The sequence below is a fragment of the Sparus aurata genome, chromosome 23 (genome assembly GCF_900880675.1).
Source record: "Sparus aurata chromosome 23, fSpaAur1.1, whole genome shotgun sequence".
Taxonomy (NCBI): domain Eukaryota; kingdom Metazoa; phylum Chordata; class Actinopteri; order Spariformes; family Sparidae; genus Sparus; species Sparus aurata.
This window is the reverse complement of record NC_044209.1, coordinates 25943442-26076878: the sequence shown is the minus strand read 5'-3', so window position 1 is coordinate 26076878 and position 133437 is coordinate 25943442. Positions and strand designations below refer to the sequence as shown.

At 44.3% G+C, this 133437-nt stretch overlaps 6 protein-coding genes and 1 long non-coding RNA gene across 18 annotated transcripts; 4 read left to right on the top strand and 3 right to left on the bottom strand.

The window, feature by feature from the left end:
- The first annotated feature begins 10111 nt into the window (after nt 1-10111).
- Nucleotides 10112-36406, top strand: LOC115575070 (uncharacterized). Of its 3 annotated transcripts, none has more exons than XR_003982623.1 (4): nt 10112-10238; nt 10958-11111; nt 12308-12478; nt 36205-36406. It is a non-coding gene; the product is annotated as an uncharacterized LOC115575070 (long non-coding RNA). The 3 variants fall into 3 exon arrangements; XR_003982624.1 differs by lacking the exon at nt 36205-36406 and adding an exon at nt 16198-16298; XR_003982625.1 differs by lacking the exon at nt 36205-36406 and adding an exon at nt 14941-15166.
- On the bottom strand, nt 28463-43152 carry hs3st3b1a (heparan sulfate (glucosamine) 3-O-sulfotransferase 3B1a). Its single transcript, XM_030406862.1, has 2 exons — nt 42369-43152; nt 28463-30333 (listed from the first exon to the last, which is right to left on the bottom strand). The coding sequence occupies exons 1-2, from the start codon at nt 42851-42853 to the stop codon at nt 29715-29717; spliced, it is 1104 nt and encodes a 367-aa protein (XP_030262722.1). The 5' UTR covers nt 42854-43152; the 3' UTR covers nt 28463-29714.
- Nucleotides 43153-58560: 15408 nt separating this feature from the next.
- Nucleotides 58561-96351, top strand: arhgap44a (Rho GTPase activating protein 44a). 9 transcript variants are annotated; one of them, XM_030406855.1, is made up of 23 exons: nt 58561-58949; nt 73848-73887; nt 74672-74791; nt 74899-74975; nt 75085-75196; nt 75342-75418; nt 75512-75626; nt 75798-75866; nt 76658-76739; nt 77055-77182; nt 78677-78788; nt 79290-79371; nt 79551-79631; nt 80771-80884; nt 80969-81060; nt 81150-81333; nt 83115-83132; nt 83234-83422; nt 84591-85103; nt 87706-87851; nt 87982-88383; nt 89061-89112; nt 91028-91147. In XM_030406855.1, the coding sequence occupies exons 1-22, from the start codon at nt 58897-58899 to the stop codon at nt 89066-89068; spliced, it is 2814 nt and encodes a 937-aa protein (XP_030262715.1). In that variant the 5' UTR covers nt 58561-58896; the 3' UTR covers nt 89069-89112; nt 91028-91147. The 9 variants fall into 9 exon arrangements, with proteins under 9 accessions (XP_030262715.1, XP_030262712.1, XP_030262714.1 ...); XM_030406860.1 differs by having other exon boundaries at nt 58562-58949; nt 87982-88056; XM_030406852.1 differs by lacking the exon at nt 89061-89112 and having other exon boundaries at nt 91028-96351.
- Nucleotides 96352-96605: 254 nt separating this feature from the next.
- On the bottom strand, nt 96606-99847 carry LOC115575069 (RING finger protein 222). Its single transcript, XM_030406863.1, has one exon. It carries the CDS (start codon nt 99650-99652, stop codon nt 99020-99022), a length of 633 nt encoding a protein of 210 aa, XP_030262723.1. The 5' UTR covers nt 99653-99847; the 3' UTR covers nt 96606-99019.
- Nucleotides 99848-101592: 1745 nt separating this feature from the next.
- Nucleotides 101593-112253, top strand: ndel1b (nudE neurodevelopment protein 1-like 1b). Its single transcript, XM_030408314.1, has 10 exons — nt 101593-101767; nt 105587-105683; nt 107863-108016; nt 109095-109243; nt 109351-109487; nt 109596-109763; nt 109851-109942; nt 110242-110387; nt 110480-110574; nt 110608-112253. The coding sequence occupies exons 2-9, from the start codon at nt 105598-105600 to the stop codon at nt 110568-110570; spliced, it is 1023 nt and encodes a 340-aa protein (XP_030264174.1). The 5' UTR covers nt 101593-101767; nt 105587-105597; the 3' UTR covers nt 110571-110574; nt 110608-112253.
- Nucleotides 112254-112992: 739 nt separating this feature from the next.
- LOC115575902 (medium-chain acyl-CoA ligase ACSF2, mitochondrial-like) lies at nt 112993-120373 on the bottom strand. Its single transcript, XM_030408313.1, has 16 exons — nt 120207-120373; nt 118449-118644; nt 117671-117799; nt 117503-117556; nt 117257-117375; nt 117003-117165; nt 116042-116137; nt 115807-115958; nt 115639-115727; nt 115472-115548; nt 115276-115383; nt 115050-115198; nt 114223-114364; nt 113989-114099; nt 113838-113906; nt 112993-113738 (listed from the first exon to the last, which is right to left on the bottom strand). The coding sequence occupies exons 1-16, from the start codon at nt 120326-120328 to the stop codon at nt 113688-113690; spliced, it is 1827 nt and encodes a 608-aa protein (XP_030264173.1). The 5' UTR covers nt 120329-120373; the 3' UTR covers nt 112993-113687.
- Nucleotides 120374-125710: 5337 nt separating this feature from the next.
- atp5pd (ATP synthase peripheral stalk subunit d) lies at nt 125711-127973 on the top strand. Of its 2 annotated transcripts, none has more exons than XM_030406410.1 (6): nt 125711-125867; nt 126353-126492; nt 126838-126934; nt 127039-127110; nt 127278-127340; nt 127643-127973. In XM_030406410.1, exons 2-6 carry the CDS (start codon nt 126371-126373, stop codon nt 127772-127774), a joined length of 486 nt encoding a protein of 161 aa, XP_030262270.1. In that variant the 5' UTR covers nt 125711-125867; nt 126353-126370; the 3' UTR covers nt 127775-127973. The 2 variants fall into 2 exon arrangements, with proteins under 2 accessions (XP_030262270.1, XP_030262271.1); XM_030406411.1 differs by lacking the exon at nt 125711-125867 and adding an exon at nt 126158-126179.
- The last annotated feature ends 5464 nt before the right edge of the window (nt 127974-133437 follow it).

Sequence of the window (133437 nt, the reverse complement as noted above, 5' to 3'; positions counted from 1 at the left end):
CCCGGTTCTGACCTCTGGTTCACCTGAGGGACTCGTGGGTGTGTGTGTGTGTGTGGGTGTGTGTGAAACATCCACAGAACCCTGTGAAGTCACATTTCTACATCTGAATGGGCTCATCATGAACAACCGTTTGAAGCTGAATAAAATCACTTTGAACACAGAAAGGCGTCTCAGAACAAACTCCAATGATCCAGAACAACGTAAGCTTTTAAAGTGTGACTGTTCGGCTTCTAATTCAAATGATTTCCCAGCAAAACTGCTGATCAAATAGATTTCCGCGTGACTTTAATCCGTACGGTTATTTATTCCTCAGCATCCAGACCGTAGAGAGACAAACACTGGGAGAACACACAGCTCCATCTGGCTGCCGTTTCGAGGACGTGCTCGTCAGCTGCTGGAAACTTGGCACCGACTTCAGCATCCGTCAGAGAATAAAGTGAAATGTGGTGCAAGGAAAAAAAGTGCCTGGGCAGCATCTCTGTGAGGAAAATGAAATCACATTTCCACAAAATGTTGAGTTTGGATCATCGGCAGCTGCACAGGAATGTGATCTTTGTGCCGAACAAGGTTCCCCGACAGATTCTCTCCATCGCCATCGCTCATGCATCACGTTTGACCTCCTGATACGATGATGACGCAGGTCACAGCACAGCGCCGGAGCCTCAGTGCCAGACGCTCTGCTGATAAACATGAAGATCACCGTGACAGATTGAGTTTCTGCAGTAACCTGATATACGATTACTGCAAAAATACAGTATTTGATGTAAAAGTACAGTGTGATGATTGATTGTAAATTCACAACAATTAACTGTAATGTTACAAATTATTACCCATCATGCATTGCAAAGTAGTTTATTGTGGTTATTCGGTGTGACATCTTGGTAACAGCGATTGTTTTGCTTAGATCTTTTACTTTGGTAAAAGTAGAAATACCACAGCGCAGTAGTGATACGAGTAAAAGTACTGCATTCAAAAGATACTCAGAGTACAAACAGTAACAGTACTCATTATTAATTACTGATGCATTAATGTGTTTGCATCAGTAATCATGCAGCTGCTAAAGGTGGAGCTAATTTTTTAATGACATCAAAATGTATCAAAAGTTACATTTTGTATTAATATTCTGAAGTTATTAGCAAAGTCACAACTAAATAAAGATGTCAAATACATTTAATGGAGTAAAAACTTCAATATTTAACTCCATAGTGCTCTTAAATATGAGCATGAAGCTGCTTGAAAGTGGGAATATTTGAGTAAAGTGCCTCAGAGTCGGGTTGAACACATCCCGCTTCTGTCTCCACCAGGAGGCGACTGCAACACACTTCTCTCCTCTGAAGTGTTTTAAAGTTTGACAGCGACGTCACAGCTCAGAGTGACGGGGTGTAAAACATCCTTCTGCTGCCACACTGGAGGAGAAACGTCCTCCTGCTGTTTAAAGCTCTCCACACTGTGGTAACATGACACTAATCTCCTCTCCTTCTCCCCTCTGAAGTCGGCACCACCGTGGATTATTGAAATGAGATTCTGCCTTTGATCAAGAAGCAGTTTATAGATCGTCTTATACTCAACATCAGAAACAAAGTTACCGGCTTCCAGCTCTTCAGCTACCACATTTTGCGAGAAGTGACGGCTCTTCTTCAGAGGATCGAAATAATGCAAGCTCGACTGGATGAACTGATCGAGCTCGTCCTCCTTTACGACTTAAACGCGCTTGAAAACATTTATATCTTATGTGTATATTATAATTTCGCTCACACCCAAAACATTTCAGTTCATTCCTCTGCACACATTTTATTTGTGTATTCATATTATTTTGGAATATTTGATGAGGGAGAAGGAATAGGTGCCATCTTGAGGATTTTAATGTGGTAAATACGCTTTATTTTGCTGCAAAAGCCATCAGATACACACAAGAATACCTTTATAAACACCTTAAAAGTGCAATATGTAAGAATTGGCCGCCTGTCGAACCGATTATCCACAAGTTTCCGGGGAGGTCAGCTGGGTAAAACGATTGATGATGATACTTCTGGCGCTCGGAGGAACCACCCGAAGTATCAAGTCGTCATAATAACGGAGCAAATGGCGCCACTTTCAAAGCTTTAGTAGCGTTTGCCATGTTGGATTATCAATAATAATACTGCTAATAAGTTAATGAATCAAACACGCTAAGAATGAGGATTTAGTGTCCTGGTATTGTGGAAAACAGTTGTTCAAACCCATATTTAAGGTATTACGGGGCTTGGAATAGGGTAGATAGCTGTAGCTGCTGTTAGCTAGTTAGCTCAGTTAGCAGTGCAGCTAGCAGTACTGGACTGGAAGCTTGGAGCACCAGGGGAGTGTTGTTGGAGGGGTTTTGGGGAGCTAGCTAGTTAGCAGGCTAACGTCACTGACTGCCAAGCATCACATCCTGTTTATTATTTTGTTTTGTTTTTCATTTCTTCAAGCTAATTCCCTACATACTGCAGCTTTAACACGTGTGCAGAGGATCTTTAAATGTAGAACTGTTGTCCTTCGTGTTTCATGTCACTTCTACGCGACACGAATCAGAGCGTCTTCAGTCTCACAGAGAACACCGGCAGCAGCCATGACGGATAAACAACCACCTTTTTTTAGCTGCCGACCAGACGCCGCAGTGCAATTAACATTAGTTCACATGCTACCCAGCGCCATCTGTGCACACGGTTGTATGACCGCCTGCGGTACGCCGTGCAGGCAAACAGGATTCACCACAAACACACACAGACACACACACAAACCTGCATCGTATCCTGCACAACCTGTGTTGCATCACAGCTAATAAGTCGTTACAGCTGCCGAGCGCGCAGGCAGAGAATTAAAGTCTCATCCCCGGGTTTGTCAGCTAACAGACCTTCTCCTAAGTTCATCAGTCGTGACACAAAAGAGAGGCTAGTTAATGCTGCCCCGGTAAACGTCCCTGGGCATACAGATAACATATTGGGGATGTCAAGAAAACTCCGGAGGCCTATAATGGCCTCACAGCTCCATTTCAAACGTGGTTAACCTTAAGGGTTATTTATCACTGGGAAGGTCACCGGGGGGCACTTAGTATTTACTGCAGGACATGCAGGATGGGGGAGAGGGGATAGAGAGGAAGCCACCCTCATAACCGTCCACCGGGTACTTACTTTGGTGGCTGTGTGCGTTCATCAACGCTGTTCAACTGCTTGATGAAGACCGGAGGACTTCACCGACGCTCTGAAGGGTTAAACTGCTGCAAAACAACAGACAAGGACATTTACATGTCAGCATCTAAGTGCCTCATCCGTATCCGTAGGAACACATCAGGATCATTTCCATAAGTCTACGGTTGGGAATTTCTCCTGTGAGGCAGTAATGGTCGTGAAGGAGCACATACAATGGGCTGCAGCCAGCTGATGGCTCCCTGAATGGGACCTATGAGGACTTCAGAGGAGTCCGCAGCCCTCCTCTCTTCTCTCTTTTTTAGATTTGTTGCCTTTTTATCCGGGGTGTCTGTCTCCCGGAACAAACCCCGCAGCCTTCAGATGTTGCTAAACGATAGAAAAAAAACGGGCAACCCCAGTTTATTCAAGGCTGATTTCATCACGCCCATAAATCTGGGAGAAATCAAAGCCCATCTTACGCCCGCCCCCCTCCTCTCCCTTTGTCTTGCTAATACACATTAGAGTGCGGCTGACTGCCCACTTTGACGGCGGCCCGGACAGGATCTGGGCAAAGTTGCAAATGTGGAACCTGGAGGCACCTTTGACCCTCGACCCCTGCCGTTAAATCTAGCCGCTAGAGTCCGCCTCGGACCCCCGCCGTGCGGAGGAATCTCCCAGCCTCCATTTCCTGCCTGAAAAACTCACATGGACACATCAAGATATATAGGATGGAGATGACAGGGCACGAGACAAGAATAGCTGTTTTTTTCCCTCCTTAAATAAAATGTTTTCTGACACGCTCCTGACCGCAGATGCACATGACTGCACATACGCACGCTCCAAGAAAAACAAAAAAAAAAAACACGCCCAGACCAACATGAATGCTTTCTATATAAATTATGAGTGAATAAAATCCCACAAACGCTAAATCACCCATCCTTCATGCTCTTTATGGCACGGGCACAGATGGGAAACGCTTTTTTTTTTTCTACCCAGCATCCAGCTGTCAGGAGAGACTGAGTCAGAAGCATTAATCGGAAAAACTTTCAAAATTTAAAAAAAAAGAAGAAAAGTTTGAGATTAAAGTAAAAAAAAAACAGCACCACAACGTGTATTCTCTCATCCCGAGTGACCCTGAAATCATTTCTGATTCCAAACATCGCTGCCGTAACTTGAGACTTAATTAAAACAGTGTGTTGTTAATAATTTAGAGCCAGCAGCGAGATTCAACCAGTCATAATCATTGAGTGCGAAGTGAGGTGGTTGCACAGGGGAGGGGGAGAAAAAAGGGGGGGAATAAAAATCAATTATTCACTGCTATTTTTACGCACATTAAATCCAGTTCCATAAAAAAAAAATCAGGGAGGGGAGTGGCGCTCACATGGTGTGTCTGCTCACAGACATACACCTGCAGACTTAAAAGGCAGCGTGGCCACCAGCCACCGACAAAGACCTTCTAATCCAGCACTGGTGGCTAACAAGGGTTTCTATACTGGTGTGACGAGGCTGCTGAGGCAAACATTTCTCCTTTAATTATACAACAGTGAGCCGGAGAGTGTCTTGCAGCTCTCTGGTGTCTCCGGCCCGAGCAGAGCTCCCTCCAAATTAGAGAGCAGTGTGACAGTAGCCGCGATGCATCTCTGTGGAGGGAAACACGGAGCGGCGGTTTGCGCGGCTGCTGATCCATTTATGGGCTCCGAGTGCGCTTCCCACATCGGAGATGAAAATATGTAGATAATTTGAGAGAGCTTGTGAAAGCTTGCACATACAGGCACACGAGGGTAATTACACGCAGAGAGATGGCACAGAAATGATTTAGAAAGAGGTTCTCCTCACACATGAAGGGTTTGAGCGCACTCGGAATGAAGATGTTGAACGTATTTGATCATTTTTGTCCTTCGGAAGTGTGTCTCTGCTGTGACATGAGACTGCGTGTGGAGCCGGAGGGTGACGCTGCAGGAAGACGTCCCCCTGTACAGCGTGAGCACCAGAATCAGAATTAGTGTCCTCGTGTATCACAATATATCCGAACATCAACATCTTACATTCAGTTTTCTGGTGTGCATCATACATACATACATACATACATACATAGCTCTAATTACAGCCTCTCATCTGTCACTGGGCTAAACAAGCCTGAGCGTCTGATGTGATATCTGCTGGCAGATCAAATGAAGGATGGCGGTCGTGGCCTAATTGAGGGGTCAAACTGAAGTAGCTGTGTTATTTCAACCCCACTGACCCGGGCCGGTCGCCCCCCCGAGTCTCCCCGGTGGATCTCAGAGTGGATGAGGGAGTCGCTACCAGCCGAGCTGTAGGTGTTTGGACTGGGTGTCTTTGTTTGCCTTCCCAGCCTCGATACTCCTCTCTGCTGACTGATGATTCAGAGTCCTGGTGCCGGCTAGAAGTCTGGAAGGAGGAGAGCTAGAATTACACCTTTAGCAAACACTCCACTGCCCAAAGTTCAGAAAAAGGGTGGATGAGATTCGCTGCTTACACCGGCTAAAAGCTTCACACGCAGCAGCAGGAGTTGCCAGGTCCCAGACTCTATCTGCTCCAACAGATGCCAGGATACCTTTCTTATCCGTCTGTGAGGCTGTTCTGGTGGGCTGATTCATCCTCAGTTGGATCGTCTGCATCCTCTGATTGGATGGAACAACTTTCTTCCTCCCTCTTCCTTTACTTTCCTCTGAGTTCACACCAAGTCATCCTCATTTGTCATCGAGTGAAAAATAGCTCAGGCCCAAATACGTTGTTGCGAGAGAGCGTCGAGATTTCTCTGGGTGCAAAAAAGCAGCTGTTGCTGTGCAGCAGCTGCAAATTCATTAATGACCGGGTCCACTTGTGACATCAGGACCACCCCGCGAGCTACAGGCTTTGTTTTTGTATGTTTCAATTGCTTCTGTGTGATTTTATCTGCTTTTTATGAGGCTGACATGGATTTGGATACAACGGACGACTAAAGAGGCATAGAAGGTGTAAACATCCTCAAATGTGCCTTTATTTTGACGAGTTTTAACTTAGCAGAGATTGCTTCCTTCCTGCAAATTCAAGCCTGAGACTGTATGAGTAAGAATTCCCAATTAGGTCTTTAACGAGTGTTGATGTGATCGAGGCCGGACAATGTAAGCAGCACAGAGGCCAGAAAACCTTTTTAAAGCAGCTGGCATAAACCTGTAAACACCGAGGAACACCAGTCGTAAGCGGCCAGTCTAAACCTCGTTACACCACAGTTAACCCTGTCAAAGAGAGCAGTCCGACACCTAAACATTAGGACAGACGGAGAGAGACACACCGGGGGCGGAGAGACATATCTGCTCGGATAGGTTCAGACGGGGTTAACAGGTTCCCGCTTAAACATCTGCGTAGTGCAAATATTGACAGTGACTCCATCGTCTCATCTAACGACCTCGTCCTCGTCTGATCTCGCAGACTTAAGAGCCCAAACAGCTGCTCTGTGATCGCTTTGCTTCTCGTCCTGAGGAAATCCACACCAGTCCAGAGTATGTATTAAAACCCATATCGCCTATTATTACCCAGACGTTCCACGACAGAGAACAGAAAGAATAAAAGTGTCAGAATATATCCAGAAGATAGCTCCAAAACTATAGAGGGCAGCATATCGCCAGAGTTTAACACGACTGCTGCTCTTCGCTAGCTCTTCTTGGCTGAAGCTAGCTAGCTAACGTAAGAGAATTAGCTCATGGCTCAGTTAGCCGTGGAGCCAGTCACACTAGAGCATACCTGGACCAAGACCTCGGATCATGAGGTGGACACTGAACTGGGAATGAACGCAGCCTCCAAGACTGTCGGAGGTCAGTTTATATATGGGGGATAAAGTAAGGAGGTGATTTACAGCAGCTCTGACCACGACTAGGACTAGAGACGGCAACTACAGCTGGAATATTTTCCACATCTTAATCTGTGAATTGATTTATTTCAATCAAACCAGAGATGATTGTGGAAAGACGAAACAAGACTGTTTTGATGGGTTTTATTGCATTTATCTGGGGATAGTGTGTTTTACGACGAAGTAACGAGGCAATTACGCTCGTCATGGTTCGGAGTTGGGTTTTATTTTCTGTTTGGTAAGGAAAATAGATGCAAGAATAATTCCTTTATTGTCATTTTGTGAACTAATTTTGTTCACTTATCACTAAGGGCTAAGAGAGCTTGTCAAATGCAGCAACTGACACTAAATCTCCCAACTAAAACTACTGTGGGCTGTCAGACTATCACCTCATGTGATACAAAGTGGTGGAGGAGGGGCTAGCTAGTTAGCATGCTTACTTTATTAGAAATCTCTGCCACACAATACAAACCCATCTGTGACATCATGTCAACATTGTTGTCTCTTTATTTGTGCAATGCTGTGATCCAACAAGTAACAGAGAACAGGTGATATTGGGTCAGAATGGCTGTGACAGAGACACCATTCACCAAAAAGATTTAAAAGCTGTTATCATAAAGCAAAACAGTTACGTAATGTTTGTTTTAAGGGGGTAGGTATTACTAAAGTGAAGCCAGAGAGGGATGGATGCACATCCTATTAGTTCATCATGCAGCACTTGAGAATAATCTGACTTTAATGAGAACTGTGTAACATTATCTTCTCCTATTACACCTTTTTAATAGATAATGATGTGATTATGTCTGGGGAGGGGAAATTATTTAATTATCTGAGTGATTTCATCTCAGTTCTGCCCCCTTTGTTATCGTGTAACAAGTGTAATTTAAAAACGTTTGAGCGGGTTAACGTGAAACGTGAGATCGAGGCGATGACGCGCGAGGCTGTTGTGTAACTCAATCAGCTTCACATTTCAAAATGACAATTAGAATCCCGTTATATAAGTAAGTAAAAGTTCAGTAAGTGTACGATCCATCATTCGTTTCAGGGCTCTTCAGAGAAAATGGTTTGTTGAAAAGCGCCGCTCTGCCCCGGAGATGTGTCTGTCTGAACAAATTTCCTATTATGCAGCTTGTGTCAAAATAACAGTTAACTGAGACAAGCCAGGTTAATTCAAACGTCTCCAAGAGCCACTTATTCTAATTCGTCATTGATGGTGTCAGGCAGAGAAACGGCCCCGGGCCCCACAGCGGGGCTGTGAACCCTGTAAACGTGTTTTGGAAAAAGTCTGAAGTGGTGAGTGAATTGTGGTTAAGCAAGAAAACACTTAAACACTTAAAACATGCCTCTCCTCCAAAAAACAGGCGCACCCTCCTGCACAGCTGGCATGCTCCTCATTATTGCCTGATAGATCTCAGGCTACTGGAGTGTGTCTTATTCTCTCCATCTATAAACATCTATTATTTATAAAAGCAGTGAAATACAGAGTTGGAAATGGAGAGCATTACACGGATGAAGTGCGTATCGTTGTGCAAACAAGACCGCGCCAGGGCTTGATTGCTCATTCTTCAAGAATGTCGGACTTAAAAAAAAAAAGGGGATCTGAATTCTTTGGATATTTGACAAAAGCCTCAAGTGGTGACGGCAAACAGTGGTGATCATTAGCCATAACGAAAAAGAGCATCGGCTAATGAGCCAGTTAACCTTTCAACCTGCAGACACGGGGCTGCTGATTGGCCGGTGAAGTCGAGCATGAAGCTTTGTGTCACCTCTCTGTGGACGACATCCATCTCCTTCTGTTCGGTTTTTCTTTTTTTGTTAAAACGTCTACATGTGGGGAAATAAAAGCTCCAGAGACATTAAATTCAAAATTAAAGTTACATCTCCCCAATTGTGAGCCGGCTGATGGAAAGACTGCAGAGCGAGTTTTTGTATCATCTGATTTAAACGATGGACGGATCCCTTCGTCCTTTCAACGTGTTTTTCAGAAGTCTGCAAATTCGGCCGAAGAACAAACTTTTTTAATTGCCTCCTCCTCAGCTAATAGCAGAAATTGATGGCTGCCACAGCCTTGACCCCTCTGCTACCGGCATTTAAAAGAAGCAGAACCTGCATACCTTTCACTGATTCATCCAAGAAAAAAATGTCTGCCTCTCTGTGTTTCTCCGTGCGCTGCGGATGTATGAGTCAGTGCTGACAGCATTCAGCGTTAATGTCTTCCATTAACCATTATTACATAAAACCTCCGTGCATTCATCCTCTCGCTGCGTGAAAATAAGAGCATTTAATGAAAAAATAAATATGTCCAACACGCTGTCAGGGATAATTACTAGACGTCCCGGTGTCTCTGACAGGAGTAACGAGTGCTTCTACAGCTCCATTGGCACCTCGAGTATGTGCGTTCGCAGTGTAACGAGACTCTTCCATCTGCGGCTGTCAAGGTGTCAAGAAACCTTTTGACGGCTCAGAAAGTTCACACCATGTTGGGTTTTGTCGAGTTCACCCTGCTGTCTGACATGTGACCGGCGCTGGAGCAAACATCATCGCTGAACTCCTGGGTCATAAAAAGCAGGATTCATGGGAGGTAGCTCTGTGAGGCTACGACGGAAGGTCAAGACGTGATAGGGCCTCAAAGCTGTACATCATGCTGGTCATCACGGGTCACGTAACACTCTTTATTATGTTCAAAACAGCTTTGTCAACACATGATAGCATCCTTACATATATAAGGATGTGAAAACTGGCCACAGCAAAAGAATATACACATAAAGGACATCACAGTGCAGCAAAACATGTTGATGAGCAGTTATGTCTTTCCTCACCTCGATCAGAAAGGTCCATTGATCCTCGATGTGTGATAGGAGGACTGATCGATGACAGGACTATAAGTCACATGTTCCAACCTCTGCCCCCTATTTCCTACTTGCACAACAAGCATCATAAATCTGAACTGCCCATAAAAGTCAACATTTATTAAGTCTATAATTATATAAGCTCAGGGTGCATGTGTTAACTGTACCATAACTGTGCATGCAAAACACAAGAAACACCATGTAAATGAGCAAAAGATTCTGTTTTTCATGTTTGTTCATTCAGTTGTTTTTAAACAGTCTGGCGCTTTTATTTTGAAACGATAGCTAGCGGAAGTGAGAAAAAGACGCATACAAGTTTAAAAATTACTCTTCCAAAAAGAGGAAAAACGTCATGTTTTGTATGATTTAGCACCTGGCTTATGAAGGCACAAGGTTTGTCAGTGTTTCGTTTCACATTGTGCGCAAAATGTTGTTACCCATAAAGTCGGTTTTAATCGTTTTTCTGAATTTGAAGCGAAAGTGTAAGTTAAGCTAGCTGTTCGCTCCGTTAGCCTGTGCACCGGAAGTCTGCTTGGTAATCTATTACATGACCTAGTTTAATGAAGTTTGTTATTTTATGTGAAAGAAAGAGTAAAATAAGCTGTATTTCATGTTTATGGTTGATATTTACTGTACTTTAGGTTCACATACTATAATATGTCAAATTACTTTAAAGCACCTTACTGGTGAGTGTCATAAAAACAGCCTCTGTTAAAAGGGCACTATGTGTTTTTTCTTTTAGAAGAAATCCAAGCTCAATATTTTAATGTTTTCAATAATATGAGCTAATAAATCATGCTAGAAAAATGTATTGATCCCCAGAACAGTGTTTGAAGCTAGGTGGCAGGGTCCACCACATATAAACAAAGTAAAGTAGTATGAAAGAATGTATTCTTTTTAATCAGTCATAAAACCGAAGGGAGATTGTTTATATAGTTTGTTTATGCATAAAAACTGAAGATCTTTCTCGTCTGATAAAATGTTCATCCTCAAAACTACATAGTGCTCCTTTTAAAGGGTTCAAAAGAGATATTTCATGGATGTGTATGGATTTAAAATACTTTGGGCTTTCTCATCAGCTCTTACGGTGTGTTTACATCTCCATCATTCAGGCCATCATTCAGCGTGGGAACGCTACACACCGAGCCAGTTGCGTCCGTCCAGCGTGTGTGGTTACTGGCGAGCCAGATGTCCGGACCACAGCGGCCTCGTGTTGAGCCCGCGAGGGGTTCACAGGTCCCGTTCAACAGCTGCTGAAGACGAGTGGTGAGTGAAGCTGAACAACCCTGACGGCCGTGGCTCGCCGACAACTGTGTGATCTGAGCACAGCCTGCTAAAAACATTGAGAGGCAGGATGTTGCAGGATGACGCCTGTACGAATGTGGACAACTTACTTTGCTGCAAAAAAGAGGATGTGTTTAAAACTTCACATTACTTTATCACCACATAAACGGCTGAAAATTTCCCAATGGCTTGTCCAAAATATCTAGTTGTTTCACACCCGCAAATGTTGAAAAGCTGCCTCTGACAGTGGTCTTTAGCATGGCAGCCTCGTGTAGCTGTCATGAAATAGCTGAAAGTTGTATCCCGAAGTCAAGAATATCATGTTTTGTTACAACTAACGCAGCTCAAATACGGTCCTGATGTCTCGTTAAATAGATCCAGTGTAAAGTTTCATACTTACAAGTGTAAATGCCATCTTTGAACGGTGGTTTCTGACTTCTCGTCAAAGTTATCCAGATGCTTTACTCTTAGAAGTGTTGAATTGCCATCTTTACGAGTGGTTTCTAGCTGTGCTGCTGTTAGTTGTGCTGCTACCACGCCCTCCTTCACCTCCTCATATGAAAGTCAGTTAATGTGCATGTACTGCGAACGTGATATGACACAGATTGAAGTATTGTCAATACAGAAAGCACAACACGTATCACGTGCAGCGACCTGGAGTGAGTTTTGATGACGTGTTGACACAATGCACCAGAAATATTCCCATCAAGGTTTCTCTCCTGTCGGCACATCTGGATGGTAAACTGCTGCCAATCCTTTCTGAGTTTATTGCTTTTGGAATTGTTTTATCATTCAAAGTGACGTGTAAATACCAGAAGAGGGTTGTTTGATTTTAAATCATGTTGCCAAAACTTGAGAAAATACCTCACTTACTCCCCCCCCCTCCGCTCAAAAATGTGTTTTGCTTGTTGTTACTTCACTTGGATGTTTGCAGGATGATGTATGTGCAGAGTTTGACATTAGAAGACTGTTTTCACATTCATCGGCCGAAGGGGGGAAACTTCTCTGGGCTCACCTCTGTGCTAGAGATCAATATATTCACATTCTGTAACGTAACAGCTAGATGGAACCCAGTAATGGTCCAATATTCAACATGTATGATGTGGAAGCTGAGACTCCAGTGCACATACACTGAAAAGTATTCACTATTTTCTATTTTCTACCTGTGACACAAACAGCCCACTGTGACGTCGCCCATTGGTTTATGGACGACCGTTTTCGAAGCCTCCAGTTTGGCATCGCAGCTGTCGCCATCTTGTTTCTATTGGAGCCAGAAGCGACCACATTTGGTCCAGATGGTGAAGCTGTGGAGGATATCCACGCCGTGATACCGACTTGTCAATCACAAGGTAGCCACGCTCTAAAGCAAACCCTGCTTTATCGTCTATTTTACTCTAAATGGGACCATAATTTATCAAATTAACACCGTGCTGTATTGGAGAGGAATTAAACAAGTGACTGAGACCAGAAACTCAGTAGGAAACTGTTTACTGAGGTACTAAATCAAGTGAGAAGTAGGATCATTTTCTCATGATCTTACATACAACTGGACTTCTAATTGAAACCAGTGGAGTCACCCTTTACGGGTCATTAGAAAGACTTCTGCACCAGCTTCACTTTCCCAACAAGAAGATGACAAATCGACAATTAGTTGAAATATAACAGGACCATTTATTCTCGCTAGAAATTATATAAATGTCTGTTTTTGTCGTCTTCACTTTCCACGATAACAAATTGCATGAATTCCTAATTCACGCCAGTACGTGTCAAGATGTACTGTGTGAACTCGGGCTGCTGCTGAACTTTGACGTGGATTTGTGTCGGACGCCGGGATAATCAGCAAAGTAGCAAAGACGAGGAAGAGGGCAGCGCAGCCGTGTCAGCCATTATACTAACTTCCATTTAAATTAAGAAATTGGTGGCGTGCACTTGCTTCCTGTCTTAAGAAGCTTTTCGAAAGATTAATTGCTTCAGACCAGGCTTTTACAATGTAGGTCAGATATTGAGCTTTATTTCAGTCTGTTCATTATTTGCATCAGCAGCGGGAGAGAGAGAGGAAGAAGCCAAGAGCCTCTGAACCTCCTGAGCTACAGTCACGCTGTCTCTGGGTGGAAGTCGCCGCCTTGACGAGCCGAAAGCCATTTTTCAAACTTCGCAGGGCATGAAGCCATCTTTTAAAAGCCGACAGCGCTTTGATCCTGCGGTTCGCCGTGATTTGTTGCTGATTAATGTGGAATTTGGTCCTCTCGTTCATGTGGATACGTCCCCCTCCCCGTAACACACACTCACACAAGCACTCATCCTCAGCTCTAACTCCGCTTCATCGCAGCCACACAGCAGCGCTGACACGAGAGCGAGAGAGACGCCAAAAACTGCATCGCAGCGCTGCAGGGAACACCGCCTGTTTTCCTCTGGTTGGAGAATAAGGAAAGAAAAATGTCACCCCGCGGGGCCAAATGTAAGAGAATAAAAAACACGGGGAAAGAATTTGTTAAAAAATGGATTAGTAGCCATCAGAACTACTGGAAAATGTTTTCACTGAGAATTCACCGCACAGTGTTTAATGCAAGTCCAGCCACAGTCAACAGAGGATGTTCCAGGTGAAATCATTTTATTTGCTTTTCAGACATAAAACACGTGTTTACAGCGCCAAGAGAAAATAATAAATGTCAACACTTAATGTCAAGCGTTATGCGTCTTTGACCACAGCAGACTGTTTGAACTCCGTGCCCTCTCTGTCGCCATAGTGTGGAAGTGGAAACTCATTTTTGACACAGCATTCCGGATTTTGACCTGAAAGTGGCATCCATCATTGTTCAAACGGCGTTTCCTGCTCAGGGTTATGGCAAAGGAGAAAAAAACAAGCAGCTTCTACCAGGTACTCGTTGAAACACAAATAGAACGGGCGAGATCCATACAAACACCGAGAAAGATCAGAGGATCTTAAAGAAAACGTGTTTTTACCTTGTTTGTTAGAGAACTTCAGAAATGATAAATATCCCGCGGCTAACCTTCAGCTAGCAATAAATGGGTGCAGGACCTTCAGATTTCCAGCATCAACAACCAGAAAAGCGTCATTACACTTCTCTGTGTCTCTAAACACAGCAGAATAACGACTTTAACTACAACACTGTATTCCATCACAGTCTGTCTTTCACTTCAGCTACATTTTGGTTAAGTCACAGTTGTTGTTGTTTCTGCTCTGTTTTGGTCCAGTGTCTGTAGTGCTTTGCTGGACATGTCAAGGCTGTTTGGACTGTTTCCCACGCCGGCTGTGATATGAATGAACGACTGGCTGATTTTATTTTCATGCACACAACATGCACAACCCTGAAGTAAAGCTGCAGCGGTCAAACATTTAATTTCATGACAAAACGACAGGTTCATCTGCAGCTCGGTCCTCGAAGAAAGGTTGTTCTGCCTTTTCTATCAAGCTCACAAACAGACAAAAGTTTTTCCGAATCATCCTGTCAAAAGAAATCAGCATCAATGGAGGAGTAAAAAAAAAAAGTACATCCTTGAAAACAGCACAGCAAAACAGAATTAACCTTATTCTCAATTTCACCTAGTTCACATAACGAAGCCTGTCCTCCTGTGGAGTGGCATTAAACCTGATGTCCCAGCTCAGTATCTTTCTTCAGTGAGTCTTTATTCTTCAAGTCTATTCGAAGATAAGATATAAACACCTTTTCTCTCCACTGCTACGACTAACAGGTCTCTACTGCGGCTTCCTGGAACTAAAATAAAAAACAGTGTTTGTGTTGCTCGCTGCCGCTTGCATCATCCATCCTGTTCTCTGTTCTCCTTTCAGTGTGGAGGAAAAGAAAAGGGATGTTTTTTCCTCAACTGATGAGCCACCAAAAGACCAGACACCCTCCTGAGAAACCCTGTCTCAGCCGCTTGATCATACTCCTCCAGTCGCGACCCGATCTTATCGAACGACCCGTGATTCTAAACTCCTTCAGTTTGAACGAGCTTATAGTCGACAGTGGGGGTGTGCCAAAATATCGGTACTACGATATATCGCGATATTTCGTCTTGAGGTACGTTATCAATACACTGGTGCCAAATATCAATATTTAAAAATGTAAAAAAAAAAAATTTAATAAATAAATGTTTTTTTTTTTTTTTTTTTGGGCCCACCACCACCACCCCTCTTCGGAGGACAGCTTTATCTTTATTCAAACATAGGTATACAACCAAATAAAATGTAAAAGAGACACTGTGCAATATACTCTTTGTTTACTTGGCTGTCGTTCATTTGAAATTGATTGACAATGTTTTGTAATTCCTGTGAAATGGATTCAGTGCAGTCAATAAATTCTGAATTTCTTCAGTGACACAGATATCGTGATGTATCGTGGATGAAATTTCTTGTAATATGCCGATTATTGCAGAATCGCTGTATCATGATATTATCGTTATCGTGGACAAAATATCGTGATAGTATCGTATCGCGAGGTACCTGGTGATACCCAGCCCTAGTCGACAGTCCAACTTGACCAAAACAACGTCACCAAACTGAACGCTCTTCTGGCTTCCTCTGGTTCTTATAACTACCACCATTAACAAACCTTTTTGTCAGAAGGCACGACTTTATTGGAGACCGTGTTTCTAAGCGAGCAGGAAAAAAGCTAAACGATCTACACTCTCCTTACAAAACTAGTTTGAAGAGTTAATTAGAGAAAGTCGACGTCGAAGTTGACTTACGATTGTCAAACACCATAATTTGAATAATGAGTCAGGCGAAATGGCCACATGCGAGCCTATTCTCTGAATACAATGCAGTCATTACAATGATAATAGTGACTGTAATGCTGCAGAAATAATTGAATTAGTCTGCCTCGTCTCTCCTAATACAGAGCAGCTCCCAGTCCTCTGAGCTCTGGGTCACTGGTTGGTGGAAACGCTTCACCAAGTGACCAGAGAGGAGCGCAGACTGTTTAACTGTGTGGAGTTAATAACTGGATGTAGCGCAGATAATGTCCCGGTACTGTAAATGTGAGATGACATCTATTAGAAAGTGTGTGTGTGAGAATACGTGTCTGTGTGTGTGTGTGTGTTTAAGCAATGAGGACATGAGTTACAAGGCTGAACCACCCACCCACGCCGCCGCTGAAGGCTGCAGCAGCGGCCAAGTCAGGAGAGCCGGGGCAGCGTCGAGCGGGTGGTCGTCTGCAGCTCGCTCTATAAAACATCTCTGTAGATGAGGCTCAGAAATATACTTGGCCTTGTGCTGAGGAAGGTTCTGTTAAGTCCAACGATTATCCGGCGAGTTTCTCTTCTCTCTCCTCGAGGTGATGTGCTTTTAATCTCTCTCTCGCTGTAACAATGCAACACAAGCTTTTGTTTTATTTATTCATTCGTGTGTTTGATGGATTTGCGAACTCAAACATTCAGTCAAAGCGTCAGTGAAATATGTCGGCCAGATGTCCCTGGAATTAAGTTGCTATTGGACGAATCCTCACCTCAGAGATGATATCCAATGCTAACGATCAGTGCAGAAAGTAGAGTGCCGGCCCTTTGTGTAGCGAGGCAGAATGTAAAGGTTCGGTGGTCCAGTATAGCAAATCTGACTTTCATAGAGGAGCAGAGATGAGAAGTGACAAAGTACAAATCCATTGTTACTGTTCTTAAGTAGATTGTTCAGGTGTTTTTAGTTTCTGTATTCCCAACATCACAAGACTGACTCCAACCTGTCAGCGCACGTCTCACACAGCAGATGTAGGGAGGCGAAGCGAGAAGGAAACAGACCGAGAGGGACACTGGAACGGGGAGAAAAGGCGTGTTAGCATCTCGTATCTGCAGAGACCCTGAAGCTCTCTGCCGGGATCTTCTTATTTTCTCAATTTGTTGCTGCTCGGGACGCTTTACCAACCCAAAATGTGGGTATGTGATGTCCTGGGAATCAGACGCAGCCATCCACTATCTTTGTGGTGCGTTCAGGAACAGCTGTGACAAATTCTACTGATTCTACCTTTAAGTTTAATGGTCTTTGAATTATATTAATATGACGTGCGGTTCAGTTAGCTTTACACAGAAAAGTCCTTCAGAGGGAAACTTTTTACTCTTATATTTTGAGTATATTTCAGAGCGTGTACTTTATTACTTTTACTTAATAATATGTGTAGTTTTGATCTGGCTAACATTTGTTTTGAAAGCAAGTGAAAGAAGAAGGTAATGTTATATGACCCTTTTAATCATCATTTGTTACTCTGCCAGTAACAAATTAACAATTAACAAATCCTCCTACTGATGGTCTTGTTCCTTGTAGTGCATATATTCGACTAATTACTTTAGTTATCCCACCTTACGCTTACATTATCACATTGATTATTTGCCATAACCACAACCTTTCCACCTTGTTTCCACACACAGATATTGAAAAAAGTGTCACTGAGAAAAACATTGGAAGTGTATGCTAATAGAGGCTGGCAGTGAACATGGTCCAAGGTTTCGCAGAACTGTGAGAGGATAATAAACTTGTGAAAAGAATAATTTCAATGTTTCTTCCATACATAGCATTTGTAAAGCAGACACGTCATTTTAGGACATGTTGGCGACTAGAAATGCCATCATTGTGATGTTCAGTGATGGGGAGAAGCAGAAAGTCTTTCTAATACTTGTTTCTGTCTTTATTACCCAATCTTTGTTCTCGCCCCGTCCATTTGATGGTTGGTCGGTTGGTTTGTCAGCAGGATTACACAAAACTACTTAACAGATTTCCACAAGACTAGGATGGAGGATGACTCTCTGCCCAGAATAAATCCCGTTAACTGTGTTGATCCAAATAAAGGGATCCAGGATTCTTTTCTCACTTTCCTTAAAGGTCCAATTTGTAAGAGCATAGATTTGGGGGTTTTCTCATTTTCAACTTTTCAGACTCTGATGCTTTGGGATGGTGGCCGACCCGTCCTACAATGGAAAAATCTAATTCTTTCAAATTGGTCCTCTTAATATTCCAAGATATTTGTTCATTTCTCAGATGAAAAGAATCCGGTCTACTTAAGGTGGCTGGTATCTATGAGTGAGTAATTGGATGCAGATCCAAATAAAAATCCCAATCTAGTGAATTTGTATGTTTTAGTAGATATTGAATGGCTTGATCGAATTAAAGGGAACTGTTGCACCATAACAGATATACAGTCTACTAAGTGCCATTCTTACTATCATTACAATTATTTTTTTGTTATTAATGCAATGAGTTACTTCCCTTGGACTGTTTATGACTCCGTACACAGGCTGCGAAGGGCGAGAACAGATAGATTTCTGAGTGTGTGTATTAAAGAACACTGTTCTACTAGATTGGAGGTATTTGATTGAAACAAACCTTGATGGGTCCGGAGCCTCACCTAATCAAACCGGCACAACGGCACTCGGCACCCTGAGTGCCGCTGCTGACGCAGATGTAACACTCACTCAGCGCAAAGTGAAATTGAAGGTGACATGTGAAGGAAAACAACAGAACAGAGACACTTTCCTGCGCTATAGATGAGTCGGATGACCCAGATAACGATCTCTCCTGTGGTTGAGGCTGATATTAATTCCATACTGCGACAAGCGCTCCGTTCCAATCATCGAGAAAGGAGTGGGAGCATCTTGAGTCTGTCGTCACCAATAAATGCTGGGAAAAACATCCAGCAGCACCCACATTTGATATTATACCGATTCTATACGTGGAGTGCCAGTGGCTGTGTTTTCAAGCTATAGCAGAACAGCAGCGATAGAAAAAGAGAGAAGATCAGAGGTTGTAAAATAGTTCCTCTGCATAACTCCGACCAGCTGGTGTGTGCACCCACAGGATGGAAAAACTGGGCTCTGGGGTTCAGCCTGTTGTCTCACAATTTGACTTAATGGAAGTCATCAAAGGCACGAGCAGCTGAGAGGAAGGTTTTGAGTGATTACGGGATAATTGCAGAAGCTTTTAGATGTGGTATGATGCAGCTAAGGCTAGGGGGAAGAGGAGGAGGAGGAGGAGCGGGAGGAGATTCCTGGTGGTTTGACTTTGGGTACATTCTTTATCAGATCCTCTGTTTGGCTAAATTAATGATCAGAGTTTGTTTTGGTGGCGCTCAGATGAACCATCAGCTCCCCTCGTGTCATCTGACATGTTTTCCTCCGCCGCCTGTTTTTTTTTTTTCCCAAGTTGGAGCAACAAGTTTTCGTCTCAAAAGAGCAAATATAGCGGTGGGAAAAAAGAAAAAAAAAGAAAATGAGAACTTGTCATCGCAGCGACAATGAGTGACAGCGCTCCCCTGATACCATGGCAACACGAGGAATTCAACTCAATGGAGCCCGTGACGAATCAGGACCTTGATGTTCACTGAGGACAGCGGGGAGAGGGAGATCAAGGATGGAGCTCAGTCAGATCAGGAGCGTTTCGCAGGCTTTATATAAGACGTGAAACTTGATAGCAGGGGTGGGAATCATTCTGACGCCCAGTGTCGTGAACCGGTGCCTCAATTTATAGAGTGAAAAGAACAACAAGACAAAAGGAAGAATGGCATGGGTATCATTCCGGTTAGCATTGAGGAGCGTGTTGGCGTAGCAGTGCCCTGCATTGAACAGCAACGCAACAGCTTCTGAAAGGGAGAAATCAAGTCTGATGAAACAAGCTGTTCAAGGTGGACGTTCACATGATTGATTGACAGGTCGGGTTTGCATCGCTCAGTCTGCTGTTTCTAATAATTCAGGATCCCTCTAGTGAGACTCATGATAATCATGACTCCAGGCTCTCCGTCTTCACTGGGGAACCTGTAGGGAATCTGATATTAGCCATACAGTCATCGACCTCAGAAATCATTGAAATGTCTGATAGTTTCCCCTTCTCATGACTTTCTTTGCTTTCATACAGTGAAGAAAGAAAGAAAGACATCTACAGCTCATCTTTTGGTTTTAGTCCTCTTGTTTATCACAGTATTTAGTTCAGTATCGTTACGGCTCAGGAGGTAGAGCCGGAGGTCCGCTAATTGGAAGGCCGGTGGTTCGATAACTGGATCCCCCTGCTGCACATCAAGTATCCTCGGGCAAGATACTGAACCTGAAATTACTCCTGATGGCTGTTGCATCGGTTTCTAATTGTTAGTGTTATTGTATGTGTGAGAGTAGCTGAGCACAGAAATGTCAAAGCACTCTATCGCTCAGTGTGTGAATGTGTTTACAGCCTGTCACAGTGTAGGCCGGTAAAGGTTTAAGTTTGCGAGACCCAACCTTTCCTCCACAAACAAGCACTTGGAGACAGTGGTGACAAAAACTGTCTTTTGAGAGGCAGAAACATTGGAGAAAGTTCGGACTCGTGGTGGACAGCCATTCAGAAAGACAGGGAGAGCAAATGTGTCCTCCATGACCTCCACTGGCTTCTGTTGCGGTCCGCATCCGATTCAAGACGCTCAGCAAAGTCGCGTCTCTTCTCTGTTCTGGCACCTCAGTGGTGGAATGAACTCCCGACCATTTTCAGGACAACGGAATCACTCGTCATCTTCCGCAAAACACTCAAGACTTATTTGTTCAGACTTCACCTCGACCCCGACTTGGATGACTCCCTCCCCTGCTAAATGTAAATGTAATAGAGCTCAACAGTGAGGTTCCGGAAGTGAAAATGCCATTCATATTCTGCACATAGATTTTGATTATTGGCCATAATGTCGTAACCATCTAAAGTAGACTTACCACGAGCTATCAGATTGTCAAACGATGATATATGATCCTGTAGAAGTCACAAGTCCGTATGATATCAATCTTGTTTTGAGAAAAACATGTTTTATTCGCGATGTCATGGAGAAGTACTACACTACCCACAATCCTATAGTGCAACAGCGACGTCTCTGATTGGTGGAGCTCGCTGTTACCATGGAAATGTTTACCAAACCCGCGAATTTCATGTTAGCTAGTTACTGCTAACACTGAACTCTACGACCGTTTACCACAGAGCGGCCATGATTTCACTTTCACTACTGCCTTTATTTAGTGATGAGGAGAAGAGTTTATTAAGGGTTCAGCCGAACATAAAATTTGCGGGTTCGGTAAACATTTCCATGGTAACAGCGAGCTCCACCAATCAGAGACGTCGCTGTTACATTCGCAGTGGTTTATGGGATGAGTAGTTGCTTTACTCTGAAGATTATTATGTACACAGTCTTGTACCTTTGCTTTTTTCTCCATTTTCCAACATTTTTTTTGCGCCAAATTAAATGTTTTATGGTCACGATTCATCTGCTAGCTGATTGGCTTGGTTCCAGGCCTAAAACTCTTTATATAAGGATTTTATGAAACGTCAGTGGAGTAAATGAATGGCAAAGTCACTTCCGAAACCGGAGCCGTTAAAAAAGTGGGCGGTCACTGTTGAGCTCTATGGCCCCCTCACATGCCCATGGCCAGTATTTGTTCTGATGCTGTCACGAAACTTTACAGGTGTGTAGCCAAGATCAAAATAAATGCTGCATTCAAAGACAGGTGTTGTCTGACCAGATAACACTGAGTCATAATGTGGTTATGACTTCTGAGGAGTTGAGTCTGAGTGTCAACATGTTGACGGGTGTCGCTGCATAAAATCTTTTCTTCTCTAGGCTGAATTAAAAAATGTAACCAATACATGACACAAGCACCAAACGGCTCATCAGATACTGCTGAATTGTTTGTAGTCTTTAAGGGGAGCAAAAAAAGTCCATATTTGACTTCAGCAAATGACAGATCAGATTAAACCAGTGTTTGAATTATAGACTCCAATTGTGGCACCCATAATAACCAGGAATGCTTAAAGATACACCAAATTATTATTTTCACTTGACGTACCTGCCAGAAACTTGAGTCCTATAAAAATACAACACACTCAAGTAGAGAGAAGTGATGCGTCTGTATCGATGGGAGATGAACACTGATTGGTGCAGCCGCCGTCTTGGGAAATTTCCGGCTCCATTCTGGCATCGCCTTAATTTTCATTTAATCCCAGGAGCAGAAGTTTAACGAACCAATTAATTGCAAAATCAGATTAAATCCCTGAAAGCCTCCACATGATCTCTGTGTGAAGTGTTTCTCCAGCGCTGAAGGCGCACACATTATTGTCCCTCATTAATTTTTATTGTAGGATCTCTTTTAGAAGCCAACAAGTCCTCGAGTCGCAAACTCTCCGTACCTTTTTTATCCTCGTCCACAGTCTTAATGAAATTCCACAACATAACTTTATTAGATATAATACCATGGGGGCTTGTATCTGCTGTGTCCAGAAGCACCAGTCCTGCAGTCAGAAGCTCTATTTCAGAAATATCCTTATCTGTGACACACATACGTACCGATAAATGTAACCGTCTGACCCCGAGGCCAGCTCAGACAAGACTATGCCTTCCACTCCAGATTAGACACCAGCTGAAGGCCAAGGATCCCCCCGCCCGGCCCCTCAGACAGACGGCAGACCCCGCGACAGACAGCCCAGTCAGTAATCCTGAGGAGGGAGCTGCACATCCCTGACCCCTCAAAGTCCAAATCTTGGATTATGAAGGTGACATTGGTCCATAGAGAGTAGGGGGCTCTACACACCTCATTACAGAGAAAGCAGGATAAGACCGGAGAAGCACTGAGACGTCTGAGCTGGTCGGGGTCACAGGCGGTAGAGCAGCAGAAACTAATGCTGATTACAGATTCCTGTGAGATGTGATTTAAAGGGACAGTTCAGCACAAAATCAAAAGTGCATATTTTTCCTCTTACATGTGTTGCCATATATAAATGTAGTGTGGCAAGAAAATCGACAACACAGGAAGAAAAAGAGGAGGTGCAGCTGCTAGACGCGAAGAGCAGAAATCTGTATTTCATTTCAGTTTTCAGAGTCATGATGATAAATTCAAATCCAGGCAGAATTCCCAGGAGACGCAACGTGCAAAAACAAACACCTCAAAGATATGTATATTTATTCCTTAATTATAGAAGTGCAATCAGAAGTGGGAAGTAACTAAAAACGAAGACGTTACGGTACGTGATGCTTGATTTTTCATCTATCTGTGCTGGTATTTATCTTGTCTTGCAGCTTTTTACTTTTCCTATTAAACACAATTATCTGTACTTTTTCTCCTTACATCTTATTTTCAAAACAGGCTCATTACTTTAGTTTGAATACATTTGAGGGCAATTATAGATTAATTTTATTTTCCAACATCACGATACTGATATCAGTTTCTTCAGTGCATATCACGCACGGCAGACGTAGTGAGATGAAACGACGTTAAAGACGTAAGAAGACGTAAACAGAGAGGGAGACTGGAATGGGAGAAAAGGTGTGTTAGTGACAAACGCTCAGGTTTAATTACCTTTGTACAGAAATCACTGCTGGAAATGTACTTCAGGGGACACTCTACACTGCAGAGCCTGTACTTTCTTTTTTTTCTTGAGTAAAGACTTTCGATCAGTACTTCTACTTTTACCAGAGTCTTTTTTTTTATCTGTTATCTGTATTTCCACTGGAGTTTACAATATGTGCTTTTGTCTCCTCACAGGAGAAACTGGCTAAAGTTTAAACTTAAAGATAACACAACTGATTGTGCAGAAATTCCTGGACTGACGTTAGATTACCCGGCCTGAATTATTATGTCAGCCTGCCCCCTGCTTCCTTCTGTGCAGTGATACGGAAAGAAAATAGTTCTAACATGAAAATGCTCACAAAAAGGTTCACAAGCTCATGATTTCTGAAAAGAGAGGCAGACATCTTTAAAGCCTTGCAACTCTCACGAAAAACAATTTAGATCGATAATAGGACATCAGTTTAGAGGGGGGAAAAAATATAATTTTGTGGTGAACTGTCCCTTTAATTGAATAAGGGCTGGTATAGAATGTATTGAATCAGATAAGCCGAGCTGCTTATACTCTTTAATGTGCCTCGACAGTAGAGATATTAGATTTTGTGCCACAAACCAAAAATGTTGTTGCGTTCAGGGACTCACTGAGTGGCTTCTCTGAGGTGGAGTGATAAAGTCATTACAATGGCATACCACTGGGATTCAGAGAGGACTGGTCTGGCCCTAATGGACAGTCCAGAGTGGTACCAGGCAGGCGGGCGACTGCAACAAATAGTGCTGTGAGACCACAGGCAGGATGAACGTTAATGACAGGACAGTCTGCGTTGGTTAGAGGGCACTTCTGCCCTCAGCGCCGTCCTCCAGGGAGTCTCTGGTTACAACACGAAGGACTTCACTGGTGATGATGCAACTTCCACTCTCAACAACACCATCACCCTGTTTGTTGGCGTTTATCCCCCGAACAACACAGACTGATCAGCTTTTATTTCTGTTTGCAATAAGACAAATTGTAATGATCGATGTGACGATGATGAGAAAAACTCAGAGCGGCTTCAAAGCTCAAATTAACGGCCATGTTGGATGCCATATGTGAGGCCTCATAATCTCATTGGACAAGGCCAGAAGTCCTGATCCTCTGAGAGCACGGAGGAAATCAGCTGTTGTGCAAAAAGGCTTGAAAGACAATGTACGGAAAAGGTTTTGACTGCTGCACACTTTGAGCTGCTGCAGAATCACGGCGTGAGACGAGATGAGAGCATCTTCGGGTGACATTATCCTGCAACACCACCAGGAGTAAAGCTATGCTAATGCCTGAAGGCCAATTAGAGTCGAAGCAATTACAAAAAATCAAAAATGTGATTAAAAAGAAAGAGGTCTGACGACTTTGGTGCCATCTGTTCCAGCCTATCAGGAGACACAAACATGCCACAGATGAGCAATGTGAACATGAGCAGCGTGTTGGAGAGTTGATTACACTCACAGCTGCGATGTCACATATGTTAAAGTAATGACGCTCGTGTGAAAGTGAATCAAAGCGTTTTATTTTTAGCTTTCATGTTCAAGTGGAATGAGTGCTAATGTGTGTACAAATGACATAGCACTATAAGCTACGCGGATACAGTAAGTACAGTAACAGTGAGTGCTTTGATGCCATTATCTCGGGGGGATTACTCCTCCCTCTCGGCTCGGTGAATAAACATTTACACACGTTATGAAAACACTGTTTTACACTGATTCGTCCTGAGCCCTGGAGCCGCGATACAAGAGAAGATGAAACATTTAGTTCCAGCAGCACACAACAACATTTGGACGTGAACGGCTCTGTTGCATCGGAAAAACAGATGCCGGAGAAATCTGCCTGATTGTTTCGAGGGGACGACATGTCGAGAGATGTTCGGTTGCGCTCCGTGTTGTGACAAGTTGTTTTTCGACATGCAGCAGAGCATTCACAGCTCCGGCTCCTGCCAATGAGGAGCTGATGTACGTTAACGGCGCGTCGCAATCTGACAGCGCTGAATGCAGCACTTAGTTTTGACCCGACAAGCCCGAGGTGTGGCCGCGTGTTCCGCGGTAATGAGTAATTTACGGTAACATCTGCCCCGTCTCACAACATGAGTTCTCAACCCCGAGTTATGTAAGTCAGGTTGGTCCCACACGACGCTACGGAGCCACTTTTTGGAGGAGCGATTAGATCTGGATTAGCCGTGTCAGCACATACATGTCAACTGCAAGTCTACTGTCTCAGATTAATGCTTGCCCTTCCTATCGGATTAGGATTAGGGTTTAAACAATGCAGAGGGATTAAGGGACAGAGAGGAAGGCAATTGTCTTGTTAACCTCTGAAAGTTTGGCTAACAGTGCTTATCCTCGAGGTCTCTTCTGTCTGGTTTTCTGCAGGCGCTAGTTGTGTCCCTGAGATCAGGCCGTCACGGTCCTTGAAGACGAATACTTCCATTTAAAGAAGCCTCAGCTGTACTGGAAACACAACTTCCTGTCGGTGACTCAACCGAATCAACAGTCTTGAACATTTGCTGCTCTTAATAACCTTTTTCTCAGCCGTCACGATGTGCAGATAATAAAAAAATGAGCTCCTCGCAATTTTCAGAACAAACTCGAGGCTATAAATACAAAACCATTCTGCGAGTCAGACTCCTCATCCTGTTTGGCTCTGCCTGACCTTGTGTAACAGCTCATTCAGTTTGCAAGCGAGTGAAAAAGGTCAGCTAACCAAATATGAGAAAAAAAGATCCTTTAATCCCCACAGGTGCAGGAGGTAACGTACCTGAGTGATGTCATATTCTGCAGGACTCAACAAATTCAGCTCTTAATCAGACGTCTATTATAGTCAAGCACAGAACTATAAAACCTGATATAAGAGTAATCATGTCCAATTCTTTCAGATACAGCGAAGAATATCCACTTCTTTGTCACCCGCAAAGAAACTCCCCAGACTCCCTTAAAGGATCCTTCAGTTTAGTTTGTTGTTGAGTTTGGAGGAACTTTACGAACATTGTGAAAAACTAAACATCACAAATGATTAATCATCCACGCCTTCCTGTAAATTCGGCATTGAATGAAATCCATTAACTTGTTTTCTTTCCTTGTATAAAGTGTCAGTTTGACCCGACAACACTGTACCAGCCTGTCTGCTGCTTCCGTGTGCAAATTGTGTCTATCCTGCTAACACCTAGCAGTAGTTTAAGTTTGCTTTGAAGCTGTTTGAACCAACTGTTTTGACTGTTTTTACCATTTTACCTCACTTTATGAAATAAGACAACATTTTATTGAAAGTAAACCGTTATCAATATTTGCTGCTTCTTTGTCGCCTGCACTCCCTTAATAAATCACTAAAGTTTGTGAGTTGCTGAGATGCGAGAAAGATGGTAAAATCAGGTCTGAACGGCCTCAAAGTTGTTGCAACTAATGTCACGTAAAGGCTTAATCAATAACATCACAGCAGGGCTTCAGGAGCAAAGTCCTTAATCACTGATTCGACAGCAGTGACTCAGCACACAATGCAGTGGATGAATGACTTGCGATCGCTTCTGCAGGAAGACCAAACCTGTGAAACTCACTTCCTTGCGTGACTGACATCTTGGCAGAAAACACAGATTTGTCTTTGACATCATAATGAGGCTACAGTTCATCCTGCTGCCAGCGCCCAAACTCCAAACTTCCGTACATTTGTTCTCTAAACCAAACACTCTGGCTGTCGAACGGTGTTTTATTTTGCCTCACTTTTTATTGAGCGGCTCAGATTCTATTCCCCCGGTGGAAGCTGCCAAGTGGATGTGTGAAGTCGCTTGATGCTCAGAGCTGCCAGGTGTCTATTTTCCTTGTCTTCCCAACCTTCAAACAACAGCAGCCTCCCTTACAACAGCCTGGAGGGATGTGCGCTAACAGCTATTCCCCAGTTGGGAGCCTAGCAATTACAGCACCCCTCCTCTATCCCTGTAATTGCAAAGGGAGCTGCTTCCTGAGCGATCAGACAAGCGAGCCTGCCACCAGGGAGACCGGCCTCATCACCTCTGGCAGCCCCAGGTAAATGAGGGTGTTTTTGTCGGGGAGTTAAATAAAGGTTGTTAATAGAAGTGGGCGATTCATATCTGGCCGTGACCTTGCGCTCTGCGGTTTGCTGTGCTGCATGACGGATGGGACAGCTCGAGCTCGAGGCAGAGCGAAGCAGGAGCTGCGTGACGAAACATATTGGCAGAAGATGCTAACTGTTGCTGAAATCAAAACAAATGCATGCATCGTGTAATTATACGACTGAATGTGGTGTCATCAGCAGCACAATCAGCTCTACGATCAGGATGTAGTGCATGATGTCGACGTCCAACGTGAACACATGAACACAAAGGCTTGAAACCCGACCTCACTTCATATTGAGGAGTGTTAAGTGTCACCCAGGGACATGAAGGAATTCCAGTGTTTTTCACAATAACATCTCTCCAGATGAGAAACCTGACACTGTGTTATATGTTTGTGGGGGTCATGGCAACAAAACCCTCATAGCGGTGGCAGCAGGGGGGGCTGAGACTGCTAATGGTAGTTAACAGTGCTGAGCTAATTAGCCCGTTAGCAAGTGCAAGATGGTGATTTAGACACAGCAGTGCACCTTTGCCCTGCGGGGATCCAGAAATCTGTACAGGTAAGGTGGAGGCGGTGCATTAAAGAGGCATACGAGTTCATTTAAAGGGACAGTTCATGCAACATCTTACCTGTCGTGCTGTTTATCCATGTAGATTGTTGAGCAGTTTCACGTAGGAACTATTTTCTTCTTATAAAACTGAAACAACCGTATCAACACGCAGAAGGAAGTGAGCATCTACATGGACGAGAGGCGATCAAGGCAGCGTGGTAGTTAGCTTCGTCAGCTTGACTCGACCACGAGGAGATGCACATTTCCTTCATATATAATATATATATGTAATAAGACATGAAACTGCTGACAACACTTGACGTGAAATGTCCTTTTAAACAAATAAAACAACATAAACCAGTCAGTATAGTTTGAAATGTGGCTGAAGCAAAAGATGGGAAACCGTTCATGATTTTGGTAAAACATTTTTATTTCTTACTTCATAAAAACGACACGACTGCACCTTTTTAATCCACTTCTCACTCGTCTAAGCTGCTTCATTTTCACGTTTTGTAAAGCATACAGCATAGTAGTGCCTCAACAGCGGGGTCGCAGTACATCGTTGTGGAACGACGTCTGTTAAAATGCTGACGAATGCTCCTTTTTATAAAAGGCTGACTAAAACTCAACCATGCACGACATTTAAATTAAAGAGTTTTGGTCCGAGGATTGTTTTATTTGAATTCTCTTCAGCTGCGACTGAAAAATAAACTAGAGAAAGATTTAGAGGACTGCTTATTTTCTGTCAGTTGGATTAAGGGGCATCATTAACACATCTCGTATCACCTGTGGTGAGCTGTACAGGATGATCAATGGGAGCCATTTCAGGACAGATCGATGAATGCGATTAAGCCACATGAATATTTTTTTAAAGGAGCATGAACTGATCGGGCGTTCTGAAGCCTACGCGGCAGGTTTTTCGGATAAAAACATCCCGAAGAATCGTGACAGGACCCTCGATTGGATCCAAATCAACATTCCTTTGTAGAAACGGTATAAATAGTGGTTAAGTCAAGATATTGCAGTGGAAATTCGTATTATTATATTAACTTGGAAGTTGGCTCAAGGGTCAGCCATAAACTTACGACCATTAATGGATCCATGTTTTATTGCGCTGCTCCAGAGATCAAGGCAGTGCCATCACTCAGGTCTAATTGACATGATGAGGAGCTATTACTGTATTGATCCACCTGGCAAGTGGCACTGGATCAGCTGAGGCCCGTATCGACCTGACTAAGTGGGTCCACGGACCTCTGAGGGTCAGGCAAATGTTAAGGGGATATTAGCAGTTGTTTGTAAAGTTGGATCTCATTCAGTTTAAGGTGAAGTGAGAGCAGCACTTGGAGAAAAAGTCGAAGGAGGAGATATCCACTCGAAGCCAAGGGGAAGAAATAAAAAAAAAAAAAGGATACCGACCCTGCTCAGAATACCCGTAAAAACATTGTGCTTGTAGAAAACTGTTGATGAGAATTAAACATGTGTGTGGTAGAGCATGAAGAAAACTGGTTAGGCAGCTTAGTGAGTTAATATCATAACAATAAATTATCATAAAATAGACTTCTGAACTTTTTACACACCACCAAATACTGTACAACAATATCTCTAGAGTGATCAAATAAAAAAAACACAGACGAGGGACCGGCATGAGTCCGTCACATCCGTCAGTCCCAGCCAAAGTCATGACCAGTCATCTGGTAAAACTTGCTATTAAAGGGTTTATAAAAGTCCCGTAGCCTCTGCACCACCTCTGGGTCAATATTCGGATGGGTCCTGCCTTTGGTTTTGCCCAGGCAGTGCGGCTTGCTGTTCCCCTCGGGTCTCTTAAGACAGGGGAAGCCCTTTGCCGGGTTAAAGTGGAAATGCTTCTCCGTGACCACCCGCCTGAGCCCGAGAAAGTCCTGGACGCGAGCCATCTCACCTGCGGGGTCGCTAATCAAGCGCTCGCCGCTAACAAACAGCAGCTGCTCCATGGGGAAGTGCTGGAGCCAGCGCTCGAGGTGCTTGGCGTACATGCCGATCTGAACGGCGCTCCACGTGGTGTCGATCAGACCCGCCGACATGTTCTTAAAGGTCAGGCTCTCGAAGGACGGGATGTCCGGCTTCTTGGAGCGAGTCTGGGTGTAGTCGGAGATGGCCCGCGTGACGGGATCCCGGACCACTATGATGAGCTTTGTGTCTTTAGACATGGTGTAGATTCGAGCAGGGACCTCCTTGGTGACGTAGTAGCTGGGGGTCTTCTCCATCGTCAACTGGCCCTCTGACGACTTGGGCATCAATTCCCTGCAAAGGACACAAAAACACAGATTTACACGTGAGCTGCAGGCACAAAAACAACCCTGTTCATCTTTGTAATGCCAGCCAACAACTTTTAAATAGCTCCCCCAAACAGGAAGACGAGGTTTTCAGTGACAAAGAAGCTCTGTGGCAGGTTTAAAGCACTGTCAGGCAGGAGCAAGTCAATCATCATCAACGAGACAATTGTAGACATCACCGGCAACATTAGGAGAGTCTGTGAGTGTACCCAAAGTGACAGGAAGTGGCAGGTAGAGCAGGAGTCCTTTCAATCATCCCTGATTGCATGTGTGCACAATACACAGTTCGTGGCGTGTTCTGAACCCAAACCCCTGAAGGACGACGTTCGTCTCCTGCTGCTGCATTTAATCGACCTAAAGACGCCAATCCTCTCTCAAAGCCCGCAATCCTCACATTGAAATATTCCACACCTTCATTACATCACACAAAGGGCGGTTTAGCTGTGAATAGGCGGTATTATGCTTCTTAATGTCGTGCCACAGCTGCACCTTCCTCCTCATATTTGTCAGTGATTTTGAGTCAGATGTGAGGGGTTTTTTTGGAGAAGGCGTCCACTCCTGTGGAGAAAAAATGCAAAGCTCTGGAGCTGTCTGTTCCCATAACTGCATATTCTTCCTGACCCTGGACGGCTCCGGTTGATCATAATATAGCCTGTTAACTGCAACCCCGACTGGATAATGGCTAAAGTGAGCCAAGGGGGATTAGGACTAAGCCAAACACGCTGGAGCATTAGAGGCTGGTCGACTGCCTCGTTGGCTGGCTCGTCTCCGCAGAGAGAGGAGGGGAGATACGAGGCCACGACGATGAGACTTAATCCCCGAAGAAACACAAGCGATGGACGTGATAACACAAACTCCTGAACCACTGCGTGCAACACAAAGTTACATTCTGCGAGATTATATTTGGTAGCAATTCTCTCCTTCTTGAGGTTTTTCTACCGTCGCTAAAAAAGGATCTTAGGGGAGTTCTTCCTCACTCAAATCGAGGATCTAAAGACAGAAGATGTTGTGAACTGCATTCATGTGTGCTTCGCTTTTGTGTTGCGTCTGGTAAAGTCTGGGCTTATTCGTTTTTTCACTGAATGTACTGCTGTGATTCAGAAAAAGCAAAACGTCAGTCAAAGCACAATACTTCAGTAAATGTACTCATTAAAGTTAATTTCCACCATTAGCTCACTTCAATCAGAACCAGCCTGCGGCGTTATTTTTCTCTCACCGGACAAACTCTTCAACCTTGTACATCGTTATAAGTAACCCCCAGAAAATCAGCTCTGATTGCAGGCGTTTTAAAATTGCACCCGATCGATCTGACATCTGTTGTTTAAAAACTAATCGACAGTTTAATCCCAGTTAAATAAAACTATAAACTTTTCACTAGCTGTGAATACTCTGAATAAAAAGTGTGGCTGCTCACTTCCAGTGTTAATTATGGAGGTGCAGCGGGGACGAGCTCAGACTTTCTTCCTGGGGACATCACTTCATACGGTGTTTTTGTAGCCCAACAAAGTAGCATTGACGAGATTAATTTATTAACGACGGCAGAACACACTGTTTGGTCCCTGCAGTCCCTGATATGGGAGTATATCTCAACACACGTCTTGAATGCAGGAGCAGTGAAGATGGAAATCACTCCAAGCCCAGATGTGATGTCACAAGCCTCCACGAGCCTGCGACGTACCCCGTGCTGGTTCAAGTTCGTCACTCTTGAATTACCGCAGTGTTCGATGATATTGCCATGTTTTGATTTTGTTAGCGGTTGATCTAAAAGGAACAACGGGGAAGCGGAGGAGCCGTGTCATTAAAGTGATCACAATAATTTCCAACCATCTGTTGGTACACGAAACAAGGAGCTTCAGTGTTCCTCTCCAAGCCCAGCAGCTTTCATCTTACAAATTGATGTGGTGGAAACGAGCCGAGGAACGCGCTGGAAGATTTTTTTTTTTTTTCTTTTTTGACTGTGGGGAAAAAAGCTGTTGCGATTATGGGAAAAGTAGCAAATCAAGAATACCTCATTACAGCCGTACGAACACACACGGGGTTGTGTCGTCACCTGCTCTGCCCTCGCTTTCTATGGAGGATAGGAGGTCTCACACATTTGTTCCACTGCCTCAGAGCCTCAGCGAGCCGTTCAGTGTGGTGGGGGAAAAACCACAAACCCAATCAAGGTAATAGGTACGAGAGACACAAACAACTCTATCAGAACCCCCCCCCTGCAATTATCTGCAGCATCTCTTGGATACACACAGGCAGAGCGCTGTAGGCCTTTTTCACGGTTCCTCAAGGGACACGAAAACTTACTACCAATCAAACTTTCCACTCAGTCCCCGAGCAAAACAATCTGTGTGAGAAACACATGCATTATTCATCTTAGCGGAGACAGAGCAAGAGAGGGGGAGAGAGCGAGCGTCTCTGACGGAGCCACGAGTGAGAGAGTCGCCTTAGGGGGGCAGATGTAGCAAGCTTTCACAATTTGTTCTGCTTAATAAACAATGTCGCCTGGAACCAATAGGATTCAGTGCATCCTCATCTATCAATCAGCCCCGCAAAGGCGTCATCAGCGAGCTTTAAGAGAACTGGATTAAAAATAACAAAAAAACGTCTTGTCGCTAAAGTTGAGCCACCGCGCTGACTTTTGGCCCTTCATGAAATTTGCATTTTTGACTTCACAAAGCTCGAGACCCAGCATCTAAGTGGGCTCCAATCGATTCTCAAAGTCGTAAAGCAAAGATTCTGAGCTTTGGAGAATTCCTACCTATAATTGCCGCACTAGAAATAAATCTATATTGATGCTTCGGCGTGCACACAAACATCCTCTGCCCTCTAACCTGTCCTGGTAAACTGGCAGGACAACAGCAGGGCCGAGGAGATAACGCTGGCAGGCAGAGAGGAAGGAGATAAAGCAAGAGAGGAAGGAGTAAAGGGAGGATTAGATGGAATCAGGCGGAGGATGGAGGACGGTGGAGGATGACACCACTGACCCAGAAGCCTAAGTCCAAATTTTAAGTCACTGGCAACTTTAAATGCTGTGTGTGCGTCCTGCAGCACCTCGACAGCGACCTTCAGACAGATATTAAAGAAACAGTTCACCCGAGAATGAAAATGCTGTCATTATCCATTCACCCCCAGGCCTGTGGAAAAGTCAGGTGAGGTTTCGTAGTCCACAAAACCTTTCTGGAGCTTCACAACAAAACAACTTCGCTGGCGTTCTCCTGAACAACTGAAGTAGCAGAGGACGTTTTTAAAAGTAGAGGGCAAACCTCCGCCAAGGCCCACCTGTCCTCTTTATCCACAATACATTGTCTCATACTCACTTATAGATACCAGCCACCTTAAAACTATATGCCTGTTTCTTTTCACCAAGATCCATGAATTAGTACTGAAGAGATTAACAGAAATGTGAACACCCTATCCTGGAAAAATCCTGGATCGTCCTTTTATACAGATCCACACCAAAAGTTAATAGAGGTCTATTCTGGACCGAGATCCATCCGCCATGTTCAGTAATTTCTGTGTAATCCTGCTGACAAACCAACAAATCAAACAAACACAACGTCCTTGTTGGGGGTAGAAACTTAAAATGGCTCCACACAGCTCGTCCTGCGTGATCAAAGTCTCTGGAAGCCACGTGATTTTTCTTTCTTCGAAAGCAAAGTTATTTACACCCTGTTTCAGCCTGAAATCTTCGCTTTAGCTTCTCAGCTAAAAACATTAGCCTGCGTCCCGTCTGAAGTGCTGTAATAATGTTTAATAATGTCTTTTTCAAACCAATTTGGGTCCTGGGATTTCTGGAGACTTGAAATACGCCTGGTTACGACAAGCTATATAGAGCCATTTTATGTGTTTTGACTACAAAACGTGTCTACATATTCAATTCAACTTTAAGTCACTTTCTAATGTAAATGCTGTGTGTGCTTCCCTGCAGCAGTAGCACAGTAAACACCACCCGTACTGCGACAGACAGATATTAAACCAGGGCCGGTGCGTGTTGTGTTGTGTCTGCCGGGCGGTCAGGCGTGTCCATTTAAACTGGCTGCTGGCGAGACGGCGTTTGAAACCCGGTGCCTTGTTTACATTCACTGCTATCAGGAGGGCGGTTCAAAGGTAGGAATTTATAGCGTCGCCGCGTAGATGATAACCCTCCGTCATGAGTTCACTGAGGTAGGGAAGAAGTTCAGCGCAGGAAACTCCGACTTGACTCACTGTTTTTTTTTTTTGTGGGATCCGGCTCGACCGACTCTAATTGGCGTCTATGTATAATTCAGCCTCTCAGACCGCGATGACAAGCGACCGCTCCAGAAAACAACCCTCAGCATTATCTAATGTCATGATGGGTCCTAATCTTAGAACTCAGAGAGGTCGAGCTACTGTGGGAGTCGTTCCTCTTCTCAAAGACAGGATGGGAGGTGGTGGTATGCGGCCACTTATAATAATCAGACCGATATATACCGTGAGATGAGTTCCAGACATGAATCGGAGAGGAACGCATCTTTAGGGAAGGTGCTGCTCGGTCATTGCAGCCCGTCTTATCATGCGTGTGAAAGTCGTCGTCACCGCCGTTTACACTCAGGACCTTCATTATCTCAACAGCATTCCTACACAACAATGATAGTGCAGAGAATGCCTTTTTTCCCATCCTCCATTATTACTGTCAGTATGCAGAACTCAAGGCCACCTGGCTGTCTGATGGAGACAGGCCCAGTGTCTGAGGAGGAGGAGGAGGAGGAGGAGGAGGACGAATAGTGCAGGAGCCATTCTGGTTTCCCTCACACAACTGTCAGCCTTACATTAACACATAACAGTCCTGACAGTCAGTTGTTTATAGAGTCAGCCTGCACTCTCTAACAGGGTGGTGCTGCTGGAGGAAAACGCAAACCAACAACGCTGAGCCGATCACAGCGGAGCTTGTTTATACACTCTGTGAAAGTGATGGAACAGTTATCAGTAATGCATCAGGACGTATACGAGGTTCTTAAAGAGTCAACAGTTTGCAATCTGTGTCAGTGTGAACAGACTGATTGTGTCTTATCCTGTTTTTTTCCTGTTTAAAGCTGAAATAAAGCAAAATGTAGGTTTTGTATATGAACCAGAAGACTGTATGCTACCTTGGCTAGGAACCATCAGGGAGATCTGTACCAGTGACCTGATCTCCACTGAGTCTGTTTACAGGACTCGCAGTGCTACTGCACATGTGCAAAAATCCTTATTAATTGCAATCTGTTGATGAAGCATTAATATAAGGGACTTTGCTGGCCTTTTCCATATGCATTTCCATTACGAGTTTTGTTGTGCTGAGCCACGCCCGGGTTTGACCCTCTCTCCGGAGTTGTGCCCAGCCCGCCTCCAAGCAGGCGACCCATGGCGACCCCCGAGTGTCACCAGACACAAGAGAAATTTGTTTTTTAAAAGTCTCTGTGTGTTCAGCCTGCAGTAACTTTGTGTCTCTGTGGTTTGGAGTTCAGTTTCTCTCCAGGGTCCTTGATCGTGCTCTCAGATATCTGCTGTATTTTGCTGTTTCATCATCTTCACCCTGAGCTGTTTTCAGAAGACGTGCTACGTTACTGCGGCTGAAAACTAACTAGACTTTTATTGTGAAGAATCTTTAGGAAATTAAACGTGTTTGCCACCAAAGTGGTGGATATTTGTTGGCAGCTGTTCTTTGATAGTACTGCTGGGAGAAGATGTATTAAAGGCACACCTTCGCGCAGGTAGCCCTGTTGAGATGGAAATGAAAATCCCTGCCAGCATGTCTTCCTCTGTACTCCATGTTTCATAGCTGCTTGAGGCCACAAGCTCGAGCCGCTAAGTATATGTCTGTTCTTTTTCTGCATCCGTCCAACAGTGTTAAAGGAGTGCAGATCAATACTAGCAGCGGTATTAAACCGTTGCCACAGGAAATACTGAGCGTGTGACAAAAAGAGACAACAGCCGTCAGCTAAAACAACCTGAAGCGATCGAACAAGGCCAAGTGAGCTGCAGTCAAGTTTCTCATAGACGATAAAGTGGTGGAGGAGTTCTGAGCGAACAAAGAGACAGAAGCTGCATTCAGAGAGAAAGTGAAAGAAAAACGGCGACAGCCAAGAGAAAGGAGAGCGGAGGTGACTAATGCTGACGGAGTTTGTCAGAAAACATACTGGAATAACATTTTTCTGATATCAAATGTGTGTATTTGCAACACTTTAATTTCAATAAATGTGGGCAAATCCATAAATATAAAGTTAGAGTTTTAAATGCGACATGAGAGCTGATTCTTTGCATGCACGCGTGGCTGTTTCCGACTTTATATCGCAGTTGGTACAATTAGATAATTCCCCGCAGCACTTGCTGGTCTGAGAGGATCAGCAAAGGAAAACAAGACTTCAAAGAAGCCAAACAAAGATGGCCGAGGCAGATTGCTGCTTTCTAAAGTTGCTCTGACTTGCTGTCAGGGAGTCTCTGCAGCGAGAGACAGAGGCAGGAAACAGCACATTCTCTCTGAAGATACAACAAAAGAGTGCGATGAGGACGTCAACAACTCGAGGGGATGTAATGGAGTGAACTTGTTTTGTTTCAGCGTTTCCAAAGTGCTGTAATAAGTGCTGTGGTTTGACAAATTGCCTCAAGTGAAAGCCCAGGGGGTTGTGGCGGCAAATTAAATCCTCCATCTCCAGATTGGGGAGGGGAGGTGCACATTATCAGTATTGACAACCTAGTGGACTTGTTCTTGGAAGGATAGCATCACTTCGGTCCATCGGAAGGACCGTCGGAGAGAGAGGCCGCTTCTCCTCCTGCAGGTTGAAACATCTTAGGAATGTCTGAAACAACAGCGAGCGTGCGTGGATTGTTTCTTTTGAAGCATCTCATTATCGAACGCTCTCTTCCCTTCTTTTCCCGTCAGTGTGCTGACGCGTCAGTTTAAGCCGGGGGATACCTATATCCAGAGTTTTCTCACTTACAACAATCCCCCTTGTGTCCTTGCAAAGAGCTGAAACTGTCGAGTAAGCGAAAAAGCCACCAGCGGACTCAAACGAACCTGCTCATGGGAACTTTTCCATGCTGGGATCTCTGAAAGTCAACTTTCAGCCCCCCCGAAAAAGCTTTAAGTGTAGCGAGTCTTTTTTTTTTTCTTGGGCAGGTTCCAGTGAATGCTCTTTCCGATGAACTCCTGCTGGGCTTCGTCAAAGGGCACTTTCACCCTTCTGAGCACATTTGCATACAAAGTGAAGGCAGAGAAAACATGTTTCACACTAATTGTCTGCTCTTTTATTGTCAGGGTTAATGCAGACCCCGGGGGTTCTTCGAGCATCCCCTTTCATTGAGCTCGATAATACTGTTGCGCTTTCTAAAGACTCACTTTAAATTTACTGCCCTCTATCTGCCACTGGCCTGCAGTAAGCCTCCCTGGGGCTCTGAGGAGGATTACGCCGTCTTCTCTGACACCCTCAGTGAGTTAGTAAGAAGGCCGCTCATTGTTCTATATATGGAACCTCAAGAGGAAAACACAATTACAGCAATTATTCACATCTACTGTATAGAAACCTAGAAGACCTTGATTTGAGCGTGCATTCAGTCGGGCGAGTTGTTAACCTGCCACGATAAGACGTACGGGAGGAAGTTTTATTAAAGAAAGGCGGGGGCAAGGAGGCGCGCCATCGTCTGCCTGCGCCTCTTTCGCTGCATTGTGGTCGGCATCCTGCTGAGCCGGGGGGCCTCTCCTCTATGAGGGGCTCCGGCAGGATGGACACAGCGGACCTCCAAGCAGGATGGACACACCAATCACTGCAGATAAATAGTGCGGCACAACTCAATGCCACCACAGGAGCTGATAAGCCCACCCAGCGGACCGCTCCCCTCCCCAGGCTACTGCACGCCATTAGTCTGGGAGCGGTGAAGTGAAACATATGGGAAAACAAATCAACAAACACCTCCGTCTGCTCCCAGCTCATCTTGAAGACTCACTTCTGATAAGAGCTGCAATGATTAGGCCATAGGCAAAAGAAAATTAATGGCGCGAATCTGATAATCAATTAATTATTTAAGTTGTGTTACTAGCAAAAATGTCAAACATTTCCCGGATCAGCTTCTCAAATGTAAGAATTTTCTCTCTTTCTTCATCATTTATGATACGGAATGAAGAGTCTTTGTGTTTTGGACTGTTAGTTTGAGCACTTTGGGAAATTATGATGAGCATTTTTCACAATTTTTGGCTTTTTATAGACTAAACAATTTATCTTTAAGTCATGAAAGTAATCACTTCTGATCGCACATTACACTGAACAAAGTTAAAAGGTGTCATTTGTAGAAATCGCCAGAGTTTAAAGGTTGCCCAAAACTATAGAGGGCAGCATGACTGCTTACTGCTGCTCACTATACTGTTTCCTGTGTCTGTCTCCGCTGCTGTTAGCAAGTTGCTCGTTGAGCCGTGGCTAACAAGCTGATGGGAGTCTTCCTGGATCCTGACCTGGGATCACAGGCGAAGTCACCGTGGGCAACAGAGTTCAACAGGCCTCCCAGTGAACATAACTGGACACCAGACTGGGACTTGGAGTGTGTTCCCCACGAGTTGCTGAGTTTACGTCATATGATGGTGGATAAAGGTTAATATTGGGTCGATTGTAACATCTGTATTTGTGAAATATACTTCATGGCTTACATGATCTCTTGAAAAACGCAGAAACGTCGTTCATGTGGCTCCTGAGACCAAACAACGTCACTTTGAAGACACGAGATACATTACAGAGGCGATTTACAGTGGCAGAATACATGGCAGGCAGGACAAGGGAACTGCAGTAGAGTCAGAATATTTCCACATCTAACTCTGTGAATTTAGGATATATTTTGGTGAATTTAACCTTGAGGCAATTAAGCTCTTAGCTCAGTAAAAGAGAGAAAATTGAGGGTGTTTAGATGTTTGTTTTTTTTCAGTTTAGTGAGATAAATTAATGTCAAAATATTTCTTGAAATTTTGTGAGTTTATTTTGGCGAACAGCTGCTGCAGGCACACGATGGGGGTCAGACTAGCTCATTAGCATGCTAACCAGATATCTCTTTGACACACAGACGTTTTTGGCCTTATCGCAAATATTTCCTCTTTAACTGATTCCAAAAATTGTGTGTGAACGCTCATTCATCAAGTCCATGTACGTGTAAAAACTCATACATTCAACAGCGATGTGCTCGAGCCACAAAGCCAGGCGAAGGTGTCCTCAGAGCTCCACTAAATGATCATTAAGGGTGGACTCGGTGTCATGGAGCTCTGCTGTATGGGGTCAATCTGTAGCACAGCGCTCTCACTGTGACAACTCAAGCCAAGTTGTTTTAATTAGCGCGATCACCTCTGTGGGAAGCGAAGCCTTCATTATACACGTCTCGAGATGAAACAGTTTCCCACATCCACTATAGCTGCTAGTTTGGTATGCAGTTGCCTCTGTGAGCACGTAGCGAGCTACGTCTCAATTACACACGACGGGTTCTCGAGGCTGTTACTCGCATCAGCATTTCATTTTATTCATACATCGCCTGCTTGTGCATCAATTGTGGGTCGTAAAAACAGCAGGACAACTCGAAGTAAAGAGATCTCCGAGTTGCACATGTTGCTCAGTCTGCAGAGATGGACAAAAGATCTTTCTTTACAGACTAGTCATCCAAAAAAAAAAAAAAAATGTCCTTAAACCTGTCCGGAAATGCTTAAAGGAGCTTAAGCGAGAAGTCCTTTGAACAATGCTTCACTTAACCTATTGTAGCAGTATGGAGCCAGCTTTGAAAACAGTGTCTAGATCCTTTTGACATCGTCTTGTTAATCCCTCCGCTCAGCCAAATGGACACTCGAAACAGCAGTATCTCTTATTATCTCTTATTCACAGTGTGGTCGCTCTGATCTGAAGCAGTCAACGCCGCACCATTTCTGGGGGGGGGGAACAGTCGGGGTACATGAAAGATCGCTCATTTCCAGGAATAAATCGTGCTTGTCGCTAATTTCCACGAAGAGGAGGAAGTTGTGTAATAATGCAGCTGAGTCAACAGTAAAGAGCTTTCATATTGAGATGTAACGTACAAGGACAACAGTTGCCATGGCAGAGGATGCAATAAAATGTTGAAGGTGTGAGCAGCCGCAGGTCTCCGATCTCTGACGTCTTTTTGGATCGGAGATCAAAACAAATTGCTGCCGCTGAATCTGTACTCAGGAGCTCATGATCTTGATTCCAGCTCCTGGTTGCTGGAGGAAGATAGCGTGATGTAACTTGCTGACTCCAAACCATAAACCACGAGACGTTTCTTTGAACTGCGTCCAGAATTCAGGTCGAATTTAAACAGAAGCTCTGCGTTATCTTTTTGTTTTTTTTCCACCTGTCTTGTCAGACAGCCACAGGAGATCTAGATCCAAGGTGTAGATCCAGATGTGGGACAAATTCCAGGAACTCAAGAGTGAAGGTCGTGCAAACAGGCAGGAAATCGATTGTGCTTTTCAAAACGAACACGACAAACAACGTCGCTGCAAACAGAAGGTTTAATGCTTAAGTGCTGCTACGTAGTGTTGTCTCGTATTTGAATGCCATGACCTGCATCAATCTTTTACTTAAAACTTCCACTCCACAAATTTTTAACACAAATATTGTATTTTTTCCTCAGCTGCATTTATTTGACCCAGCAAATAAAAAATCTACAATCTACAAATCTGACTTTTAAGTTATTTTATCTGCAATCAGATTTAAAAAGCAAAGAAAAATTGACTTCAATAATCAGAACAATGCTGAATACAGGATTTAACAGGCTGATAACTGGTCTGATAACATAGTTTACAGTATAAACATGTGTGATGTATGTATAATTTACTTTTCATAGTTCAGTGCATTTAATATCAGACACTGTAAATACAGGACAATATGCTAGTAGGACGTGGGGCACTGCTGAGAAACAACAGCTGGTAGTTAGCTTGCATGCCATCAAAGCTAAGCTAACCAATTAGCCAAGACCCAGTAATGCAAGAGAAACATCCAGCGGGATTCAAGTTTCTGTTTTACCCAGCTAGCAGTGTCATTTTTGTTTAAAAATTTTGATTTATTCCACTGCTGCCCTAAAACTATTTTTATTTGCTGGCTAACTCGGCTGCTAACATTTAAATAGGGAGGTAAATAGGCTAATGCCACATCTTCTAACTGTAGTGCTGCAGGAAATTTAGCGGTAGTAAATAACTTTTAATATCAAAGACAATAAAATGATTTAGAAGCTAAATCTGGTGGTTTGGTTGTGAACTGCAACCTACTGAACACCGCTCGTGCCTGATTTGTCCGTTCTAGGCTACCGTAGAAACAAGATGTCAGACTGTGTAGATATTAAAGGCTCATTCCGAGATCGCAAAAACACAAATATTTGTTGGTTTCTTGTGATTTTACACCAATAAATGCATGATTATATATATTGAATTTTCAGTTTCATCTCTATCAATATGTGACTGTTCTCTGTTCACCATCTTTAATCTGCTTTAAATAAACAGCAATATGGTGGAATTTAAAGTCAGCTCACTTTCCTGTCATTTTATAAACTGACATAAATTAAAATAAAGTCACGGCACATACAAAACTCCAGCAGCAGGATCATTTCACACTACATTACTTCATGTTCTCACTTTCTCTGATCTTATTATCTTATCTCCTCCCTGGAGAACTATCAGTTGATCTCTCAGCTGATGATCACATCTTTTTGTTCTCTTTACTGTTGCAGACTTAAAGCACCTTGTCGAGATGATATCACGCAGCCGGGGTGTAAGTATTAGTTAAAAGAAGATAAACTTTAAAGGAGTCGGATACAAACATTAGATTCGGTTGGTGGTTTGATTCAAAGTAGATTAAAAAAAGCTGCATGAGTTGGTGTTATTACAAATTATTTAGAGGAAGAGGAAGAATGTTTTTATTCTGTTTCAGCCACAGAAAAGAGCCTCCATAACTGCATAAAACGCCTTTGAGCAAGGCATCAGAAGTGTTCAAAATGAAGCATCTCTCCCTCTAAGATATCAGATGTTTGTCGTACCTGTACCACTCCAGCCCCTTGTCGTAGTTGCGGTCGAAGAAGTGCGGCTCGGCTCCCACCGCCCTGATGTCCGGGTGCAGCCGCAGGAACTCCAGCAGCGCCCGGGTGCCTCCCTTCTTCACCCCGATGATGATCGCCTGGGGCAACTTTTTACTCTCCGACTCATTGAGGAAACCTGACATGGCATTATCATCCAACGCCTTCGCCTCGCCTCTAATCTCATCCCACTCCTCTCCTCTGCTGTCCAAGTCGTTCTCGTTATTCAGGAGGTCCCTGGACGCCCCGAGAGAGGAGCCCCGGCTGTCAGCCTCCGCGTCGCTCTCGTGTCTGTACGCCAGGTTGGGCATCGTGGAGCAGTAGCCGACGCAGCAGTAGATCATGTAGACCCAGAGGGACAGCATGATGCAGAACACGAAGAGTTTGTTCTTCACGTGGGATGATGATGGCACAACATGTAGGCTGTGTAGGATCGGACTATATTCCATAGGACCGCCGTGGGAAAGTTATATTCCAGTGAAGAGGCATGTTGGCAGCGGGCGCCTCACTCCTCAGCCATGACGCAAAAACCCCGGAGCACCCGCGCGTAATTCTCCCCAAAACCCGATGTGGAACTGTGCGTCCTCCTCCAACCTCCTGCTTCAACTCCAGCTCTGTGTGAGAAGTGGGGTTAATTATTTCTTATTGTAAATAGAAATAAAAATGTGAAAATAAAAAATAAAAAGCGCCGCCGAAGATCTCTCCAGGTGAGCGACACGCGCGTCAGGGAGCGGGTTCGACTCCCATCACTTGCTCTGAGTGTGTGAGCGCTCACACAGCAGCGCCAAGTTATCTACACCGCACAGCAGCGACAAGCGCGAGGCACTGTGATGGAGTAGCTTCCGGTAGAGCCCTTCAAAGTAAAACTGGTGTGAGACTGCAGCAAAGAAACCACTGAAAAATAATTCCCAAAACATTACACAGCATGTTTTATTGTGTTTTCATGCATTCATTGATTCCATGAAATTGCCCCCCATGATGTCATTTTATTTTCTCCAGAATAAACAATTTGTGGATATTTTCTCAATTCTTTCGGTCAATGAAATGTTTAAAAATGTCGATGAGTAATTCCTTTAAACTCAAGATGACGTCTTCAACCCAAAGACATCCAGTGTACTGTCAAGGAGGAGGAAAGAAACCAGAAAATATTCACATTTAAGAGGTTGAATCAGAGAACTTTGACTTGTTTTTTTCTTAGAAAATTACACAATCTGATAAATCGCTAGTAAAAATAATTGCTGATTAATTTAATAGCTGAAAACAAAACAACCAATCAAATAATCGTTGCAGCTCTAATGTTTATTACACTTTTTGAGAAGAAGACAAACAAAAAATAGTAATATAATATGATTATTATAGGAAATGAATTGGTAATTGCTCAGAAAATTATTCAAACTGATTAATCAGTTAATCAAAATAGTTGACGATTAAGTTGATTGGTGACAGCTAATTGATTAATCAGTTAACGGTTGCAGCTCTTCAGGCTTTCAATCTTAAGTGGTAGACAGAAAGAAAAAAGTAGTTATACGGCAATTATTTATTAATGAATTAATCATGAATTTTATTAATTATCTCAACATTAAGTGAACATAGCTACTTTTTGTGTAATAAGTACAAATATGTGCTCCAACAATAAAATCAGTGCAACACGCATAGGTCTACATCTTTTATTAGCTTTTATCCCCCAATTTTAGACGTTGGACTACTTTTATTTTGAAATTTGTGACGGTTCCGGTCTTGTTCTGTCTGTCTGTGCGTGTTTGATGGAGTCTCAGAGACGCTGGAGGGCGGATGACTGCCAGTGGAGCTGGACATCGCCTCCATCCTGAACACATTTCAGCCTTTTACATGTCAAAAATCAGAAGACCTTTATTTATTCTTATTAATAAAACTTTTCCTCTTCTTCTTCTTCTTCCTCTTCTTCTTCTTCTTCTTTCCCTGGTTCTTCTTCTTCTGTCTACTTTTTCCTGAAAGTCTGACACAAACCTTCCCAGCATGCTCAGATCTGACACGTATTTGCATGTTTACAACTTCAACTGCTGCGGTTTGATTTCCTGCACAAAGGTCACTGGCGGACAAACCAAAGTGTGGCGTGACAGAAAGTGTGTGTCACGGATCAGCTGTTTCCTTTAACAGCCTCACACATTTCCCGCTGCTGTGGGAGGAACGGTCCAGTGCCTCCGAGTTAATTGGCCTCATAATCCTCCCCTAATTGCCTTTGTAATCATCCCAAACATTGTGGATGTGTCCGTGCTACGTAAACAAAATGTTATCGGAGTGTTTTAGGGACGCCCGTAAAAAGTTAATCATCCACTCTGCAGGGGTGTGTGTGCGTGTGTGTGTTCGCTGGAAGTTTCAGTCACGCTGGAGAAAATGTGTGACTTCTTTAAAGGCAACAAAAGTTTGGTCCGTGTGTGTGTGTGTGTGTGTGTGTTGCCACCTTCTCTTGATGGCGGGTCAAAGGCCTCGGGTCGCACTGCACCCCTGAGCTAGCAGAGGATTAGCAGGATTACCCCAGAGCTGCCATGTCAGTCAGAGTTTCACCAGAGACAACCCTGCCCCCTTCATCTAAGCCCCTTATCTCATCTCTCAGACACCGCTATATATGATATGTGTGTGTGTGTGTGTGTCCCCTGTGTGTGTGTGTGTTTTCTAATCCTTATAGTTGCATTTCCACAGTGCATGAGCAGCAGATAACCTGTCTGAGGGAACGTGTGCGTCGAGGGGGTTTGGTTTGTAGCTCCGCCGTCACAGTTTGCCCTCTCGGCTCTGTGTGCAGACCGTGTTTGTCTTTGCTTTGTGGACTCTTCTGGGTGGAAGTTGAACCGTCGGGTTCAAGTGTTGTCGGAGCATTAACTTCATATTTACTCTCAAGTCCTGAGAGAACTCAGATTGTAGAGAACTATCACTAAAATGCAACGATTAGGTAATCATAACAGAACTGTTTTGAAAGAGCTGAACATATTCGTCTCACTTGGACCTTTTAGCACAAAGCGTTAGTCACAACTAAGAGTTTTTCTCACAAGTTCAGGCCGTCCTCGCCAAGTTTAAGCACCCTGCGGCGCTCTCATGCAGTTGAGTAATTTTACGAACAACTAATGTCTCCGTAATAGATCCAATAATATTGTCTCTGGACGAAGTACTCTGGATGGAAGTCTGATTCAAGCGAAAAATATGCAAAAAGAATCCAGTCCTTTGTGAAAAACATAGAAACAAATCGTGTTGTTCCCTCCAGGTCGGCAAACAAGTGATTTCTGCAACTTAAAAAAGATGCTGCTGAATGCTGAATCTCTGTATGTCTGCACACTTTCACATAGATCGGTTTGTTTTATATATAAATCTCTGCGTGGACTGCTTCCTTCTTATCTGCGTACATGCGTGCGTGAAAAAACTTAATCAAGCCGCGTTAGAATGAGCCATACATGCTTAAACATGCTGACCCTGCGCTCTGTAGTAATCTATAGGAGGAAGTGAGATTGTCAGGTTTGATGACAACAGCAATATTTAAGTCACTTTGGTAAGAAATGCGGAAACACGACTGTTGGTCAATGTGATTGCTCGTAATCTTTTACTGGTGTCATTTGAGGATCTTGTATTTTAGCTGCCGGATACTACACATCTGTACTGTGTGACAGCTGACAGCTGTTTATGCAGAGATTTTAATTTCAAAACATTTTGGAGTACTTCCTAAAACCTGGAAACCAGTCGTCCAACTCCATCGTCTCAAAAGTCTGTGAGCTTTTTTAAAATTGGTTTTCAGTTAAATGTCTTAAATAAAGAGTGAGATTTTTGTAACACGACATGAAATACATCATTAAATGTCCCACAATTTAATTATATGTGTCTTAAAAATGGCTGTTGCTAACACCTCTCACCTGTCCGTCTTCACAGGCCTTTACAACTTGTAGATTAAATTACAGAAAACATGTCGTCATTGTGCAGTTTTCTTTCTTTGCCTGCATGGAGGATTGACAGACTTCAAAGTGGAGCGGCGTCATGGAAGGATGAGACGTAAAGACACCTGAGGGAGGACACACACACACACACACACACGACACACACACACTTTTTCCAGACTTCCGTAAAAACTGCGCGTCCTGATTAGTCCCATCTGTTATGCTTTACGATGCGTGGCGACAATACCTCATACAAACACACTCTGCCCTCTGTGTCGTCTCAAAGGACTCGGCAGAAGTAAACCGGACACACTGGAGGAAGTGCTTGACTTCTACACATCCTCGACACGATTACGCCAGCTGAACCGTGCTAACACGCCGCTCCTCCGCAGCCTAAACACATGACATAAACAGCCTTTAGACATGAAACCCAGACGGTGAGGTAAAGGACGCGCACTGATCTTGTCAGCGAATGCAACTCGATCTAACCTTTTGTTTATCTGTGCAGTCAGCCTCCCGTTTCTAATAGAGCGTCCTCCACCTAACAGGAACGTGTGGCGTCTCGCACACCTGCCCGCGCAAAATAGCTTCAGTGGAGCTGCTAACGACGCGCGCCTGCTTATCACCTTCTCCTGTCAACATGTTTTCAAAAATTAACCTTTCAGCGTACCTGCAAACGTGCTAATAACGTGCGAATCAGGCGGGTACGTGTCGCCGTGTGTTGTAATTACAATCTGATGTGCGTAAGCGGTCGAATGTGCAGAACAACATTGTGTCGCCGTAGGAGAAGCATCCAGATGTCAGAGATCTGAGCCTATTAGAGGGTGAAGTGGACTGATGGGTGATCTCATCCGCCCTTCTAACCCAGAAAGAACAAACAGAACAACAACCGAGGCCGGCCGACTTCTTCCACACGCAAAGCCCTCAGTCTAATGACGGGGTCATTAGGTGAGCCAAGAGACAGATCAACACACGGCTGTTGCTCCTTAAGTTCCTCCTCCGAGCTTTTTAACTCAGGCTAAGACCATTTAAAATGTCTATAAATTCCCAGGAGCCGTGCTAGAGACCATCTGATCTTCTGTTAAGGTAGAGCCTGAGCGGATTTCCTCACCTGATCCCGTAGAAAAGGTCTTATCCCCGCTCACTGCTGTCCCCCTGGACCCAGGGGAAGCAGCCCTGTGGCGGGTTTGGAGGGCTCAGGCAGGCTTAGATCTTCAAGTCCTGCCTAGTCCTGCACAAGCCACCGAAATCCCATAATGCTGTTAGCCGTTTTATCACAGGTGAGGGTGAAACAGTGGCCGAGGTGAAAGATGCACCGACCTCGGTCGTTTTTAAGCGTCGGGTTCTGTTTCCTGATCATCCAGATGTGACACATCAGCTCACTTTACAAACATTCACCCACTCAGACCAATGAAAGCTTTTCAAACACATGTAATGACCTCATGCTAGCGTTTGTTTGGCTGTTCTTTTTACCCTACAAGGAGGTTTCGTGTATCGCTCCGTATACAGACCGTAACGTTTTGTAGCACTGATTCTCAACAGACTGTTCGCTCTAACAGACAGACGTCAACAAGCACTCACACAGAAGAAGCCCTGAGAGAACTGAAGCCGACTTAAAGCTTCCAAAGAGGCCGCGTGTCCGTGTAATCATATAAGACGTCACAACAACCAGATGGTTCGCAAGTATCAAGGTATGAAGCGAACGTTACCACCTCATTAACAGCTCTATTTTCATTTTGTTTACCTACTTCCTCTTTTGTGCAGCGTACGTTGTGGTGATGATTCTCGCCAGTGAAAGACCATCTCATGCGGTAACAGTCACTTCATGTCATAGAAAGATATTTCAGTCACAGTTAATTGTGTTTTTTCGTTGCACTTTTCGACCGTTGTGTTTCGCACCGTGTGACCGAACTGGCAGCAGAGTCGTCTGCTTCGACTAGCGCTCAGTAGCTTCTCAAATTTGGCCACGTTTTGTATTGTAAATGTTATATTTCAGCTTTTATTGCTGGAACAAATATGACCTATGACAAAAAAAAAGCATTCCCCAAGGTTGGAGAAGAAGGCTCAGGTTTTGGATTACGATCACTGTCCAGGGCTTCTTTCGAAACATCCAGTCTGTCCAGCCGGACCGCCCCAGGTAGGAGAGGGTCCCGCTAATCCAGCTCTGTTTGAAGGCTAATATCTGCCCACAGGAAGAAGGAGTGGACACATGGGATGACCGATGAACAGTAACTCAGAGACTGTCCCGTCGAATCTTTACAGAAACCTGTCTCCACCACAACCTCCTGGATCGAGCTCAGATATTACCTTCATGTTTTTGTCCTCCCACAGTGTGAATATGAGACGTCTTTGATATCTTTATTTACTGGAATGCAGTCTGGAATAAGACAGAAATCAATCATTCACACACAGTTTGTGTGTTTCTTGCTGCTTGATCATCATAAACACAGACAACAGCTTCAAAAGACAACACAGCTTTGCCATTCAACCATTTCCATACAGAGATCCTCGCAGTCAAACAACACATGTTAACTGGTGTTCAAAAGGCTGCGGTGAACATTCACCGGCAACGGCGGCAACTAGATACCCCCGAGTGGAAGGCCTGCAGGCTGGGCGTCCCTCAGGGAGTATATCCTGGATGAAAACGCAGCCCATTATTCGAGCTGAGAACAGGTGCTTTCAACAAAGAGCCCTGCATCATTACGGCCCTGTGGGAAATGAGGGAAAATATCAAGGTCCAGGAATTTACGATGTGGCCTTTTGAAAGCACGGCGGATCAGATGCCCGAGCAGCGAGTCCAACTAGAGAAGCCATTTATAGAATAAAGATGGAAAAACAAGGAGAGACTCTTTTGTATTAAGCAGGAACGGAGGAGAGTTTTCTTAACCGACTGTCAGCAGGTTAATTGGACACGCACATGAAAATAATGAGCCGTTCAAAAAGTTATATGTTTGATTCATCACTGAATGGCACATATGTGCAATTATTTTATATTTGAACATCTCGTCCAAGTGATATAAAAACACTTTTAATAATAACGGAGCTCTGTCGTAAGAGCTGAACGCGCTTGCGAGCAGAGTTCATACAACATTTACTTCAGGGTTTGTGTCTTAATTATTTGGTCTTTACCCTCAGACTGTATTTATTGTTCAGCGGACGGCGCGTACATGTCAGCAGTACTCTGAGGTCACAAGAAAGCAGCGCTGCGGCCAAGAACAACTTCTAACCGAAGCTCCGTCTGGGTGGAGGTCCTCTAAAGACACGTTACGCTCCACATTTCCACCGCTTCTCCTTCCCCGTGCTTTTGTTTCGACATTCCTGACGTGCTTCTTCTCTCACTTCCCTTTCATTTCACTCATCTCTCTCCGGATTACAAGTGCTTATGAGTCTCACTTCACTACCTCACATATCTTGAGAGTTTCTTGGGAAAGAAGGCTGCTGCCTCCGAAGCTTCCTCGCTGCGGGTAAACCACCTTCTTGCCCCCCCCGTAGTGTCGATCAAGCTCCGCTCTCCAGCTCGGCGCTCGCTTCATCGAGGGCCTTGACTCCTGTCAGACCGGAGCAGGGTCCCCTTTGATCTGGGCTGAGATGACAAGGCTGTGTGGTCCCAGAGCCCCAGGCCTCCTTCGTCACCACAGGCGCAATATGACAAGGTCAGTCAGATGGGGGCAGAGGGAACACCCCCGTGATCTGCAGTTTACCTATAACAGGGTGGAGTCGACTGTCACGAGGGCCTCCAGCCGAGGCGGGGACCCCAAAGTTTGGAACAGCAAACAAATAAAACCTTTCTAAAGTAAGTATTACATAACGGGTACAAGTGTGACAATGAAGCAACGAGACAGTTGAGAGAGTCTCGACTCCAGTTTGTCAGAAAACTGATGCTCTGGGTCGGCAGCTCGGGTCGGACACCAACCCAAAGCATCAGTAATTAAAGACCCGGGGGATGAAAATCAAAAGAATGAATCATCTCTCTCCTGGAAGTTGCATTTTATTGCTTTGATTAAAAAAAAAAAAAAAAAAAGAGAATGTGTGGCCAAAAACTACGTCAGGACCACACTCATGTTCAAACTCAGTATTTCTTTTGGTCTCAGCTACAAACCTGTGAAGTCTGAAGACTGGATCACGCACCGTTGAGTTGAGGAAGGGAGTCGCTGAACAAGACGAAACGTAGCGTGAATAAAACTTAAAGACGTTAACCCGTCCGTGAGCATTTCTTAGAGTTGCATCAGATAGAGTTCATCAGCAGTGGTGAACATTTAACGATGCAGACCACAACTCCCATGAACCACCGCTGCATCTATGTCTTGTTTTGTTTTGATTTAGAGAGACGTGGAGGCAGAAATTACACGCTGTGCTTTTAAAAACAAACGTAGTCGAGGGGCGTAAAGTGGGTACTTTCGGCGCCCTTGCTCGGACCACACCCGTCTTCCAACTTGGATTTCATTTTGATCTCATTGTGCGTTTTTTTAAGAAAACTCTTATTAAGAGGATGTTACATCCATGTCTGATAAATAAACAAAAACACTGCAGGAGTCAATGAGGGATGAGCATGACACAGAAAACAGCATCACTAACCAACTGCAGCTGGAATATAGTTGATATTCTTTGTGATTCCCTCTGAACAGTAAATGATCCTCAGAGTTGTAAAACTCAGAAGTCCAAGTTTTGTAATAATAAGTAAGTAACTCTTGACATTTCCAGGCAAAGCACTTAAATAAATCAGAATAAGCCCGAACACATGCTGCTTGCCTCTGAACTGCACCCATTAAAAAATGTACAAAGTCATTCTTCAGTTCTTCGGTTGTTTTTTCAATCAGTTGTCACATCCGTTTTGACGGCGCTCTCTGTGGAAAGCCCGGCTGAAATGAAGTGAAGCTGGGCAGGCAGTCAACCCCCTGAGGAAGAGACAAGACAAACATGATAAGAGGCTGTTGGTAAAATTACAGACTGCAGGCTGCTCTTAATGGAGTTCAGCTCAGGGTTGAGGGAAGTCTAAGGTCAGTCAGTCATCGGCGCTGCGGCGTTGATGCTTCCTACATTCCTGAGCACCAATGTCAGCAGGAAGAAGGAGGATGATTATTACATTAAGTTCAACCTTTCGAGACAAACATGTAAACTTTACTGTACTTGCAAAAAAAAAAAAAACTGCAACCATAATATACTGATCCCACGTCACAGAGCATAAAGAAGCTGCATGAAGCCAACACAAACAGAGTATTGACGATCGTGAACTCTCCCTGCACGGCTACCCAGGCTCATTAGCATTGGATAAACACACTAAAAACCTGTTCAATGCATATTTCATGAGGGTTGTGTTGAAAATTCAACCTCTTCCAGATTTACAGTGCATGCTCAAGCAGCGAGGGTGGGCAAATACCATAAACCACACAACCCACCCTCGGTATACATACTTTCCTGAGGTCGCGATCAAGATTTTGAGCTCTTTTGCCAAATATACACAACACAGGTCTTAACTGTGGGACCCGGAGCTCTCTGAACGTTTGATTTATGGACCCTTCACTTTCAGTCTGGCGGACCAGAGTCTCTGAAGCTTTAGGTCAGAACAAGTGCCGTGAGTTCCAGCGCCCCGATTCAGCTTTCAAGCCCGCTGCAGCGATACGCTATTTGCGCGCTCCGTGTCCGTTTAACTTTTCCCATGGTTCTGCGAGCAATCAGCTGCAATATCCTGCCTGTAAATCTCTCCATCAGTGCGGCAGCCAGCACCAGGGAGGAGCTGGCTCGTCCCTCAGGTTGCTCGCCTCACATCATAAATCCTGAACCATCTGAGCTCAATCTGTCTTTTAGATCCATGAGATGCCAAGGCTACCGCAAGGCCCTGGTTTCCACCAGTGTTGGTCTCATATCAGTTGTGCTACAAGTGTGTAAAAGTTCCATCTACACCAGTACTTTAATTCTATATTTAACCTCTAATAGAAAAAGTGCTAAAGATTCACAAAGACTGCTCAGTTTTTTCTAGTGTTTGAAGTGTGAAAACTGAGCTGTTAACATTTTCTCTTTGCAATGCATTTGTTATCATGTTGTCATCCTCCTCGCGGGTGGCATCATCTTACAATACAAACATCCAGTGGAGGAAGAATGCTCAGTTGTTTCACCTAATGAATAATAAAAAAAAAATGTATACAAATTAGTTAACCTTATTAACAGAATGTGAAGACACAACAGACATCTGTGTGTTGCATTGCAGGGATGTGTGCTCAAGTTAGCATGCTAACCAGCTAGCTGTGGCCTGTCCTATCTCATAATACCACTTTGTAAATAATCAAAATAATACCAATCAAAACAGTCTTTCCACAATCCACCTCTGGTTTGATTGACATACTTCCTTAAAATCACAGAGTAAGATGTGACCCCTAATTGAGTGCTTAGGTAGTCCTGATCAGAGCTTCTGTAAATCGCCTCTGTAATGTATCCTCTGTTTTTAGAATGACCTCAGTCGGACTTCGAGGCTGTTTTCAGTCCAGCTGTGTTCACTCTCATGTCAGGCGGCAAAGTCCAGTAGAGTTGAGCTCTGTGATCCGAGCTAATTAGCTAAAGTCAGCTAGCTACATCCAAGGAGAGCTCGCAAACAGCAGCAGTCGTTGGTCTCTGGTGATATAATGCCTCCTGTGTTTTTTGAGCTACCTTTGAATACTGAACGTTTTCAACAAATGATATTGTCAAAATACACAAAACTCTACAGGATGTTCACAGAAAATCCCATTTGTTCTCTCACACGCTCTCTACTTATGTTGTCTTTCTAGCAAAACCTGCCATTGATTACGTGTGTGCTGCTCGCATGTATGTACTCGCTCCTTCTCTGAACACAAACACATCCACAATACACTGCAGCTGGAGCTCACCACACCCCGGCAAACACTTACTGAGGTGGTATTCAAGAAGAGGTGGTGGAGAGTAGCATGCCAGGAACACAGTATTATCATAAGATTTAGCGCTTCAATGGGTTTGCCACAGGCTAATACCTGTCACTCTGCTGAGCTACTGTCTGTTCATATGATGACGACTGATTAAAAATAATGAAGGCCTTTTGTGCAATATAGAGTTGTTCTAACTGACACATCAGGAGGAGTTTACTGAGAGCTGGAAGTTAAAAGGTCAGGGTTAATCTCTATTTAGATCTGTATGTGCTGTTTGAGATTTATGATACAGCCATCAGATCAGTCGGATTAGATCAGCTGAAATATTTTACAGCTTCTCTGTAACATCTTTTTAGTGCGTCTAATGTGTTATTAAAGGTAAAGGGTTAGGTTCACTGACGGAGCAATAGAGAGAAAACAACACACAGCTTTGGTGTATAAACTAAGCTGAACACATACTGTAGGTAAGCTATCAACAAAGAGTCTTAAAGGGGAACTATGCAGTTTTCCAACTCAGAATTTTGATATTTACAGTATCAGTGAGGTACTAATACAAACTCGGAATATCAATTTTTTTCTATGGCTGAATGAACAAGCGGTTCTCAGAAGAAGATAAGATCCCCAGAACACTGTTTAAAGCTATAAAGTTGGCAGGGTCCGCCACTTATAAACAAAATAAAACAGTATAAAACAGTGTTGTGCTTTAAGGTCAGTTTGTTTTTTAAGTTTATTACATCATGAAAACAAAGAGAGTTTATTTATTTAGACGAAATTAAGTCGCTTCCCCAAAAACTGCGTAGTGCACCTTTAATCAAAATATTTTTACTACTAAGGGTGTCATGATAACCATGTTATTAAAAAACTAAATATTGATATCGTGTTTATGATAATATATACGATAACATCGTCTGCAGAGATGCTCATCCTCGGCTCTGTGCATCGTTTGTTGAATGAGTTCATCTGCTTGACTTTAGCAATTGAGTAGTTTTGTAGTTTAATTGTTTTGTTTTGTACACTTTCTTTATTACAAACTCTCTCCACATTCTTAAACTCATATTTTGAGAGTAATTTCTTTGCCAAAAGAGACAAAACACACAGTAAAGAGGGTGAAAGATAGATTTGATTGTTTGAATTTTCCCTCAAATTATGGTGGGTATCGTGTTAATATTGCTATCGTACATTTGTTTACCCACAATGCAACTGAGCCACTGAGTGACATCACTGCAGGGCATTTATCAGATTACATGCATCTTCCACATCTGCGGGAAAAACTCCTCAAGACCTGTATACACACTTTAATGTGTAAAATTGGAGTTACCCTTTAACTTGCTGTTGGTGTAAAACGTCCTCCTCTTTCTACGCGCTGAGCTCTCATTTATCATTATCATCCATTACAGAATGTTTCCTGGAAGTTGGAGGTGATGAAAGGTGTGCTGTGGAAGATTACACCTTGATATCTGACATCACATCACCATCTTCTCAATTCTGTGTCCACACCTTATAAATAGAAACCCAAGAGTCGTTCAGTGTTGGAGCCATCGTCTGTTTGGTCCAAAAAAAAAAAAAGATGTTGTAATTACATCCCTCGTCGTTTATTTCGAGATGCTGGGTGTCCAACTTGCCACGGGTGTTTAGTGCCGCGCTCGTGTCTCTCAACTCTGCAGCAGACCTGCATTTAGTGTCTGAAAGGTGTTTGTGATAACCATCATTTTCTGTCATCTGATGCATGTTAAAACAGCCCCTTTGGTTTAGACCTGTAATATCTTCCCCCCTCAGATGTCTCAGAGTTTTCATTAGCTCTGGCGCTGGATGGGGATCATTACGTCCCCAGATAACCCCTTTAAAGACACCACAGAGCACTCAGGCTCACCTGAAGGACTGATGTTAAGTGTCGAGTGACCACCTTTACAAAGAGAACCAAACGCCAGATCATCACAGGGCTGACATTTGACATTTGGGATAATGCAAGTGATTAACAAAACATACAACAAAAGTCCAGTTGTAATGTTTTTAATGCAGAAACCATACTTATTATATCTTTAAGACAATAATTCCCATGATCCCCTGCTACTTTATAACGTCATAAAACCACATCTTTGACAGGCATTTAAAATTAAAGTGATTTCTCTGGATTAAAAGGAGCTGCAAGTTCCAGATCCAGACTGTGTCCGCCTCACCGTGCTCGCCTGTTGCCTCGCACTCACCTCCTGTGATGAACATGTCACACTTTTCTTTAATGACAGACCAGAGGCTTGTGGCAGCCCAACCCTTCACACCCGGACCGATTGATCTGGGTAATACGATGCTGCACGTCTGAAGATGAAACGCATGCTTGACGTACGCGGCGATCCCACCGAATCTCCCTATAACTCCGTCGACCGGCTCAGCTTTTAACCTGAGCTCGTAACGTGCCATTAGGTCCTACCCTTGTTTGTTTTGAGCAAAGCTAACACTCGACACGCCAACATTTTGTTTCCAGCACAGGACCTAACCCATCTAACGACTGCGTGCACAGGTCTCGTAAGTGTTGCTCTAATACCACGCCTGAGCGCTCGGACCACGGGGCATCTGTCTGACCGGGACAGCCCACACATCAGCGGCGGCAGCGGGTCATCGGGTGGAGAGGGTTTGACCCGCGGGGAGGCTTCATTAGGTGAACCGGGAGCCAATTAGTCCCCAGCTGCCCGACAGAGGAGCATTAGAGAGAGAGGAGGAACATTCAGTCATCCCGCTCGGTGACGGGAACAGCAGGAGACCAGATGAAGAACTGTTGTTCAAATCTTTTTCTTGCGCGAGTTTGAAACCTGGGAAGTCTTTAATGATATTCAGAGGTTGAAATCCATCTCAGTGTTCCCCTGAAGTCTGTTGCTGTTTCTCTACACAAGGGCATTCTGGTCATTGTGTGAGGGTTTCTGAAACAGGCCAGCGGATGTGAACGATCCTCCGTGCTGATTTAGAAGTGTCCAGAGACACTCTGGAGCCTTGTGTTTTGGGGGGGTTGGGGGTTTAGAGTCGAGAAGACCCCTCTGGAGATGCTTTTCAGAGATGGTTGCCTGGTTCAGGGGGGGTGGGGGCAGGGTGAGGCGTCTGGACGGGGACCGACCAGTTCGTCTGAGTGGGGACTAATGAAAACAAATGATCTGACAGGGTCAAAAGGTTGAGATCAAGGCTGAAGGATCCTCTGCCCCTCTCAATTTCCAACTCTGGGAGATTAATGAGGGCAGGGAACAGCCATTTCTCTGTATCATTTACTCCCCGAGGCCTCGGAGCCTCATGGCAGTGGTGTGCAGCCCACCTGTTGGCCCATTATGGCCCGGTGATGCCGAGCCAGAGGGGATCAGTCCTGACTCGGGGCCGGGACCGCTCACAGCACATACGGGAGCAAATAGTGTCATCAGGAGTCTCGTGTCCATTTTTACTTTTCACATTATAGACCAGAGATGCACGATTCTCCAGAGCTGCTTTGAAAACATCCACTTCTTCACCATGAGACTAACGCGCATGATTTTTAATTTCACAGTTGTTGGACGCTAATGAACTCAGCAGATAACATACACCAACACAAGCGCAGTGGCAGCGTCTCATGTGGCGTGTCATTAGCGTTTGAACATATTACATGGTTACTGACGGCCTTGAGTGAGCAGCCCAGCCATGATGATGATGCTGCTGCTGCGTTTTCACACTGTTGAAGAGGTTTACAAGAAGACAAGACTGCTCCCTTCTGGACAGTGAACCTAAAGGCAGCACGGAGTCCATGAACACATCACAGCAAGGCCAGAAGTTAAAGAGTGGAAGGTCGGGTTTTATAGTCCACACAACATTTCTGGAGCTTCACAGTGAAACAGTGTTATAGCGTTCTGCTAAACAACTAAAGTAGCTGCATGAAAAACAACCAAAACATAAAGACAAGAGATCCGTAAAGCTCGTCAGGTTGATTTGAAAAGATATTCTTTACACCTTCTGCAGACGGGACGCACGCCAAGGAGTTTATCTCAGCAGCTACAGAGAAGATTTTGGCTTAAAAAGCTGCAGACTTGGATCACACTGGACGAGCTATGGAGCCGTTACATGTTTTCTTTTAGTTGTTGTTGTTGTTGTTTGTTTTCTTGGGGCGGGTTGACATTTCTTGTTAGTTGTTGTCCACGTCTGCTTCAGTTGTTGAGGAGAACTCTCCGACGCCGTTTTCCTCTGAAGCTCTGGAAATGTTTTGAAGACGAAACTTCACCTGACTTTCCATCAATTGTATTTTAGGGGTGAACTGTTCCTTTAACTTTTAGAAAAGGAAAAACAATAAAAACTCTTTCATACTTCATATTTTCTATTTTAACAGCCTGCAGCAACAGTTCAACTGATTTTGTTACACAAGTTCAGTGTAAAGCGTAATTAAACCTTTGTTTTGTTTTAATTCGGCTCTTACGTAAAAAGTTAAAGGGGCATTGTGTAGTGTAGCAGAAATTCAAACTCTGAATTCTAATATTTACAATATTAATGAGGTAATAATACCAACCAATTTATTACTTCCATAACTGAATAAACAAACTGTAAGGTCAGTCTGTGTATTTAGTTTGGTCAATTTGATCAAAATGTCTTCCCTAAAACTACGTACTGCCCCTTTAAGTGGAGCTTCTACATGTGCATGATGTATTTAATCAGGTGTTTATTATTCAGGTACTTCACATAAAAACAATGCATCAAGTACAAATACATTTAGGAATGAAACACAATGGATGGAAAATTGAAATTTAATTAAAATACATCACGTCAACACTTTTGTTTTATCATTTTTTTAATAGTTTCTTATTATATCCATCAGTCACATTATGAGCAGCAGAATTTTAAATACGTATATTGTATTTAGTGCCACTGTACCTGTGGCTGCATTGGCACCTGGCGGACACTAGGTGGAGCTGTTAACCAGGCTGATCCACTGTGATGGAGCTTTGTTGGTCACTTCTGATCATCTTTGTGTGTTATGATCATTATCCCGCCGCTTCATGATAGAAAATAAAATTATTTCACATTTGTTTTATCTCTGAAAATGTGACAAAGACACTAAAATACAAATATTAACTATTATATTTAAATTTTGTGCTATTTCTCTGTTAACGTCCATCACTTGCCGCGCTCAGACAACACGTGCGTATGTATTTTTAATGTATTTATAACAACGCGTCCTCCACTTCTCTGCAGCACCGTTGCAGGATCGATCATTACCCATAATTCCACCGTGATAAGTAATCAACCGCTCTAATCTGCACTAATGAATCAGATTAAATCACTCATTAGGACACATTCCTCTCTGATCACGCCTCCCAGTCCTCTGGGGGGAAACCGGCGAGATTGGATTATTTGTCGAGCGTCAGCCTCGCTTTTTTTCCTACATTTCCCAGACTGCACCGCTGCGCAGCCGCTACTTGTCGCTGCTGTCGCTCTCCGGCTGCCTGTGAAGTGCCCGCGGTGAGCTGGTCCAGCATCCCTGCGCAGGCAGCGGGCAGCAGCAGCAGGCAGCGGGCAGCGGGGTGACTAGCTGTTAGAATAAACCAGGTGAAAATATGTAACCGCGGGGAAAAAGCTTCTGCGTCGGCCGCTCGCCATGAGGGAAGGAAGACATGGCAGATTGGATTTCGCGCTGCGCCTCTGTGGAGCACGGACCGTTGTGTACTGAGAGAAATAATGCGGAATATTTCCCCCTGTAGGTGTTAACGCAGACAAAAATACAAGATGAAGAAGCAGTTCAATCGGATGCGACAGCTCGCCAACCAGACGGTGGGAAGGTAAGAAGGCAAACCCGCTTTTTTTATCCTCCCCCGTGCGCTTATTCTCACCGGGCCAAAGTGAAAGGAGGGAGAGACCCCCCCACCCCCCCGCCGCCGGTAGGATGGGAATCATGACCCATGCAGATATGCTTCTGTGTGTGTGTTCTTCTGCATGTATGCAATAGATGCTCAGTGCTTTGTGCGTTAAAATAAGGGGGACAGCAGAGCAGCCCGTGTTTTAAAACGCCTCTGGTGCTCCTATGCGTAATGTCCATTGAGGCTACCGCAGAGGCAGAGTGGAGGCGCATTGCCCCAGTGCGACCTGCCCACGGAAACACATTAAATATAGACGATGGCAGCACCACACAGAGGCCGTCTGTATGCAGGAGCGGGGTGTCACCTGCCGGGCTGCATGATGATAACGGTGAAGTTAAGGTGTGATTACATTCAGGAGCTGTCAGGAGGCGTGCGTGATGCAGACGGATGCGGTGCGGGGCGAGAGGAGGGAGGGGAGGCAGAAAAGGGAAAAGGCGCAATGTTTTCATTACGCAGTAACATCAGCTGTGAGGAGGGAAGCACCTCCTGGGCGGGCGGGGAGGGGAGGGGAGGGGAGGGGAGCAGGGGGGGGGGTCATCAAGTCCGTGCATTCCTGAAGGTCGTAATCCACATCTGGATTATTTTAATCTACAATTTTTCTGTTTGAATAATCCTAATATGCCACTAAACGACCAGACCCGAGGATTCTCCCCACAGTCGTCTACCTGCGCTGCACCTGGGCGTCCCTGAGCCCCTCCCCACCTTCAGGAATAGATGCTTTGTGACCTTTCACGCAGGTCCCCTGGGTTTATCCCCCCTCCACCGCCCTGCTGGCTCACCTCACAGGGCGGCAGAGCAGCTTGTCAAGCAGGAGGTGTTCTCTGCTCAGTCAGTACACAGGGAGGGAGGGAGGAGGAGGGAGGAGGAGGGGGGATTAGGGCCAGGAGGTGTGTGGGTCATCATTACGACACACCTTGCAGGCTGTGTTTGTGCTATCAGTTACCTCGTCGGTTCAGGCTGCTTTCTCCAATCCCTCTCTGTGTGAGTCATTAGTGTGTGTGTGTGTGTGTGTGTGTGTGTGTGTGTGTGGGTGTGATTCTGGAAATGTGTGTGGGCTTCATATGAGCAGAGAAGGTGAGGCAGTGTGAGGGAGAGACGCACTCCCCACCTCGAGTGCACGCCGCTGCTGTTACGTGAGCGATATTCCTCTCGCGCCCGGCCCGCCGAGGTGGTTCTGTCGGTACCGCCGAGCCGTAACGAGCTCCAGAACACAGCCTTCACCGCAAACTCTCAAACACTGGATTCACAGCTCTCCTCTGCACGCTCTCTCGTGCTCAGGAGAGCTTCTGAGACTTTATTCGTGCTTCGTATCGGGCCGAGAAGTAACAGGTGTGACCCTCCGGTGACCTTGAGCAGAATCAAACTTTAGCTGTGCCACGCAAGAAGACATGAGAGGAAAGCGGCACCATCTGTACCGGGTTTCAGTCATGGTACCATACGGTGCTGTGGAGGAAACTGCCCATCAGACGTGTTCTCGCGCTGCAGAGAAAACAACAATCTGGAGGAGTTCGTGCTCCCTAAAGGTCGGCATGCTGTTCCCGTTTGTTGCCATCTTGTTTTGCATGTGTTTGAAGTCACTTTTCTTCTCCTTTGGTGTAGTTTGCACCAGCAGCACGTGACGGTTTTACCTTCAAATAACAACTTAGAAATCATTTTAACTATATTAGAGTGAGTGGTGCGTCTCGCTTTCCGGTCTCGCCTCCTAAATACCTGTTCTTCCACTATAAAACTTGGGTTGACGGGCTACGATGTCCCTCAAGAAGTGCCGAAGACTTCCCAACGTTACGTAAGACACAACCCACCGTGGGTCTTTAGCTAGCTGTAAGAAGAACAAGGTCAGGATTCTCTGAAGCTAAGAGTCAAGACGTGAGAGTAATCACATTCACATTACATGCTTATGACTTTCACATCTAGAGCTAGCATTGGTGTGCAGCTAGGGGAGAATGCTGCCAAGCCAATGACCCCAGTTCAAGACTGCGTTCCAACGTTTGTAAGGGTCAATATATATATAGATTTACAGCGACACTGGAACATTTTCCAGCTGCGTTTGCGGCCACTAAAACAAGTTATTTTTAATGGGAAGTCAAGGTGAGGTCAAGGATCTAAAAAAAATGGAGTTGCATCGTAAAGAAATGTAAAGTTTGAGGTATCACATCGTGGGAAGCTGCGGAGGACGTTGTTAACAGCTATTCCTGCAACTGGGTTGGTTAGCGAGCCCTTAGCTAAATAGAAAATAAGGCAGACGCTGAGCTAGCTTTGTTGCTTTCGGACTAGTCAGTAATATTAGCCGGCTTGCTAAGTTGCGTCTTGCGTTGGACTTCAAGCTAACTGTGCGTTTCCTTTGGTCGCCCGATGCTGTAACTTCTGGGAGAACATCAGACGACGCCTGAGAGAGCGAGGCAGGAAGTTTGCGAACATGACTGAATGTGACGCTCCTGCAAGACGTCAACAAACTCCGTCTTTTCCCTTTCGTTGTGTTGATTGAGAGGCTCCTAACAGCAGAAATCACATACCGTGTCAGCCTTGGTTCTGTACGGTTCTCTGGATGAAACTGCCCATCAAAAAGTGTTTTTATGTTGCCAAGAAAATAACAATCTGGAGGAGTGTGTGCTCGCTAAAGGTCGGCGTGCTTGTTCCTGCTGATTGCCTCTTGTTTCTGCATGTATTAAAAAAATCGCGTTAATCGAGTTAAAGATGCGTTGTGTCGAGGCGTCACATGCCGTACGTGGCTCGTTCTCTTTGTGTTTGCATCCCGACCATGAAGGGCGATGATGTCCCCTGACAGAACCACCCACAGAGCAGAGACGTGTGAGCGTGTTTAGATGCTTTGACATTCGTGTCTGTTTGGATACGTATGTCCTTGCACACACACACACACACGTGTTCCGCTGTGTTAGTGCAGGATCAGCGGGCGGGGTCAGACGAATGTGTGTGAGTGCAGATTAATGAGGCGTCTTAATGTAAACATTCACACACAGCGAATCTTTTTCCCATCACGCTGCAGTTCAAGGCAGCTCCTTTCTCCTGCGCGTGGGGGGGGGGACGGCATCGCGACTTTAATGGCTGTTGAACACACCCCGCAGAGAGTAACCGCGCACGTTGACTGCAATGAGGACGCTTCAGGTTAAAAGTCTCGCCGTCTTTTTTATTTCTCTCTCCGCTGGTCGGCTGTGTGGGATGAAATTCTCATGCTCCTGGTTGCAGTACAGATGTTACCCCGCAAAGAGAAGAATAATTTAGCAAGCCAGGACAAAAGCCTGTTGATTAATGAGTTCACTTAGGGCGGGGAGATACGTTATGATTGCATCGTTATTTAAATATGAGACCATGGCTTAATACCATTTCCAGGTTTTTCCCCTACCTCAGGTGTTCGACAGCCCCTTCGTCCCTCAGAACAGCAGAAGTGGTTTAAATCTCCCTAATTAAATGGGACAACTCTTCAAAACCATCACACATCATCAGTTGACGTCGACTATCCGCCGACGATTCCTCCTGCGTCGCTATAGCGGTCCTGGTCTCATCACAGCGCCAGTTGCCACTCATTGGATAGAGATAAAAAAGCATGGACGCTTATCAATCAAGTCATCAAATAAAAACAGAGCACTGCTTCATTACCTGGACACTAGCGGCGCTTCATAGGCCACCTGTGCTCGCCTGCACTGATATTAGAGGAGCGGCACCAACTGCAGAGATTTCACCAACGAACTTCAGTTGAATTTCAGGCGTCATGAGCCGAATCAGCTGTAACAATGTTACGTTAGCCAGCTAGCTTGTTAGCTACCAAGACGTCAGCAAGCTAGTAGCAAATGAGCGTCAGAAAAGTCCATTTGGAGCGCCACGTAACCTTGACTCTTTACCCTGCACGTCACCCCCGGCACGAGTTTTATTAAGATCTAATTTAAATATCGGCCTAGATTTTGGATGTACCGTTACATCGCGATGTGGCGTAAGTGTTGTCTTCTCCTGGTTTTAAAGGTTAACTTACCGGGCTGTTCTACTTGGATCCACGCGGTCATTAAATCCACATTACTGCTGATTATATATCAGAAATGTTGTATTAATTTTCTGTAAAAGTAACAATAGTTTCCCCCACGATATTGTCAAAATATCCATATTGAGGTATTTGTTAAAAAATATTGTGATATTTGACTTTGTGAAGTTTAGAATATAACCGTAAAATACTGTGACACTATTTTGAGGCCACGTCATCGAGTCCTGACTTCACGGATCATAGTTCTGCTCCATCTCGTGCTCACTGGCTCTTCAGACGCTCGACTCTGCTGACTCAAGCTCCACAGTCGTCATAGTGGATTCGGGGTTACCGCGTCGGTTTGACCTCGGCGAACCTCGGCAGTCTCACTGGAGCCGTTAATAACCCCGCCCGGCCCCTCGGCCTTCTTCAAACCAGCTCAGCAGATCCACAGGAAGCGGGTCGTGTTAGCACTTTGATGACAAGAATCTGAGTGTGTCGTCGTTAAGATGTAATTAACGGGCTGTTACGACTGCAGACTCTTAATCCAGTCGTCTCTTTCTGGCATGAATTATCGTGCGGAAGCACATTTCTGCCAGATAAAGAAAAACAGATGAAAACTGAGCTGAGTAAAGATAAAAGACATAATTATTATGGGATAAAAAGGTCAAACCAAGGCTAAATTCCAACTTTTTCTCTATTCATTTTTAATCAAGACTTATTTTCATCTTTTTTCCCAGACTTTTATTTTGAAACACTTCTTATTCATTGAATTTTCAACATTCAGGGACAGAAAAAAGACGACAAACAGCAACATGACTAAAACTGATAGATGATGCATACAACATAAAATAGATTCAGTGATATCAGATTCAGTTTACAGCAGAAAATAGATAGAAGATCAGTAAAATGTTATTTTCCCTCTGCGTTTGTACATAACTCACATATAAATCCTTTCTTAGCTTGCTGTGATGCTCCACATACATCTTCATTTTCCATAAAATGAATGAAAAGACCTCGTTATAACCTTTACGAATCTAAGTGAGAGAAAGGAGGACGTCTCTGCTCTCTACTTTTAAAATCACCAGGATCAGTTGTGTAGATTCCTACGAGGACGGAGAGGTGAATCCACGCCCGTCATCCTCCCTCCTGCACGTGACACCTCACCATGTTTCACTCCCATCGGCAGTGAAAACAGTGCACAAGTCTTTTGTTTTTTTCTGTCTTACATGTGATGGAGATTGAAGGTCTTTTTTCAGTGGGGGGTTGGCGATCAGGTGTGCTGTGTCAGCACTCTTCTGGCTGCCGCTGCTGCTGCTGCTGCTGCCGCTGGGTGAGATCCACATCATGTGATCTGCGGCTTGACCAATCAACCTCTGTGGAGCTGCAAGACCTCATGCTGGATGGAGGATGTGCAGCCATGCATACTCTGTAGCTTAAAGAAATGTGTTATGGTGCAGTGGGAGAGACAAAGGGCTGTCACAGCGCTGCAAAGAGAGAAATCATCCCTGCATTTCCTCTCGTTTGGTTAAACTAAGCTGCTTTTTTTTTGGTGGCGTGGCTTTAAATTCAAAGCTGAGTGCTTCTGCAAAAACAATCTCCATGATCTAAACAGTCATTTTTAAGTGTTTGTCCACATTGTGATTTATTTAACGCACCAAACAAGCCAGAAAAAGATTACTTTATTCCAGCCGGCTCCCACCCTCCGGTTCTCTTGACCTATTTCTGTATTCCCAGCTCTCCGTCCTATCTGGGTCTAGGACAGCCGGGTAAAGAGTCCACGATACGCGTCTGTGACACTGTCACACTGATTTCACACATGAGAAAATGAAAAACTGGCTTTTTTTTACCCCCCCAGTTCTTTTCACTTGATAAGGACGCCGTCTGTCTCGGGCTACACCCTCCTGACAAATTGCCTCCCGCCTCCGCCCGCCCTCACACTCTGCACCACTCACCTGGGTGATGTTCACCAGCGGGTAATGGCGTTCTTCCTGCCCCGTGCCTTTAGGGCGGGCCATAACTCACCACTCCACCATGCAATTATGAGAAAATGGCAGCCACTTGTGGGCTGGCAGATGAGTTGTAGATGCTTTTCTCTCTCTCTCTCTCTCTCTCTCTGCATTGTCTCACTTTCGCTCTCTTCCTCTTCACAGTGTGACGCAGTCTGTGGATGTGTCGCAGCCTCTCTTAGATTTCTAGCGTTTATGGAAATGATATATAGGAGTGGAACATATAGAGAGAGGAGGACGGACACGTGGCAACGATAAGGAATGTGTCTTTGCTTGTTTGTGTATTCATGAGTGAGAAGTTGGCATGTTAGTCGGGACACACTGGTGGATTATCAGAGGACAATATTCTGCTTTTTGACCCTAAGATTTACATTTTTACTGCAGACGATTGCTGATAATCACGATCAAGTATCAGCCCTGAAAAGACTGTATTAGTCGATCCTAACTTTATAACATAAAACCATCAAACAGTTGATATATTTAGGTTATCTGTTTTTAAGCAACACATCCTCATACCTGTACAACAATGGGTAGCATGTCGGCTCCAAAATGACATATTACTGCGCCCAAAAACATGACCGAAGCACGACAGGTGACAGTCGTATAACACCTTCGCTGTTTGGTTTGGTTTAGGCACAGAACTGCAGTGTGGTTTGGGTTAAAATAGCTGCGTTACTTATGTGCCTTCAGTTAAAACGTACCTATATAAATGCTATGACGGGGCTACAAAATCAAATATCACAATGTTCTGTCCAAATATTGTGTTGTTTTTGCTAAATAATCATCAGTAACATGGTCGTAAAGAGGAAGCGGGTCAAGACAAGAATTAGTGGCTGCAGTAACGTTGTGTATGTCACGTAACTTTACAATGTCAGTAAGTTGAAATAACTCACAGCTCACGGCGCTCTCCATTCCTGCACGTGTTTTTCACTCTTTATACTTCCTCGCCTGACGTCCTCCTTTGCTGCTGTGATAATTAGTGCAGCCACTAGAGGCCGCCGTCTAATAAGAAACAACAATACAGTCTGTAATAAGCTGCTATCAAAGATAACCTGTTTGCTTATACCTCCAATTGAAGCATGATCAAGAACGTGGCAGCAGCGAGGAGGAAACAGACATCAGGTTATATCGTGCGTGCACACAATATATATCTCGATATTTTGAAATGATTTTTGATAAATAATCACCAATAGTGTGGAGAACAACAAAAGTGGGTCATCAGAACAAGTAGAACAAGTCTGATAAGTTCAGAAGTGGACGTCGCTTTACTGTAACGCAGCCTTTAAAACCAGGAGAAGACGACGCTTATCGTATCAGGATATAACGATGCTCATAAAGAGGGACTGAAAATAGAATATTCTGCATTAATCCGGATCGTATGAGTCTTGTAGACAAATTGCTGTCGGCATAAAACACGACTGCCTCTGCCTGTGAGCTCCTCTCGGCCAGGATGTAATACTGAAGGAACATACGGTCGCTGACAGGTAACACGAGACGTAGGAGGCGACACTGTTGCATCGCCTTCTCCTTCACCTCCTCCTCCTTCACCTCCTCCTCCTCCTCCTCCTCCTCCTTCACCTTGTTGCTCAGATGAATAAGGTGGAGGTCTCTGCAGCTGATGAACTGCTCCTCTGGGCGGATCACATTGTTAAATCTTGACTAGAAAGTACACTCACACTCAAGGTTCCTTCATTGCGAGTGGTTTTTTTTTTTGGTTTTTTTTGAGGCATTCATCAGAAATGAGTCATTACTCGTGTTGCAGATCGTGGATCTTCTTTTCAAGGCGAAGCTGCGATTGTATGGAGCCATTCAGTGTGAGCATCAAAGGTCCATGTTGATAACCGTCCCATAACCCCATCAGTGCCTTCCACAGACAGATTACTACAGGGTGGAGTCAGTGAGAGGGAGCCTTTGTCAAAGGGCCGATTTGGCCATCAAAAGACAGATGATGTCATATCAGACAGAAGCGTTGTTTCTGTGCCGCCGATTCCCCTCAAAAGACGAGCCTCTTAAAGAGCCCGGCGCTGTCGGTCCGATACAGAACACGTAAGAAACGACAGGACGGCTGCTCGCTCCCGTCTGCACTTTGATTTAGTTTGTGTCCTCGTTGATCTGCTGCATGTTAAAGAGGGTTTCGATCACGGGGTGTCGGGGTCGACCCAGTGCGCTGCTCCTGATCTCATCTTCAACAGGAAGTGACCTCGGGGTCCGAAACAAACGCAGCAGATGAATCAGATGCGATTCAGGCTGCGAGGCGTTCAGGGCTGATCTCATGCACGACACAAAGACACAAACAACCCACAAATGACTCTCTAAGTGCCGTCATAGAAACATAATAACTTCTGTTTCAATAAGTTTTCCTTTATCATCAGATTAAATTCATGTTTATTAGATTGAACTGTGGTTTATGGAGGTAATATTCTGAGGAGCTGCAGCCAAATCTTTGTCCCTCAAACAGAAATGTCATGTTAACAAGTTTAGCGAGAGGCATATTTAAAATTCCTGTGAAATTACAAGCAAATTACCGCAATAACAACCTTGTGATTTATTGAAAGTGACCTTTCTGTTATTTGATAATAATATTCTGCTGTTTTCCACAAGCAGTTAATAAATAGCTGGTTTTATCCGTTTTATCATGTTCGGGAAACTTTCCATTTTAATTTCCAACGAATTTCAGTTCACAACTTTTTGATGAATAATCATCAGTAACGTGGATATAAAGGTGAAGTGTGTCAGGATAAGTGTTAGAAAATGTAAAAACAGTCTTGTAAGTTTAAAATAACATCACTTTACTGTGGATGCAGCCTTTAAAACCAGCAAGAGACACATCAGGATGTAACGATCTCCAAAATCTAAGATGATATATGGTCTCATATCACGATAATGTTATATTACGTAGATTGCACATCCCTAGTTCTTTATTTTTTTTATGGTTGCTTTATTAGACTTTAAATATACTATCTTGAGATTAAAATGATGTGATCAGAAGACTTTGAGCAGAAACCAGTTGGAAGTTACCTGGAAATTATATTTATTAGAAAACAACAGAATTTTTAAATCACGTCGGGGTAATTTTCAATGAATCTTGAGGTAATAAATGTTGTGATTACGGGAATGAAAGAACTGCAGAACTGTGAAGTGGTTACTGAAATAAATAATGTAGTCAAAGTAGCGTTACATGACGTTACTGCTGTGAAAACATGTTCAGAAATAGAAACTCTGAGATGGTGACGTCCAACACAAGGTCTTCTACTGTACGTTCATTCAGCCGCTGCATTATTCTGAGCAACAATGAAGTGAGAGTCGCTGCAGCAGAGCGTCATTGTTGCTAGAAATAATGAAGTTCTCCTCAGGAGGAGGCGGGCGACTCCCTATCAGCGTGCCCACTTCCTCCCATTCAGGAATGCCAATAGTCTCAAAACAGGAAGCGCTAATCCACTAATAACAAATTTCCTGCGTTGTTTACCTCTTTCTCCTGTTAAACATGTAGAAATTCAGCTCCTTAATTACAAAAAGACGATTCTCCATCTTCAGTGTTTCTATACAGTAGGTGTTAAAAAATCTCCTCATTCGCTGTTGCCTAGAAACGCTCATTTGGTATTAGCTGTTTCATCAAACCTCGCTTGTTTTCTTTTTTTGCCAGCCCACATGTTAATTTTGCCCAAAAATGGCAGCGAGTTTCTTCTTTTTTGGAACCGACGCAGAAGGATGGCTCGAGAAAACATTTTCTCATCCGTTTTCTCCGGGCGGGTGCGCGGTTCTGATCCGCGGCGCCTCGTCCTGGTGTCTGTTCGATTGCTCTCTGCTGGACGTTTGGCATCATTTAGGCGTTTTGCTGCTCCGGCGGTGTTAAAGCAGTTAAATCGCAGAGCGGAGGGCGTCTAGTGCAGATTATTCACCATGAATAATATTAGAGATAACTCACTGCTTGTGTTTCCAGTGAAACGCTGCTGAATGCTGCAGGCTCTCTCTCTCTCTCTGTGTGTGTGTGTGTCTCTCACAGTTTATTCTTGCATACTTAACAGAACTGTGACCTAGTTTTTTTTTGCCGGACAACTACAGTAAGTGGGTTTTTCTGTTTTAGTAACCTTCGCATCCCATCAGCCCCTTCTCTCCCCGCCTCGTCTTTGGGGAGGAGCGGGGCCTCTCGATGCGCGGGAACGGTTCTGGAGGGAGGAAAGAAAGCAATAAATGGAGAAATATTCACGGAGCATCTCTAGCATGAACACTGCTGTGTGTGTGTGTGTGTGTGTGTGTGTGTGTGTGTGTGTGTCTGAGTGTGGATCTCATGCCAGCGCTCCGGGCTGTGTGGTGCCCTGCTGAGGCCCCGGGGCCGCCATTCTGCTCCACTACCCTCCCCTCGCAGCACAGGACCTAGCATCCAGCACGGCTCTTTCAGGCCTCAAAATTAGCGCTGTTGTTAGCCATGCTAACAACCAGAGCATGATGCTTTCTTTGTCTTCAGTCTCAGGTGGACCTGTGGACCGAAAGCCAACATCTGGCTCGCAACCAACGCAATATATTCAAGACTGGGGATGTTGTTTTTCTTCACATTGTGTGATTACGTCCACATGGATTATTCATGCTCTTATGAACCATGCACAGCAGTGAAAGGGGGGCTGAGCATGAACGCCCTCCAACATTAACATATCTGGAGATAGAAATATTTATTATATAACGCATATTTGTCTGGCGTGAGAGGCCAGAATGGTCAGCTGGGTTCGTGGTGCACACATGTTGCTTTCCATGTTGCGGAGTTGGAGTGAAGTGGAATGTCTGAGGTCTCTGGGAAAATATGCACATTAAAAATTATATTTTTCTATGGCCAGCTGTAAATACAAAAGCAACCCTCCCTCTTATCAGTGCTTTGTAATCGTTGCCTCCAGAGGTTGAGAAAGTATTCGCCCGAGTTCAGTCTTGGTCTCAAGGCCGCTTTAATTTGGTCTCAGCCTCAAAGTGGACTCTGGAGTTTGTCTCGGCCTTGACCTTAATTCCGACTTAATTGAAGGTCTTAAACCTTCAGTCTTGGTCTTGTCTCGGTCTAGATGCACTCCGATTATAGTCTTGATTCAGTTTTGTCCCGCCTTGATCTTGGTCTTGACTTGCTCTTAACCTTTCAAAGTCTTGGTCTTGTCTCGGTCTTGATGCACTCTTGTCTTGGTCATAACTTCGTCTTGATACACTCCGGTTATGGTCTTGACTCGGTCTTGTCCTGCCTTGGTCTTGATCTCGGTCTTGATGCACTCAGGCCCTGGTCTTGACTTGGTCTTGTCCCGTGTTGATCTGAATTAAGTCTTAAACCTTCACAGTCTTGGTCTTCACTCGGCCTCGATACACTCCGGTTATGGTCTTGACTCGGTCTTGTCCTTCCTTGGTCTTGATCTCGGTCTTGATGCACCGTGATACACTCTGGCCTTGGTCTTGACTTGGTCTTGTCCTGCGTTGATCTCGATTAGGTCTTAAACCTTCAAAGTCTTGGTCTTGTCTCGGCCCGATACACTCTGGTTATGGTCTTGATTCCGTCTTGTCCTGCCTTGATCTCGGTCTTGACTTGCTCCTAACCGTTCAAAGTCTTGGTCTTGATCTTGACTTGCTCCTAACCTTTCAAAGTCTTGGTCTTGATCTTCATTTGGTCTTAACCTTTCAAAGTCTTGGTCTTGTCTCGGTCTCGATGCGCTCTTGTCTTGGTCATGACTTGGTCTCGACTCATGCGGTCTTAACTTCCCCACTGGGTTGAGAGCGAGTTATTCAAAGTGTGGCAGCTGATCTCTTTCTGTCAATATTGTCTCAAATAATTCAGCTTCGTCTTCGCTTCGAGCCTTCGTCCGTGTTTGCGTTGCACTGATTTGCAGTTCTTGCTTCACTGATGTACCAGAGAAACAAGCCAGAATTTGTCAGCTTTTTGAATTTATCTTGTATGTGTTGGACTGAAATCTTGTGATGCATTTCAGCACTTCGCTTTAGTTAATTAATCAGTGTATTTATAGATGTGTGTTTTCACGTGTGTGTGTGTGTGTGAGAGAGAGAGAGAGAGTGTGTGTGTGTGTGTGCATGTTTGTATTGAGTCATCAGCACCTCCAGGTAAAGGAATGCCTGCGAAGTGGCAGATGGTTGGCATAAACCTGGCAAAGTCTCTCTCCCCCTCCACGAGCACGCCGCCCACATGGCTGCCAACTCTCCCACGTGTTTACTTTCCTCCCAGGACTCGTTCTGCACACTGTTTGCTGAGACGAATCTTCTCTCCTCACCTCCCAAATTCTCCTGCGAGGTGGCTTTACATCAGGTTCAAGCAGCTCTGGTTCGCCACCCCCCTATGCTACTTTGTCTCTGTGTCTTCACAGGCCTGATTATGTACGATACCGCTTCCCTAAGAGGAAATACCACTGACTGAAAACAAACAAGCTGAAGGAACAAGACGCTCGGCTGTCTTTGAAGGTCGGCCCCGACCCGTTTGAAGTCTGGGTCATAAAGGCCACACCGGTCGTGGTCGGAGAGGACGGCAGATGTTTGAATTTTTCATTCCCTTCTTGTTGCAAACAGCAAACGCAATTAAGTAATTGTGTTGTTTTTTTACCGAACCCCTTTCGCTTTTTCACGATTTTCACTCCCTCGGTCGACTCAACCTTCAGGAAAAACACTCCCACACTCAGATAAACAGAGAGAGTGGTCACAATGAAACTTTAAGCGTATGCAGCTGTCATATCTGAGCAGGTGGATCCACGTATCCCTGCCAGATATCGCTAACAGAGTAGCTCCTCGCACATCCGTGCCGCTGCTGGAGCTCCTGTCCCATCTGTGCCCCCCATTAGTGTCCCTCAGCTGCCAGATTCTCCCAGCGGATCTGAGGCCACGTAGACAGCGACGAGCTCGCAGCTGCACGCTGCAGACCTCCAGGCACTCAGCATGGAGCCCATGTGACAGTGTGGTGCGCAGGGTCTTTTTTTTTTCTTTTTTTTTAATAGAACATGGAGGTTCGGAGAGATTTTTTTTTCAGAGGGAGTCGCAGAGTGCCGCAGCAGAACGGAGCCAAACTTCAGCGAGCTGCTCGGGTTATTTTTATCCCCCTTTTGTCATGTAATCAGCAATCTGCGATCACACTTATCCTCGCAGATCACGCCAGAAATCTCTCGCTCTGCTATCAGTTTCTCTCTCTCCCTCTCAGGCGGGCAGGCACACACACATTTCCTGGATTTTTTCTTCCTCCATCAGTGAGCAGAGCAGTTTTCCTTCCAAGAGGGCCGAGTGTGATTAGATCCATTGGTACATGCCTGCTTTGACCCAGTTCCCATGACTCCGCGCTCACGTCCCGGCACCGAGCGCGGGGGGATGCTAATAACCGACATCGTTAGAGTTCAGCTTTGCTGTTGTCGGAGGCGACGTACGGAACGTGTACGCGCATCATGTCAACGTTAAAACCTTTCAGTCCATTTGTTTTTCTCAGACAGTTTAATTACGATGTATTTTCGGTCCGGCTGATGAACAATGGAGCACAAATCGAGGTCTTTTTCCATTCTGAGATCATTTCAGATTTCTTTTCTAAATGAACGATACAAAAAAAAAAAAAAAAAAAAAGCTATTATTCGCCATCGGCATTGGCACGGTGGGGGCACAATAGCAGGAAGAGGTTGTGCAGACAGGAAGGGGAAGTGTCGAGAGAGTATGTGCACCCGTGGGTGGCTTCTGGGGGGTTCTGGTGGTCTTGGACTCCGTTTTGGAGGTCAGACTTGCCGGCCCAAGAAGTCCCCCTCCCTCCCCTCGTCAGCCGGAGCAGGAAGTACATGTTATCCTCCGGTCTGATTAGATGGTCCTGATAGATCCCGGATTGTTGCTTTAGATACGTGCGTTATGTGCCAAACCACCCAAATCAGACATGTAATATACTGCAGGTGCTCCGAGGAGGAAATCTATCTTTTCTTGAAGGATTATAAAAAAAAAAGCACATCGAGCTCTGTGGGGAAATCTTCTCGCTGTAAAAGAGCCCAAGTCTTAATATATAAGCTCTCTGCACCGAGCTGACACCGTGTATTTATGAAATCCAGTGGTTTGCTTTTTTCCCCGAGCTTACGGCTCATTCAGCCCTCCGGATGAGTAGTTTTATCTGCTTCGGCGGCGCTGCAGCTCTGCCCTTTTTCCTCCAGTCTTTGGCTAAATCCCCAGTCTGCTGGATTCACAGCGGGACGAGACGCTCCTCGCTGGAGAAGTGGCGCGTTTGAATCGGTGGCCGACGTCTCGCCTGTTGCGCTCACGCTGGTGTTAGGAGACACTCCGGCGAGTTGGTGATGAATCTGTTGATGTATTGTCTAAGTCACACACACACACAGATGAACTCACATGAGCACCCACACATGGTCCAGAGGGACGGGAGCATGTTGGAGCTCTGCCACACTGATGATGATGATGATGATGATGTGCAGACAGACAGCGAGTGAGTCTGCATGAGATGTTACACAGCTGGGACGATGTTTCACAGACAGGGGAACATTCTGGCGAAGACACGCTGATGTGAAAGGCATTTGGATGCGTCTGAGACGCGCAGAGAGCCATAAATCACTGCAGCTGACATGTCATCATGAATTTATATCAAGGGATGGACAGTTAATGTGTTTGTAATGCTGTTATCATCAGTTTTTATTAATGTTTTTAACCGTTTATAAACTGTTAACAAGTTACTTATTAGTGCTTGGATGAATAAATATCTTATAATCTAACAATTGATGTGTTTTTGATGTCATTATTAACTCTTATTTATACATGAAGGAGGAATATTTATATCTAACATCAGCTCATGTTCGTGTTCTCTTCTCTGGATTTGCTGACTGTTTTACTCTTTTATCTTCACAGGGCGGAAAAAACGGAGGTGTTAAGCGAAGACCTTCTACAGGTGAGTGTGTGTGTATGTGTGTGTGTGTGTGTGTGTGAAATCACAACACCTGTGAATCGGACTCGTTAGTCCTTGATTAGCCGACCGTCTCTTAGCAGTCGCTCCTCTCGTTGTTCACGCTGAGTTACATTAACAGGTGTGAATAATGTGATTATGACGCTCGCGATCCGCGTCTCCAACGTCTCTGTTTGTCTCGTGACGCCTCAAAGCAAAGTCACGGGTCACGTGCAATAAGTCTTCAGTGAGTCGTTTCTAAATCTTCAGGTTGTTTCATTTAAACAAAGAGAAAGTCTGAAAGTGAAATCTGTTTTGTAGCAGAAACGCTTCCTTCCTATTTTCTTCCCACTCGCGATGAAAGGTTATTAATTATTCTATATTTCAGATTAATCATCAACTGTAACATACAGTAGTGACAAAAACACACAAAACAACGCGGCACAACCCCAAAAATGCTTTTAAACTGCTTGATTTGACTATTTTGGTATTTGACTTGTTATTTAAGTGGTTTTTCAAGCACATTTGCTGATTCCAGCCTTTCAAAATTGCAGATTTGCTGCTTTTCTTCGTCGTTTATGACACTAAATGAAGAGTCTCTGTGTTTTAAGACTGTCTGCTGGACAAAAGAAGCATTTTGAAGACGTCACTTTGGTCGCTTGAACATGTGTTCAGCATTTATCACAATTTGGGGATATTTTTCAGACTAAATGAGTCATCAATTAACTGTGAAAGTGATGGTAATGGATGTGTGCCCAGATGTTTTCTGATGTGTGTGTGGTGGTTCCAGGTGGAGAAGCGTCTGGACCTGGTCAAACAGGTGTCGCACAGCACCCACAAGAAGCTGACGGCCTGCCTGCAGGGTCAGCAGGGGACCGACGTGGAGAAGAGATCCGTCAAGTCGCCGTCCGTGAGTGTCCGCGTCCATCACCCGTCTCACGCCGCGTCGCTCATGATCCGCGTATGAATCTCATCTTCTGATATCGTTTCTCTCTCTCTCTCTCTCTCTGCCGCCAGAAAAAACTCCCGCTCACCATCCTGGCTCAGTGCATGGTGGAGGGTGCCGCGGTGCTGGGGGACGACTCTCTACTGGGGTAAGTCATCTTTAATTATTGATCGGGCTATCGGATTCTTCTCCGTCCTCATTACCCTTGTCTGCATTTTAATTGCGTCTGATTGCCTGTGACTTTCACCCACCAACAGGAAGATGCTGAAGCTGTGTGGGGAGACGGAGGAGAAGTTGGCCCAGGAGCTCATCCAGTTCGAGTTCCAGATCGAGAGAGACGTGGTGGAGCCTCTCTACGTGCTCGCCGAGGTAACTTGCGGCACCAATTAGGGGCCGAACACCTCCCTGACATGAATTACAGAGCCGCGCTCTCTATTTCAAGCAGAATATGTTCTTCATTTACATAAAAGTGCTGCTTCTTTTTCTCTCGGCGCTGACTTTAATCCTCTTGCAGGTGGACATCCCCAACATCCAGAAACAGAGGAAGCACTTAGCTAAACTCGTCCTGGACATGGACTCCGCTCGGACAAGGCGAGGCCACGACGTCCACGAATTAATTTTTTTTAAAAAACAAACGCTCGGGGTTTTAAATGTTTAAATGCGGTTTTCATCTCGTGCCCACAGATTTCATCAGTCGTCCAAGTCCTCCAGTCACCCGAGCACGCTGCAGCCCGGCGCCAAATCCGAGTCGCTCCGAGAGGAGATGGAGGAGGCGGCCAATCGGATGGAGATTTGTAGGGTGAGCCAGTTGAACATTATTCCCGCCTCGAGCTTCTTCGCTCTCCGGCTTGATTTATATCCCTCCTGCATGCATCGGACACAAACGGACCACAGTGCCAGGATGATGTTACAGTCACATGTGGGTGAGATCATTTCTTAAAGGACGGTGTGTGTCTGCTTTCTGTTTCAGGATCAGCTGTCGGCAGATATGTACAGTTTTGTGGCCAAAGAAATAGACTATGCAAACTACTTCCAGACAGTGAGTACACTGCGAACGTGATTAAATATTCTGTTTGGTTTTTTTCTGCCGTGTGAAGAAAAAAACGGTTGTTCCCGTGAGGGATGCAGCGATTAAATATTTTACTGGTGACTGTGGTTTTTATAATGTCCTGGTTTTGTAACTTTAAAGGCTCAACGACACAAAGAGTTCCTGTAGAGTGGCAGGTTTAACTTTAGGGGGAATTCCTCAACCTGTCAGTGGCAAAATAAAGGTTAGTGGACGTAACTTTGACAGTTTCGTTGCAGCCGTGTTGTGGCAGCAGACAAAACTCTCGGTATGACTGAATCGTTTACATGAAGGGCCCGGGATTAGAAATAATAGACTTTCCTTTTAACACTCGGTGCGTAGGGAATTTAATATTATGTCTCGTTTACAGCCAGCGCAGTAGCTGTGAGTGTAGAGTCGTGATTTCATGCAACGCAAAGTAACCCGAAGGCAACACAGCAGGAAAAGGAGCTTTTTCAGCATGTAATCCTCTTAAAGATGAAACACCTGCAGAAGAGATTTCTGTAATTTAATTTTTTGTCTAAGTAAGCAGCACTTTTCCTTTATTTATACGTATTATTTAGTGCTGTGTTATTTCATTTCAGCAAAGAGCAGTCGTGGAGACAAAATACAGTCAAACCTCTTATTAAAGAACGGATTCATACGGACTGTGATTACAATCGTACCGTCAGAATCTATAATCGCTGCATCCCATGACAGCACAGGTTACAGTCAAACATTATAACTTTATATTATGACTCTCTCTCTCTCCTCTCCGCCTACAGCTGATAGAGACACAGGCAGAATATCACAGGAAGTCATTAGAGATTCTTCACAGCATCCTGCCCCAGATTAAAGCTCACCAAGGTGAGTCTTACACTGTGTGTGTGTGTGTGTGTGTGTGTGTGTGTGTGTCTGCTCCAATTTTGCACCTTAAGCAATATTAAGATGAGAAGCAGCCCCGACGTGTCACATGACGATCTCGTTAAGCTCTAATTATCCACCTTCATATTTAAGCGGTCGCTGCTCTCACAAGTTCTGAATCGAACAGACGGCTTCAGGCTTCCGTCATCCGAATGAATCGCGTCGTCACAAAACTCCGTATCCGTGCCGTTATTGGTCGGAAGCGATGATGCGCAGGTTTGTTTGTGATCGGAGCCGCTGCGTGGTGTTGTGTTGCAGAGGCGTGGGTGGAGAAGCCGTCGTTTGGCAAGTCTCTGGAGGAGCACCTGAACATCAGTGGGAGAGAGATCGCCTTCCCCATCGAGGCTTGTGTCACCATGCTGTTAGAGTGTGGCATGCAGGAGGAGGTAAAGCACACACACACACACACTTACACACAACACACACACAGTCAATAAAGAAACTCATAAAATGTCAGGAAAGGAAATAAGGGAAAAAAAGCAGCCGTACATCTTCTGAATTCAAGTTTTACCAAACTAAGACGAGCTTGTTTTCCTTGTTAATCACACTTTATTTAAACCTGAAATAAAACTCACTGTCCTCCACAGTCATCTCTGGTTTGATCAGAATAAATACTAAATTAATAAAGAGTGAGATGCATGAAAATATTCCGGCTCTACACGACGTTTTTAACTGCTGCTGATGCCCGACTCTCTGTCTGTCGCTCCCCTCCCGTCCCTGGAGTCAGAGTCCTCACAGGGCCACTGACTAGCTCAATGGCTAACTGAGCTAACTTGCTAACGGCTGCTGGTCGCTACAGCAGAGAGTAACCATATTTAATAATTAAAGTCGCTAACCTACATCTTCATCAAATCAAATCAAATCAATGTTATGTATGTAGCCCAGAATCACTATCACATTGCCTCGTTTCAAGTCGAGTGAGGAAAACCTGCCACGTTTTGAAAAAAAAAAACTTTTAACAGGTGAAAAAAAAATAGAAGAAACCTCCGGAAGAGCCTCAGAGGAGGAATCCCTCTCCCCGGACCAGCTGACATGCAGCAGATGTCTCATGTGCAGCGCGACAAAATCACAGTTTATAAATTAGAATATTTGACAGAATATCAGGAACAAGTTATTATATACCATATGTGAAGTGTGTGGATCCAGCAGGATGAATTATTTAATTATATGTCGTACTAAAGAAAGAGGATTAGCTTTCTGCCGCAGTAGCGGGACGTGCCAGGTATCATGGGGTCTGGGAGTAAGGCGGACTGTGAGCAGCAGTTAGCGGTTGTGTTTTTGGAGCTGCCTCTGAATTCGGTCCATTTTCTTACAAATTACATCTCAAAAAGCTTCCAACCACTCGCACCCACACACTCTCACGCGGCACAGCAGCAGACGTGCAGCCGAACATCCTGTGCAAAATGTTCAAAACGCTCCACGAACATTTGATTTGTGTATATCTGACAACAGACCGGACTCAAGAGCAGGGCTGCTGCTGCTGCTGCTGCTGCTGCTGCTTCTTCTTAAAAATTCAGTAAACCGTTTAAACCTGATTTTTATCTCTCCTCGTTTGACTGGAAAGCTTATTGAGTCTTATCTTCTTGACCTTTGAATTGAAATTCAATTCAGTAAAGGAAGGAGCGGGAGGTCGAGCAGCAGCGTCTTTACAACATTTCTGTGAGATCGAGGTCACGAAACATCTTCAGCGCGTTTTTATTTGTTTGTGGTGAACAGATGAACTCAAATTAAGGTGTAACAGAACAGAAATATAAATGTAGCCGACATGTTTTGGGCTGTAGTGTGTGTTCCTGTGTTACGTATCATCAAGAATGTGTGCGCAGGTCACGTTAGCGCTGACGATGACACATGACTGGTTGTTTCCTGTGTGTGGGCTGCAGGGCCTCTTCAGAGTGGCTCCGTCAGCCTCCAAGCTGAAGAAGCTGAAAGCGTCCCTGGACTGCGGCGTTCTGGATGTGCAGGAGTACTCCTCCGACCCGCACGCCATCGCAGGTGAACTACGCCCACACAGACGCTTCGTTCAGAGCACATTTCCATAACAACAACCCCTACACTCTGTCGATGTGTGTCAGGACGAGCAACTGTAAACTGCATCTATGTTAAAGGCAACGATTCTTAGTTAATAACAACAACAGTTCACGTAAAGGTCGTCGCACTGTACCAAAGTTTTCAGATTCTGCGCCCAGTAGGCGGAAAAAAATGTGCTTCTCCAGGCGAAGCAGAACAGTCAGTGAGCCGTCTTCCTCGGCGCTCGTTCTCCTGAAGGCTTTTTGTCCCGATATCGCCGTCCATTTCACACATTAGCATGAAAATCTGTGTTGAGCAATCTGAATCTGGCAGCTGCACTGGGCTGCAAGGGGCCTGCTGGAGGGGGGGAGAGGAGATATGGGGCACAGTGAAAAAAAAAAAAAAAAAAACCCTCCCCTCCTCTGAGAAAAAAAAGAAGCCAACTCGTTTTTTTTTTTTTTTGCTCCCTGTTTTTCTCACCCAAAGGGGCTCTGAAATCATACCTCCGTGAGCTCCCCGAGCCTCTGATGACCACTGAACTTTATGATGAATGGATTCAGGCCTCGAAGTGAGTTGTTGTTTTCTTATTAAACGTGTTTTCTTGAATTATGCCACTGGCCACGATGGAAAAAAAACAGTCCAAAGTCTTTTATTCAGAGGGTCTAAACTGCCAAAATGAAAAATTGGTGACATTTATTTAGAAGTGGAGCGACTGTAAACTCTTAATGATTGTTTTTATTTCCACAGCATTCAAGACATGGACAAGAGACTACAGGCGTTGATGTCAGCGTGCGAAAAACTCCCCACAGACAACTTGAACAATTTCAGGTCAGTTGCTTTTCCAAACTTTCCTGGCTCGACTTGTACCGAAAAGACTGAGAGGCAATGAAAGATTGCTGAACGTCTCACTGGCTCGTCAGGCTCGCTGAGAAGCCAAGAAGAAACTCCCCAATAACTGAACTGTGAACGGCTGAGTCATCGATGCAGATTTACCCAAAAACCGAGCACCCAGACAATAACGTAAGACTGATGAAACCTGCACATCAGTTTCAGCCCAACGTGTGCCACCTACAGGGAAAGAAAGAAGTTTGAAATACTGACACCTGCAGACGACGGATACGCCTCAAGTCTCTGAAATTGCATCCACATTTCTCTCGTTTGCGTCTTTTCCTCCCTCCCAACGAGAAGGAAAACCATGCAAGGAGAGAGGACAGGAAATAAGAGTAATCATTTTCATCATGATGGCGTCCAAGTATCTACATCTGCTGCTGCTGTTAGTTCACGACACGGGCGGCGATGTGCACAGCTACAGTCTGACTCAGCAGATGTAGGATGTTGGTATAAGCCTCCCATATCAGTCGGCACTAAATCTCTACAACAACAACAACAACATCATCCTAGCTAGCAACATACACGCTGAAAGGTGCAAGTTAACCCAACATGATCGCTAACAAGGTGACCCTTACTCAGCTCCTCGCTGTTTATTTTGCTCCCTGGGTTCTGCGCCGTCCTAGATAATCGTGATTGGTTTACAAGAGATTCAAACAAAGAGACCTCCTGTACCAGAATGATGATGACGCAGCCACAACTTCCTCCAGCGCCGACACAGCGTCGCGAAGAAAAGTCTGGCTCTGTGAGACGAACACGGCTCTGATGATGAAGTCGAGTGAAGAGATTAAAGTGATGGTTGGGGTCTTTTGACGTGGGGTTGTACGAGGCAGTCGGTGTGTTACCTGCAGTAGACGACCGTCAGCTCTCCCCGTGTGTGGAGAGGCAGCACGGTTGAAGGAGTGTAGTGCCAAAGAAAGGGCTCTCAAATGTTTAAAAGATGTGTACACTTAAATAGATGTATATTTTCTAGATGCTCCTTCTTTTAGGCAGCTAAATTAAAGCTATCTGTTTAAAAAAAAGGTTTTCATGAGGTTTAAACTGGTTTCAAAATGCTCTTTTTCATGTAAATCCCACAGATATCTAATCAAATTCTTAGCCAAGCTAAGCGAGTACCAAGACGCCAACAAGATGACTCCTGGTAACATGGCGATCGTTCTGGGCCCTAACTTGCTTTGGACCCACACAGAACCGTATGTATTTAAGCATTATGCATGTTACACATTCGTCTCGTGAGGATCCTGCTGCAGTTCAGTTGTGTTTCTCTTTGTTCCCAGGAACATGACGGAGATGATGACCACCTTGTCCCTGCAGATCGTCGGCATCATCGAGCCCATCATCCAGCACGCGGACTGGTTCTTCCCTGGAGGTGAGGAATCCTGCGACACGTCTGTGATAACGTGGGAAACCAGGAGAAACTCTTAACACGTGCGCTGTCGGCATCCTCTCCTCCCTCAGATATCGAATTCAACCTGACCGGCAGCTACGGCAGCCCGATCCACACCAACCACAACTCCAACTACAGCTCCATGCCCTCCCCGGACATGGACCAATCGGAGCGCAAGCAGCAGCACGACCAGAGCCGACGCCCACTGAGCGTTGCCACGGACAACATGATGCTGGAGTTTTACAAGAAGGATGGGTATGATGCCAGCTGCGTCCTCCTGCTGCCCACCTCTCTCACTCTCTTCCACTTTCCTTGCTTCTCGCTCTTTTCTTCCCGCCCACGCCTCCTCGCAGGCATCTGATGTTTGATTCTCATATCTGAGCCGGCAACACGTGCACATTTAAAATTCCATTAGCTCTGTGGTGTATTTACGCACCCTGTAATCTAAAGTGTTCTGCTCCCGTGAGTCAAACGCATCCGTAGAGTACACGGATTTGAGGATCGGACCCGTATATATCTCACCTGTCGATAATTTCAGCAACATCCCCGATCAGGCGTTCGTCAGGGGGGAAGAGAAGGCCGAGTTTCATTTGAATACATGAGGCTGAATTACCATCGTCTGGGTCTCTGATGGAGCGCTGCTGGTTACATCTTTTTTTTTTTTTTTTTTATTCTGAGGAAATATTTCTTCAGGGCTATCTTCCATCCTCCCACACCCTGCTCCTCCTTCACAGTCTGGCTAGCACGTCACCTGGCCTGAGTCATTCATGCAGCCGGTGGAAAAACACTGGCAGAGTTTTTAAAAAGCCGATGCCTCCTCCAAAATACCACCATCATGATTAGAGGAAGGCAGCATAAATCTGTGCATCGCGTCCGTCTAGAATACACATGCAGGTGTTTGTTTTAGTGCAGATATATTTGATATGTTCTGTGTGCAAACGGCACACAGAACATATTTATTTTGATACATCAGTCAATTAAAACAAAGACATGCAGTCGTCTGAAGATGTAAAGTACCAAGGGATCATGGGAGTTGCTGCTATCCTTGTTTAAAAACCCCTATCGCTGATAACGATCTGTCTGAAGTAATTAAGACATTGATATTGGATGAGGTAATGTTTTAAAGTTGCATTCAAAAGAAGTTTAGATTGAGATGTTAAAGCGACAGACGGAAGAATGAAATGCAGCGTTGGCTCGAGTGAAACAAGGATTTCTCCCAGTTTAAACATTGTTGGAAACAATCGTGATAAATTTAAGTAGACAACACAACAAAATAAATAATGGCTTTTAGATATTTAATGCAGAAATGTTACTTATTTTATCTTTAAAGGAGCAATGTGTATGATACGCTACGCTACGATAAAGCGATACGATACGATACGATACGATACGATACGATGTTTAATCTGAAATTTAACAACAATTGTCAGAAATAGCAAATGGAAATTGTTTTAGTATTTGAATGTAATTTTAATGGCGTCTTTGGTTCCCCAAGCCTAAAAAGTCCTCCTCAGCCCAGCCGTTCAGAGCTCCTGTGCTAGCGGTGTAAACACCAACATTTCCCTATTTGGAGCTCCAGGTCCGGGCAGAGTAGATACAGAATCGCTCATGTGACCACTAGCTGCACGGCTAACTGAGCTAACAGAGATAATTACAGAAATAACTTTCTTAATGCAAGTAATCAACAGAAGACAGTTTTATGGTTTGTATCTATAAGTTTTGTCATCATCTCTCCTCAGCGACTACTAATATGATTTGATAGCTTTTTATCTGTTTAGCACAATTAGCTCAGGAATTAGCATCTCTGTGTGCGTTCGCAAGACTGAGCAGGTTTAATTGAACAATCGGGCCTTTAATTGCTCGGTAGATAAGTGCCGGCTGGTTATGTGTCCTGACATCCTCTCACCTCAGCTCCTCCCTGCCTCTGTGGACCTCCTCCCCTCCCTCACATACAGTATATACTGAGTGTGACTGTGAACTCTGCATTACCTCTGACCTCATCTCCCTTTTTGCCTCTCTTTCCCCTACTAACGCAGCATTAGGAAGATACAAAGGTACGCCCACGTCTTCCCCACTTCTTTCCTCACCACCCCTCCTCCTCCTCTGCCTCTCTCTTCGTCTTAACGCGCGACTTCCTGTTTGTGTTCGTCTCCAGTATGGGCGTCCGGGTTATGGATACCTCCTGGGTGTCTCGCAAGGGTTCGGCCACGCTGGCCCGCAAGGCCTCCTCCACCCCGCCTGGGATGCAAGGCCCCGGCTCTCCGGCGGACACGCTGATCCCGGAGCAGCCCGGAGAGCTCGCCACGTCCCCGTCCGCGACGCCTCCGCTCGGGGAGAGGGTTTGGTGAGTCGCGGTGGAGACGCTGTCCCCCCCTCCTTCCTCCACTCCTCTTCATTTTTTATCGCCATCGTCATCATCATCACCATCAGTAACTCCTCCGAGCTGTGTGGCCGTGTTTAATCACTCACCTTCATGTCTCATTCTGTTATGATTTCGGTTTCTCACTCTCCACGTCTCCTCAGTTCTCCCTGTTGTTTGTTCGTCAGGTTGATGTCACTGTGGGTAAAAAAAAAAAAAAAAATTCCAAATAGGATAACAACATATTTTAAAGGTTTTAGATCAAATACTGTGTAGAAGTTCTGTTTCTGTACACTGTGTGCACTAAGCTTCAATCCGCAAGTCCTTTTGCGAGCATGTTAATATTTCCAATCTCCCATTGTCGTGGCTTGGCTTTCTCAGCTTTGGTCGTGAATTATTTCCTTTTTTCTGTTGACACTCTGACTGATTTCACCATTTGTTGGTATGATTATCATAGTTAAACACATGAATAATCACCTCATGGTCGCTGGCTCTGCCCGTGTGGCAGACACGAGATAATATGGCTTCTGGCTTGGCTGGCTTCCCTCTCTTCCTCTTCCTCCTCCTCCCCCTCCTCCCCCTCCTCCTCCTCCTCCTCCCCCTCTCCTGTGGCTCTTTCAGCCGATGAAAGGGTTTTGTGTCTGTTTCACACTGCCCTGGGCTGGCTGCAGGACCTGCCATGCAAATAAGTCATATAGTGTAAGATAAAGGGCAGATAGGGTTTGTTGTCTCTGCGCAGGAGATTTTGAGTCATGGGCTCAGCTTGATAACACTGTAAGGTGCAGAGACAGATCCTCACAGCTCCATGCAGTGTGCAGACACAAGGTGCTCACAGAGGGAGTCCAACACACTCTTCTTTTCCTTTGGCAATAAAACTTTCTTTTCCGTTTGCTCTTTCTTTGTGCTTGTCTTTGTATTTGCACTAAGCTGAGTTGTGTGCTAAGCTTGGTGCCCACCACCCACCCTAAAAAAAAAAAAATGCAGTTTTTTGTTTTTTTTTCCTCCTTCTGTTTTTTGGCTCCGGAGCCGACTAACACACACACTAACACACCCAGATCATCCAAACAGCTTATCCTCTATCGCTCCAATGCGTCTCCCTGTTCAATCACCAGAGCTGTTTCTCTTGTGCTGTCTATTCTCTTAATATCTACAGCTCAGACAACGTGTCGCCCAATCGGCCGGACACCTCTCATGCCCACCCACCCCAGGGGGAGGACCGGCCACCCCCCCCTTACCCCACCTCCTCGTGCCACGCCGGCCCCCACCACTTCTACCCAAAACCCCCGCCCTGCGCTCGCCCCGTGGCACCGGGTCCAGAGTCCCAGCCCCCCGCCTCGCCCCCGCCCCCGCTGCGCTGGTCTGGCTTCACTCCCCCCGCCCCGCCCCCTTCCTCCTCTTCCTCCTCCTCCTCCTCGTCACTCGACATCAATTCGAACCCCAAACCCAGCTGTCTGCACTTCCCCAAGCACAGCCCGCCTGGTGACATGTCGCATGCCGCCCCAGCAGACACTAACGCCTCACCGCTCTACATCAAAACCCCCCTGGTACTAACCCGCCACGACCAGTCCCTTGGCAACCCCCCTAGCCTCCCTTCGTCCGCGCCCCCGCCCCCGCCGTGGGCTGCCTGTCCGTGTGTCCGAGAGAGAGGACCCCCCAGGCTGACTAGGTAACTACAACACACCCACGGCCACTGTGGATGCATCACAGAGTGGCAGCTGTATCTCTTCCTCTTCCTCTAGCTCGCTGGCTCATGTTTTCTTTTTTGGCTTTTTTTGATTTGAGTCCTCCCCCCCCTTCAGATGACATACTTCAGATTCTGTAACATCCAGGTTGTGCAGGGAAGCCTCTGACGGGGGGCGGCCCGGCAACCCAGGATGTTACTGGCTTATATAGCGCTCGGATTCATGCTGGTATAAATACATGGACGAGGCTGCATATGGCTATCAGATATAGCATATGAATGTATTTATTCTACACTTTGCAGCAGTTTTTTTTTTTTTTTTACTAACCAGCAGATGGAAGGCATCACGTTTTTTTAAAGGGACAGTTCACCCCATAATCAAAAATACACTTTTTTCCTCTTACCTGTGCTGTTTTTTATCTTTTGGTGATTTTTTTAGATATCGGCTGCACGGGATGCAAACATAGATCCTCCTAGCTTAGCTTAGTTAGCTTAGTCAGATAGCATCTCATCCATGAGCAGATGCACGCCTCATTCTGTGAGATTAGGCTCAGTTTGTGCCGGCACTTTTTCACTATCTGTAAATACATTTTTTATTATATTAAAGGTGCACAATGAAAGATTTGCAGCCACTTACATGCAACTGCTGTTAGCTAGTTAATTAGCCTCACCACTGAGAGTCTGAGACTACAGAACGATCACTTCCTGAGGTTCAAACATGTAGTAGTTCCATTATGTCAGAGAGAAGTCAGACACCTCTGCAACTCACACCAAAATAATGTAGGAGGAAGAAACAGCACTGCAGGTAAGAGGGAAGATTTGTATTTGATTCGGGGTGAACTGTCCCTTTAATGAAGATTATCAGGGTTAATAACGGAGTATCCAGTGTGCACTAATGTCCTGTGAGCCGCAGTATAGAATATCTTCATGCAGTATAAGCATCTTCCAGCTCGACTCAAAGTGCTGAGTGCGACCGAGCGGCCGCGGCAGCTTCCTGACTCAGAAGTCTTTGGTGTTACAACCTCGCAGGACAGCGTGAATCATTACAGCCAATCACTGTCAGCGCTCAGAACCAGCTCGCCTCATAACCCGTCCTCTCTTGTGGTTCAGTATCTCTCTGCCTCCGCTCCCCCCCCCCTCACGTTCAGATGGTATGTCAGACGTCCTGCAGGAGATCCAAGTTAATTAGATGTCACATAACCCTGAATGTGGCGACCATACTTCAGCGCGGGCGCTCGTTGTGGGCAGGAGTTCTTACGACTTAAGCAACTATACTCGTCTATATTATTGATTAAATCCTTATTAATTGTGGATCACATCTTACAGTGATATGAGATTAGGTGAGACAGAAATGTGCGGTATATGAAATGTCTTTAATCATCGTTATCATTTCTTAATAAATATATATATATATGTCGTGATTTTCGAGAGGATCTGCAAATTAAATCTATATTATTGTTCACGATCATAATTAATCATGTTCTTTGTCTTTCCATACATTCTGCAGTTAATTATTAAATGAGATGTTTTCATATTTTAACGTGCAGTTTCTCGTCTGTATTCTAATTAAAAGATGAAGCCGATACCGAGCGCAGTTAATTAACGAGTTTCTGCCCAAAGACGCGTTCATGCTACTTCCTGTTGTTCATTGCAGGGTACAAACACGCACGCCAGCTGTTCAGTTTCTTTGTTGTGGTTCGGTTCTGATCTCAGCTGTAGTTCAGGCGACATCATTAACGTCCTTTTTTTAGCGCTACAGGCTCCCGTAGAGCGAAGACGACTCTGTCCGACTGCAACGTTTCCTAATTAATCATCATTACATCCAGCTGATTGTCACTGGATTTGATTGTAATGGTGAAATTCTGATCAGGTTAGTTTATACAACATGCCAATGTCTTCTAACATTAATATTTTAGGTTTTAAAAAGTCCACGTTCACATTTCCTGATTGATCAATGACATTTTTATCAATGACAAAGACGAGAATGTGACAAATACAGCACTAGGTTTTCTGTCCTGATTAGAATAAATAGAAATATTTGCAGTTTTAAGAACTTATTTGCACCGATTGTGTCTGAAAACTGTTAAATAAGAGGCGTTTTAAAAAGGTGTGACACTGTTTGGTCTGTAAACACTCGGAGCAATTAGACAATTGGACTTTTTTGATAATCGATTAAAAGTTTTATTCAGTTTTCAAGCAGAAGTGTTAAACGTTTGTTGGTTCCAGCTCCTTAAATCTTTTTTTCTCTGATAGCAAATAAAAAGAGTCTTTGGGTTTTTGGACTGTTGTTTGTTTGTCGTTTGTGATGTTTCATTTTTCATTTTTGACATTTTTATGGACTAAACTTCATCGTTTAATCGTGAAAACAATGAAAATGATAAAATCTAAAAAATGATGTATTAATGTTGGGAACAGTGAAGTTTGTGAAACTCATACCTGGTGATGATGATGATGATGATGGTGATGATGATGATGATGATGATGATGATGATGGTGATGATGGTGATGATGATGGTGGTGGAGGTGATAATGAGCGTACTGTCTGTCTGACTCTGTCCACACACTGATGTCTGTCTGTCTCTTTCAGTTCACTGAAGAGTAAAGAGCTCTCACCTGTCATTGGACACAAAGGCATCCAGGTGGCAGGTCCTACTGTCCCCCCCAGCAGTAGTCCTCAGACCAGCAGCCAGTCCCCCCACTCCACAGAGCACAGTCCACACACCCTGCGCAAAGGTCGGCACCGCCCTCAACCTGGGCCGACATTAAAAATGACATCCTTGAATGTGTGACGATCGAACTTTTTCTTCCCTTTAAAAGAATATTTGACATCAGACGGTGACGTGACTGTGTTCTGTGTTTCCAGGTTCCAAGAAGTTGGCCCCCGTGCCTCCCAAGGTCCCTTACGGCCAGTCTGGCGGGATGTCCGACCAGTCCACAGGTCAGCCGTCACCTGTCAGCCTGTCCCCCACACCTCCTAGCACCCCCTCCCCTTATGGACTGGTCTGCCCTCCGGGGCAAGTGCCCCCATCCTCCCCTGGGCAGACCCCACTGGGGGCGCCCCACTCCCTTTCGTCCCCGCCCTCTCTGACCGGAACGCTCACCAAGTCGCGGCCCGCCCCAAAGCCCAGGCAGAGACCCAGCCTGCCCCCTCCTCAGCCGCCCACAGCCCCTCCGCTGCTCACTGGCCCGGGCATGGCCCCGGTTCCCCAGCCCCTGGAGCAGGGCCTCCTGGATGGACTGTCTCCTGGGGAGAGCATGTCTACAGGTAATCACCACCCCTTGGCAACCACCCCCCCGCCGCCGCCGCCACAGGTGGGGCTGCAGCGGCCCTCTCTCAGACTCGCTGTGGCTCTGTCCAACGGAGACGGCGGACGAGTGTAGGACTCTGTAGGACGCCGTAGATAAAAACAGATCCCTCCCCCCTCCTCCCCCCCCCCTCCGTTACTGACTGTTCCCACACGAATGTCTGAATGAATTTAAAGTTGCCTTTTAGACACCGATGCCTGAGAATGATACCGTGTAAATATTAGCGTCTTTTTTTGTTGTTGTTGTTGTTGTTGTTGTGCTACTGTAGCGAGCAGACCTCCTGACCTATGTACTCATTGCTCATGTTATGTGATGATGTTTCTGGGTTAACGTGTGGAAACATCAGAGAAGCATAGCTCGTCCTGCTTGTATGGAAGTTGCCATTAGATTCATCATGTGCTCTCTGTTTATCTGTGTTACCCAGACCCTCGCTCGGCAGAGGTAGGTCAGAGGCTCGCACCGGTCCGAACGTAGCCAGACAAACAGAAAAAAAAAACAGAAAAAAAAAACCCACGCTCTAACCACAGTATGATGTTCTGATGATGAGGTGTTCTGTCATTATATACCGATCGCTCTGTCACTTCTGTTATATTTATCATTCTCTTGTTCCCCCTGCTACTATTGTGTACCTTGCAGCTGTGTGAGGCCAGGGATTCAGTGTGGGCTAAGTGTGAGGGGGACTTTTAGGGTAAGCCAGACCGTCCCCGCCCCCCCATGCGCTCCATCTCACTGCCTGGCCTCGTGCTGTGGCTGCCTCTGGGGTCTCCTGCAGCCTGCCTCGAACACACCCAACCAGTAGCTCTCAATCGGAGAACAAAAAAACACCCACCCGATTCCCTTTCTTTGGCGTTTTTATGACTCCTCGCATCAAGCGATACCGCATGGCTTAAGGACTTCCCAGAGTGCACCACACTGCGCTCACATTGCAGACGCCGTCGCTTACAAAGGTCCATCCTGAAGCCCCGCCCTTCCTCCTTTTTCGTTCCCCATTCCCAGCCCTACGCCAGCAGACATCCCCCCCCCTGCTCCTCTCTAACGCGCCTGCCTCAGGTATCAGGGGGCCACAGGTAACCCCCCCCCCCCTCACCTGGTCCTCCTCTGGCAGGTTCATCGCTTTTTTATAACCTCTGCTCCCTTTTACTACACCGCCACGCTCCATCTCATTCCTACACAGGAGTAGTCATCAGCCTGGAGCTGCTGCTTACAGTAAAAACAACAGCAGCAGCACATCAGAATATCTTTAATAAGAGCAAAGACTGAACCCGGTCCTCATGAGATCTCCATTGTTACTTCAAGCCCACTTGGTGTCTTGGTGCCATTCGTTCCACAGAGTTCCACACACATCTTGTTGCCTCTGTGTTGGTTTATCCGGCCATTGTTGTACAGTACTGTGTCATTGTGCAGTCATTTTGACCTGTTATTGTATTTTTACCTGACAAAGTATCTGTTGTTGTTGTCTTAAAGGACAAGTTCACCCCAAAAAAAAAACGACGTAAATTCAGTCGTTATCTGCTCACGCCTCCTCGTGCGGATGGAAAGTCAGATGAGTGTTTGGTGATCAGCGTCACGTTTCTGCAGCTGCAGAACAAAACAGAGTAGAGGCGTTCTCCTCAACAGCTGGAGCAGATGTTGGCTTATAACGGCTTCATCCCCAATTAGCACTTAGCAGCTAAAGTGATAGCCGCGGCCAGAGGCGTCATGTTTTCTGGTTGTTTGGCCGTCCGTCCCGTTCTTGTGAACGTGATATCTTCAGAGAATTTCATCAAGCGGATGAACTGAGTAGATTTTGCTCTCTGTGACCTCACAAAACATTTTTTTGTGGCCATTTCTTGACAATTCATATTATAATAACATTTCTGAAGTGATGACATTTTATACCGAAAGGTCAAAGATCAGTTTCAGAATTTTCAGAATTCCCATGTAAAGTAGAAATTTAAGTGTAACTTATAAAAGCTAAGAAGTTTTAACATCTTTACAATACTAGTTTAATTTACTTACATTTTAAAGCACCTGCAATTTTTACGAGTTAAGTCATTTTATCACGTTTTCCAGTGAAGCTCAGGAACAGAAACAAACGGATCTCCCTCTTCTTGCGTTGTTTAGCGGAATGCTGCATCGCTATTTTACTCTGAAGCTCCTGAAATGTTTTCTTGACTACGAAACTTCCCCCGACTCTGCATCATCACGGCCTCTGAGGAGATACTGACTGAATTTTCATATTTCTTGGGGTGAACTTATCCTTTACAGAAAAAAGAAAAAGCTGTGACATAAAAAAAAAAAAAAAACACGCTAGCCTCTGAGTTAGCTCACGTCTGACTAGCGGCACACTGAGAATCATCCCTGTGTAGAATGTGAAGCACATGTAACCTTACTGATTATTCCAATCAGGGCAAGAACATCATTATGCCACTAACCATGAGTCCAGACTCAAAAAGATTAATATTATTTCTGCTCTCTTCCGTTTTTTACACCTCATTGTCATCATCATACGCCCTCTTCTCCTCCTCCTCTTCCTCCTCCTCCTCCTCCTCCTCTGGCTCACATCACCATTTCCGCCTTTTCTGCTCATCACACTCACCTCTCCCGCCATCGCTCACCATTAGATATCTTCAATTATGAAATCCCCTCCATCAATGTCAATCTGGACAGCCTCATCGATGAGTTCAGCGGCGCCCCCTGCAGGAGGTCGGTGGCAGTGACAGACTCTCCAGAGGGGGACGCTGTGCCCGAGGAGGAGCCCCAGAGCACCACTCTATGACCTATGACCCTAAGGCATCACAGCTTACCAGCACCCCCCTATGGCTGTTCATAACTCTTTAACTGTCGCCAACCCAAACCCAAAGGCCTGATGGGAAACTCACACTGGCCTCCACCAAATGCCCACCTGAAACACCAGAACACATCTGCTGCAGGCTGCAAAGAAACTCATCTCTTACAAAAATCGCTCGCTAGAACATAAATGTGACTAAAAAACACACACAAAAAAGACACCAAAATGCCATAGTGGAGGAACAGTTGCCTTTAGGAGGAAAGACTGGATTATAGATGAGTATCACATTCAATGATTTCTTTTTTTTTTTCTTTTTTTTATTTGCTCTGCTTTGTTTCATCTTTGTTGTTTGATGCAGTGGTCTGTATTTCTGTGAGATTTCTTTTTCTTATTTTGCCTTATTTAGAACATGCGATCAGAAAGCGTTTGCAACATGATATTCACGCACGTTACGCGACCTTTTTTTTTTCGGGTTTAGGGGGGGAAAAAAAACTCAAGAGCCTGACACGGTTTAGGAGCAGAAGCCCGTCCCTCAGGGTGAAATCACGGAGACAGAGCGAGAGTTTTTACAAATGCTCACAGGGTATTCGAGCTTTGTGCACATGAGGGATAAATACAAAAACGCCGAGCCCCGGTGTCCGGGCGCGCAGGATGAAACGTTTTAATGCAGTTTAGTTCTTATCGTCGCCTCCCGGCTCTTCTCATCACATCTTAACGTCTGTAGTCCACGCAGGTCCGCTCACTTTAACTCACTTTATACCAGCACAGTATGAGAAGAATGTTACTGTAAATCTTTTTTGAAACTTTGCATCTCCTAGTCCGTTTTTTTTTCCCCCCCGAGGAAAAGCGCCGCGGCGTGTTTTTTTTTGCATGACGAGCCGATGATGACGAGCCGGGCCTCAGAATGACAGTGGTTTATTTTCCCGTGTGAGTGTTTTTTTTTTTTTCTGTTGTTGCTGCTGTTGTTGTTGTCGTCGTCGTCCTCGGAGAGAACATTCATCCCGCCGGCCCGCGCGCTGTTACGGTTTGATGCTAACGGACGGATGACTACACTGCCTTTAGGTTCGTATGATTCTCTCCCTCGACCTTGTTTCAAGTGCTTCAGGTTCAGTGACCTTTGACCCCGAGTGTAAATACAAAGACTGTACATAAAACCGATGTATATAAATGAGAGGAAAAGTATATGTAAAATGCATATCTTGAGTATATAATAATAATAATAATATATGTGCTGATATTTATCATGTGTAGAAAGTGTAATGATTCAAGATGTGATGTTATTTTTGTCCCCCGCACACGATGAACAGGTTTACTGTAGATTCATGACGTTTCTCTCTGACACCAGGTTACAAACGATGCTGCAGCAGAAAAGAAAAGTTCATTTTTTTCTGTTTCTGAATCAGTCGCGGCCGTTTTCTGATTCCGTCTCCCGAGCTTTGACTTCAAACGTGCCAGAGCGCTAACGAGTTGCACACACACCGACGCCCTATCTTCTCTTTTTCTTTTTTAATCGTTTATTTAATCGATTCCTGTGTAAATGATTGGATTACTTCAAGCACCCCTGGGCCATTTAATTAATTCACGATGAGGATAAATGTAGTCTAAGCCTACAGTTTATTGTTGGAATGACTACAGCAAAGTAAAAAATGCAACCCCGATTCCATAAAAGTCAGGACGCTGTGTGAAACTTAAATAAATCATGTGATCCTTCGCTAGTCCCTGAATCAAAACAGTACAAAAACTATTTGACAGGGTCGACACGAGGCTGGGAAACACTTCAGCAATACAACATGCAGAAAACAACATTTTAAAAAACACGACAACTCACTAAAAGACATAAGCCCGCTCCCAGAACTGGTCCAGCTGGACTGCTGCAACAAACAATGAATTTGTGGCATGCTTGCAGTTTGGTGAGGTTAAAACTCATAAAACTACCTGGTTAGGTTTAGAAAAACATCATAGTTTGAGTTAAAATCAATAATTTACTTCTGTAACATCTGTTGCAAACGTACCTAGGCTACGTAAGTAACTGGATACATACATATATTCGTGGCATGCTTGCAGTTTGGTGAGTTTTAAGTCGTAAAACTACTTGGTTAGGTTCAGGAAAATATTATAGTTTGGGTTAAAATCATTAAGTAACATCTGTTGCAAACGTATCTATGCTCCGTAAGTAACTTATGTTATGTACGCGACGTAACTCCTTTATATTAGTAAGTTAAAAGAACCTTCTGTTAACCCGACTTCTGAATCTATATAAATATGTATCTGTTTACACTACTTCTCCTCACTTCCTCCTTTGCGGCTGTATTAATGACTACAGCCACCAGAGGTCGCCACACATCAAGGAACACACAACAACATTTCCAAAACACAACAACGGGGCCGCCACAGTTTCTACACAGCGCGCTAACTTCTTTGGAAAATCAGGGTTGTTTGTTTTCGTTCAGTTACAAACTAAAACTAAAACTCGACACACCTCTAAAGTTGACAAACGTGTGCGTCCTCTGCCGTTAAGACGGTTATTCCGAGGTATTTCAGATCCATCAGATAACAGATGCTGCAGTGCCACTTTTTCTTTCCATGCAACCCTGATTCCATAAAAGTCAGGACGCTGTGTGAAACTTTAATCATGTGATCCTTCGCTAGTCCCTGAATTAAAACAGTACAAACACAAACTGTGACAGGGTCGACACGAGGCTGGGAAACACTTTAGCAATACAACATGCGGAAACAACATTTTAAAAAACACGAAAACTCACTAAAAGACATAAGCCCGCTTCCAGAACTGGTCCAGCTGGACTGCTGCAAGAAACAATGAGATACATACATAAATTTGTGGCATGCTTGCAGTTTTGTGAGGTTAAAACTCATAAAACTACCTGGTTAGGTTTAGAAAAACATTATAGTTTGAGTTAAAATCGATAATTTACTTCTGTAACATCTGTTGCAAACGTTCCTAGGCTACATAAGTAACTGGATACATACATATATTCGTGGCATGCTTGCAGTTTGGTGAGTTTTAAGTCGTAAAACTACTTGGTTAGGTTCAGGAAAATATTATAGTTTGGGTTAAAATCATTAAGTAACATCTGTTGCAAACGTATCTATGCTCCATAAGTAACTTATGTTATGTACGCGACGTAACTCCTTTATATTAGTAAGTTAAAAGAACCTTCTGTTGACCCGACTTCCTCCGTATCTGGACTCTGTATCTATATAAATATATATCTGTTTACACTACTTCTCCTCACTTCCTCCTTTGCGGCTGTATTAATGACTACAGCCACTAGAGGTCGCCACACATCAAGGAACACACAACAACATTTCCAAAACACAACAATGGGGCCGCCACAGTTTCTACACAGCGCGCTAACTTCTTTGGAAAATCAGGGTTGTTTGTTTTCGTTCAGTTACAAACTAAAACTAAAACTCGACACACCTCTGAAGTTGACAAACGTGTGCGTCCTCTGCCGTTAAGACGGTTGATCCGAGGTATTTCCGATCCATCAGATAACAGATGCTGCTGTGCCACTTTTTCTTTCCATACTAACAGAAAAAACGTCTTAGGACAATGATTTTGTCGATTAAAGTGCAATTACAGTGTTTTACTGATCCACCTCAGTCCCAAAAAGAAACGAGTGGTCAAAGTCACCCCACCTCCCCCTCCACTCTCCCCCGAAACCCTGCAGAAAAACAAAGCCATTGATTTTATGACGAAGCAATGAGTTACTTTCTTTGAGTTTGTTTGTTTCTGACTAAGTGAACTCTCGGGTTGCTCTTCTCTCCACACAGTTGATCTATGGTATGCCTCAGTGTGACTCTGTTTTATGAAGACTTTGGTGATGTTGATAATTATCTTGATAGTTGTGGTGATTATACTGTATGACAAACAATTTTTTGCAAGTGCCCTCACACTGGTTGTTATTTTTTTTGGAACTATAGGCATAATTAACGTGTACTAGAGGTTTTATTTTCTGTGTTGGATCCATACATTTATACAAGGAGGCAGGGGAATATCTCTCTCTCTTTCTTTCTTTCTTTCTCTTTCTATCTATCTATCTCTATGACTCTCTCTCTCTCTTTCTGCGTGCAGACTGAATGTGACTCACTCAGATTTTCAAAACGCTACCTGACCTTTTTTGTAATAACTCGCAGGCAAAAACAAAAAAAAAACAAACAAAAAAAAGGAGCGCTTTGTGTTTGGATGGAGGTTAATTCTGGGGGCCTGTTGGCATGTGTTATTATGATTATGATTATTATCAGTACAGGGTGGTGTTACTGCAAACGCTTTTCCGTGCGTCATAACTGGAACTTACAGCCACCTTCAGAAAAAAAAAAAAAAAGAAGAAGAAGAAAAGCATGCATTCATATTCATTATAGGTGTGATTATTTATGCTGCTGGAAATAAGATCCGCACCCTCCCCTGGAAAACACGAGTCCTGATCTCATCGCATTTCTGATTTTCCGGCGGTGAATTTACGGCCGTTTTCAAGAGCCACCTTTGTTCGCGCCCGCACGGTACACGAGCGTTTTCAAAACTACTGTAGATCTGCGTTTTCCTAACTCACCTCACCGCCGAGTACGTCGGTCCGGAGCTCAATTTGTTTACATTTTTGTGGGAGGGGGTGGGATTTTAAAATGAGAACAAATCTGAAATAGAAGATGAAGAAGAAGAAGAAGGAGTGTCATGCATGCGCTTAGATAGTCTTTTTGATAATCCACGTTTTGTGTCAATCACTGTCTTTTTAGGGATTGTAAGAGGGGTGGAAATGTAACGACGGACTCCAGAGAATGTGGATCACCGTAGACGGTCCTTTTAAAGGGCAGGGGGGGGGGGGTTTTATCCGAGCAATACGGTAGAGGAGTAGATGTTGCCTGTGGATGTACTGCCTCCTTCTGCTTTCACTACTAGTGTACAAAAACAAAAAAGAACCTGCCGCTTGTCGAGCCCACCTTGTCCTCCTCCACCTCCTCTCCTCCTCCTCCTCCTCCTCTCCTCCTCCTCCTCCTCCTCTCCTCCTCCTCCTCCTCTTCCTCCTCCTCCTCTGCTTAGCATATCAAGTGGAACACAGTGTGTACTGTGAAGCCTACCTGCAATCCTTATCAGAATGTCAGAAATAAATATATATATTAAACTCTACATTTTTAATAATCTCACGTGGGTCCGCGTGGGTTTCCTTTCAGTGTTTCTGATCATTTGTTGCAGGTTGTGGTCGACCCTCCCGTCGCGTTCCCTCGGGAGGAACATCCGGATGCTTTCTTGGGTCAGCGTGACCCGACGCTGCATCCAGAGAATCCTAGTAAACATAGTTTGTACCTCACAGAACACCATATCAGCGTTACTTCTCACAGAGGAGGGTTCCATCACTCACTTTTCCTTCAAAAATACATGTTCAGACACTTTTTTGTTCATTGGGAAACCAAAGATTTATTCATTTATTTGTTTTAGAAGAAGCATTTGAAGTTACTCACGACATCTTTTCTAGTAAAGTACAATTTTCTGCAGTTTAATTCTTCTGTTCTCCCCATAGGGGCAAGTAATATAATTTCTGGGGAAGTTTATTTGTACGGAACAATTCAGACACCAGACAACTCAAAGCACTTTACAGGGGCATAAAAATTAGATTAAAAGACATTAAAACTTGAATTTACATCACATTAAAAACATGTAGGAGGACATCAAGAAAGAAAACATTAAAACAAGATAAGAAATAGGAAAGCAAGCTTCAATAGAAAAGGTTTAGAAGAGACGAGACTAGAAAATAACAATCACAGTGCAGTTCTAAGAAGATCTTCAGCCTCGATTTTAAAGGAGGACAGAGTCGGAGCAGACCTGCACTCTTCGGGGAGTTTGTTCCAGATATGTGGTTCATAAAAACTGAATGCTGCTTCTTCATGTTTAGGCGCTGAAAGCCGACCTGAACCTGCCGACCTCAAAACGTAGCCGTCTTCTTCCCGACAGTCACTTCTGATTTATCTCAGAACTAAAACCGACATCACAGAAACCAGCAGCAGCGGAAAAATGCTGCTTTATCAAATACAAATAGCTGATAATCAGTGTAATGAAGTGTTTATACATTGTTGTGTTGGTGCCTTTAAGTATTTCTGCCTGGAGGGAATCTGTCATAATAATGTCAACAGCAGCATGAGTGATGCGGAAACAGCTGCTCTGTGACAGTCCTGGAATGTAACTGGAATGTAACTAAGTACAGTTACTGGAGTACTTACTGTTTTTAAGTAATCTTGAGGTGTTTTATACTTCACTGTTTTCATTTTCTGCATCTTTTTTCCACTTTTGGAGGCAAATATTGAACTTTTTTACTCCACCACACGTATTTGATCTCTTTAGTTGCTATTACTCTGCAGATTTCATCCTGTATCTGAGCCGGAGTTGCAGATTTTTTTACTTTTATCAAGGTAAGATATTGTAACAGGGTCTCTTTTCTTCTTCTTCTTCTTCTTCTTCACGGCTTCTTCCAGCAGATTCTTCACTCTCGCTCTCGGGATTAAACTTCTTGTCAGATTCTTTTAGAGCTTTCATCTCTTTGCCTTGCAATTTGTGACTTTTGTTTACAGTTTCCACATCAGAGACCAACGGGAGAATGATCTAAAAGAAGTCTGAGTCATCAGGGGAAATAAACGATCATCCTCTCCTCCCACAGAAACCAGGTCTGACTGAGCAGCCGTCCTCCCGTGTGGAACCTGCAGGACCGGCCCGGCAGGACGGATGCAGGCTTGGCTCGGGAGTGTTTGTCGGGATGTTGGTGATACTGACGAGGCTCATTCAGGGAACGAGTTTTTTATTTGGTGAGGATCTCCACCCCGGGGTTGCACAATGCAGGCCTCAATCCGGATCCTTAAGAGAGTGGGTGGTAATCTAACGCCTCAGCCCGGCAGGTGTCTCTCCTTACAGCAGACGCGGCTCATCTCCACTGCTGCTTCATCTCCTTCAGGGGCATCAATTATTCCTTACTGGAAGTTTTAAAGGTGGCTCTGTTTACACCAAACAGAGGATGTTCACTGACCGGGCTGATGCAAAAACCACTCACCCCCTCCAGCTATCTGCAAACATATTCCTCTCGATCAGCAAAACTAGAGTTAAAAATGGCAAAAGTGTGATTTAAGAATGTCTGACATGATTTGTTTTGTGATGTGATGAGGAGAGGAGGTCTGTCAACACGACACCCTGAGTCTCTGCTCCCTCTCTTGCAGAAATATGACCCCTTATTTCTTCTCGAGGACGTATACATAATGCAGACAGACGCAAATAAACCCTGAAGTTGTGAAGTCGTTGCTCTGCAGGTTTAAAGGTTTTGCACACAAAGTTGCCTGGAAACAGCGTCTCCACAACAGTGAACTGAGCTGCTTTACAAACAATGGGATCAAAGTGGGGTTAAATGTGTTTATTGCATTTTTTTTCTTTCGTCTCTGTAAAAAAAAATACAGAATTTAAAAACGTCTGCGCTGGTTTGATCTACAGGCTTTTTAAAAAAATCATTTCCTTGCATGTTTGCTTCCTTGAAAACAGGTCGAGCGCGTCACAGACTGGAATGCAAAACAAAAGACTTCTGCTGTCAAAGCTTCTCTAACCTTAACTTCACTCTGCACTGTTGCTTGGCGATGCACATGAAACGCATTAGCATGCCAATAAACCTCCAGACTGCTCCTTTAAAGACGACAACATGAGGGTCACATGTTAAGTGCATGGATTGTTCACAGAAATGCACGAGATAAGTCTGATCGAGAATCCAAATAAACTGCTTCACACGCTTTGTATCGGGGTTGGTTCTTGTTTTTGGCACTTCGCGGTCACATCACTGTTCTATGCCAACAGAATCCAGGGCAGAGTCGCAGCCACCAGCGCCAGGATGGTGAAGGCTGACAGTAAGAGCAGCAGGCACCGCGCTGTGGTGCAGATCCTCACGCGCCTTCTCCTGCGCTGCGGCTGGACCACCGTCATCACCACGCTGAGCGCGTCCTCCTCAGCCATGGGTCGCCCCTCAGCGCTTATGATGAAGATCTGAGACGCGTTGTGGCTCGGCCGGATCAACCTCTGGCGACGGAGTCGCTCGGAGATCCCTCTGAAGCAGCGAGACACCCAGTGATCTCCCCCCGGTGAGCTGTCCCCGGAGGCGCGCCGTGCGTCCTGGAGCTGTCCCTGCGGCAGCGGCAGCGGCACCTCCAGCGTCTGCGCCTGGCGCGGCGCCTTGTCCGCCGCCGCGAGGCTCACCAGCGCTTCCTTCTGCTTCCTGATGAACGTGAGGTGTCTGCAGATGGGGCAGGCGATAGTGTCTCTGATGTTCCCATCGCTGTTGATGCTCACCAGCGTTTTGACCAGACAGTCGTGACAGAACACATGTCCGCAGCTCAGAGTCCTCTCCGCGCCCGACAGCAGCTCGTAGCACACGGGACACTCCTGCGCGTCCTCCTGGCTGTCCTCCTTCTGAGACGCCATGGAAAGGGACAAAAACTATATCCTGTCCAGTCACAGAGTTGTTTAGGCTCAAACAACTTAATACACGCAGCGTGAATTCCTCGAAGTTCCCTCTCCCTCAGCTCATGGCTCCTGTTCTCTGCTGTGGGTGGAGGCGAAGCTGCGCCTTGTCAAACAGGCCTGCAGCCACCTAACAGGCCTGATTGGGTCCCCTGAAGGCATCAGTGGCGGAGCAAGTGGCTCAGCTGGTTTCAATTTCACCTTCGTCACTCACATTCTTCACATGTCAGAAAGAATCTGAGGTGGTGATGTCATCTCTCAAAGGTACTCTTCATCCCACCTGTACAGTCTGTTTAGAATGTCCCGTGAATTAATATTTGTGAGTGTTTGTTTGGGATTTCAGTAAATAAACTCACAGGTGATTTCAACCTGATTTTAACAGGTTGTTGATGCAAAATGGACATTTTTGGACAAGTTGTTCAAACTGCTGTCACACCTCCTCCCTAGAATGTGACATATAGGTTATCTGTGGTTGCAGTTTTGAATGTATTACTGTTAAAACACTGTTGAGACAAAGAGTTTTGGAAGATACTGCGCTGCCTCTTGAGTCACAGCTGGACGGGTGCAGAGGAGGAGCAGTGCGTCAGATGTGTTAATGGACCTGCCGCCTGCTGATAATTACAGGCTTTCATACACTAATGTGACATTAAAGGTAATTACAATTGTAATATGTTTGTGTGGGTGAGTGAGTATCATCATGGAGGAACCGTCAGTGCCTCAGTTCATGAGTCAGTGCTGTGGTATCCGTATGAGGACGTCCCAGAATCAGTGATTTAAGTGTGTGATGTGTTTTTTAACTTAAAATTTAATAGAGGCAAATAAACTAATAATAATTACTTGATGTATTTGTTTATTATACATCATTTTAGATTAAAAAAAATAAAATAAAAGCAATTCTCTTAAATTTGACCCATTTTATTCGACCCTGATGGAATTCCAATGCTCACTTTAATAAAGTTGCTCGAACCAGTTTTGTGTTTTTGTCTCACAGTTATTGTTCGTAAGTGAGTTTGTTAAGCTCAGAATATCAAGAAGTTTACTAAACTTAAGTAAAAGTTAAAAAGAAATAACAGTTTTTCATTAAATTTAAAAAGATAGGCTTATACATATAAGACTATTGATTGTGTTTTGGTTTAGGGAAATTTCTTAAATTAGGGCAGTTGTCAGCGTCCAGAATTTGAAAGACCGTATATAAAATAGGCTACGGGGTGAAGGTGAAGGTTTAATTACAACAGAAAACAATCTGGTTGTTATTGTTTTAGTGTTTTAATGGTTTGAAATGATACTGTTGTTGTTGTTTGGGTTGGTAATAGTGAATATATATTGTCTTTTAACTGTTTTTTACTGTTGTGTTATCTTTCTCAACAGAGATACTGTCTCTGTGTCCTGCACAGTGACTACAGACGCACATTAGCTTATAGCTAACTCAGCTGTTCACTGTCTGTGTCAAATACACAATTAAATTAACTAATAATAGTTATTATATTCCCAATAATGTGAGACAAAAAGGCTGTGGTCTAAAACAATAAAAGATTATTGCTGATAGTGATGTAAAAACATAGTAACAGCAGCATTAATTAGTCTGATTAATACACAGAAACACTTCCACAGTCTCCAGGAGGATCTCAGGTTTCTGGTCTTTGTGTCTGTGTGTGTGTTTTATTCTCTGACAGTCAGATGCCACCTCGTGGTCAGTGTAGTGACACTCTATGTCTGCACATCTACAGACAACACACACAAACACACACACACACACACACACACACACACACACACACACACACACACACACAGAGAGAGAGAGGTGGTTCATTCTACTACATCTATTTCTACAGCGGCCCTGCCCAGTTCTGACGTCGACGCCACCTACGTCAGCACGTACGTCTGTGTCTGGATTTACGTCGGTTCCGGGAGACGCGTTGGCAATTTCCTAAACACAGTCGGTCAGTTGAGTATCATCCGAGGCCGGAGCCGGGGAGAGGCGTGTGTGTGTCTGCGTGTGTGTTGGATGTAACACCGGCTGGAAGACGACCCGCACAGACAGAAGAGCGTTGGACACCGTTTTGACATGAGCAGGTACCGATCCGAACCGGGTCAATATCCCGTTTTTACGTGTTTTTTAATGTCCGAGCTGAGCTGTCGCGTTCAGCCGCGGCGGTTGTGTGATGACAGCTCGAGCTGCGTTTAAATGTCGGCTGTTTTTTCCCCCCTTTAAATGCTGTTAATGTTGAATTTCTGTACGTTTATTTGATGATAGCTTTTAAATGTAGATGTTAGCATTGAGCTAATGTTCTGTGCTGTCTGTCAAACCACGTAGTATCAGACAGCTGTTAGCTTATTCACGCACTGACAGCAACCGTTTATTAGCTAACTACGTAAATGGCAACCTGCTTCAGTTGAGACAAATCTGCCCTCGTAAATGTCACTTTTGTTCTTTTTACGTGCTTCAGTTTATGATTTTTGTGAACATGGGAGTAATGGCTGTTAATGAGAGTTATTTGTGGTTCATGTCAATTGTTATTTTTATAGTAAAACCTCAGTTTTATCGGTTTTTATGATCACTTTGACAAACAGTATGTTAGCAGTATTTTAAGCTAGCCCTCTCCTGTCTCCCTGCAGCTAATCCTTAACACAAGGGGTCCATATATAAAGGACAGAGCCGCAACTAATGCTTATTTTCATTTATTGGTCAGTTATTTGGACTATTAAATGACTGAAAATGGAGAAAAAGTGTCCTTACATGTCTTGTTTTGCCCCCCAACCCAAAGATATTCAGTTTACTGTCAGGGAGGAGTAAAGAAACCAGAAAATAGTGACATTTTAGAAGCTGGAATCAGAGATGTTACTCGAACAGTCATTGATTTGATTAATTGCTATGGCTCTGAAATATCCCCATGTCCTGCAAACACTGCCGCCACCACACCCTGTACAGCTAAATCTGATCTGTTATTCAGATAAAAGCAAACCACTGTAAGACTACAGCATCTTACTCTTAAAAGCATTTGTTCAGGAACCCCTCTCATGAGCCCCACTATGAAAAATATGACTTCATCAGTGCCGGCTTCTTAGTAAGCGCCTCGTCATCTCCAACAAAAGAGGATGTAAAGACAAGAATGTGGGAGAGGAAACTCTCCTGGCTACCTTCCCCTGTCTGTTATTTCCAGATGGCTCCATAGTGATAAATGTGGTGTCACCGTCACCACCATCTTTGCTGGCTGTGAGCCCTGCAGCCCGCCCTGGTATTGTTACAACAGACAAATAGAGGCAGGGGTCAAGCTGACATCGCTCCAAAGGACACTGAAATGAGAGATGACAGGAGCTGCCATTTGCCCTGGCATAGCCTCAGTGTTGACCTGTTACCTGATATAAGTGAGCCACTAGGGCTGGAACCAATGATTATTTTACTATCTATCAATCCACCAAAATAGACACGATTAATGCATTTTTTGAGTCTATAAAATGTCCCCAAAAAGCCCAAAGCCACATCATCAGTAGCTACTTTTGTCCAACCAACAGTCCAACAGTCATAAATAGCAAAAAATGGCAGCAGATCTTCACATTTAAGCAGCTGGAAGCTTGAAAACCGATTGAAACGATTAACCAGTCATCAAAATAGTATATCTCTGTTGCCCCGTTTGAGTGAGGTATCCTGTTATTGGTCGGTGAGCTGATAATGTCTTGTTTGTGGGGGTGATTATCCACATCGGGCCTTTGATTTTAATCACCATGGAAACAGTTTTCCTTCGCTCATGCCGACGGTGACCCACAGGGATCAATAGAAAAAAAGCACCAGATCCCATTCAGCCCACGAAGCATCACAACAACCGGAGATCTATCTTTGTTAGACTACCTTGAAATATTTGGAGTGGCTCCCTGGACAGATCTGAAGGCCCTCCCTGGTGACATGATCGAGCTAACATGTTATGTCAGTAGCAGCTCGGGAGCGTTTCCCCTCTCTCCACCCTTGCGTTATTTTGGTCTCTGGTTTCCTTCGTGATTTCTAAAGCAGTGTACGAACACGTGAGGGCCCTGTAAGCGAGTAAATTGTTGATGACGCCATCTCAGAGGAATGTTTCAGGGGAAGAGAAGCCGGTCCGGCCTCTGAGTCTAGACCGCTTTCTTCTTGGCAAGAAAGATTACACATCCTTCTCCTTTCACGAGCCCAAACCAAGCTGGTCATCAAAATCTAATCATGACGGCTACAGAAGCTTATACCACTAGACTCTCTTATTCACATAACCACTTTCTGCACAGTTTGACGGTTTTAACAATCAAACCAAAATCTTCAAGCTGTCGGTGAACGTCTGTGGCCTGAGTTGTTGTGGATCGTCCAGCACCGTTGGCAGCAGTTATTCGTAGTTGGTGGCTTTTTGGCAAATTTGGAGTGTTTAATCGGTGGTCGAGCTTGTGGGTTGGAACTTTCGACTTTTTATCAGACATGTCCTCGATTTAAAAGTGGTTACATTTGCAAAAGTGGTGCAGAAAATGCTGCGTTAACGTTTGCACATTCCCTGTTCTGAGTCCTACGGTTTCCCTTTTAGAAGAACGAATACAGACCAGCACTGCTTGGTGGTACGGAGAGTTATCTCCTCTCATGCAGGCGCAGAATGTGAAAGCTAGTTGCTTGTACAAGACACAGGTGATGTTAGGCGACACAACGGTTAGCCTTTATTGCTGCTTGTTGTGGGATGGGTGCTGTAATCTATAATGACCTATCTATTTATCTGTTCCCTATCATGATAAGTCCTGCAAGTTGAAAACATGAGTCTCCTCCTGTCTTCTTTTCATCCAGTCAATCAATAATCACCTTAATATAGCAAATGCTATGCTCCAGAATGCTTTACAAGAACAGGATTGGATTCCTCTCCTGTCAGAGGTACTTGATGCTAAAAATAACCCAAAATATTTTAGAAGCCAGAAAAAAGACCACCGTCGCTCCAGTTATCTCGCTATTTAGACAGCTGTCAATATCCAGAATTGATCACCGACATCAGAGTGGAAATTGGACTCTGAATGGTTCAAATCCACACGATACCCAACCCTGACCGAGTGTCCTTCGCTTCACTTTCAGTCCTGCGCACGTTGTTGTTGTTCCCTGAGCTACATCCTCTGTTTGTCTGATATCATCTCTGTACAGATCACGACCACATTCCTGGAGCTACAGTGATAGGAGTGTCGATGGCAGCATCTGTCTCCCCCCCCCATGCTCAGAACACACACACACACAGCGACTCTTTCCAGATGTGTTTAATAATTTCCTGAAAGCTGCCTCGTCGTTGCTCCGCATTGATCACAGAGTGAGGCAGTTTATTAGCTCACCAGCAAAGAGGAACGACGGTCTAGTAAAGTTTTGTCTCCGCAAACAGGACGGAAGAGGAAATAGTTTGAACACTTCTGAACTAGTGACAGCTTTGATCCATTAGCCTCCAGCCACTCTGAATTAGCTGCTGTTAATGAATTAGGTATGTTGACAGCACATGTGTTGAGCTGTCAGGTTAGAAATGTTCTGCTGTGCAGATTATTCACAGCCAGTGAAAGGCCTGTTGGCTATATTGATGAAAACCTAGCTTGTAAAAGATCAGGTGCTGTAGTCAATGATTCATAAGTAACTAACTACGTCTCATGACCTGAGAACAACAGAGTTACACGGCCAAGCTGATCTGACTTTTGTCAAATAAGCCTAGATCTGTTCTGTTATCTCCTCCGCTGAGGAATGAATGAGGGGAAAGTTTTGAATCTTGAATTACCTGGTTGGTATTTTTACCCACTAGATAAGAGGGGAATGCACTGTGCCGGATTCCACACGCCAGAGGATGAAAAAAGTAAAAGTGTTGTACCGTATCTGAGTCACCTGGCTGGCTGTGATTCTCATAAATATGTCTGTTTACTCCTCAGGGTGCCCTGACATGGACAAAGAGATGATTCCCAAATTTTCAACAAAGGATGAGGAGGTGGATTACTGGAAGTCCCAAGCCCTCAAATACAAGAAAAGGTAAGCAATGTGAAGAACGTCACCGTGAACCTGGACAAGACCTCTTTAACCATGTTGAAGTTCTTGTTATGATCAGACACACTAAAGGACAGCAGGACTGCAATTAAACATCATAAGTCTATAAAACTTCAGAACATGGTGGGACATGCTCATCACAATTGTTGGAAGTTGGAACATTTTTGCTCGAAAAATGACTAAAACGGTTATTCAATTTTGAAATAGTTGACAATTGATTTCCTCTGAACTGAGCTTATTCTTACAAATCGGGTTATGTAAAAATGTGTCATGTCTGTCTTTGAAAATGTTGAGCCTAATATAAGATGGCAGCAGTTCCCCCTTTTGGAATTAACAGTCAGCAAACTCTTTAAACTCCAAGCAGCAGCTCACTTACGTAACACGCAGCTGCTAATTTGATGAATTAGCTTTTTCTCTGTAGTTCTGATGGATGTGGTCGCACAATATTTTTCTCATTATCTCCAACCCAAACTTTCTGGAGTTTAAAGTCGCAGCACGGAAACCTTGTATTTTAGCCATATAAGGCAAATGAGCAGACAAGCCTTTTGAAATCGCTGCCCACAGACAGCTGTGACTCTCCAGAGGAAATGACTCCATCTCTGACTTCTTCAGCGGAGACCACAGGCAGCAGTGTTGCTTTGAGCTTTGTGAGTGTTGTGTAAATCCCTTCTGCCTCTTCTGTTTGTGGAGTTGGGGCCCCATCGTACTCTCAGAGGGAGCGTCGACAGGGTTAAACTCCCGGTGGTTTTCTGAGAAATTCCTGTTGTGGGTACAGAGAGGAAAAAGAAGCACCAAGCACACAGTTCACACATGTTTTGGTGGATACGTTTTCTCAGGAGAGCTTTAACAGTCGCAGCATGTGGCGTTTATTGGTTACCTATTGAGAGGTTTAACTTCCTGAAGGGATATTTTTAAAACTTGACTTTTTCCATTTCCATTTGTCTTTTTCAGAGATCCTCTATTGACTTGTTTGGGAAGATGCTTCACTTTAGGAAAGATTTAAGAAACCAAACTTTGTAACAAACCGCATTTCGATCTTTTGTTTGTGCTTGTTTAATTTCTACGGATGATATTTTCCGTTGAAATGTAGATTCATTCTATTTTAAGGTTATAATATAAACTTGCCAACACCTACCCTTGCAAAAAAGCCACCAGGAAAAAGTCAAAGTGTTGTTCTTTACAAATCCAGATGTGATAGTCTGAACAATAATACATCTGTCAGTGCTGAAAAACACTGTTAAAATTGACCCGTGGAATTGAATATCACTAAAAAAGATTTAATCATGTGCGATGCACTTTTGTTTCCTGCTTTCACACATTTATTGTTAATTTTCACACTTAACGCAGCTCTGCGTTGCACATAAACAGAACTGTTGGTCGTTTCAAACTGTGAAAAGTGTGACAGAGCACAAGCCGGGCTGCTAAACAGGGAAGTCACAGGGCGCAGCGTGCTGATGAAGCAGCCGCTGTAGTGTTGGTATGTGTGGAACGACCCCGGCACAACAACTGATGCACTGTGAGGCCATTATCCCAGCACGAGTCAGCTGATCTCAGAACAGGGTTAACCACGGTGTCATCGTGAGTGTTCAAACTCTTCACCACTAAATCTACTTTTCCTTCCTATTCCACCCCGTAGTGTTTACATGCACTGCGTCCTGAGTTGTTATGTGTGTGTTCAGATGTCCTGACCAGCGTGTAAACACATCCTGTTACTTAACCCGAGTCCTCATCCCGTTTCTGTGCCGTCTGACGCTACATTTCTGACCTTTAGCCTCTCTCACAGCTGAGGGTTCATGACGGACGGCCTGTTTTTTCTGAGCCAGCTACTGTCACAGTTCAGCTGTCTCCTTAGAGCTGCTGTATATTTAGAGCGCTTAACTCGACAGTGCTGAGCTGTTTCCTGTTCAGCCGAGGCAGGATTGAAGGTTATAAACCTACAAATATCTGGCCGGCGTTTCATGCAGGTTTATTTCCGGCCTGTCGGAGATAAAGCTGCTGGAACTTGCCTGAGCCTGGCTCTTCTTACAGAACAAAAGCCGGTCAGTTTTCTAGAGCTCGTGCCCGCGGCCATTCACCCGGTCAGCTCTGCGGCGCTGAATGGTGGACAGTGAACACAGTGGCTGGTAACTGACAATGACTATTCATGTTTCTGTGTCCCATCCAGCTGCCATGATGCTCAGGAGGAGCTGCAGGAGTTCCAGGAGGGGAGCAGGGAGCTGGAGGCCGAGTTGGAGGCGCAGCTCGGACAGGCTGAACACCGCCTCCGAGACCTCCAGAGTGAAAACGAGAGACTGAAGAACGAGATGTCCAACCTCAAGGTAACTGGACCTGGCGACTCGCCAGCGGAGCTTATTTTTGGCTTCGGCTTGCCTTTATGGTCCGGGGTTTAGACCAGCAATAAACTAATCTGCAGTTACTCAAGAGGTTATCTGATCTCTGTTGGAGGACGAGGTCCAATGTCTTATTTGTATGCAAGGTCTCAATAAGGCGCTCTTAGGTAATCCTTCAGCACTCTTTAAGTGGATGTCAGGATCAAGAGGGGAAAAATAAACAATGACAAGCCTGGTTCTTAATCACAGCAGGCATGAATGGTAGTAAGGTGATTATGCAGTAACACCTGGCAGGCTCTGAATGGTGGGCAGACTTTGTGCTCGGCAGGTAAATCTTGCAAATCTATCCAAAGCAGTCATGTAATCACGACTTCTGCTGAGAGTCTCTACCGCGTGTTGTTTTCACTCATGGACGTGACGCTTCTGGACTTCATGTTGCGTTCATGTGCACCTTGTAAACTCAGAAATCCATACTCGAATGACCACAAGGGTTGTTTATTTCCCTTTGTTGACACACTTGTGTTACTGGATGGTGAAAAAATGTCCCTCCTCCAATCAGCCTGTTAGTTTCAGACACTAGTCAGACCATAGTTTAATAAATTACTGTGTAAATAAAGTTAATCACCAGAGCAGAACAGTATTGTGGTTTTTCACATGGCCCGACATGTGAGAGTGCTCCCAGCGGCTAATGCTAAAAACGAACTGTGTCAATGAACCAGAGAGATCATGAATCATGCTTCCCTGTCTTTGTGCCTCAGGGGCCACAATGCAGGCATGCAGCGCTGCCACTAACTGTACTGTGAAGTACCGCGCAGTGAATGAGCCTCAGGGCCTCCCCGGGGAACAAAGAGGCTCTGTGAAAGTGAAATAATAACCGTCTCATTATACATCAGGTTGTAGTGCTGCTGTTTGAAAACTATTGTGTAGTACATGACATGGTTCTTCACACCGCATAACTCAGGAAAAGGAAGTGGAAATGGATATTTTCCTGGAACATTAGTTCTGTTTGACATCCTTGTTTCTCTACACTCACTCCTGAACTCTTCTCTCTTCTTCACTTGTTCAGGAGAAGCTGGAGCAGCAGTACGCCCAGAGCTACAAACAGATTTCTATGCTGGAGGACGACCTGGGACAGACCCGCAGCATCAAGGAGCAGCTCAACAAATACGTCCGAGAGCTCGAACAGGCCAACGATGACCTGGAGAGAGCTAAAAGGTCAGAACAACACAGTGCATTTTGGTTGGCTGAAGCTTACAGTAGACGTTAGATTTAGATCAGAGGGTTTTAATGGCTGTGCCCCTCATCCTCTTCTGTATGTGCAGGGCAACAATCGTGTCTCTCGAGGACTTTGAGGGCCGTTTAAACCAGGCCATCGAGAGAAACGCCTTCCTGGAGAGCGAGCTGGATGAGAAGGAGTCTCTTCTGGTGTCCGTGCAGCGGCTGAAGGATGAAGCACGAGGTAACGGCGGAGCGCAGACGACTCTGTTCTGCCCTTTAGCAGCCAATCTGTCACCTGTGTAAGGGTTAGCAGGGGAGTATTTCATGATTCTGTCTCTGTCTTCTGCAGACCTGAGACAGGAGCTGGCAGTACGAGAGCGGACCACAGACAGGATGTCGGCGCCCAGCTCGCCCACCTTAGACATCGACAAGACGGATTCTGCCGTGCAGGCGTCTTTATCCCTCCCTGCCACACCTGTAGGAAAGAGCCTAGAGCACCCGTTCATCAGCCAGAAAGGTCAGCTTTAATTCATCTCATTTTATTGCACTTCACTGATGAAATTCACTGATTTATATACTAAAACCAGCTTGTGTGCTTTTGCAGCGTTGACCAACGGCTGTGGCAACTCGTCCCTCACTCCCTCTGCAAGAATTTCAGCTCTCAACATCGTTGGTGATCTCCTGAGGAAAGTCGGGGTAAGTGTTACATTCAATTCACCAGTTCCATTTATATTAAACGACTCTTCGCTACTGTTACAAATCTTCTTCCTCCTGCAGGTACTTCTCTGCACAAATTCAAGCCGGCAATACAGTTTAGCTGCCAGCTTACAGTAAATTTTCTCAACCCACTGCTGTGATCGTTCATCCCTTCGAAATCGACTTCAAATAAATTAAAGCCAGCAATTCAGTTTGACATCTGCTTTTCAGCAAACCTAACAGGAAGATGTTTTATGATGCGGCTAAACACGGATTGTATTTCCTTATTTTCTTCACAGGCTTTGGAGTCCAAACTCGCCGCCTGCAGGAACTTCGCCAAAGACCAGGCAGCAAAAAAGAACTACTCCAAAGAAAACGGCACACTCATCAACAGCAACGCCACCAAGTTCTCTCACTCTCTACACACCACTTACTTTGACAAAACGTAAGTCTTTTATAGTAAACACTTTCCTTCGTACTGTTCTGTATTTCTATCTGTTTGCTAATAATCGCGCCTGTCCGTGTTGAAACCTCCAGGACTGTAAACGGACTGGACCCGAGCTCTTTGACCTCCATGGCAGCAACCAGAGCCGTGTCTCCACCCGGCATGCTGCCGCTGAGTGTGTGAGGCGCCCCCCCCCGCCCCCCCCCGCCCCGAACCTCCACCCCTATCCAACCCGACACAAAAACAGACAGGACACTTGAAAGACCATTACATTGTGTGCTAAGTGTGTGTGTGTGTGTGTATGTGAGTGTGTGTGTGTGAAACAGAGAGTGTGTGTGTGTGTGTGTGTTGTGCCTGTTTGGGATTGTGCATTTTTTTTGAACGTGAGGTGTGAAAGAGGAGGCTTGACTTTACGATGTCTGCAGCTCTGAATGCATCTGTGCGTGGGCGAGGACGCTCCTACCACATCGTTGCATGTGCCTAAAGCTGAACTGTACTCTGCTCGTATGAATGTCGCTGCACATGCGTCGCTCTCTACACGTCGACGCTGAAGTGGCGCCGTTATATCCTTCTGAAAAAAAAGCTACCATCCCCGACAAAAGGTCCCGAACGCGGACCACGGCTTCTTTTCTTTTTCCTCCTGTATTTTTCCACATAAGTTGCACAGTTAAAATACTCTCAATTTAGAATGTATGATATTTAAAAAGGGATGTGTTCATATTAATTTATCTCACGGTATGCTTTAAAATGCAATCTTTCTTTTTCTTCTTTTTATTTTTGCTATTTTTCTCGCATGTGTGCAAAATGTAACGTGGCGGTCTGTGGAGGCGCGGCGGGACCCCACGTTCATGACTGAAGTGAATGTTGATCGTTCAAAGCCATGTAGAGCAGTCGTTCTTTACTGTCGCCGGCTACTTGCTGTCTCCGTGTTAAAGGGACAGTTCAGCCTTAAATCAGAAATATGTTTGTTTTTTCCCAGAATACCTGCAGTGCTGTTTACCCATCTTGATTGTTTTGGTTTGAGTTGTTCAGCCGATATCGCCAAAACTAGACGGATAAATAGCATCACATGTGACGGGACGATATATGTATTGTTGATTTCTGAATTGAGCTGTTTCTTTAAAGTGGTTCTGTCCTCTGGGTTAAACTAAAACCTGCACTTAAGCTGCTCCTCACAGGTTTGGCTGCAGTCGAGTGTTTTCCTCCTCTCTCTGGAGCTCCGTTGACATTTCGAGGGAACAGTTTTGCCTTTTTATTTTTTAAATGTTTGACGTATAATTATTATTTTTTTTATTATTATCTTGTGACAGGCTCATTTACCTCATTCTGATGGTGGATTCGCAACATGAGTAGGCGAATTTGGCTTTATAAAAACTTCCACTCAAGGATCCTTTCTGAGGCTGTTGACTAACGTTGGCTGGTCTTATGTTAAATTCGTGGTCTGGAGGCCTTCGTGTCCTGCAGCACATTTGCTGATATTAATGTTATTTTGACTTGACTCTTGAATTTTTTTTAGCAGGTTGGACATTGATTTCATCACAGAGTTTTGTCTAAATCCATTTTGCCCACATTCAAAGACCATCTAAGTTAAAGCCTTTAGTATTCATTGTTATTTAATAATATGTCTTTTTTTTGGGCACTCTCGTGAGCCTGTTACTAACGCGTGCTCTACAGTCGGTGTATATAGCTTGTAAGGATGGTAATTTTGCCTACCACATTTGTACATACTGACATTTGGCATTAAAGTCCTATTTATTTCAGATTCTGTATGGCATGTCCAGATAATGAATGGTTAAAGCCATTCTATTATGATATCAGATTGTTTGTCAAAATTGTTTAATTAAATAAAGGTTGAGATGACAAATACGTTGTGTGGTTTGTGTCGTATACTGTAATAAAGATGATGCAGCATAAGGTCGCATAATTTTGTTGGTTTCACTTGGTTTTGGACATGAGAAAGAAAAATTCAGTAAAAGAAAATACTTTTCACAAAATTATTTTCACTTTTTTTCCTTATTCTTTTCTTTCTTTCTTTCACATTTTTTTTTACCTTTAATAATAAAAAAAAAAGAAAATTAACTTTAGAGTAAAAAATCTGCCTTTTCACTCGGTTACCCAAGATAATTTATTTTTTAATAAAAATCTTTTTCCATTTTTCTACAATTTCTTCCCTGAAATGGGAGAATAATATGAATTTTATTTTCACTTTTCTTTTCTTTTTTTTTTTCCGATGTGAAAGAAATATCTCTTTATTATATCTTTTTTCATTTTACCCACTGCGGACATGGAAAAAAAAAAGCTTTCCAACACGTAAAAATAAATCTCCTGATTCTTCCTTTCACTCAGTTTCACACAAGAACATATTTTTTCACAAAAATGTTTTTTCACTTCTTTTATTTATTTATTTATTTATTTTACTTTTTTATTTCTACAATTTTGTGCATGAAATGAAGAAGAAAATCACATAGTTTTCGAAATTAACACAAAAAAATGTTTATCCAAGTGTAAGACATTTTGTTTCATACAGAATTTTGAAACTAAAGAAAAGTTTTTTTAAAAAAAGAAAAAAAATCTGAAAATAATCTGTCCGCTAATATGTTTTTTTAAATTGTTTTCAAGAACAATAATAACACTTCATGCTCAAAGATGATATTAACTCAGTGTACTTTTATCAGTGTTATTAATACGGCAGCGCATTGATGCCTCACCAAAAAAACACAACAGATCAGTATCACGTTATAACCTAAAGACATATCGTGCTGTTAACATACCAACCAGCAGCCTACAGAAGCCCTGAGGATTTCTTTTCTTCTTCTGGTAATTCATTTTCTATGTCTTATCAAAACTATTTTCTCTCCAGTGAAAACTGGTGAAAAAAAGTTTTTTCTGGGATAATCTTTCTAAATTTCAGATTTTTTAATTTTTCATCTGTGAAAATACAGAAAAGTAAATTCACTCAGTTTGTCCAAGAAAAGCTTTTTTTTCCACTTGGTTTCAAACATAAAAATGTTACTTGCACGCATCACATTATAACATGAAAGTGTTTTGTTTTGTTTGTAATTCATTATTAAATAGAAACATAAAAATATCCTGTTAAAGGTGAAAATATCTACTTCATAACTTGACACTGATCTGTTTTTCTCTTCCTGGTATGGCAGCAATATGCTTCCATTTGTCATAAATGTGAGGTAACAGTTGACAAACTTCAAGAAATTTAAAATACTAACAACTGATTGGTCAGCTTACAGTATCTCACGGGGAGGGAAGCAGCTGCAGGTTCAGTCAAAGTCCATCACAAACCTAAAGACCTAATTCCTTCTCCACATTCTCCTTCAGCGTCATCTTCTTGATCTACAGAAACACACAGCAGCAGCCGCTTCAGTCTCATTATCATACAAACCATAATTAATCTTGATAGTTCAGGTGTGTGTTGGTGTTGGAGTGTCGTACCTTTCCGGAGGCCGTCAGAGGGTAGCTGTCTACGAAGAACACGTAGTGTGGGATCTTGAAGTGAGAAATCTGTGAGGAACAAAACAAGTTTCAGTCTCATTAACTGTGCAGCTGTTCTCTTTGGGGAACCTGATCCAGCGCCTCCTCTCACCTGGCCTTTGCAGAAGGCTCGTATCTCCTCTGGACTGGAGGTCTGACCCTCCTTCAGCCGGATGCAGGCACACACCTGCTCGCCCAGCCTGTCGTCCTTCACCCCGACCACCTGGAGGACGGACAGAAGAACAAGAACAATTCTCATCACACATGTTGTGTTTCACATCATCTTCACTGACTGTTTGGAGACAGTTTCTGATCTCTGCTGCCCTCCAGTGGTTCCGAGTCTCACCTGCACCTCCAGCACTTTGGGATGAGTGAACAGAAACTGCTCGACCTCAGCGGGGTAGATGTTCTCTCCTCCTCTGATGATCATGTCCTTCAGCCGTCCTTCGATGCGGCAGTAACCCAGATTGTTCAGAGTGGCCGTGTCACTGAGTGGACGGAAATCACACAGGATGTAACACATTACGTAATGTGGGTTATAGAAATGGCTGCAGTTCAAAAACTACAATATCAGAGGCTCGGTACCGTTGTCAGAACTATCAATTCTGAAGATTTGAAGCCGTTTTAATGAACCAGCTGTGATTTTTTTCTTTTTTCTTCAAAGCCTTTTTTTTATATTAATCTTTTGATAAAAATCTAATAATTTATTCACTTGATGTTGTGTCATTTTTATTCTCTGTGGTATCGAATATCGATATTTTTCTAGGTGTCGTAACAAAGTTAGATATTCAAGTATCAACACTTTAAAAGTTACACCGAGAACATCTTTAATTTCTTTAATATGTGCTTCCTGTAAGAAATCAGGAATTTTTATTGTCATGTAGAGCAAAACATAGTAAATGTTGTGCATCATTAATGGATTAACCATTTGCAAATTTGAACTTTCCAACAAATTTTTGCTTAATAAATGGTTTATAAAACATTTATTTGTTTGCTAACTATAATATTTACCCATTATCATCTCATTGTTTGAAGACACGTTCATGAAATTCAAATCTTTAAGGCTGCGTCTGTTATTTTGAATATAAGATGCTCATCTTCAACGTTTACTTCTGAATCAATCTAAACGTGTTAAGATTAGATCACACTTTTAGGAACCCACGTTGGACTCACCCCGTCCTGTACCAGCGGGCCGGACAGATGGCCTCTCTGGTTTTCTCAGGATCCTCCCAGTATCCGTGCATCACACAGCTGCCTCTGATCATCAGCTCTCCTGGGGTCCCCAGAGGGACGATCTGCCCAGCAGGGTCCACCACTTTAGCCTGTAGTGAAGACTCACGTGAATAAGTCACAGTGCTGTCATGGTTAAATACAGATCCAGGTTTCTGCGAAAGTATACCTCAGTGTGGCTCATGATACATCCGACAGTATTCAGCTTCAGCTCCTCGTTGTCGTGTGGAAATCCAATAAATGTAACAGGGCTGTTCTCAGTGGTTCCATAAACCACCTGTTGAAACACAATGTTCAGATGTTCAGATGTGCTGAAACAATCTTACAGTATTATTTGAAAAGCTATCAGACGTGCAATCGCTCACCGATATCTCCTTCACGTTCATGTCTGTTTTCAGCTTTCTCAAAATCTCCGGAGGACACGGCGCACCTCCCATGAGGCCTGAAACAGCCGCACACAGACGAGGACGACGTCAAACATCACACCAAAGTCAAAACATACTCATCGTGTTTCTATGTTCAGATCTCTTACCAGCCTCAACTGACGACAAATCGTACTTGTGTATGTCTTGGTTAACCAAGTCGGTGAACATCGTGGGGGTGCCATACAGGAAGTTGCACCTTGAAGGTCAAAACATTAAATACAATCAGTGAAAGTTCATAATGTTGTGAATTTCGGATGACGAGCAACGTGCCGTACTTTTCGTCCTGAATGGCCTGCAGGTTGGCCTTGCTGTCGTAGCCAGCGGCGGGGAACACCAGCGTGACGCCATTCACCGCCATACACATCCCGGCCAGCACTGAGCCAAAGCAGTGGTACAGCGGTACTTGTACGCATATCCGCACCTGAGGCTGATGGGAACAGGGTAAATAATGGTACTTACATCTTCAGCGTTTGTGCTTTCTTCAAATCAAGAGGAAAAATATGGACTTACTCTCCATTCGAAACCCATTCGGAGACCCGCAAAGTAAGCGTTGTTCACGATGTTGTGGTGAGAAAGAGTGGCTCCCTTTGGATTCCCTGTAGTCCCCTGAAACAGAAAACAGGCAGTGTGACTCGATCTGAATCATCGTTAGATCGGCACCAATCAGCCACAACGATAAAGGACTCACAGGTGAAGTGAAAAAAACATTGATCATCTCGTTATAATGTTATGTGCCGCTGGGAAACCTTTGGTCCTGGCATTCATGTGGATGCCACTTCACGTGCACAATCACAGCACTTGTCACGTTGGTCCCGATCCAATCAAGCATCCATGGAGGCTGAACCTTGGATTGGACCTGATTCTGATATGTCAATGGAAACAGGACCTCTGGTGTTGTCAGAAAAAGTGTTGGATCCTTCGAGTTGGATCCATGAAGACCGCAGGACACCACCAGAGGTTCTGTGTCTAGGCCTTGATGGATCAGCAGTAAGTCCAATCCAAGGTTGGGCCACCATGGACTGGACGGACACTCAATAAAGATTGGGATTGTGCCAAAGGCAGCTGGAGCACTTTGTCAAGTTCTTTTGTGCTGAACCCAGTCCAATAGAGTGTCCTTGGAGTCCTTTGGGGGACCTTCCTAGATAAGACTTGTCCCGGTATGTCCTGCCAATGATCAGATTGGGATCTGGGGACTTTGGAGGCAAGGTCGACACCTTGATTGTCCTGCAGGCTGCCATCTGAAAGTGCCTTGATGGGCTATATTGGATCTGCACTAATGCTTGGACGGGTATTCAAGTGACATCCACACAAAAGCCAGGACCCAAGGTTTCCCAGAGGAACACTGCATCATAAGGAGATGACCACTGTTGTTCCCTTTGTCTATTAGTCCTTTAAATGTCGTGGTTGATCAATGCATGTTATTCCAGGTGATCCAGTTCATGTGTGGCAGTTTGAAAGTACTGAAGGTTACTGATGTGAACTGAATGTTGATGGGGTCATCGAAGGACAGCCTGCTCTGCAGATCCATCAGCTCTTTGTGGTGCCGACTCTCCGCTGCCTGCATCACATCGTCGACGTGGAACATCCCCGGCTGTCTGCTGTCCGTCACAATCACCATACGCAAGTCTGGCAACCTGGAAGAGCCGATACAAGGATGTTTAGATTACATCCATGAAATCATTCACGAAGAACACGTAATTGAATCTGACATTAGCGCTGTCAAACCTTGAGCTCTTGATCATGCCCAGTGGAGTGGAGTTGATCTCCGGGCAGATCTCTCTCAGCATCTCACAGAAATTTTGCGTTTTAAATTGGCTTGGGCAGACAACGGCTTTACACTGGACCTACATATGACAAGTCAGTTCAACTGGATTTACATTCTTAAAAAACATAACACTGTCATTGTCATTGTTGGTATAGTAGTAATGTGGTGATGTAAGTAGGCTAAATGTCCTGTTACAGAATACCAACCTTCTTTAGAGTAAAGTCTATTTCCTTTGCCTGATAGGCCGGGTTCAGTGACACCTGCAAAGATAAGAACAGGTAACACAGGAGAGGTGCTTAGTCATCCAGCTGAAGGACTGTCACTGCAAACACAAGGCTACTTTGTAAACGATATAAAACAAATCCCAGACTGACCAGGATAATTCCAGCCTTGGCTGAAGCAAACTGGAAGAGGATCCACTCATACGTGTTCGGTCCCCAAACTCCCAGTCGGTCGCCGCGCTTCAGGCCCAAAGCCAGCAGACCTGCAGCGGCTTTATCAACCTGCAACGATGAATAACACAAAAGATAGATAGTTGGAAAACTCTTCACCAGCAGGGGTAAAAAATGGCATTTTACAAATAGCACTCTAGGGTTTTCTTCCCAAAGTTCCCAAAGTTATGGTGATTTCTCAGCCTACTCGCCATAGTAAAATGTTAAACTTGTACGTTTAATAGAATGATCACAACATTTCTGACTTTCATGTCATGAGGTTGAAGGATGGTGGTAGTTGGCAAGATGCCTGGCATGTGAGAGAACGCCGATCAAGATGCAGTTTGAACATTTGCGAGCAGGAAACACAGACAATATGTTTTTAACAAGATGTTGGAACATTTTCCAGCCGTGTTAGTTGCAACACAACTTCCCGATTGATGGCGACAGAACTATGGAAGCCAAAACATGATGTTTGCGGCTGGAAAGTCAGTTGAAGTTTCGTGGTCCACAAAACAATCCTAGAGCTTCAGATCCAAACAAATTGCAGCATTGACGCCATCTGTTTAGGAGAGTGATGCAACACTGTTCACCCCTCCAGAAATGTTTTGTGGACTACGTAACTTCCCCCCCGACTTTCCAGCTGCACGAGGGTGAGTAGATAAAGACTAAATATTCATTTGTGGGTGAACTTGTTGAGGGTTTAACATCTGAGACGCACATCTTGCTGAAACTGCGCAAATGTTTTCCGGATGCCGTCCTGAACAAAGACGACGGCCTCGCGGTCGGGCCACCGCTCCGCTGTAGAGTCCAGACACTGGCTGACAGTCAGGTGGAGCAGAGAGACGGAGGAGGTGCCGTGGACGTAGCTGTTGGTCAGAGTGGGGATGTGAGGGGGATTGTCCACGTGGAGCGACCTGGCATAGAGATCAAGATAAAGGGAAAAGCACAGGGGTCAAATACGGGTGAAGGACACTATGAGACACAGACCCTGTCATACTAAGAATCATCTGTGTTTTATCTCACAATGTTTGATAAGAAGGTGAGAAATGATTTAAAGTCCTGGATCTGACATACACGGGTGAAAACATAACCAGGTGTGATAACGCTTGTTCAGTCAGCAGGTTGGGCATTAGAGACGGATTAGTGTTTTTATTAAATCATTAACTGAAACCAAGACGGAAATGTTTGTCGCCCGATGTTCCCGTTTGACCACTGATCATAAACTCAGGGTCAAATATTGAAGTGTTTGAGATTTCACAAATCTGAGACTGTGAGCTCAAGTTGCATGATGCAGTTTGAGGCTAAATTAGCTGCTAGTAGCATAAAATCCCTGAATCTCACACTGAACTCTCTGTCGTTTGGTGACACATTTCTTGCACGCTAATCTTCAAGAAATTTAGACGTGAATGTCACAACCAAACTGTCCTCTCAAAACCTTTCGTCAAAACCAAACTTTGACTTCAGATATCACACATGAAACCATCAACCAGGCCGACACATGCACCACAACACTGGTTTTGCCCAGAGCAACCTCTTTTTTATTCAATATATTGTAGTAGAATAAACTGAAATCGAACATTTACATTTATATTTAGGGCATTTATCTTGATTTATCAGACTCTTTTGTCCAAAGTGACTAACAGTAATTGACACATACTGATGGCGGTGTCTGACTTTGCAAGGTGCCGACCAGCACATCAGGAGCAGTTTGGGGTTCAGTTTCTTGCCCGAGGACACTTCGACATGCAGACCAGGGGAATGGAACCAGCATCCTTCTGATAACAAGACGCCGACTCTACCCTGACATCGGTCATCCAACCTTCATCAAGCAGGCTAACACTCCAGGGCTGGACCACCAAAACATGATTTGTTATAAAGCTGATAAAGATCTCCTGGTAAAGTTAGAGTTTCAGACCAGTGGCTCAAATCCTTCCTGTAGCTTTTGCTGCACAGAGTCAAATTTGGCAGAGATAAATACTTTCATTTTGTACCACAAGACACTAAAATGAGTCTAAAATGACATAAGCAAAGACTTGACTTGGCTTCTTTTGGAGTGTTGTGTTTTCTCAGCGGGTACCTTATTATGACATTGTTATTATTAATCTGCTTTTTAGTTTCTTTACAGCGATGAATACATCATTTAATCTGAATTCCTTCGCAGTTAAAGCAACATTACGTAGACAAAGTTAGATAATGCTATAACAATGCACTAATTAGAAGTCAAATTTACTTTTTTTTAACCTCCCGGATCTAAATTGACATCCTTCAAGAGTCTGTAAACTATCAGCTGTGATTAATAAACGACAGCAGGATCATCCAGTTACAGGACAGATGACCTCTGATCAGATTAAAATCTAGATATCTCACATGGATCTCTGTCAGATGGTTTGTTTTTCACTTCTTTTAGTAAAACATTATTTTCTTGGGACCATTCACAGGTAACACCGTGTTCCCATTCTGAAGAACACCAACTCACCGAAACCACTGGAGGGAACTTGTGCTGCATAATTTCCCGATCTTGCCGTGTTTGAATCCATTAACAGACCCGAGACTGCGAGCGCAGGACCTCAGCAGCGGGGAGGAAATGAGCGCCGACATCACAGTCTGCTTCGGCAGTGTGAACACAAGCGGCTCCACAGCAGAATGAGCTGGTTCCCGCCTGCTGATCTTGACTTTGACCGGATTGTATCACGACGTGTGTGTAATCTTTAACTTCCCCTCATCCTCATTGGCTGAGGGGGGGTTTCACCATTTGGCCGCTTCACACGGCTGCAGGAGAGTTCACATCGGGGTTTTCATTCTCCTGCTTCAGTTTTTGTCCTACACTCCTTCTTTAAGACACACTTTTAATATCAGTTAAACATATCCTCATCATGCTGCTTACTTTGCATAGAAAGAGCATTGTTTGCTAACGGATAAGACAGTGCTAAAAAGTTGAGAGTCTGGAGATTTGCTGTCTACACACTGAAGAAAATGTAGGTTAGGCTGGCGACAGCCTCTCATGATGGAGCCAGTAAGATCACATAAGATACAGATCCTTTAATTCAACACAAACTACTTGTTAATATCTTTTTATGACAGCTTTTATTGTATTACAGAAAGCAAAGAAAAGGTACATTTACACTGCAAACGTGTTGGTGTCAAAATCAACTCTATTCTCTTCTTGTGTGCTTGTATCTCACGGATCTTTCTCGTCAGGCAACTTCAGCAGGCTTCTGCTGGAGATCTGATGATGGCGACCTCACGTTCTTCCTCTCCTCCTCCTCATCTCGTTTCCTGTCCAGAAAGTAGAAGGACCCTCCGATATAGAGGACGGAAGAGGTTACACAAAGACTGGACGCGTAGAAGATGTGTGAATACTGGCCTGTGTAGTCCAACATTAAGCCTGGGAAATAGCAAAAGGAATTGAAAAGTTAACCAGATGAGACAGAAGAGGAAAAGTCAGTAGACAAGAATGTTTTTTCAGACAAAACCACAAATTTAAACCTTGTGGTGACACTAGAGGAAAAGTCAGGGATCTCTGAAGTTATTTGGACTCGATCTCTTCATGAAAACATTTCACGGCAATCCAACTGACTCCAGCCCAAAGACTTTGCCATTCCTAGAGATGCCGCTTCCATGGCCAAAACACTGCATGAACCATGTATGAGTGAGTGTGTGTCTGTTTACCTGCTAGGGGTGGCCCAATCAGAATGGCTACACTTTCCAGAAAGCTTTTCAGCGCCATGGCTGCGGGGAAGCGACTTATCTCCACGTTGGTCATCAACACAGAGACAACCACCGTCATGAGCACGCTATAGGACAGGCCGAAGATCACCACGAACTGCAGGAGGGCTACGAAGGAGGACGATGCTCCGCAGATGCAGTTGCTCAGCCCACCCAACACAACAGACCCAGCGAACACATCCACAACAGCCCTGCTGCCGCTAAAGCACGGCAGGCCCAAGATGACGGCAGCTATAGGTCGCATTGCGATGTTCACCTGACCCAGGATGGACATCAGGAGGGCAGCACGGTCCATCGACATATTATGGTGATTAGTAGGGGTGGTTAATCGGCCCAATTTCCCGATTCGATTTGATTCCGATTATTGAAGTCTCGATTCGATTACAAACCTGTTTTCGATCATTAACGATTATCGACTCGATTTTCAATCATTAACGATTATTGATCTTCCATTTAACATCAATCAGCTGCTGAATTATTTTACTTCTCTTTTGAGTAACACCTCACAGCACCTTCAATATTGTATAGTGTAACTGTAATATCAAAATTATTATTTTTTAATTTGTTTTAAATGTAGTGTTTCACTGTTAAAAGAAAGCTGCCAAGCTCAGCAGCCGGACTCATGTTAGAAGCATTGTTGGTGACGAGAACCAGGGCGTGTTTCTCTATTCCCCACTCGTCTGCCATTGCTTTGAGAAACTCACACATATTTGCGCTTGTGTTGCTGTCATCCATAGCTCTCGTCTGAAGTACGTAGGACATTAGCTTCCATTCACTGCTGACATGATGAGCTGTAACGGTCACATATGAGACTGTAGCTCTGGATGTCCAGGCATCGCAGGTTATTGCTACCCTGTGAGCAGAGTTGAGGGACTCTTGCACGGAAAGGTTTGTCTCCTTGTAAAGATTTGGAATCGATTTAAGTGTGAAAAAGCTCCGGGATGGAATAACATATCTTGGCTCCAGACTGTGGACCATGTAGCGGAAGCCAGTAAGAGGACGACTCCAGTTTGTATTACTATTTCCAAAAAAAAAAAAAAATTTTTTTTTTTCTTTTTTTTTTTAAATCGATTTTTGGAAATGTAATAATCGAATCATAATCATCAATATTATTATCGCGATTAATCAATAATCGATTTTTTGGCATAGACACCTTTATTAAGCAGTAGACAGATAGGAAATATGGGAGAGAGGGGGATGTGACATGCAGCAAAGGACCTCCGGCCGGAATCGAACCGGGGTCTGCTGTGTTTATAGTATGCGCTCTAACCACTCGACCACCTGCGCGCCCATCAATAATTGATTTTTTTCACCACCCCTAATAATCACCAAACCTGCACAAAGAGACATAAAACTACCACTGCTCTTCTTTCTCATCTTGCAGGTGACGGACGGCTGAAAGGACGAATCACGAAGATGAACAAGACGATCCAAACAATGGAGAGGAGCCGCCACAGGAGCCTGAATGGAAAGTGTGAGTATCTTTCACCTGTACTTTACGAGGGGAATCAAACATGGCTGATATATCTGCAGAGTGCTGATGGTCACCGTTTGTTTCTCCTGAACGAGAGCAGCCAGGAGCTGAAAGTGTGGGCAGAGGAACAGGCTGCTGAGGACGAGCTGGACGACGGTTTCCTGAACTGAATCCTGATTTCCTGTAATCAAGTTTTGTGGACTGACATGTTGTCTGGTTGGTGCTCAGCCCAGGACAGGAAGGCTCTGCAGCGGGTGATCCATCCATCCACAGAGCATCAGTGATGGAGGAGAGGTGAGGTGTCTGCTCAGAGCTCAAAGAATACTGAACAGACTAACAGAACCAGAAGGAACTGCTGACGTAGCTTCCGTCCTCAGGCTGTGAGACTCCTGAACATCCTCAACAAAATACACTGCTTTGGTTTCTGTCCGTCTGTGTTGAAGCATTAAATGAGTCAAACTTTTTTTTTACGAGCCTGGTGTTGTCAAATGTTTTCTATCAGATCAGTAGGAAATGTTGTGCTGCTCGCAAACAGTACTTTGTAGTTAATGAGTAGACTGAGGGTCAGTCTAATGTCCATGGCTGTCAGCCATTTTGTGCCCCTCTCTCTCACAGACGGACCACCAGTGTCACGTAAAATAGTAATCAAGCATTTAACTAATAGTTCAATAAATATAGGCATTAATAAAATAAATTATTAGTGTAAAATACACAAAATTACAAAGGTTTGTAATATTACTATAACAAATGTATCTTTGTTTGATGTTTTAATGTGTAATAAAATGAGGAATTATAAATGGAAATATGAATATATAAATAGTTCATATTAAAAAGGGATTTACAGTTTAAAATATTTTTTAAAATATTTTTTTATTGCAGAAGACAAATAAATAGCTGTATTCACAAACAGAGTTAAGAATACAGATTTTATTGTTTATGATGTATATTTATCAGAATCAGAATCAGAATACTTTATTGATCCCTGGGGGAAACTGTTTTTCTTAGAAATGCTCCGTATAGAAAGTAGAAATACTGCGTGAGTGGAAACAAGCGATAAAGATAAAGATATAAATAAAATATTAAAGTAGACAATAATAAAATAACATAATAAAGTAGACAATTAAATAAAATATTAGATATTTATAATATTCAATCAGCAGAGGGAGGAGTTATAAAGTTTGATGGCCACAGGCAGGAATGACTTCCTGTGTTGTCAGTGGTGCATTCAGGAGCGATACATCATTTATGTAAAGCAGTTAGAAATACCTTGTGTCTGAGTGGTGCTACTGTACATCAGTAAACTTGCTCAGGTGAGGTTTTATTCGTTTGAATATTTAAATCTTAAGGAATTCTTTAATTAAAAACTGATTACTTACTAATATAATAAAAAAAAACTGGACCTGGAATTAATCCAAAAAGCTTTTTAGTGCAGAGAGTTTACAGGTTCTGCTTCTGTTTGCACCACTAATTGTCAGAACGGGGTACTGACATTATAACGAGCTTATAAAGACGTCTAAAAATAGACTGCTTTGGTTTCTGTGCGTCTGTGATGTAGTGTTACGGCCCCTGAGGTTGTATAAACATTTCTGTATGCACTTTTCTCTCCTTGAATAACCCTCTTTTACCTGAGTGTGTGTGTGTGTGTGAATGGTTGCAGGTGTGTTGGTGACTGCAGGTTGTCCAGGGAGCTGATTGGTTGCTGCCTTGAAGCCAGGAGTTTAAGGGCCGGCTCCTACCGGTTCCTGGGGGCTCTCCTCTGTTATCCCAGACTGTCAGCATGGTTGATGTGTGTTTTGAATAAAACCATTTAAAAATGCTTCGCTGCTGGTGGTGCTTGGGGGGACAGGAAGAGGGGAGTCTCATTTTCATGTTGGACCACGGTTTCCCCTCGGCCCTGGTCGTAACAGTAACACATTAAATGAGTCAAACGTATTTTACAAGCCTGGTGTTGTCAAACGTTTCCTACCACATCAGTAGAAAATGTTGTGCTGCTCGCCAACAGACTCACACTTTGGGCTGTATATACTTCAAGCAGCGAGAGCGCCACCAACCATCAGAAGCTCCCGTGTTAGATTCCAAACTTAATATCTGGAGGAGAACAAACAGTGACAGTTTTCTTAACTCACTGTCGTTCCTCCATAGTTCCCAATCCACATCAATGGTATGGTAAGTATTTTGTAGTTAATGAGTACAACTGAGGGTCAGTGTAATGTCCATGGCTGTTGTCATGTAAAGTAGTAATCAAGCATTTAACTAATTGTACAATAAATGTCGGCATTAATACATTATTTCTCATAATTGTAAAATAAATATTGGCATTAATACATCATGTATTAGTCTAAAATAAGCTAAATTATAAAGTTTTCAATTTCATTATTTAAGTATTTTGACAAAGTATTACTCAAAAAGTACACAGTAAAAGTACTTAATATTCATGCAATTACTTATGGAAACAATTGTTGTTTTTTTGGCACGTCGTCCTTTACTTTGAAATCCTGAAGGATACTTTTGTGATACCTTCAGTTTATTACCTAGAATAATGACTTTATCAGCATTGTGTGTTTTATGGGTGTGATTGTGAGACTGCAGTCTGACCCACAGTCTCTGGCAGCAGGTTTCATTACGATTACCGTAAACGTTCGTGCATTTGCGCACACGCGAACCACTGCTGGCTTGACCGCAGTGCTTTTACTCTGAAACTTTCAAAATAAAAGCGTGACGGCCGTTCTTCATAATCTGTCAGCTGCCAAGAACAAGAACTGACCGTTTAGAGTTAGAATATTGTAGTGACGAAGGTTTTCTCTCATTAAACAGTATTTCGTGTGTGTTTTATAACGCGAATTAGGAAATTATGAATCAAACTAAGGCGGCTGGCGCTTCCGCTGACGTCATTTCCGTTTCTGGTCGGCCAGCAAGGAGGCGATTTTCCTGGTGACGGTAGGACATTTTTTAAAACTTTATCCAAACTGTTTTTAAACGATTGACAGGCTTTCATACGGGTGACATGTAGCATGATAGTTTATAAAATGACACGAATGTAAAGCCGTTGTTTAATATTTTAACGTTAACGGTCGGCAGTGTTGTTCTGACCTTTGCTAATGCTAGTTAGCTCTGTTTTGCTAACAGTCAAATGCTGACAGTAGCTCAACTGCTGCCAAATCACTCGGGAGGACTGTGGAGAAGGACACAGAGAGGACACTAGTTACTGTATTTGTCTGCGTGACATACAGTAAAATAAGTTTCTTACCTGTAAGGGGAACCACCGTTTAGCTTGTTATTCATTCAAAGAGGTTAAGATTTAAATACATTGTCAGTAGCACCAAAATCTGGGACACGGAAGTGTATTTGGAGCAATATCACCAAAGAGAAGCTCATTAAAGTGTCATAACCGTCAACATCTTATATTTTTCTGTCTCCTCCAGTCAACACTGCCTGAAAACATGTCTGGGAGACGAGCTACCCTGAAGGCCATTGACTGGCTGGCTTTTGCAGAGAGGGTTCCGCCCAACCAGAGGACCATGTTCAACGCCCTGAAGACACGGAGCGATGCTATTGCTGCAAAGTCTGTATATCTGTTACAAACCATTTATTATTTTAACCCTGAGAAATCCTTACTTTTCCTCCATTACCTACACCACCATTTCACTTCAGAGTACACAGTAATCTGTAGTGTAGAGTACTGCAGAGTACTTGAGCGCATATTTTTAAGCAAATTTAGCAGGCATTACATACACAAAATGTTGGCAATACACCTTTTTTTAATGCTTTCTTCTGCATGCCAATAACAACTAGCTGACAGCTCTAAAGTGCCTGTTATTGTGGGTTATATGTGTAGTAGTCATAGATATCTTGTTTTATTTTGAAAGCCCAGTTTAAGTGTTTCTAACCAGGTGATCTGTGTTCACAGGCTCCGCTCTCTGCCAGAGAAACCTGCCGCCATTGACTGGAGCTACTACAAGTCTGCTGTGGCTAATACAGCCATGGTGGATCAGTTTGAAAAGCAGGTGACTGATTACAAACTTCACATTTAAACGTTTGTACTGACTACGTTATTATCAGGCTCAGCGCTGGCAGTGAGACCATAACTTTTCTTTGCGTCTCCTTTCAGTTCAACGCACTGAAGATCCCTGAGCCTGCGGACACTCAGACGGCTCTCATCAACGCTCAGGAGGAAAAATCAGTGAGTGTTACCCACTGAGTTTTTCCTGCAGTTAAATATGAGCTGTGTCATTTAAAATCATATCGTCTGAAGGTTTATTTGATTTATTTTGTTGTTCGGATCACAAACAAAGTGCTGGCAATGGATGCTAAATCTATTTTTAATGTGTTTTTCTTTTCGTCTTCCAGAACGCAGCAGCTGTTGCCTACGTCGAAGCTTCCAAAACCCGTATCGCAGAGTATGAGAAACAGGTGAGGATTATAAACGTACAAGCTTCTATCTTTATCCACCCCTGCCTGTGTGTACCTTTTTAATACAGGGGTTGGAAGTTCAGATCTACAGTCTGGATGGTCACAGTACAATTCACATGATGAACTAATAGAGTTTTGACATTTGCTGAATTGATTCAGTATCTTAGGTGATGAGAATTGAGAGTGAACAAGTATTGAAACTCTTCTAAGATAAAAATCTGGCCCGCTGTCTTAATCTACTTGAAACACTTAATCAAAAATCCTCGTTTTGTAAAAATGCTCTGCTCTTTTTTCTTCCCCAGCTGGACAAATTCAAGAACATGATTCCCTTCGACCAGATGACCATCGAAGATCTGAACGACACTTTCCCGGAAACGAAGCTGGACAAGGCCAAACATCCTTACTGGCCACACAAACCTATTTCTGATCTGTAAATTCACCATCCTGACTCTATTCTCTAAAATGTATCTTCCACCAAGAGAAAAACCTGTATGTGTTTAAAAGTCTAATTTCATCTGTTCAGGAGGTTAGAAAAGAATGACTATGAATGTTGGAAAAACATGACGTGTGTTTTGTTTCTTCCTGGTTACACTCCTGCGAGTAAACCCCAAATAAAAACTGCACTATTTTCTCCGTCTTTGTGATCAGTGAAATGAGCTAAAAGGTCGTCAGTGTTCACAGGCCCTTTTCTAAACAACCTCGCAGACCCCTCGCAGGCAAAACAACTGTTATTTTACGACTGGATTTCTCCTCCCAGGCGTCCTGAACTGAATTTGATCCGTTGGACTGTGTTTTCTTTCTAAATTTGGTATGAAATATCTTCCAACGCTCAGTGAAAAAGCCAAGCCCGCGTGGACACACTGATGAGTTTTTAAGTACACACTCGGCCAAGTCGCTCTCAGCAGAAAGCAAGAGTTTGGTTTCCTTCCCTCGCGGGGTCCCTGTTGTCTTTGGTACAGTGATTCGTAGTTGTCAGTTTTGTGCATCAGCAGGCCAGAAGAACTCGTGTTTATTTACTCACGTCTGCAGGTAGAAACGGCCTCACGCGCTGCCTTGTAGTGGAAACGTCACTGTTGAGTTAAGACAGATTGAAGCCATCCGTCAGCGTGCGAGCAGCAATGATCGCAGCTCCAGCTCTCTCTTTATGCAGTGTCAGTCTTGTTCAGGCTTTGTTATGACTACAGCATAAATCTACATTTCACCACAGCGGGAAATTTGAGCGGTCTCTCTGGGATCAGAGCGAGACTTTAAACATAAAGCCCACTCGGAGCTCTCACTGCACTGTTATTATGGCTTTGGCTTGTGGGCTAATACTGCGCATGACTCTGGTCCATCGGTTCAGGCATGATTGTGATAAGTAGAGGATTGTACTGCGGCCTCTCAGCCTTGTTATTGTCTAATCATTCACCATAAATGAGGAGAGAACATCGTCCTGCAGGGGGCAGCAGCGGTCTGATTAAGAGAGACTTGTTAACTGTTTCAATCCAGATTAAATTCATTTAATCAGGCCGGTGTTATTCTGAGGAGTGAGAATTTTACTGTGGTTGTCAAAGTGGGAAAATGTCATAAATTCAGACACTTGTCTTTAAACTAAAGGGTGGATTTGGAAACCGAAAGATCTTGTTGCAGACGATGAAAGTAAGTCTTCTTATAATGCAATTTATGGGGGTTTTAGGAGAAATTACAAATAGATTTTAAGTGAAAACGACCTCTATTTTCTAAATACTGAAGAAAACCAGTTTAAACTTAGTGAGAACTTTTATTTCTGATGCCTCTGTCTAATAAACAAACAGGACCATCTGTGAGGTGGCTGGATATTTCTCAGGTTGGATAAGTCATTAAAATTAAACTTTTTATTTTATGAGCTGAGGATGATTTGAGGAGTTTCATCCTTGTCGTCTTTTGTCTGAAGGTGGCAGCAGATTTGACAAGAAATCACAGTTAATTTCAATCTGTTTGGAGAATAAACGGTGCTTCCTGTTAAAATGATTTAGATCTTTTGATTTAATCGGCAAACCCGTGATTTAGCACCTCGTCAAAGTTAAGCAACAACAGCTTTAAATATATAATCTGTTACCATTTTACTTACATTATCCCAAACACAGAGAAATCTCATTTTATTCAGTCGACATGTGTTTCATTTGGTCACCTGTCGCTTTAAGAGTCACAAAGCGAGGAAGGAAATTAAAGTGAAAGTGAGTTTAACAATAAAATCATCAAACTACATCTTCTGCGTTCACTGGTGTGATTGAGGGACAGAAATTACACGGCAAATGTTTTAAACGACTCGTGAAATCCGATTTTAAGTTTTATTTTGTAACGATGGTTTCTTGTGTTTTTCTTACATACAGCAGATCTTGCATGGAGTCGATACAGCAGCTTTTTAGTGAGCTGAAAACAACTCGATCGCTTCAGTCGTCCATGTTTTCTAAACTTCCCAATCCTTGTTTAAGGCCAGACCGAGATACCTCTGGTGACATCATCAGGGTCATTTCTTCTTCAGCCGTGATCCACAGGAGACACAACACAGCTGTCTGCAAGTCAGTTCGAATGACTCCAGCAACACAAAGACAGTCAAAGAACACTGATCTGATTATCTAACAGCATCATGTGGACGTGTCTTTAATTAAAAGGCTTGTTGGAATCACACCAGCAGGAGTGGAGGTGGAAAAAAAAATACTTAAGACTTCTTTCAGCAGCTTCACATTTTTCAGATGGCGAGGCGTAAGAAGATTTCTGTCAGCACGCTGTGAGGGTTACCGCCACCCCGCTCTCTGATTTCCCCCACTCAGACGTGTTACGCATTCCACACTAAAGCGGCGATAATCCCTCCCAAAAGTCTCCGCGTTATATCATAACCGGGCTGCACTCGTCTCATGATTATTCTGCCGCACCGGCTTCTCGAACAGGCTGCGACTCGAAGAGAACTGAATAAATATCCGTGATATTTAATCGATTTGTCGCGTTTGATTTTAAAGAAACAACCGTTTTTTTTTTTCTCTCTGTCGTCTCTTTGCAGAGAGCTCGGCCTCAGTGTTAATTAATCAGGTTGACCTTTGACCTGTTGGAGTGCAGGCAGGTTTTCTCGCTACACAACGGGGTCCTGAACTCTAAATTAAGGGTCGCCGTCTGTCACCTGTGCGTTTTGTGACCCCCCCCCGCGGCTCTACTTTCCCCCGGCTCAGCCATTTCTCCTCCCAGCTGACCGCTCAGCTGTTGCGACACTTGTCCGCTCGATAACTGTTGCCATAACTCAGAGCTCCACGCGCTCGTTTACAGCCCGTAATGATTTTATAATGAAGTCCGCGTCTGATTGGACCCCAGAATATCTGACTCTGAGATGATTAAAGTGTTTGTTTTTTTTAAATCCAATCAATGTGCGAGCTGTTTATGAGTTGGAGGCTAAATTCCTCCGATGCTGTCCTGAATTAGGCCGCGCTGTCGTCAGGGGTTGGATTTCCATCAACATGTCGGAGAGGCACATTCGTATGATTTAACAGCTTTTATTGATCTTTTTAAGTCATCAGTCGCATGAATTTACAGCTTTTATTGATCTTTTGAACGTTCCTTTTCTGGCCACAAAAAGATCAATAAAAGCTGTTAAATCATGCGACTGATGACTTTAAAGAAGGAATTCGATTGACAGAGACTTAGTCTGAATAAAACTTTGTAAACTTCATCGCCTGAGAGATTTGTCATTTCTCCCACGATCCCACGCTTCATACGTCGTCCGTTTGTGGTCACATAAAGGAGAGATTTACACGTGTGATTTCATAATATCTGAGTCAGATCGAAATCCTCTAGTCAACAATAAAAAAAAAAACAAAACCGACATCACGTGAAAATGAAACAGCAGAATGACGCATCCGTTCCATCTTCTGCTGAGTCCGCCTCGTTGAGAACCGATCCATCATTCTCTGTCCCGGAAAAACAAACAGCTCACATCCGCTTCTGTGTGCAAATCTTAAGTGTTCGCTTCCTACCTATCCATCACACCGCCCATTATGCTCCTCGTTTAGACGTCCATCAGACGTCACATGTTCAATTACGCAATCCATCACGCTCTCACACTTGTCCCGCCATTGGCTGATGATCTTTGTCATCCCACAAAGCCCCAAAAGATGTGCGTTTCCTTTTCGAGGCTAGAGGGCACGCCCCGTCTCCTCCAGACTCTTAATGGCTGAATTCAGACAGGAACCTTTTTTTTCTTCCTCTTCTCATCGAAAAGGCCAGGACACAGGTCACAGGTCAGAGTGGGGGTGGGGTGGGGGTCGGCCTGGTTGCCAGGGAGGAGTTCACCGGCGAGGCAAAGCCAATGGTGCTCACTGGACTGTGCAAACGGGCCTGAGAGCAGCTCGCATTATCACAATCGCACAAGCAGCGAGCGCCGATGAGCGACAACGCGCTCATTCACAGCCGAGATGAAGTCGAGAGAGCCGCAGAGACGGGACGGGCTTTTGTTATTGTGATGGAGTTCTGTCACGGTCCGATCACAATGCATCGTTCTACCCCGGGTCGAGTTATGATGGAGGGTAGTTCATACGGTGTGTTTCAGCATTTATAAGCGATGACCCACTGGATGTGTTTAACAAGATGTTTGGACAATTTCTAGCTATTTTGTGGCGAAAGAACCAGGTAACAAGAGACACAAGTCATTGTTTCGAGGACTTGCGACTCAACTCGACAGAAAATAAACGACTTGAAACTCGATTTAGAAGTTCGTTTACCCCCAAGACAAACTAACTTGGGACGTACCTGAGACTTGGATGTCTGCCGATCAACAAATGATGACAAATGACCAGTTTGAGAGGGATTAGATTGGAGTTTACGGCTCCGTATTGCGCAAAGTCGGGTGTTCTGAAGGTTAAAGACGCTGACAAGTGTATTCACAAAGAGATTGTTAGATTAAAGGATACATAACCTGATGCACAGGTCGGAGCAAAGGTCAAGTCTCAGTTCCAAAGTCCAAATATCAGTACCATTTGGATCTCCGACCGAGTTCTGTCTCTCTGCAGCAGACCGCCAATCACATGGCGCGGTGACATCATGAGAAAGTTGTCCCCCTCGTTGACAAGGCCCGCTGTTGCCATGGGGCTCCTGGAAATGGCACTGCGGATCCCAGTAAATGAAGGATGTTGGGGGGGGGGGGGGGGGGGGGAGGAGGGGACGCGAAGACAAGTAAATAAAAGTGCCATTTGCAAGCGTGTTTGCTTGACGTCCTCGGAGCCAAACTCTGTTATTGGGCTGCCGAGCGTTGGCGGTGTGGAGGGGGGGGGGGGGGCTTCCATTGCAGCCGTGGACCCCCCACTCTGGAGGACACTGGCATGTTTGCAGAGCGAACAGGGCACCCCGACGCGGCCTCCGGGAGCCATGTGAGCCGACAGCAGCTTCGCACATTCACCCATTAAGAAAAGAGGACGACGGTGGACAAAAGGAAGAGGGAGACAGTCTTGTCGGAGCAGACCGCAGCATTCACAAACAGAAATAATTAGTCATAATACAGACATCAGCTGCGACAGGGCGCATTTACATGAGAAAGCTCCGCAGTGTTCTAGCAAATGTATGGACTCGTCAACAGAGCGACTGCTACTGTATGTTCCGACTGGACTTGATCCCAGAAGTTTAGGACGGAGTTAAAGGTCGCCACGACTCGATTATCGTCCAGAAATCCCTCTGACGGAGACGCTCTCCTTCACGCACGCTACACATTTACTCAGCCTGAGCCCACAATTCCCGGATTCCCTTTGATACCCGATATCGAGACACGCAGGCCCACGCTGTGACCCCGCAATCACTTTTTGCGAGAGACACCCAACACCGGAGTCCTTAATCCGGCCATACCGCTTCAGAGGGAGAGGCGGAGGAGGAGGAGGAGGAGGAGGAGGAGGAGGAGGAGGTGGTAGAAGTGGAGGGCTGCAAACTGTGAAACTCATGACCCACGAGGGATTAATAAGCATTCTGTGAGGTGTCTGACCGACTTGTTGACCCCCCACTTTCTGATGTGTTCATCTTTATCGGGCTCGAGTTAGGAATTTCAACCTCTACATTTGAAGTTCGTTGAGCTACTCAGATACGGAAAAATTGCCCGTTTTAAAAA

What these genes read in the sequence shown, in the direction of transcription:
- atp5pd (XM_030406410.1), top strand. Translation starts at nt 126,371, where the DNA reads ATGTCTGGGAGACGAGCTACCCTGAAGGCCATTGACTGGCTGGCTTTT. An exon ending in TGGATCAGTTTGAAAAGCAG is followed by an intron (nt 126,935 to 127,038) that starts GTGACTGATTAC and finishes GTCTCCTTTCAG; the next exon opens with TTCAACGCACTGAAGATCCC. An exon ending in TCGCAGAGTATGAGAAACAG is followed by an intron (nt 127,341 to 127,642) that starts GTGAGGATTATA and finishes TTTCTTCCCCAG; the next exon opens with CTGGACAAATTCAAGAACAT.
- ndel1b (XM_030408314.1), top strand. Translation starts at nt 105,598, where the DNA reads ATGGACAAAGAGATGATTCCCAAATTTTCAACAAAGGATGAGGAGGTG. An exon ending in ATCTCCTGAGGAAAGTCGGG is followed by an intron (nt 109,943 to 110,241) that starts GTAAGTGTTACA and finishes TTTTCTTCACAG; the next exon opens with GCTTTGGAGTCCAAACTCGC. An exon ending in ACCACTTACTTTGACAAAAC is followed by an intron (nt 110,388 to 110,479) that starts GTAAGTCTTTTA and finishes TGAAACCTCCAG; the next exon opens with GACTGTAAACGGACTGGACC.
- hs3st3b1a (XM_030406862.1), bottom strand. Translation starts at nt 42,853, where the DNA reads ATGGAATATAGTCCGATCCTACACAGCCTACATGTTGTGCCATCATCA. An exon ending in AAGGGGCTGGAGTGGTACAG is followed by an intron (nt 30,334 to 42,368) that starts GTACGACAAACA and finishes TGTCCTTTGCAG; the next exon opens with GGAATTGATGCCCAAGTCGT.
- LOC115575902 (XM_030408313.1), bottom strand. Translation starts at nt 120,328, where the DNA reads ATGTCGGCGCTCATTTCCTCCCCGCTGCTGAGGTCCTGCGCTCGCAGT. An exon ending in CCAAAGTGCTGGAGGTGCAG is followed by an intron (nt 114,100 to 114,222) that starts GTGAGACTCGGA and finishes TCCGTCCTCCAG; the next exon opens with GTGGTCGGGGTGAAGGACGA. An exon ending in CTCTGACGGCCTCCGGAAAG is followed by an intron (nt 113,739 to 113,837) that starts GTACGACACTCC and finishes GTGTTTCTGTAG; the next exon opens with ATCAAGAAGATGACGCTGAA.
- LOC115575069 (XM_030406863.1), bottom strand. Translation starts at nt 99,652, where the DNA reads ATGGCGTCTCAGAAGGAGGACAGCCAGGAGGACGCGCAGGAGTGTCCC.
- arhgap44a (XM_030406852.1), top strand. Translation starts at nt 58,897, where the DNA reads ATGAAGAAGCAGTTCAATCGGATGCGACAGCTCGCCAACCAGACGGTG. An exon ending in CGACCCGCACGCCATCGCAG is followed by an intron (nt 78,789 to 79,289) that starts GTGAACTACGCC and finishes TCTCACCCAAAG; the next exon opens with GGGCTCTGAAATCATACCTC. An exon ending in GAATGGATTCAGGCCTCGAA is followed by an intron (nt 79,372 to 79,550) that starts GTGAGTTGTTGT and finishes TTATTTCCACAG; the next exon opens with CATTCAAGACATGGACAAGA.